Below are 144,179 nucleotides of genomic sequence, written 5' to 3' on the forward strand. Positions count from 1 at the left end.
TTAACTAACTGTAATGGTTAGAGCCCATTTGTGCAAGGCACGTGTGCACTACCCCTATATGAGTGTGCAAAGACACACACTTATAGACTGACAAGAATTATCCTCATCAGTAACAGCCAAGCTTTCAGGTTACAAAGGGTTCATTATGTGTGTTTGATAGTAACCACATTTCCTTGTCTGACAAGCCAAATGCTGTTTTGTTATTTTTAAGGTGCTGTGAACCTTTTCTTCAGACGAAGATGCACCTTGATCATATTGCTCACCAGGAGTTAATGTGGTTCTTAACCTGGTGGAGTCACCATCCCTGGAAGCATTCAAGAAACCTATGGACATGACATTTAGTGCTATGGGTTAGTTGGCATGGTGGTGTGCAGCCAAAGGTTGGACTCAGTGATCTTGGAAGTCTTTTCCAACTATAATGATTCTATGATTCTGTATTTCTCATCTCCCAGTGCTTCTCCCTTTACATCCTGAAAAAACACCCTAGATATCCTAACAATCAAACAGTTCCTTTAAAAAATCCAAAACGAATTTAAAAAAAAATGTTGACTGTTTAAATCCTATTAAAAGATTTTTTAAAAAAGTTTGAACTTAGGCATATTCTTTTACCTGTGCTACGTCTAAGTTAGTAATTTAATACCATGCCAGACAGCACTCTTAATCCTGAGTGACCACATAGATCAATTGTTGAACTCTGTCTGATTTTGATCCACATCAACACTAACACAAATAATATCCAGGAGCAGTTTGGGATACAGTAACTCTAAGAGCCACTGACCATAGGTATTTCAGCTATGCCTATCCTCTCTTGGATGAATAAGAGATTTTTAAAATGTGGATGTGGGTACATTGTCCCCATGCCACTTGCTGGGGTATTGATGTGGCTATATTGAATTTACTATTATAGACCTAAAAGTCCTAGAGACCAAATCCTGAAGGTCCTACATGTCCTAACTGTCCAAAGCCAAAGTTCTTTGCTCCAGGAAGGAATTGCAGCCTCCATTTGCCTGTCACCAGCTTCCTCTTCAGTGTTGCTGGTCACGTGAGCTCTGATGAAACTTCAGCCGAGATGAGCTGGATTAACAGAGACCTACTATTTAAGCAGTCAGACTAAACTGGCTTATTTTGGCTGGATCTAAGGAGCTCCTTCTTGAGCAGCTTTGCTCATGGGCTGGAGTGGGGGCAGCATCCTTCTTGAGTGGAGAAGTGACAAGCAAATTGGGCAGTAATTCCTCCACACCTGCATAGCTGAAAGCAAACCTCACCCTAGATGAGCCTTACTCTCATCTGGAAGCTGCCTTGAGTAATAAAGACTGAGACAATGCACAAGGAAACCCCCCAGGGCAACTGGAAAAAAAGGAAAGGAAGAATCCTGGTCCTAAAAGCCTTTCCTTCCTTGGACCACATTGAGCCATGTCTATTGTCTGTTTCCATCCTGGCTTTTCCTTTCCTCCTGCCTTAGGAAAGGAAAAGCCTTTCTTTACTCCTGTCACTGCATGGGCAGGACAGCACAGGGGATTCTGCTACAGCCTGAGCCAGAAAAAACAGCATTAGGTTAATGCCAACCAATTCAATTCACCTCTGCTGTTGCTGGGTTAGTGTTAAGCAGGTTCCCAGCCTGTTGTATTGCATGACTGCAGAAATGTTTCCTTGGCAAGTCAACAGGGCTTGGAAAGGTATGGTGGGAAAGCAGGTACCATTTCTAAGCAGCAATAATAGGATGTGCCAGCCTCAACTGATCACCAAATTCTGTGTTATTTATAAAGTAGCACATTTGATTTATAATGAGTAATACACATGCACAAAATGGCATAGCATTTATTTATATATACATCTATGTGTGTGTGTGTGTAAGCTAGATTGATCTTCTACTGCAGAATTACTCTGTGGATATCTCTGCTGGTACAGCACAGATGTGCCACAGACCAGAGCCTGGATGTGTCTTAAGCTTGACTTTTCATGGACCTCTTTAATGTGAGTCTTCAACTTTCAGCTTCAACCATTCTTTAAATCAGACACATGATTTATCAGCTTCATTTTTCTTCCACGATATAGATGCAAACTTACTTGTACAATTGTGCCTCCTCATCTAGAGAGCCCCTAGCAAATTGGCTCTGGTTAGTTTGTGTCTAGATTGCATCTGAAGGCAGACACTGGTCTGTTCTGCATGATATTCTGGTGTGGAAACAGAACATTTGGAAAGAGTCATTAAAAAAAAGATTAATTAAATTCTTTTCCATGTCTGATATGACGAATGGTATTCTAACAATGTTATTCATCATCAACAACAAATTTTCTTAGCTGCATCTACATACAAATACTTAGAAATAACTTTATCTAGTCAAAATTAACATTAGGCTGTTTTTTCCCACTGTTTCCCTGTTTCCACGTGGCTCGGAGCACCTGGTTAAGCATTGCCCTTGGTTTCCTTTTTACGTTAATGATATTTGTGTAAGTCGACACACTGACTTTCATTTGTCAGCTCTTTTGTTTCAGTGGCTTAATAAGAAACTATGGAATAGAGGTTGCGTAACCTCAAGACAAGTGCTCCAGGAAGCAGAGAAGTTGTTGAAGGAGCGGAGTGTAAACTAGGATTTGGAAAATATTATTATGATCTGACATACAGAAATTTCACAGTTGTATCTCCGTCACCTAAACTAGAAGGAGTTTGTATGGCCGAGTCAAGGGAAGAGGCAGGTTACCAGATGAAATTGTTTAAGTTATGAAGAACGCTTGCCTGTGGGTTTGCCCCCTAAAAAGGCTTGTTGCTCTTTGCTGTCTATGGATCTCTGCAGTGTACTGTGCTTTCTCAAGGAACTGTCAAAACTTATGTACAAGTAACCTGGTAAGTTTTCAAAACTTGTTCCTAATCTTTTGAAATACAGATTGTTGTTAGCACTGTAAGAACTTCATGTTGCTTATCAGTGTTTTCAAAATTTCTCAAAAGAATATTTTTTTATTAAGAGCAGAGTTCAAGAATTAACGTTTAACATTTGGATTTGTGATATCTGGTAAGGAACAAGTCCCACTACTTTGATTGCATGCAATTACTATAAATGCTAAAGACCCTGGATGGTGGGGAAGATAAACTTTTATTCTTTCAGTTTATTCATTTTACTTATTCATTTCAGTTTAGTCCAGGGCTTTTGTTATATAATTGAGGAAAACTGTAAAGTCACAAGAAATTTTCTTTCTGTGGCACACAGCACTATCCTGAACTGAGCTACAGCTTAATTTTCAAGTTAGCTGGTTTAAACTGTGGGTAATTCTGTAAGTATTAAAATTAGTTATCAGATCCTTAGTTTTATAATTTCTTAATATTCCTTGGAATACTGTGTAATACATTCTACAACTGCAAGACAAAGATAAGGAAAACCTCTGAAATCTAGATAATTATTCTGCCTTCAGGAGTTGCCTCCTTGCCTCTATTTGCCAGAAATGTGTGGATATGTTTTAGAGCACTGTATATCTTTGCTTTGCAAAAAGGACATTTTGTGGCTTGGTGCTAATTGTGGAAACCTGCTGCAGAGAACTATCACCTGCTCTATTTTATTTCATACACTTCTCTGACAGTTTCTTTAAAACTATTTGGAGCTCTTTCACCAGTGAAAGAGTTAATTGCCTTCCCTGATGGAAACCTATCATGCAATGATAACTTTAATGGGGATCCTTTGATTTTAGTTCAAATTAATTCAGAATAAGAAATAAGCTGCTCTTCCTTTCAGCTTTGAAAGACAGGAAAATCACATTTATGTTCAATGAATGTATTGATTCAGGTGTGAAAAATGTAATCTTTGAGTCTGAGAGTTGTAAATCTTATTTTTCTCCTCTGATCTACTTGTTGTGTTCGATTTTCTTATTTTGTGACAGCTTTGGTTCTCACTATTGTCGCGGTGTACTTAGTGTGCTGGAAATGTCTTCCTGAGAATTGTTTTGTTAAGGTTGCTCTTATCTGGTTTCCAGTCAAAAATTTAAGAGCTGCTATTCAGCTTCTCTAAGGTTGTTGCATACATCCTCAAATCATTTGCACTTGAGTGACAGTGATGGTTTTGCACACTGTGAATGATGTGAAAAAGCTGGCAGGTTACTGGAGAGCACTTTTGGCAGGAGAGGAAGGGTGGTGGCGATCACCATATGGCTGCGTAAAACCCCTTCAAAAGGTGGCCAAGCAAAAGGCATTTAGCTGGAAGGGAAGGTCTTTCCGCTCCCAGGAGGTCAAAGCCACTTGGCTTTGTCATTGAAGCCCAACATACTTGTGAAGGATTTGTTATTGACTCAGTGAACCTGAATGGGGAGGTAAGAGCCAAATTCCTACCTCAGACGCTTTGACAAACACCAACTAATTCCGCCAATGTCTTTGTTTGATGGTATCTCGGAAATCAAGTGAGAAGCTGCTTCTCAACAGTAAATTTCTCCAGATGAGGAAACATCAGCCAAAGAAATTTCAGGTTACAACAAGCCAATGACTTAGTGTGTTTTAATCAAAGAATTTTGGGGAAATATTTTGATACTTTAAAAAAATTATATGTTTGCCTACAGGAAGGAGAACTTGGAATTACTAACCTTTGCAATGTTAGTGACATCACTGGAGCAGTGAGTAATGGTTTACTTTGTTAATTATTGACATTTTATGTTCCTAGGATTTGAATACAATGGGTACAATGATCATATTTTCAAAGAATTAATGAAAATATGCACAGGTGCCTGTCTAGCATAAGTCACTGAGTGGGTAGATTTCGTTCAAATTATTAGAGACATGGATATAATTTTTATTTAAAGAAAATGTGTAAAGGGTGATGATCTCTGCTGTGTGTTATGTTTACATTTGTGATCTACAAAGTTTATAACCTCTCATTTTTGAGACAATGAGTCAAAACTAGTGTTCTGTCCAACATGCAAATCATTAAGACTGTCTTATTCAGTTACCTCTGTACAGTTAAGTAGTTTATTTCATTTTCTCAGTGATTCAGCATAAGAAAACTTATAATTGTTGAACATTTAGAGTTCTCTAGGACTTCAAATAGTTGTGTCCATCATGGGGGTTTAATGTGAGCTTTCCATATGTGCATTCTTTGAGGACTTCAGCTGATTTCCTAGTTCAGATTGCAAATGCAATTCAAGCTGGTGGTGATAGGTAACATAGAGAATAAAACTTTTCAGCTCCCATGAAGTTGCTGAATAAAGCTTAGAGACTAACCAGCAAAAAAAAAAAAGATAAAAGGATGGAGAGGTATGCATGCAGGATGATAAGCATGGTTGGAACCAGGGGAGATGAGGTCTGCAGTGGGGTTTTTGCAAGTTATGTAACAAGAAGCAACAGTGCATGCCCAAAGAAAAAGTACAAGGAAGGGTCACCTTTAATATTGAAGCATTCAGTGAATATGGCCATCAGAGACCTCTCTTGATAAACCTTCAGGACCATAACAGGACTTCCAGTAGGAGGCAAATGCATGGAAATTAGTTCTAGGAAAATTATGTTAATGTATTATGTAATTTTATAATACCTATAAAACACAATTTATAGGTATGATTATAGTGGATAAATATTTTTTGAAAAGTCTCACAATACACACAGAAATAAGATGTTCTTCTGTGAGTCCTGTACAGCAAAAGAATGCCTGCTTTCTAATGGCTCAGGTTGTGTTAGAAAGTTTTTTCCTGCCACTTTCAGTATCAGTGATTACACATATTCTTTGAAGAGTGGTGGAGAATTCAGTCTTCAGTATTTGCCACAGACTAGTAACAAGCAGCCTCTCAGCACCTGGTATCTAGTGAGGCTGGGCCATTTATGATGCTGGGATCATAAAAGTCTGTGTTGTCAGTGACAATACATAGCAAGGTTGACTCACCTGTTTAATTTGCTGAGTATCTTTGCTCAGAGTTACCAGGTTTTCACTATATTTTTCATGAGGCTTTTCAACACTCAGTACCAGTCTTCTGCTTCTAACGGTGTTCCAGCTTCCCTTTAAAAAGAAAAACCTTCACAATCACTAAGAAGTAGATGGGACAGCATAAACAAGAGAGGTCCAATATCAAAACATGATATTTATTACTTCTCTCAAACCTCATGGTTTTAAAGCCGATGCCTATTGGCATGCTCATGTGGGAGGGCTTGTGCTGAACAGCTTTTCTCTGTGCTTTGCTGTCCTGCACACTGCATATCTGCTGCTTCTGCACAGAGTAAAACACAGTGTTAAAACAAAGCTGGGCTGGTGGGAGTGCTGACCACATCATAGCTGGCTGAGTAAACTCATTCCCACAACAAGACTCAATTTATTTTGCTTTGTATTTGATTTTGCATGGAGAAGGGCGCTATACAACATAACTCTCTTACTGTAGGATCTGAGTATTTATAGTAACCATTTACACCTTTAATGTATTGCTAATGGTGGAGTAACCCTTGCCTTTGGAATTCTGCTTTCAAAGACATTTTTAAAGCCATCCTCTGTCTTTGCAGTGTACACAGGGATGTCAGTTTTGGAATGCAACCGTGCAAACTGACTGTCCACTGAAATGTGTGAGTATTACCTGAGTGTGAGTATTACCTGAGCTTTGGCTCTAGAGCACTTGTCTCCAGCCTGTCAAGTATCCTATCCAATGGCAGATGTTCAAAATCCAATCAGAGCAATTTTTCTGTGAAAAGATGTAATGCCTACTTTTTTTTTCTCTGTTCCTTATAAATTCTGTTTTGGGAAATTAATAATTCTTGTTATGCAAATTGCATCTAATATCAAAGGTTTTTAATTAGTTTGTCAGAATATATGTATTTTGCAGCTCATTAAGCTAAATGCAGGTTTTTAGACAGTGAGAATGCACTAGTCCTTTTCAGGATTTTACTCTGTTTGACCTGTTTCAGAGTTGCATGCAGATGTAAATGAAGCACATTTTAGGCCCTCAGTAGATTGGTTTCTTGTTTTTACTAAACCAGGCAGCTGAGAACTAGCTTTGGTCTGGGAAAAATGCCATGATAGCTTTCAAACTCCTATTTTTTCTGCATATCTTGAACACCTGAATCTTATTCAACCTTAGCATCACTCTAATGTTGACTTTCTGTTTTTCAAATGTGGATTTTCCTTCTTTCATTATTTGCCAGTGATAAAGTTTTGTAATGTACTTTCACTGGAAGTAATTCTAATAAATTGGTGTTATCTGTTTGAAATACTCTGTGATTATATTTTGCTAACCGCACATTTTATTAATTTGTTTCTTGGCAGAATGAGACATACATTAGAACATGTGAGGTAAGTTAAATGCCATCAGAGTAAGACAAAACAATCACTATTTCAGTGATTGCTATGTCCTCACAGTGCTAAGAAATACACTGTAGATACACAAACTTATCAATTCAGGTCTAATTGTTTTTTATACTCCCAAAAGCTGAAGAATGAGTTATGTACCTTTTCAGCATGGTGACCAAGGGCAGGCTTGCATTAAGAAAGCAGACAAATCTCACTATTGTGAAACAGGAGAGATCTATGTAAACAATGTTCTAGGCTCTCTCAACAGTGTTGTTCATCCAGCTTTCCATGAATTCCATCACAGACTATCCAGAGAGAATGCTTGTTAAGGTGGTATGATACCAGCTTGGCGAGAAGTGGAAACAAAGAGCTAGAAGAGCTCTTTGGGAGCTAGAGGACAAAGCTCTTGCCTGGATAGAGCCTAAATGAAATAAAATTCAATTCAGTAAGGGGCAGCATATGGCCCCTTAGAAGGAGACCTTAAGTGGGGAGTTCTGTGGATGGACTGGCGTTCACAGTGATGAGTTTGGGTCAACAAAGTGCTGGTAAAGAGATGGATGCTTTCAGCATGAACATAGAGGATAGGGTAGGATGGGGATGAGATGATTGAAAGATTGTTTTTGGCACTGCTGAGACCTCAGGATGAAGGTTGATCCCAGGTGGAAGCAATACATTTCAAGAAGGTGATGGAGGAGTTGGAGAATCATGAGTAGAATACCAACCCATTGGCAACCTGGAAATTTCATCAAAAGGATTTTTTTTTTAATGCTTTTTAGTCTGTCTAATTGTGATGATGACAAAGGTTTACTAATGCATGAAATGGTGGTTTTGGTCTGTTGGCCCAGTCCAAGAAGTAACCAAATTACTGTTGTAGAAACATAAAACGAGTGCAGGGTTTTGTTGCTTTTGTGTTGGGGTTTTTTTCTTTGCCTGTCTGGTCACACAATATGCCACTTAAATGCGCTGACTCTGCAGGGGCTTTTTTGAGATTATCTTTCCACTAGATCTGCGGACTGACTTGATTACCAAAATGTCAGGCACACACTGTCACTGCATCCAAAGGATCAGGTCATTGCAGACTGCAGAGCAAAGGAGTGGGAGTAAGAGTGAGACATTTTCTTTGGCATTAGCTCAGTTCTGTTTTCTGAATGCACCCTGTGACTGAAATCTGGTAGTATTTCTCGTTCCATCTAGGAACAGGGGATTGCCACTGAATTTCATGGGAGCAGTCACAAGAAAAGACGTCAGACTGTGGCTTATATAAGAACATTGCTGATGGATGGAGCAAATATGAGGATTTATTGTTCACAAGTAGAGCAGCTGGCAAATTTCTCTTAAAATTTAAGGTTAGGAGCCTTAGCAATCCTCTTATCTCAAGTAAAAATTGGATTTATGGTTCAGATTCAGACAAAAATCAGAAGAAAGAATAACACAACAAATAACAAATGTTCAGAAATATTTGTGTTCAATGAGGCAGAAGGCACTATGAATCAGCATGAAATCTGGGGACACTACCTCTTAAAACAAATAAGTATTAGTCATAAATTAATGCTCCACTGTACATTAGATAACTACTAATACCTGAATTTTCACCTGCTAACAGTGGTGATAATTTACCTGGAATTATTTTTTTTCTCTGAAAATGAAAATATTGGAAAAAATTGTACACTTGGCAGTGTCACTTGGCACTGACTGTCTAGATGTGACATAATGTACATAGGAATATACAGCTAAGCAAGTTTTCAAATCTGTCTTGGTTGCAACTGTGTTGTCTGAAATAACATGTCTTATCAGTTTCCATAGGGTACTGGAAGAGTGTTTCCTCAAATCATAGGAAGAGCAATTAAAAAACCTCCCTCACTTGCCATAATGAATTGCTTCTGAATGATCTTAAGGTTGATTATCACTTGAAAGGTTGCTGCTGTGTGGAGCAAACTTCAAAACTTTAAAGGCTGAATGAACTTGCAGAATAAAATGAGCCCAAATAAACCTCCTGCCTAGAAAAGCTCAAATCACCACTTCTCAAAAAGTTTGGATTTCCAGGAGACTCAGTCTTGCCTTCAATTTTAAAGCTACTGAGACCCACCTAGAACATGTTTCTACTTCTTCTTAAGTTCTCTACATAAAAAGCAGGATGACACTGTATTTATCTTCCCTACTCAGAAAACTCAGGAATTTTCTGTTCTTAAGATGCCAGTGTAGAGCTAACTGCCCTGGGGTATTTGTTATATTTGCAGCTTGTAGGCACAACTGTAACAGAAGGAGTAGCTGCTGAAAAGGAAGTGTGAATTAGGCATGGCTGTTATAAAAAAATTGCTGATTTCAGCTATTTTGAAAATTCACTGGAAATACATTGTAGGAATGTGCCTCATTCATAGGGAATACATGAAGCAGGAAAGGGTGGAATGCAACATGTGGAATATATTAGTAACTAGTCAAAAACCTTGTCTTCCGAACTCCATGGTCATCACTGAAGTGTATTTCCAGCTGTAATGCAGTCCCATGTTCATGCTTTCCACAAAGGAACAGTGTGTAAGGAGGAAACCTGTAATTCAGGGCCCAGTGAATTGATGAAAAGTCTCTCAAGAAAATCTTTGGAGTGAGTTCATGATAGTGCTATTTTTTAGATTTAATATAATTATTTCCGCCGGATTTGTGCATATGCAAAATGTCCACAGAATTTGTATGTATTTAAAATATGTCTGCATGATTCTGGAAGGAAGTTTCCCTTCACACAATGCTAACCAGTGAGTTCTGTACCTTACACAGACAGTTTCCTGTAAGTTTGGCTGTAGCTGTGCAGAGGATGCATATGGAGATGAAGCACTAAGTAAGTCTGAATAGAGTCCTGTGTCCAACTGACAGTCTGATAAATTCTTAGTCTTGTTCTATGATCTGGATTTATTTGAGAAATAGGAAAGTCTTGAGTACTTTCATTAATCAGAAAACTACTATTTTTTTTCTTTTAACAAATACACTGAAGTTTATCTTGGAGTAAAACATTTTTCCCTCCCTTTCATGGACATGAGACTTTTTGAATCCAGTCTCAACTGTTTAAGATGATACCTTGGGCCAATAGAGTGCTATTGAAATAGTCCCCTTGAAAATATTTTCAAAAGTCTCTCATGCCTTCTCCATGTTTCTTTTAACAGAAATTTTAATAAGTAGCTGTAACTAAAAATGCACTTACACAAATATGGGATAGGAGTCGCAACTACTCACATTGAACCTGGCCCATTGCTGTCTGACTTATCAAACTGTCTTTGTCTTTAAAATGCCATGCAAGTTACTCAGCAACATTTTATATATTCTTTTATATAATAATATATTCTTTTATATGTTTTTATGGGCTTTGCAGCTTTTAGGTGTGTGAGGTAAAAGGTTTTTACCTTTAAGATGCAGGAATTGCCATGAAAGATTATTTCTTACTGTTATATTGTATTTTCAGGCTATTTGAACAAACCTAGTGCACCATTTGCATCTGTCATTGGAAACCACAGTGTCACATTAGGGTGGAAGGCAGCTAACATCTCTGGGGTGAAATATGTTATCCAGTGGAAGTTCAACAAACTCCCTGGTGACTGGAGGTACACAGAGGTAAGAGAGGGCACATCCTTTTACTTTACAAGGAAATTGGCTCTTCTTTGCTCTTTTTTTTTTTTTTTTTTTTTTTAAGATATTGGATAATAGGTACATGAAAGAGATTTTCAAAATCATGAGTGGCATGGGGAAGCTGAGAAGCAGTGGATGATTCCCCATTTCCTCCAGCACAAGAACCAGGGACCTTGATGGAAACTAGCAAGATGTATTTCCTCACTGAATGGGTAGTTGAAATGTTCAGCTACTTCCTGGCACGTGTGAATATTAAATTGCTAAATTTAAACTCCTGAATATTAAAAATGCTGAAATTACTAAATCAGGTTTGAGAAGTGACTGGAAAAATTAGCAGAAGAAAAAAATCGAGTTCTAATAAATGCAAATATTCCCATTGTTTCATGTTGAGTCATGCTTGTGAAAAGCCAATGAGAATATTCAGGAGAAATATAGCTGTAGGCTTTCTTCTCTTTTTTTTTTTTTTTTTTTTTTTAAACACCTTTCCCTAGAGAACTTTTTTTGGTTCTTGTCAAAGCACAATACTTGGCTAGAAAGACCTTTGTTCTGACTCAGTAGAGTTATTCTCATAATTTGTTCTTTTGCGTCAGCTGTACACTTGTTATCTTGCCATCATCTCTATTGGACCAGTTTACAGGGCATGACAAGTTGGTGCCACAAATCAAAGGTAAAGATAATTTGCTAAGCAGGAAGTTACTCTGAATGAATCATTGATGAAATAATAGGGAGCAATTACTTCAGACAATAAATATTTCAGTGTAACTAGGATCCTTTGTATCTGAAACTTGTGGTATACGTTTAAAATACATTGCTTGTAACATGCTACTATTTCAGCTTTTTCTTTTAACTTTTTTCTTAAAACTTACTATTATGTTGCATCAATCCTTTGATCTACCTGCTCGTTGTTGGGATTTGGTGCTGTGTTTTGAGGAAAGAGAAGAGAAAATGTTCTGAAGAGATGGAAAATCAATGTCTATGCTGCAAATAAATTTCAGAATTCCCTCTTAATTAAACTTACGATGTTGCCCTTTTCTGTCCTGAAATATGTATATTGTTGTATGAGACCTCTTTTGCCCTCATGAAAGTAGCTGTAGCTGGAGGAAGAACAAGCTCAGTTGTGTTTGTGCATTAATCTAGGTAGTATCTGAAACTTCATATACTGTCAAAGACCTTCAGGCCTTCACGGAATACGTATTTCAAGTGGTTTGGATCATTACATCTCAGCTGCAGCTCCATTCTCCACCTAGCCCCAGCTACCAGACACATGCTTTTGGAGGTAATGAATTGTGCTATTAATTCCATCTTTCAGGACCTTAACAGAAACATTTGAGTTTCATTGTTGTTTCTTTGGCAGAAGACATGGGTGCCTAATCTTTAGAATCACATGTATGTTGTCTCTTGGGCAGCTGCAGAAAACAAAACTAAAAAAAACTTTAGGTTCTTTTTGTTTGACCTAGAAGATTTAGTATTTCTCCCTGCCTTTGGTTTTAAAAACAAGCACAGAAACATGGACAAAATTGTGAGGGCACATGGGATACTTTTGTACATAAATATGCATGTATTTGATTGAAACACACTCCTGTTTTCATGGACATTTAAAAAAACCCTGAAATATTGCTGAAATATCAACTGTCCCTTATAATATTTGTTGGCGTATAAATGAATTAACAGGAGTGAAACCTAAAATTATATTTAAAAATCAAGATAAATTAATGTCTTAATCAAGTACCAGAGCCAGATATTTCTCTCTTGCAGTTCCTGCAACAGCTCCTATCATTAAAGACATTCAGAGTTCAAGTCCAAACACTGTTGAAGTTATTTGGTCTCCACCACTTTTTCCGAATGGATTGATTATCGGATATAACATGCTCCTGACCAGTGAGAATCATGAATTGCTGAGAGCCTCAAGAGGGCACAGCTTTCAGTTCTACTCCACCTTCCCAAACACCACTTACAGGTACAAAAAGAAAAGATACCAACGTGGCCAGGCGTGAGGTCACACTTCTTGCCCAGATAGCACCAAGTATGCCTTAATGCCACTTCTGCACAACTGTGCTGTTTACTTACATCCTTGCCAAAAGCAAGGGTGCCTTCCTTGAGGTAACAGAGTTACCCCAGGTAGCTTGGCTGCTTTTGCAGAGCTCAGATGGTGAGGAAGGAAAAGCACCAGTATATAGGGCTGGGTGGCTCCATTTTCTTAGTTGATGTTTTTAATTTTTTTCGGCTTGTGTGGCATGTTTTTAGTATAGTGGGAGAAAGAGGGGTCTTCTCTAGTCCTGTAAGCATCTAGAAAAATGCCTTCATTTTTATTAAATGCAGAGGTCAGCATTCTGCTTGTACTGGTAAAGACAGATTTTCCTTTGAAATGAAGTTGAGTTGTTCTTCTGAGTCTGAAAATATATTTTGAATTGAAATTTAGAAGATCGTGTTGTTGTTTTGCCTTTGAACAATTCAGACTTTGGTTGGTTTTGTTTTTATTCTGAATTTCCCCAGAGCATTATATTTAAACAGGCATTTTCTGAAAGTCAAGCACTTCTGTAGCAGCTTCCCAGCTGGATAAAATGTTTCTCAGGCAATCTTTCAAAAGGAACCTGCCAACCAAACCTGTCTCTTTGGTGTGCCATAGGTTCAGTATTGTGGCAGTTAATGAGGTCGGTGCTGGACCCCCTGCTGAAGCCAACATCTCAACCCCGGCAATTAAAGGTAAAGGAGCAGCAGAGTCCTGGGGACAAACTGTGTTCCCTGGCCTGCCACATTCCTGGCAGGAGTACAAATATTTAGACTGTGAACATATCAAGGAGTTGTACATGGGGGAGTCAATAGCACATCAGAGGGAGGTCCTGCTCTCCAGCTGTGGACACGATAAGGCATCACAGCATGGAAACGATCACTTAATGTGAAACTCGTTTGTCAAAAATTCTCAATTATCTCAAGCCAAGTATGTGAAATCATACCAACTTTTCTTTTGCTCTTTCATGGAGGTATTTGTTTTATTACATCAATTAATTAATATTGAAGGTAATGATGCACTATAGCTATTACTCAAAGAATTGCAGAATTATCAATTAATTGGCAGAGAAAGACATATGTTGAGACAGAACACAAATAAGAGTGAAATCAATGTTATCAAAATGTTCTTTTAGGAAAGAAAATAAAAGACTTCCCTTCTCATGAAAAGATTCAGTTGTCAAACACCTGGAAATGCTTCAGCTTTATGAAAACACTTCAAGACTGTCTCTGAATTGCCATTGGTTAGAGACATTGAACTTGCTTCTCTAGTGCTTTTTAAAATATTGTTGTTGGGTTTTTTTGTCTGTATTAGCTCAGACACACTGATGTTTCCTTACTTATAGCTCCACAGAGATTTGCTCTAGGGTTGGCTGACCCTGAGTTATAAATATTTGTATCATTTTTGAAAAGTCCAGACTGTGTTCACTATGTCAATGCAATTGGCAAACAATTAATTTAAGGTAGAAAACAAACAAGAAAACAAACCCCATAGCCCCTGAAACCCCCACCTGATGGGGATGGGGAGCCATCCCACCCCCCCTTACTAGTCACCACATAAAATTTCAGTTGTTTCCCCCTGAATTGCACAGGCACATACTTTCTCTCTGTGCTAACATGAACAGGAACAGCCTTTTGTCATGCATCATGTCCAGAAATGGTGCTACTGCATCAGGCACTGAGCTGTGTAGATCTGAGCCCCAACAAGGGTCGGGGACAGAATCTGATTTCTGCTGTAGATTGCAAGAAGCATTGCTTGAAAAGAGATAAAAAGGTAATATTGGCCTCTTGTACTTTGCTCTGAAAGCATCATTATTGAAACTACTCACAGTACATCATGTGAGAAATTCACACAGCTCAATCTATGCAGATTATCAGAATAAATTAAGACAGCATTTGATCACAGTTTTGTGATATTCGTATGAGGAAATGATATCTGATTGCAGACAGCTGCTTAAGCTGGAGAGGAGAAAAAAAAGGGAAGGATTATTTGCTGATGGAAATTAGCCAAAATCATACTTGAAATAATACACCATCTTTAAAAATGAAGGTAACAATCAATTTAACAAGGTGTGTGCTAGATTTCCAAGGATCTGAGATTCAGAAGCGAGGCAAGCTATCTTCCCCAGGTCTATGTATAGACCAGACAGAAGGTACAGATTTACTGCAGACGTTTTCATGTAAATCACATGGGCCTTTATAAGCATGAAATCAGTTTATTTGATCAAAACTATCATTGTTGATTTTTTTTATTCTGTGACTTTATTAGAAAAAAAATAGTAAGTTTATCACCTTTGAAACAGATGATATTATCCCATTATCATCTGTATCTGTAATAGGTACTTGTTTTTTGAATAAATCACTAATCATTACAATAAAACACATAAACATACTTGGCTTGCTTTTCTTTAGCTCTCTGAGATAATATTTTAGTTTGACTAAATTTTTTCAAAGTCCAGAGGGGTTAAATGTCCTATTTCTGCTGGATCTTGAAGTCACATGGGTGTCTCAGTGCCTTTATTTCCTCGAGTCAGTAAGGCTTCATTTGCTCCAGCTGACTGTCCCTCCCTAGGGAACTGTCTATTGTTGGAGGAATGATGGTGTGAAATTCACATGGCCTGTTCTCACCCTGTGTGAGGAGCCAGAATCAACTGTAATGGTTAATAACTCCATATACTTTCAGCACTCAAAAGGTTTAAGTTTTGGTCTGTCACTGCGAATGTAAGGATACATACAGACATACGTACATTTGGGCGCACATGCATGGCTATTAAGGATGTATCTGAGTTAGCCATATGCTGTGGTCATCTAAATTCTGAATTTCTCTGCTTGCCAGTTAAGGAAAAAGCAGCATGGCTCTTCCTATCCAGAAAAGAGTCTTTAAGGAAGAGATACACAGGACATTTCCTCGAAGCTGCTCAGTGCCTGCCAAATGATGCTATACACCACAACATCACAGGTAAAATCAGACTGGGCTCTCTCCTTTTCTGTCAAGTGCCACTAAGACCTCTTTACACCTAGGAAAGAATGCACCTCACATGGCTTGAGACAGTGTCTAGTCTCCCTTTATAGTCGATCAGGAGAAATAGGAACTTTGAGGACATGATGTGATGTATTTGAAGTGACAGGCATTAGGAAGCGATAAATGGTTCTCCCCAGTGCAACTGTTTCTCCACAGTATCTAGGCAGCTGGCTCATTTTTTACATTGTAGGTATCTAAATTGAGGAAAGATGAATCCATGTTTCCCTGTGATTGATATCTAATTTTTCTCAATGTGAATACAGGGAAATGAATTGATTTGAACTTCTGGATAAAATAATGCCAAAGTTCTGAAATATAGTGCTCATGTGTTAGCATACTAATGAGGCATTTAGCAGCCGGAGTCACCAGATAACCATGTTATCTCAAATTACTCGCCACTCCAATGTTTCTTACCTACACTGGTCCTTGGTGACAGTGTGGAAATCAGAGTTTATCTACCAGATTTCTCAGAGCCACAAAGACTCCAAAGAACGTTGCCCCTGACAAAATAGCCTTGGATAGTGCAGAGGTGGCACAGATTATGTCAAGTTTGAATTCTAGAGTGAGTGGTGCTTTGTGAGGAGATGCCAGCTGCATCTGTTTGACCTGTAGAGGGGCAATCAGTGTCAGTTTGCATATTACATGTCCTCTCTTTGATTACCTTTCTGAAGGGCAATTCTCTATAATATTGTCACTTACAAAGCAAATGGGAATGTTTCCTTATTATCTGAAAGAAGACTAGAAGTGAGGAGAAAAAACAGTTAACTTTTCTCTGATGATGATGGTGGGTTGCAGACTGAAAAATACGTATTTTCAAGGCAAGTAGAAAAATTAACTGAAAAATGGAAACTTTCTTATTTTATCTGTGTGCACATATCTTTCTATTTTTAGGTATTTCTGTGAATATTTATCAGCAAGTTGTCTATTTTTCTGAAGGGAATTCTATCTGGGTGAAAGGAGTTGCAAATATGTCTGATGTATCCAACCTAATGCTCTTTTACTCTGGCTGGGGGAATATTGTGTCCATCTCAGTAGACTGGCTTTACCAGAAGATATACTTTGTCATGAATGAAAAGGTAATGCTCTAGTGCTTCATTTGAACCATTACACAATTAATTTTACATGAGAAAAATTTTATTATGTATAGACATTTATGCACAAAATATAGTTACAAAAACATATTTTAATACAACATTAATATTCACATATTAGTAATTTAAAAAAGAAGAAAGTCTTGACTATCAGGTCGTATTTAAAGTAAACACCCTATTTGGAACTCTGGTTCCTTGCCTTATTTTTCTCCTTAGGACATAAGTGTTTTGGTTTTAATTTGGTTTTGAGACTGCCTTCACACCCTCCTCATATCCAGTATTGGCACACTGTTTCTCGTGGTTACCCATCTACTCTGTTCATTTCCTACTCGGCCTCAGGAGGTGGTCAGATAAGTAGATAGTGATTTTTTGCCGTCTGTCATAATTGACAAAATATGTTAAATGTTTCATACAATAGCAACAGCTCAGATTACAGCTGCTTCAATTTAAAGTGAAAATGGAGATTAACCCTGCACTAGATTTCCTACCCATAAAACATCAGTTACACTAATGGTCAGACTTTGCATGTACCCATGTAATCCTCTAATGCACAAAGGACTAGAAACCTACCCATAATGGTGAGTGGGGGATTTTTATTTTTTTAATCCTCTTGCCTGTTTGATCTTTTGCTTACTGCACAGGGAAGAGGGAACAGGAAAAGCAGTAGTGATGAAAAGATAGAATTGAGTTGTAGATTAACAGACCGATGGCAGAGATGTCTGAATTCCAAGGTATTCCTTCCAGGACCAGAAAAGCACTTCCCTTCCCTGCCAGATCATTTCAAAGAACAGTTTGCCTATACCCTTCAAATTGAGTATAGGCAGTTGGATATCCAATTTTCCCTCCAGCTTATGGGTATGACTGACAGCTTCAGGGTAAGCTGTCGTGGCTTTGTGTACAAGGGTTATCCTTGGCTGACTGGACACTCAGGAGCCCAGAAGGACCTAGGACTGTGGGAGAGGTGTTTCACTCTCTCCATCCCCTGAAGAAATCTCAGGTCAGCTTGTCTGCTCATTAGCAAACACCCTATGAATGCATCACCCATTTTTCTTCTCATTCCCCAGATACATGTCTGCCACTTAGAGAACTGCACGGTAGCTGAAGACGTCACTCCTCTTTACGTGACATCCCCTAGGAAGGTTATAGCTGATCCCTATAATGGGTAAGTGAAGTCCTTTGGGCACTTGGTGCCAAAGGTGCTATAAAGCTCCTCTCTAATTTTCTCCACTTCATTAGTCATCTAGGTTCCTGTTTCAAGCACTTAAGTTAACAAAACAAAAGCAGCAAATAACAAGTTACAAAACAACTGGAACAAGACAGATGCCATGCAATATTGTTTTGTGCATTTTCTTCTTTAGGGGGTTAGCAGAAGAGATAAAGCTTTTCCAAACAAGAAATTTGAGTTTCAGAAATTTCATGCTTTTATGAATATGAAGCTCTATGAATTTGAAATGTTCTTGCTTAGCATTTAAGGTATTATAGAAAAATATTCTCCAATAATCTGCTATTCAAAATTCCCAGAAGGTAAAAACTGATGTGTCTACTCCCCCAGTATATATGTACTTATACTCCCAAAAGTATTTTTCTATTGTTCATAAAGACAGGCACATGTCTTAGCTGCTAAAATATTTGTGGCTTTGCAGACTTCTTGCACTGTAGTTATTTGGGTTTATTTTGCTCTGTGGCCAGTTATATCTTCTGTCTCCTGGAGGATGGCATATACAGAGCAAACCTTCCACTCGTTCCTGGCACTGCCTCTGCAGCTTCACCAGTGGTGAGATCCAGTGCTCTGAGAACCTTCACAATCAACTTCCAATCTAAGAGACTCATCTTCTTCAACAAAACAGAACAGGCCTTTGTGTCAGGTTTTCTTGATGGTTCAGAGTTTCACACGCTGCGATCACACGTGCGATTTAATGACATGGAGAGCTTTGTTTATGAGGATAACACATTTACAGTCACAGATGGCTCGGCAGTTTTCTGTGAGGAGGTCTCTCCAGTGGGAAGTTCTAGCTTCAATGAGTACATTGTGGACTGCAATTTGGAGTACCCAGAGTACTTTGGCATTGGCAACTTGGTTTTCTATGGACCATCAACTCAGCCTTTTCCTTTACCAACTGCTCCTCGTCTTGTCACGGTTCTATTTGGATTGGACCAAGCTGTGATCAGCTGGAGACCTCCTGAACACAGCATTGGAAGCAGTAAGTTCAGCTGATTATCCCTGAAGGCCCATTTCTTTTCTTTCTACAGAAGTAATTTCTGGTTTCACTTTTCTTGATTTGGACTTTGGTGATATCAATAGCAGATATGGATGGAAGTTATGGAATTACCTCTGCTTCAAAAATTTAGCCCGTAATTTGCCAGTAAAAGAGCTAAATTGTCTAAATTAACACAAGTGTGTGTTGGCAACTCATATGCCCCCTGCAAGGATTTTAAGCAAAACTTGATCTTAAGTATGTTATGGAGTAGCAGTAATGCTGGGTACTGGTATCACATAGGAAATGGATGGCAGAGATGTAATGACTTTTGATCGGTGACTGTGCTATGGTTTCTACCCTCTGTGCATGTATCTTTGAATACCAGAAAATCACCTGGCCAGGGAAAATTTTTGTTCTAATGTCATTCTTCATGGGGAATTGAAACATGGGGCCAGAGGGGATTTAATCTATCCCTTTCTTAATTCCACTCTATTGGAATTTTTGAAAGGAGTCTCCAATATACATCTTTCTCAAAGGTTGTGTATCACCAGTTACAGCAATTTACTCTGTACTCACACAATTGTTTGCTTCACACAGGTTTATCTGCTTGGCAGAACTGGACCTATGATGTGAAAGTGTCACCTCAGCACCCATTTGAGGAGGAATGGGTTGTCTCAAATATTAGTAACACAAGGCTTACAGTAAAGGGGCTGGCCAGCTTCACAGCATATGAGGTGTCAGTCAGAGCTGTGTCTCCTGCTGGTGCAGGGCCATGGTCAGAGTCATTTAGAGGTACAACTTTAGAAGAAGGTGAGAATTGCTTTGTCACACAGGAAAAATGAAGAACAAAGTGTGTGTAAATCTTTCCACCTAGTGAAGCACGCACTTTTGGCAAAGACTACAAAATAAGGAGCACAAAAAGGTTTTTCTTAGAATTAAAGAATACAGGATAAGTAAATTTGCTTTTATTTAAAGTAGTAAGATTTTCAAACTAGAATAATATTAAATATTATTTATGCATTAACATTGGTAGTTATCTACATTTTTCTAATGCAAATACTCTATTCAAAATATTATTTGATACAATAAAATAGGTGTTATCCCTTTTCATTGCTCTGTAAAGAACTTTATATGATGAAGTGGTTTGTGCAATGCCCTGAGGATTAAGGACAATTCATGGAAAAGTGCAGTTCACCAAATGCTGAAAATCCTTGATTTGAGCATAGATAATCAGGGAAAATGGATGTGTGCAAAATGTCTGAGATTTCCATGCCTTTGGAATGTTTTTTGAAACCTCGTTCACCCAAATTAACCTAAGGCTGAGGGGAAAATAGCTTCCAGTTTAAGGGGCTGGACTGGCTTAGGGGTGACATTTACCTGACTTTGGTAAGGACAGGTCCAAATCCACAGTGATTTTTCAGCATCTAATAGGATTCCAAATTGCCTTATTTTTCTGGATCTGAAGATGCCCTGAATCTCTGAATTTCTCAAATTATGATATTTTCATGTATTTCTTCTTTGTCCTTTATTCCTTAGGACAGGGGCAGCTTTAAAGGTGCTTTTGTAGCTTTCCAGGAACAGGAACAGCTGCTATTGAAATACAAATATTAAGATAAATTGCTTGTTGGTGTGCAAAACTGCAGTTTTCTTCCTTTGTAGCTGAAGAACAACCATATATATTGGCTGTGGGGCCTGAGGGTCTCTGGAAGCAGCGATTGGATAGCTACAGGCAAGGAGAACTCCTCTATCCTCATATAAGAAATGTTTCAGGTACATACTAAACAATTTGCACGCTGCTGCTGCTACAGGCTTTTTGGCATTTGTTAGCTCTCCATAAATTTCACCAACAGCACTTAAAGGTGAGAGTTCTCTAGACTTGAATGTCACGAAGTGCAGTACAGCAGCTTCACTGAGCCAACACTTTGGGTTCATCCACTTTCTTCTATTTTACGAGTCAAACTAATCCTTAGTGAAACCCTTCTGACATCACCACAGTTACAGCAGAGCTAAAATCAACCCTCTGAACTAAATAGGTCTGTCCATTTATAATAATCAGGGCTATATATGTACAATACATGTACAATACATGTACATTATTTCCTGTAAGGAAGCATCTACCTTCACATTAGCTGAGCCTAACTGTGCATTTGTATTGATTTTTAAAAAACTGAAGTGCCTGACTGCTTTTTATTTTTTAAAACAATGTTTGTGTTTTTTTAATTTACATGTTTGTGTAATGCTTAACATATATTTTTTCTTCAAGACCTTGACTGGTATAATAACACTCTTTATTGGATTAATTCCATGGGGCAAGTTCAAACCTGGACATTGAACAAAAGAAAAGGTACCAATGAGAACATTTATGTGTCTGACATCAGAAATGCAAGGATGTTGGCCTTTGATTGGTTGGGTCAATGCTTGTATTGGGCTGGCAAAGCAAATACGGTAGGTATAGCTGCATTTCTTAAAAAAGAAAAATCCCTTAAGTCAACAATAAAGACTCTAAGGCAGTATTTGGGAAAGCAATCCCTATTTCTTGCAACCTGAGATACATTTGGACCTTTGCTATTATAGTGTAGAACAAGGAGGCTTTTCTTTACTTAAGTGATTTTCCACAGTTATAAAAAAGTTTGGGGTAAAATATTCACTAACATTCACTAATGCAGGATACTGAATTCACCAGGTGCTAAACAGGCAAATCAAACATGTTATCAACAGCTTTGTTGGATTCAACATTGTGAAAATAAATGAAGATAGTAAAAATGGAGGCTGCCCTGTTGATCTCAGCCAAGAAGTAGATGGACTTTATTTTAATCAAATTTGGCACTATTTGTTTACACAGAGATTTTCAAGGTTGACCTCTGCTCTGTGATATTTTGCAGATCACTGCAGTTAAAAAATAATTACAATTGCACTTTGTACACTCTCATATCAGGAACACTGACATGTGAATTATTTAAAAGGTATCTGACTTCAAAATTGTAGTGCTAATTTATGCAGTGCTGTCAAATTATGCCTTTCATTCCTTGTAAGTGCAAAGTCAGAAGCTGTTTTAAAAACTGGAGCTAGGAGGCCAGATTTCACACTGCCTTGCACCCTCATTTACACTTGTGAATAGTGAATATGAAGTGGGTGAGAAGTTCTGTCAGACAGAAGGCTGCCAAAACTGGGAAAGCGAAGGGAAGAAGCTATTTCAGCTTTTTTCTTTTGTTACTTTCTGGCAAAAATGAACTAATAATTTTGCATTATTCTTCATCCTTTTACTTTGACTGCAAAAGGTTTAGGCTTTGAAAGCTGAAGCCTTGCACTGTCTTTTGATAAACAGATGTGGAAAAGCCACTAATGTACACTAAGCTGATCATAGCTGATGTGATGCTAAAGTCAATTCTTTTGTCCCTAGATCTACAGAAAGTCACTGTGGGGAGGCCATATAGACGTTGTAGCTCATGTTGTGTTCCCAGTGAGGGATCTAGTTGTGGATTCAGTAAATGGCTATTTGTACTGGGCCACGATGTACTCACTGGAGAGCGCAAGATTGAATGGAGAGGAGCACCTCATGATACAAGAGCAGCTACAGTTTTCTGATAAACAGGTGACTGATTTTTTACTTCTCTTTCTTTCTGTGAGAGATGGGGTGGACATGTAGTGTGTCTTTTAGTATTTAGATCTCTTGAATATAGTCAGTGTTCATTAGCTGCCAAAATTGTGGTTGTAATGCTACTCCTTCCCACATGTGAAAGGTTCTTTTTTTCCAGATGATTTAAGTCTAATGGTCACTTCTGGCTTTCACATCAAAATATGGATCCAGAGCTTCATAGCATCCTGCCTCTTTTGTGATGTTCCCCAGCTTGCAGGACCTGACAGGGCCAGTTTTGAGGCTTAGCACTTGCCAGAGATACCAGGGTTGCATTTTGGGTTGCAGAGGCGCGGTTACAGGTTTTACCTGTGGTGATGAGAGGGGGGCAATGGCATCTGCCCCTGCTGCAGCCTGGCACAGCTTGCTGCTGCTGCCACACTGCTGGTGAGGGTACCACATCTGCCACCAATCAGAGGAAAAAAGGGACAGGGACTTGTTGTTTTAGCTGTATTAGGTGGAGAACAGGTCCTATGCAGAAGTAGAAAGGAGAGGCAACATAGAGATGCTAGTTCCACCAATAGATCACCAAAGATCCTGTAGTATGTGGAAGATCAGTAGCTCCCTTTCCCTACCTGGAGACACTTTGTTATGCTCTGAGGCCTGCACAGCCTCCATATCTCTCCTGACTTCTCCACTGCCTTTCTTCTACATTCACTCCTCTCTGATGTCCTATCAAGTCTCTTAAAAACTTGGTTCACCGCTGCCTCCTCATAGATGAGCTTCTCCAAATCCATCCTGCCTCTGCCACCATGGGAGATTTGACCGCATTCTCGGTAGGTGGAATTTGGTGTTGCCTACACAATGGAAGAACTCTGAGACTGAGTTTTCTCCTCATGAAAAGATCTGCCAAGGTCTTAGCATATTCTTTCCTCCCTACCTCCCTCACTTTCTTCCTTCCTTTAAACCCCTGTCTTTGTTGTAATTCCACCTGTCATACAAATTGTACTCCCATTTAACCTGAAGCCAGATTGTCCATTAAAGACCCTCTCCAGTTTTAGAGATCCATTTCTCTTAGTTTTGTATCATCCCCCAAAACATTTTAACTTTCCTTTCCCAAAAGAAAAGAATTTGGTGTTTCTCTGATTATAAAACAAAGCCAGGCCTTGTTTAGTCCATGAAAGGAAGTTAATATTCTGAAAGGCCCACTAATCTCACAGGTATTTTACTTCCACGAGGGCTTGGGAAGAAGGAAGGCAGGTTCTGGTGTGCCACCTGCTATAATTGTAATCCTGCATACAGAGGAACTGTAAAACTTTTGTACATGAGAGAAAAGTCTGTGCTGCCAAGACCAATCTATCTCCCAGCCCCAGCCTCCCTACCCCTCTGTGGAAGCTGGCTGGTGTGGACTGTCTCCATGGGAAGGTATATGTTGTCCAAGCTCAGCAGCACACTTGGACAAATCTTCTGGATGATCTGTGGCAAAGGACTGACATGTTCCACTTTATTCTAAGTGGCAAACCTCAACTTCCTTGCCCTTCTCTTTTGATTCTCTACTTGCTTCTCTGGATCGCCTCATGCTAACCTCAAATTTCTTGTTCTTGCTTTCAGGAACCTTGGCAGCAGTAGGATTGCTTGTCTGGTCCTGTCTTTTTTTTTTTTCTGCACCTTTCTCTATGTCAGTGATACCAGCCTTCAACCATTCACTTATTCACACCTCCTACAAACAAACATCTCCTCTCCTGCTTCTCTGCTGCCCTAATCTGTGCACTGACTTCTGAACTCAGCCTCCTGCTGTGATGCACACAGGCAAAAAGCCAAGTACAAATGTCTAGATTGAGAAGTGACCAGTTGTAGATGACAGGTGTTTCTTTATTAAAATAAATCTCAGAATAAAATTATCAGAAAAAATAAAGGACAGCACAACATTCTTTAATGATGGAATTGTTGAGCTGGTTGTTACTGTTTCAATATCAAGAGGCAAATATATGTTTGCACAGGTACTAATATGTATTTTCTTTGCACAATGAAGCTCTTTATGTGAAAAGGGCATGTTTTATCTCAGTATTAAAGTACAGATGTAATAGTTAATTGCTGTTATCCAACAGTTAAAGAATGTTCTCCATGTAAGTGATTCTTACTGGTATTTGCCATCTGTTTTTCTGATAAAGAATTGCTGTTCAGCTGGATCTTCAGCAGTTTGTAGCTGTACTTCCTTTTAGCTTGAAGTCTGAATGCTAGGAATAGGAATAGAAGAGCCTACTGTAAAAATGGCAGGTTTCCTAAACAAATACAAAGGCAGAGCTTTGAAAGTCTAATTTCTTTGGCAGGAACTAAATCCTTCTATGGCAATTATTTTGTTTTCTAATCAGTTGTTTAGCTCAGCTGGTGTGTATTGGCAGAGCTTGATTGACTTGAGCAGAGCTCCTCTGATTTATTCCAACTTAGGATCTGGCATAGACTTTCCAAAGCTCTTACTAAGTTGTTTACACTGTACAGTATGATAGAACAAAAGTAATTTTATAGAGGAGCAGCAAAGTGCATTATATGGAAGTGGGGCCAGAACCCTTTTAGGTGTGGTTTCAATATTTTTAGTCAAAGGGTATTTCAAATAGCTAAGTTTATCCTGCATCTCATGATGTTCGGGTACACTGCACCATCACAAATACATGTTGCACCCAGAAACTAGTACCTCTCATGAACTGGGAAGTGCTTGCCTGCTTTTGAAGCATCACAGAAAGGAGGTGTTAAACTGCTGCCTAACTCCTGAAAATGAATAGTACAAATATTTATTTGCCTTTTAATAATGAGGATACAGGGGTCAGGATAAAGAAGATGGACACATCTATAGGAAAATGTAATACCTGCAGAAAAAAAAATGGGGCAAGGAAGAAGGACCCAAAGGTTCAAAATGGCAACATAAATTCAGGAAGATGTCATTTAGTGTGGAGCATGGGAGGGAGAATAGGTAAATGGGATAAAATATAGCACGACTGACTAAATATACACTTGGGCACATACACGCTGTGAGATATTTTTAACAGGACAACCTACAGGAGCAATCATTCAAACCTTGATTTTCTGACATACAACGTCAACAGAAATATGTCAAGAATGTGATTACATAAGGAGCAACAGACAACTAAGTGATATAGCATTTGCTTTCCTGTCATCATCTTCTGCAGTTTATTAATGAAGAGTTAGGGAAAAAAAAGGCTGTTCCACTTAAATACATAACGGAAATTTAGGCTTATAAGCGAATAGTTATGACTAGTGTTTGCATGAGAAGTTTGAGAGCTGCTGGAAAACATGTTCAGAGAGGCCCCAAACAACTTGTAAGCTGTGCTAATGATATAAAATAGACTAAACTTGATAATGTTTAGCAGACTAACTTATGGAAGCAAATTCTTTTTTATTCACAGAACAGATTATTAAAGATCTGATTTTTATTACTGTTGCATATGGTATTGAATCTGTTGTTTACTGCAGAAATAAGAAAACTCTATTTTGAATATTATAACCTATTAAAAAGAAATAACAAATCTTTCATGTCCCTTAAAGGAAGATGAAGCATTGAAGTAATGAACAGGAAGATTGTTTAGTTTCCTCCTCCACTTTATTTCATAATAAATTATTTACAAAAATTTAAATATTCAAATTTCCTGCTTAATCAAATAAATGAATTAAAATTTTGCATCTATTTTCCATAAGTAATGCAATATTTTAACTGTTTATGTATAAAATCAAAGCTGGAAAACAAAGACAAAAGACCTGAAATGCTTTTTTCAAAAGGTGATTCTGACTTTCAGACTGGATATCACCCACCTGTTTCAGACAAAGAATATTAAAATACCAGAGGTATTTTGGAGATTTTGACAGGTACTTCCACTAAGCACTTGATATGCTATTGCCATCATATCTGAGGTACTCAGATACTCCAGGGATGAACACTGTGATAGGTGTTAAAAAAATGTTATCTGGAAAATCATCAGCTGCTATAAATAGGAGTCCACCAAGGACCTGATTATTTTCTAGTGCTATCTCTTTTTGTGTTGGAATAAACATTCATGGTAGTAATGCTGTTTTTGCCGATAAAGAGGAACTCATGATGTCGTCTAGACAGCTGTTATGCCTAAGGGTGCTTATCTCAGAAGTGAAGATGTGTTCCAATTGCTAGCTGGACTGTTTTTTTTAGGTGGTTGGTGTAACCTTGGATCTCACCTATGGTTTTCTGTACTGGCTTGTGCGAGATAGTCTATATCTAAACCTATACAGAGCTTCTCTCTGCAAAGAAGGGTAAGTAAATGTATTGCAGAGATAAGAAAGTTTGTATTCCCTAGTTTTTGTCATACTCTTTGAGAAAAAAATGTTGTCCAGTTTTGTATTTGCTGAAATGGCCTGACAAAGGCAGGAATGATGAATCTGACTCCATGTTCTCAGAAGGCTAATTTATTAGTTTATAATACTGTATTATGTTGAAGAATACTGAACTATATTAACTAAAGAATACAGAAAGGATGCTTGCTTAATGCTAAAAAGATAATAATGAAAACTTGTGACTCTTTCCAGAGTCTCAACACAGCTTGGCCCTGATTGGCCAATGAGTGAAAACAACTCACCAGAATCCAATGAAACAATCGCCAAACACATTCTACACAAGCACAACACAGGAGAAGCAAATGATATAAGAATTGTCTTTCTTTTCTCTGAGGTTTCTCAGCTTTCCAGGAGGAAAATCCTGGGTGAAGGGATTTTTTTAGAGAATGTGAATGCCACAGTCCAGTGCTGGGCACACTATTTACTAATTTAATAATAAACAAAACCAAGCGCTAATGATCATGGCTAGATAATGGCAAACTACATATTGTGGTGGTTGGTAACAGTTTTACAGTGAGAGAAACAATGTACAGAACCTCAGCTGAACTGAGGTCGGGCTCATCAATTTTTAGACTTGGATTTAGGAAATAATTGCTCCTTATTGTCGGTTTTATCTTGGCATTTACAACACTTGACAGCTTCCAAGTGCCTGGAGCTCTGTAACTGGCTCATCTTTCTTGAATCTCAGGACTTGAACTGACACCTCTTTCTCACCTGAGCAAACAGTACTCAGCAGGCTTTCTTCTTGATCATCCTGAACGCGAAATGGCAGCATAACTCCAGAAAGGAAAAGTTTATTAACACGAAACATAAAGAACACAGTTTATGGGTTAGCTTGATTATATACTAAAACCCTGAGAAAAATGGTGGTTTTTCTCTAAGTGCAAAGTGTATAATGTGTAGTGGTTTGTGAAACTATGTTTTTGCTCCCTTCCATGCAGAGAATGTGATTATATTAATTTTTTTTCCAAGAATCAGATTAGATTGCTTAAGCTTAATTGAGCAGCATCTGTATTTACATGTGCCCATAATTTTGCAGGCTGGCTTTGTGTGGAATCGGATGGAATTTCTGACTGACTTTAGACTTGCTATGATTAATAGTAAATACTTAAAGAATCAAAATATGTTGATTAGTTTTAGCTGGAACATACAGCTCCATTATGAACAAATTGGCAGCCATAAATCATCACAGAATACTGAGATTAGAAGTGATCCAGCCTAATGGACCTGGATGGTGTGTCAAATCTTTTCCGAATTTGTTTTGGATGGCATTTGGAGGGCTCAAAGACATTTCTGAGATGGAAAAATGACCTCTCTTACAGCATATTTAATCTCTTACCAAGATAAATTGGGACCTAAAAAGGCCTGTAAGTTTTGACATACGATATGCAAGGCAGATTAAATCACGGGTGATCCCAGTGAAGAATAATGTTAGTAGATCTTAGTAAATAATGGAAGAAAATCATCAGGGTCAAATAAATCTGGGTTCCTGATCTAGTGAAGGAATGAATCCATGCTCTGAGGTAGACTTCACTGTTTCAGTGGAATTGCTGAGAAAAGGTGGGCTGATTTTCAAAATTCTCATTTTTCTGCATCTATACAGTGGAATTTTAAACCACTTTATAATTGTTTTCCTATGAAATAAAGGGAATGAAGGTCCTTTTGTTCTTTCTGTGATGTCTCATATTCTGAAATTCTTTAAAGAGCTTAAAAAACATTTGATTTGACTTCCTGCCTCCTACATTTTAGAATTTGAATTATAAGTATTAAGAACTTGAATTATAAGAAACTTAACAATATGTCAAACCTTGCATAAATCTGTTCCCTCTACATGTGGGCTATCAGTTTGCTAATTTCATACATTTCCACAGTTGCAGTAATTCCATCATCATGGAATTTGCAGCATGGAGTACTTCAGAAATATCTCTGGGTGCACTGGAATACTACAGTGGTCGTCTGTTCTGGATTAGTAGGCTTCAGTTCATTACAGTCCAGGAAGTCAATCAGAGCCTTAGCATTCCCTTCTCACAACCAGCAGAGTTTACAGCCTTCACCCTTGTTCAGGCATCACTTAAACCTTTGCCAGGTACATTATTTTCTTTATTTAAACTCCTCAATAAAGGTATTCACTGTCAGCCTGCGATTCTTCATTCTTGAATTTCTTCAGTAATTTGACAAAAGATAAGGACAAGACCAAATTATTAATAAATATATTAATAACTTGTTAATAAATATATCAGATATACCTGATATATGTATATATATATCGCCTGATAAATATATCAGGATAATGTGCAATTATAAAAGCTGATGGTGAACATATGGATAAAAAGAATATGTGCTGTTGCTATTTATTGTTTCTATTTAATGTTGGCTTACAGGATTTACTTCCATGTTCTAAGCCACATTTGAATAGTCTACCTATTCCTCACATTCTTTAGTTTATTATTATTTCTTCTGTTTATGGACAGGAAACTTTTCTTCTACACCAAAAGTGATTCCGGATTCAGTGCCAGAGTCTTCTTTCAGAATTAAAGGAAATTCCACAAGTTTCCTCATCACTTGGAGTCCCTCCACAAAGGTGGAATGGGGAACTGTCTTTTACTGCGTGGGATCCAAAGCTCTACAAGTGAGGATATTGATGCAATCCCTCCCTATTATCTACATATATTACTCCATCTACTTGCTGATACATCTATTTTTAAAAAGAAATGGAGGATTTTCTTCTCTGACATTTAAAAATTGGTCAAGAACTAAACTATATTGCAAACACAGTGCAAGTTGCCCAGTTTCTCCACCACTGCAGCCAGCAGTGGCTCTGGGCTAGTGGTGGGGATGGCACTAGTCAGGCAAGGAGATCACAGTGGTCAAAAATTCATGAGAAAGCCTCTCACAGTAACTCAGAGAAAGAAGTGTCCTCTGAGATGACAGTGGGACAGGCTTTGCCTGAATGTGAAATGTAGCCTTCATCACTGCTTTAGTGCATTTGGCAAGCTTTACTTTAAATTCAAAAGGCAGATTGCTGGCACATGGCTACCCATCACTGCAGTGCCACAGGAGTTGGTGAAACAATGACCACTCACAGGAAGAGAAGCTGTGTTTTGATTTAGTTGACCGGTTTGGTGAGGGGATTTTGGAAAACTGAAGGCCTTTTGAGCAGTAAAGAAGTCTTGCTTTATTTTGTTCTAATTTCATTTGCAGCCTCTGGAGAATGAAGGATGCCTTCACCCCCATAATCTGACAGTGCCATCCTACCGAGTGGGTTGGCTGGAACCATTTGCACTCTTTGACTTTACTGTCACTCCATACACATACTGGGGCAAGGCACCAATGACATCTGTATCCCTTCGGGCTCCTGAAGGAGGTACTGAAATTTTACATCCTGTTCCTCGTGTGTAATGGGTACTGGGAGCAGCTCAGTGTCAGCGAGTGAAACCCTGGTGTGAAGGATGAGCAGCTTTCAGAGCTAATTAGCTGCAGGCAGAGTTGCAAGGACATGTTTCTGAGTATCTTTGCCAATCATCTATTGCATACATAAATGCAGACAATTGAAGTAATTGAATTCAGAGTAGAAAATGCAGGGCAATATATCCAGCATGTGCCTGTGACTACAAGCAAGAGAGAGAAACTGAATTCATTACAATGAACATGAAAAGCTGCATGCAATATCTTAATCACTTAGTAGATTTTTAAAAAATGCTATGCACATTTTAGTCTTGCTTCAGTGTTTATTTCTGCTCTTATGCATGTCAAAATTAAGTTAGTTAAAATATAGTGTTGAGTGACTGAAGCACTGAGAAAGCTTATGAGATGCAGTAGATTTTGAAGTGAATAGGAGAGGGAATAGAATATGCTCTGTGTTGTGAAAATTTTTACAGCCCCATAGTTACATACAGGACTTGGCTAAATAGATATCCATAGTTACATACAGGACTTGGCTAAATAGATATGTCCCAATCACTGTGCAGGAGTGCATTTTTTTTCCTGTTTATACAGCTCTTTCTTTTGGCTAGGCAAGTTAAAATCAGATAGCTTTGCATCAATGAAAAACAGAAAGGAATAACCATTAAGTTTTAGATAATCTTCTGTAGAGTTAGTTATGAGTTAGGGTTTGTGTTTTAACAGGAGTATTTTGTTCTGTGTATCTTTATTTTTTCTACACAGTTCCTTCAGCCCCTAGGAACCCTAGAATATATGTGTTACAAAATAACCTACATGGAAGTGATGGGCAAGTCCTTGTGGAGTTCAGGTGGGACAGACCTGAAAGGGATAATGGAATATTAATGCAGTTCAGGGTTTACTATCAGCTAGTGAATCAGAGCAGCACTGCTGGCACTTTCATGGAGTGGATTGAAAGCAATGTTAAACCCACCCAGATGCAGTTTTCTCTCAAGGACGTGCTTCCCAACCTGACAGTAAGGTTTCAGGTATGAAAAATTACTAAGCTTGTCTCATGCTAGGTGGGAGATGTTATCTGTGCAGTCAGATGTGTTTGCCTGGGAGATGTTTTTTTTGCTTGGGGCAAGAGCTTGTGGTTTCTGCTTGTAGAACTGCTGATTTGCTGACTCACCCATCCGTACCTGGTTCAACTTCTTTTTGTATCACGTTGTTCACTAAATGGTGAAGCCCAAAAGAAAATTTTCTAGAGGTTTCCCCAAACCACTGCTAGAAACTGCAAGTTGAACATGGATTCAACTGGTCTGGTGGAGAGTGACAGGCCTTTTGAACAGAGCCACAGTTTGAGAAAGTCAGGGACTCATGTGGCTTCCATGGAAAGAGACTTCCAGTCCAAAACTTGTCAAGAAGTCGTATTTTCTTTGGGATAAGATTTTTGAAGCAGACAAAATGTGTGCTAGAAAGGCAAGTTAAAAACAAGAGAGCATATAATAGACCAGATACTAGTAAGAGAGAACACCGTGTTGGTTGCAAGGTCTGCAAACAGTAGGAATTGTTCTAGGCTGGGAAAGGAAACAAAAAGACTGTCTGGAGTCCTTTGAGCTCTAACTATTAGATGCAGCATGGATTGTCAATCTCTGGGCCACTGGTTAAATTTCTCTTCATAGCCATGGTCCCAACTTGAATGCAGCCTTTGAACTGACCAGCGTAGCCTTGTGTCAAACAGAGCACACACTTATGCGCCTAGATGAGCAGACAGGGGTTTTGTCTCTGTTGGCTCTACAGGATCTCAAATGCAGTCATTTATGCTGTTAGATAACACAAGTATCAATCTCCTGTCCCCCAGGTGCAGGCCTTCACCTCTGTAGGTCCAGGGCCTTTGTCTGACATGGCAGAGAGGAATTCATCAGGTATGGATGATTTAGTTGCTATCTCATGGCTTGTGTGTAATAGCTGGTGAAATGACAGTACAAGAATTTGGCAGTCTGATAAATAGCCTGCAACATGTTATGTAACATACAGCAAACACAACAGAGGAAATGGTTACCTCTTCTGATATGAAAGATTAATAGATTCCTTATAATTCGACTAAATTTTGGGAATTTCAAGCCTTTCCTCAAAACTATGCTAAATTAGCTTTTTTGTGCAACTCCAGGTTAGCATGGAGCAGTAGGTTTTCACCTGTAACCTGTTTACTGCTAGAGATCATAATATATTTCTTGTTTGGCTGTTAAAGGTCATTAAATGACCAAATCTGTTTTATTCTGCTTAAATTTGTTAGGTAATTATGCACAATGCCACTGAAAATATCTTAGTAGTTTGAATGTCATGACATGAGGGCATCTCATTGCTTTATTTATTTTCTGTTGCAAATACAATACGTTCATACCCAACATTTATTTGTATCTTGTACTTGCTTTCCTTATGAATGGCTGTGTTTATCTAGGATGGGATTTTTTTTGTTAATTGTGCTGTGCTCTTTTCCTTCCAGATCTTTTCCCTATCCCAACTCTAATAACTATTTCTGCCAGCAAGTTGTTTCTTACTGACATAGACAGTGGTCATACCATCTGGGAACTTTCAGCCAAGACTGATGTAAAGGACATCTGTTATATTGCTAATAATGACAAAGCGTACCTTCTCACTGAAGATTCTCTTTTTATTCTTGATATACAGAATGCTTCAATGTTTCAGGTACTCCTTTGGTCACTCCTTTACTTGAGAGAATCTAGGAAAATTGTCATTACTTGACCATTATTGCGATCATTTTATGGCCAACTATGTTTTTGAAAAAGTAAAAATGAACAGTATGCCATTGTCAAAGTTTTCCTATTAATCATAAATGGTTTACGGACATCTGCTTTGTTCATAAGATATTTTTATCAGATGTTCAATTTCAAATTCATACTAGTAAATACAAGAAATTCATATTTTGTATCGCATTTAATTTAATTTGCATAATTCTAATTTCAAGAATATGGAAGCAACAATTGATATTTGTGAAACAATAGTTTTGATTTCTCTAAAAATATTGCCAATCCACGACACATCTTTGCATTTTGACTTCTACTTCCCAAGTAGACATTTTCTTTCAGAAACAAATTGGTTTTCATAATGTGTTCACATCAGGTTGAACAATTCTGTGCTTTTAAATTTTTTTCTTAAGTTTTTCAGAGATGCACATCTTCACAATGTCACTGCCATCACAGTTGATTGGATTGCAAGGCATCTCTTTGTTGCCCTGAAAACACCACAGAATGAAACTCGAATATTTTTTATTGATCTTGAGCTCAAGAAAAAATATCTACAAGCCTTGAACAAGCAGCTCAGCAAAAGTAATTCAACTGTATCATCTCTGTTGTCATATCCTTTCTTAAGGTAAGGTACATACTAGTAATAACGTTTTTAAGAGCAAATTTTAGACATGATTTTCACTAAAACTTGAACTGTTAAGGACCGAAAAGGACTTTTTATAGAGGATGAGTTTTGGCATTATGTAAATCTCAGAAATTTTTAAATGTAGTGCCACTTAAGTACTGCTAGTTGAGCTTGGACATACCTAATTTCAAAAAAATGTTAGTGTTTGAGTAACAATTTTAAATGATGCTTAAATATTGATAGGTACTTCTATATGTGTAATGCAGCACAAATAACATTTTTTTTACAGTAACCATTTTATCCAGAATAACCAGTTGTTGTGTCAGACTAGCATTACATTTAGCTTGGTCAGGTTGAAGTTTTCCTACTGAAAGCAATGCATTTTCTTTGGTAGCCGCTTGTACTGGCTGGAAGAGTTTGATAACGGCAGCCACGTGTTTTATTATGATATTCTGAACAACACCGTGCACCACATCCTGGCACATGGATTGGTAGAAAAACAGATGAGGAGCTACTGCACCTGTAATGTCACAGAAGCAGAGCTGGGAAGGCCTATCAGCATAGATCTGTCTGACTCCAAAAATCCCCAGCTGCTTTTCATCAGAGGAAGAGATGAAATATGGGCCTCAGATGTGGAGGGTTGCCACTGCTGGAGAACTATCAAAATACCGAATATTCAAGGTCTGAGTGTCTTTTATTTTTCTAGGTAGTTTGTGATTCTTGCTGTCTCTTAATTCAAACAACTTTCATTTCAGGAAATAGCATCCATGAAGCACTGATTATGGAACTGATTGATCTATAGTCAAATGTTTGTGTTCTGTGTTTCCAGTTGTAAACTTTATTCATACAAACTAGAAGAGCAGTGTGAAGATATTTACTGATGCAAGTGTGTATTCTAGTAAAATGTAAAAGAAATGCTACAGCCTCAAGTGCTACTTGTCTATAGATTTCATTTAGAATATTAACACATTATTTTGCTAGGGTTTTGTGTTAGTTATATCTATTGCAGTTAATCTCAATGAAAAGATACAGTAACACCTCATGCCTGAGAATGGCATTGCAGACTTCATCATGTGGGGAAGGTACTTCACGCAGGTAGATAATTCATCTTGTATGACAAACTATCCGTGTTTCACTTCTTGTGATAATAACATTTACTCTTGGTTGCTCAGTTCTGGAGGTGTGCTGGTAAAGCTGCTCTGCTACCAGAAGAGCTGTCTTAGCTGTTCCTGAGAGATGGCAGATCATGGTGGTTTTCATCTTGGAAAAAAGAGCAAAGTTTCTTTAGACAGATCTTGCTTTCGTGTTTCATTTCTTGAATAGCAGTTCTCATAATTATGGGTAATTAAACACCTTCAAATCTACACCTGTAAACTGGAATAGCAGTGTCTCAGCATCATGAGATCTGCTGGGAAATATCAGAAATCTCTTGTCAAGAGGAGGTCAGTGGGGATACAGTGTGGCCAAAATGGCTGTATTGACTCACTGTGAAAACACGTACCCTTCTGCTCTTGTAAAATCATCTGCTCAGGGTTGACTATAAAACTTATTTATGCAATGTTTTCCTACAGGTAATAAAATTGGCAGCTTGACTGCAGATAAGAAATTTATATACTGGACTGCTGAAACAAAGGAGTACACTGAAATTTGGCTAGCAGATAAGGAAAGCAGAAGACATTTTCTTCACAAGAGAGCAAACCACACGCTGAAAATCTTAGCTTACAGCTCAGCAGCACAATCATATCCAGGTAAATGGGATTTGGGTTCTTTTGTGAATGTCACCAGTTTCTATCAGAGCATGTGTTTAAGTTGCAGATGTGTATTTATGTAAAGTATGCTTCATGGATTCAGATACCTTCTACACAGAAACAGTTTGGAGTTTTTAAAAATGATGAATATAAGGACTGGCCTTGTGTTGAATACAATGGAAGGTCATGATGATGAATATTTCATCTCTTTGTTAATGCCAAACTATGCCTATTTTCAAAGTTGTGTCAGACATGGAGATTTAGAAAAGGTGGTGCACATTACAGCACAGAAAAAGAGAAAATATGTTCCACAGTGTTGTAGCCAGAGTTTGATAGTGATGCCTGTTGTGACACAGATTTCTGAGTTTGGTCACGAATATCTAAAACTAAAATGAAGGTCTGTCCTTTCAAAGATAAAGAGTTAAGAACTCTGCTTATTAAAGCGACTTATAATGAAGTACCCAAGAGACAACTACAGGTTACATTATAGCAGACCCAGGCATCACTTAGAACTCCTGATATTTTAAACAAACCATTGTAGAATGATAATGAAATAAATAAAACATTAGTTTTAATAGACAATTAGGATTCATGATACCTATAGGGATTATATTTATAAATGCAGAGGTATAGAACATCTACTAGCATGATGAATATATTCAAAATAATTATTGAACTCCAATTTTACATAAAAAACCTGGCAAATATACAAATGAATATTTTAACAAGATTAACTTCTTTGTTATAAAAAAATTTCACATTCTTTTGAGTAGCTGGTACAGTCATGCCTGCCTGTGGCTGCTCTGACCAATGCTCAGGCTATTCTTGCCAGCACTCTGGGCATGTTTGTTCTCATGAGATCTGTGTGGGCTTGGCTTTGATGTAGGAGCCTGGTTTGGCCCTGGTACAGAATGTGCCAATCCCTATCCCCAGGGACAGGGTTTCCTGCAAGAGCCCCAGGCTTGGCTGGTGCAGAAAGGGAAGAACCAAATTTCAGTCCAAATGGATTATTCCTATCCAGAGATCCCCACGGAGATTTTCTAATTTGCATTGACAGCTGCAAAAACATTTGGAGGAATATGCATGAACCTGACTTTGGTAGCAGTGGCAGGGTTGTTCACTTTGGGAGAAAAGATGTTAAGTATGAGGTCAGTTGTCGTGGCCTAAGGGCAAGAACAGGTCCTTGTACCTTCTTTCCTGTGCACATGCCTAAATTTCTTCCTTCTTAGCAGGAAATCCATTTAATATATTTTTATGTTGTTCTAGAAAGAACACCAATTTTCTTTTGTTACTTTTCAGTAACTGTCATTGTCGTTTTCTACTGTTTTCTCCCTCCAGACTCCTTTTCCACCTCCCACATTTGTCTCTCATTATCTGTTGTTACATTACACATGGAAAACTGTTTGGAAGAAAAAGCAGATAACATTTAATTGCTAGAGAAGGCAATGTCTATGCAGCATAACTGTCTTTTCCATTACAGGCAAGTTTGGGCTCATCAATGTGTACTGCCCTGACAAAGATGTAGCAAATTGTACAAACTACATCTTCTACTTCAAGAAGGACCTAAATTTTTTATTAAATTGTATCTTGTCAAAGATAAACAAGCGTTTCTCTGAAGACCAGTATTTTTGTACCCATGAATCAAATAAAATTGTTTCAGGCAGAATTTTCTTCTGTTTCTCTTTGTGAGAGCAGAAAGAATACTTTGTAGTTGTGCTTTCTCATCCGAATGATGGTAGAATCCCATGCAAGTTTGGGTGGGTACAGCCATAATTTTAATTTTTAATCTTTTAATGTCTTTCCTAGATAAAAGATGCCTGATTCTCTTGCCAGACACTGAGAAGCCTACTATCCTTGCTACGACCAACACCAGCTTTACATTAAGCTTGCCATCTGTCACACCACAGCAGCTCTGCCCTGGCATATCCCAGCCTACACCGACATACCTGGTATTTTCCAGACAAATTACAAACATCTGCAGGAACTCAAGGCAATGTTTGTCTGCTCCACAGCAAAAAACATTGGTATGGCTACTTCACACAGAAATGCATGTGATACCATCTATAAACAGGGAATGTGACATTCACTTCTAGTGACTTTATGAACCATTCTGTGGCTTTCTGTCAGCGAGTTTTACCATTTCTACATCCCAACAGTAATTGTCCTTTCTCTATGGTATTTGGAAAGTGGTAGATACCTTAGTTTTTCCTTTGTGCAAGAGCCCCCTGCTTTTTGTCTTGTTTTTTGGTATGTACTTTCTTTTCTGTAGGAAACTGTGATTCAAACATTCTTTTTTTAAACACTAAAGTGTTTTACAATGCAAAAACACCACTGTATTACTTTTTAAGCACACATTTCATTGGCAGATGATTGGGTTGACATATGACTCTCTTTTCTAAGAATGCATGTTTATTATCTGATTTGGGCTTACAGGAATATCAGAGTCCTATTGCTGTCTTAGAGAACCTACAGCCATTTTCAAGTTATGCCATACAAGTTGCAGTGAAAAACTACTATTCAGAAGAGGAAGTGCTGCCTGTGGGAGAAGGCACAGTTGGAACAACTCTGTATGGAGGTTTGTTTCATATTTTATTCTGAATTTGAGCTGAGTTCTCATCTCAGAGGAAGATGTACACAGGTTTAGGCTGTAAATCAGAAAGCAGACAAACAGTCTGATTAAAATATAACCTGGGTAGATCTTCACAAGGTTTTGACAAACAGGCTTGATGAATTTGTAAGATTCATTCAATACATTTGTATGTATTCTTCAATGTTTTGGCTTATTTGCTTCCTGAGGAAAGATAAATTATGGTTAAAAGTGGCTAAACAGTTGCAGTTTCTGCCTTGAACCACATCTTTAAGTACGTTGTGTTTGAATGTAGGTGTGATTATGTATATTTAAATATCTGTTTTAGGTATTCATTCAGCATTAAGATTTTTTCCCTTGACTTGATGTCACTCTCATGATTGCTGTTTCTAAGGGTAATGCCGATTTGTTTTGTTGTGAACCAGGCTGAAAAGGCAACACTTCATTTTTACTTTTGGCCTGAATGAAAACAGCTCATTTTCAGTTGATTTGAAGAATTTTGATGTGTTCTTTCAGTCCTTGTTCTTTGGGAATACTACAGTCTGAGCTGGATGTCTCCTGTGCTTGTAAATACCTCAGTTAGGGCAGGAAGATGATTCTACTCATATCCTGCTTCACCCTACCTGTTTGCAGCTGTGGGGCAGCTGCTGTGCCAGTTTTCTTGAAGCTCTTGACATTTTCCAGAATGAGAAGGATATGCAAAAATTTCATGTTATGTGTTTGCATGTGTTGCAGCCTAGCCCAATAGAGTTACCTTGCTCAGCATTTTTTCTTGCTTTGCATGTGCAATTCTGCACATGCACATTTGTCTTTGTGAGGAGCTGTCTTTGTTCTCCTCTGCCGATACATTTCTCTGTGTTTTTGCTGAAGTCCCTTGCTGAAAACATGGAAAGAAAACCATTATGAGGGGTAGCTGTGCCCCATGGTGCATATAGTGCTTGCTCTTCTGTTGTGTCAGTTTTGCTCTGTTGTGCCTGGTGTCAGCAGCCAGTGTCAGCTGGATCCACATAAACTCTTCATTTGCAGAGCCATCAGGCACCTCTCTTAATTCCTAAGTCAGCAAGTCAGAATTATAGCCAAGTCTACAGTATATCTGTGTTTTGCTGAAAGACTGTAGAGGTGGTACCTAGGGATGCTTGGTGTGCAACTCACTGGGATGTGGGAATGCTGTGGCCCCCATCTTCATTAGTTTTCTTGCCTGGGTTTTGTTCTGCAGAGTTGGAGCGGTTCTTTTTTTTAGAGAGGGTAAGGGAGTGAAACTGAGAGGCACAGAGCCCTTGGGCACTGGCTCCCTTAGCCTGGCTGCATCAGGGCTGGCCTTGGCTGGCACTGAGCTGTGCTGTGCAGCTGTGCAAGTGGACATTGCTGTGACATGCAGTGAGGGAGCCACAGCTGGACTCCTAATGTTTTTCTTTACCTCTTTTTACCTCTCTGTGGATTTTGGCTGCTTCAGAAGTTGATAGAATAACTGGAATTAAAGTATGGACGGCCACCACTACGTTTTTCTTACTTTCCTCAATGTCTCTTTCCCCAGCAATCAACTGTGCCCAAGAAAATATTTTATCCAGAACACCTGGCAACAAGTACATGCCAGGAGTCCTGATTGCCTTTCTTTTTCCTTAGGGATACACTCTTTAAAGGTTTCTTTAAGGGTTCATTCAGAGAATAATCAGCCTCTCTTTTTGCCACCATTGTCCAGAGGAAAGCATCACCTGTGAGCCGCCCTGGCTTCTCTTATGCACAGATCATTCCCTGTTTTTTATCCTGGGAGCAGTCACAATTTTCCCCTTAAAAACCCTCTGTTTAAGGTGAGCTTCTTTTCATCTTTCAAATGGAAGTGAAACAAGAGGTGCAGGCATATTATCACCCTTCTCATAGAATCCAGGCATGCTGCACTTCCACAGTTCTCTAGTTCAACTGTCCTGGGTATTTTTCTCTTAACATCAGATCCCTTAGCATCTGCACCATCAAGCAAATCTGCTCCCACCCTATGTGGATCTCTGGATATTGTGAGCTGGTCTCTTCTACCTTGCCTGCAGTGAGAGGACTGGAGGCAATGGCCTTTATCTGAGATGAGAGATTCAGATTAGATATCAGAAAAAATGCTTACACTTTCAGGTGGTCAGGCACTGGAATATGTTTCCCAGGGAGTGGTGGTGGAGTCACCATCCCTGGAGGTTTTTAAGAGGCACCTGGTGTTGGGTGATGTGGTTTAGTGGTTACAGTGGTAGTTCTGGTTGACAGTTGGGCTTAATGATCTGGAAGGTCTCTTCCAACCTTGAAGATTCAATCTTCCTATGGAGTAAAACAAACAAACACCCCCAAACACCCAACAATTCTAGCCTTCTATCAGTTGATTTCAATTTTTTGCATGGGATTCCACACCTGTAATATAAAATTTGTGTGATACATAGATTTAATAACATTATATATTATTTGGATGTGGAAAGAATTGACACAATTATTTTTTGTATGGGAAACTCTTCTATGCTGCAGCAATGTACAGCCCTTCAGTGATGAAACATAAAGGTAGATTATAAAATAGGAGACTGGATTGCTCCACTCAAATGGAATTTTTTAGTCTCATGTTAAAATGAAATCTGAAACTCAGAACAGGTTTCTCTAGTTGGGACAAAATAAAAAATCTGGATGAAAATCAAGTCTTAGACAAAAAGCAAAGCAACCAACAAAATACCCTCCCCCCACCCCAGCTTACAAACCCTGAGTATTTTGAATAGATATTTGTATCAGCATTCAGAGCTTTTCAAATTTGTTGAAAAACTTCCAGCCAGCTGTAAATAGAAGGTATATGTGTCCTGACACTTATGTTCTCAATTTCATGAATGTAACTGCCAGTTTAAATTGTAATCAGATGCTGCTAGAGCCTCTTGAAGTGTGTACACTATTTAACACCTCTGAAGCTGTGTGAATTCCCTCAATGACTTTTTCTCAATTCTCTAATGAAGTGAAAGAAGCTTGGAATAATTTGTGCTTTCCATCAAATAGCAAGGTAGAGGGAATGAAAAAAAGAGGAAGACAATGCATTGCTCCTGCCACAGAGTGTCACTCTTACTCCACATATGTTTTAGCTAGACAAATAAAAATTTGTCCTTTCCTAGTCTAGTTTCTGTATATTTCATTAAATAATCTCTGGTCTAGCTACTAGGATATGAAATAAAACATATGGACTCATCATTTTGATGTGGGAACATAAATAGTGTAATGACTTGTTAACTTTTTACCTCTCTGGACAGCTCAATAGGAAATAAAGAATTTTTTATACAGATCAGGGACATACCTTATACCATTACAAAGTCTGTGATCTTAAAGCTTCAAAGCAAGGGTTGATTTTTCCAGAACAATTAGTGAGTAACTAGCTGGTATGGACATCTGACCAGCAACCCAATTTCTCCCTTACACAGCTCAGCCAGACTCTGTTTCTGAGAAAAATTTTTAAATTATGTGAAATAATGGATTTTATTCCCTCATAAGTTTCCATTCAAGAAAAGACTTTCCAATCAGAGTAGTGCACAGTTTTTGTGTCTTTTTTCTTTGTGAGTGTGTGCATATTCAAGTAAACATCGTATTAAACTCACATCTGAGACCTTGATTAGGAAGTTAAGAAGGAGTAGGAATCCAGTAATATGACTATAGATGTAGAAGTGTACATATATGTACATACATATATATATATATATATTATATATGTGTGTGGGTGGGTTTTCCTGGTGTTCAGGTTTTTGTGGGTTTTTTATCTGTATTGGGATAGCCAAGAAAATACTAAAAGTCCCTCAAAATATTTTGAACTTGTCTTCAGCTGACTGACAATACCAGAATATGAGTTTTACATGTGTAGAGTTTCAGTCCTGTGAATGAATTATATTAATACACTTACATCCTTCTTTTCTTTCCTTGGTGACGTTTCTTGACTACTCTAAAAGGGAGATTAATTTTTCTTTCTGTTTCAGTACCAGAGGCAGTTAGCACTATTAAAATATTAGTTTTGTCTGACACCACCATCAACATATCCTGGAGTGAACCTCTGAAGCCAAATGGACCTCTTGAATTCATCCGCTATCAGATCTCTGTCAATTTGTTGCCTCCTGTCCCAGCGACACCACTGCGAAAAAGTGAATTTTCAAATGAGATGCTTGCCTGGTCTGTCAGTAGGCTCCAACCTGGAACAAATAATTCCTTCAAGGTATCATTGCAAGTAGTTTTAATGGTCTGTTCAACCTGCAAATCTTTAGACTTCTCTTCTGCAAAGGAGACAAATAAAAGTATGCAATGTGGATTCATAAGAACAAAATTTGCTGCTTCTCCCTTTACAGATGAAGGCTAAAAAATATAGTAAATCTGGACAGCAGGTCTATGATCAGAGTGACATTTTCAGAAGTAAACATGTTGTCTGCAGAATGTGCACAGGGTATCACAAATAGAGTGATTTACACAGTTGGGAGAACATTCAGATGATGGCAGGAGGGGATCTGTAGGTCCTAATTTGATTTTAGGCTTTTGTAAATGATTTGGATAATATAATGGAAAATATATATACACACACATACCTAAATACCTGTATGTGTATATGCAAGTATGCACACCTAACTGGTCATATTTGCCTGTGGCTTAGTGAAAAGCAATGTGCTAGGGCACTTCTTGACTTTGAATTTCTGTGGTTCTAAAACACTGCCTAATATGTGATGTGACATCTGCACAGCTGTGTAAGATTGTGTGGCACTTAAGAAAGATCTAGAAAGAGAAGGGAATTGGTAGAAATCTGAGATGAGAAGCTAAGAAGAGTCTCTGAGGAAGGGTACTCCTGGACATGAACTTTCAGCCTGAAGGTATATAACCTTGCAGCTATGAGGGGCAGAATCTCTCTACACCTTAATCTCTATTGCCTGAATACTCTCTTGTTTGAAACGTCGGTCTGCCAAACACTTGGTTCTGCTAAAGCAAAGCTGCCTTTCCAGCTGCTCTGGTATTGTACAGTTCATCCATTGCCTTACTAGGTTCTTGCTTTCCATCCTGATGAGAACTGGTTTTCTGAAAGTGCCCCTGTCATTGCAAAAACATTTGAGACTCCAGCTGCACCTATCAACATAGTCCCCAGAAACACCAGTTTCCAGCTAGAATGGAGAGCTCCTCTGCACATCAGTGAAAACAACTTCTGGTTTGAGCTGCATAAGGTAAAAACACCTCTAAGTTTTGGGGTGGAGTTTGTTTTCAGATCAGACAAAATTTGACCTACTCTGCTCTGGTAAGCAGGACAGGGTGGGTGGCAGGATGTACATGAAGAGTCTCAGTGGATAATTTGGGCATGGTGATGTCAGTCTTAGCTGCTCAGCAGGGGCAGGATGGAGTCAGCATTTGCCAGGAACAAGGAGCAGTGCAGCTGTAGCATTTAGTGCTCCACAGTGCCAAAGGACATCCTGGATGACCTCACCAGAATTCCTTCTGAGTCTCCTGTTTCAGCAGTTCTATCCCTGTTTCCTCACTGCCCTGCCCCAACTGGGTTTGCAGTTGCAAATCCTATGTCTGCCCTGCACAAGAAAAAGAAGAAAAGGTTTCTCAGCAGTAAATATTAACTACAACCTAGTATCTGGATTTGTCTTCCTGTGACAGAGGTGAGGAGAAAATGCCAGAGAGAAGACCAGGTCCAAGAAGTAAGGAGTAAGGGCTGCAGTGAGAGCAGCATGCATGGAAAATTCAGACTTCAACATGTGAACCACTGGATGCAGAAAAATTCTTGTCCTAAACTGGATCATGCAGATTCTTTACTATAGAGAATCAGATTCAATAGACCTACACCAAACATTTTCCTGCCCTAAAATAAATGCCACATCACAATTCCACTAACCCACCACCTCCTTTCAATTGCATCATGGCAAGCTGAACTCATGGGCACGATGATCCAGAAATAAAAGGGGAAGGCTCCTTTTGGCTGTGTAAAGCAGGCACTTAATCTGTTATTCTTTGTTACTGCCAAGACTTGTAGGTCTCCTGAAAAGAAAGAAGAAAATTAGGGTTTGTGTCCTTGGTCTCTGAGAGGACAGAGTCCCATGGTTGAAAGAGCACCTGCGTCATATTTCCACTATGATATTAAGAGGTGGCAAAGTAGTTGATCTACCCAGGAATAGAACTGTGACACACTTTCAGCAGAAAGTTGACCATAATGATATTTTATTTCTCTAGTGGCCAACAAAAAGTGACTGGTTTTCTCCTGTGAACACTACATGCACAGGAAATCTTGTTTACAAATGCAACCTCACAGGAACTCTTCCTTGGACCAACTACTTAGTAAGAGTCACAGTAGTTTATGTCACAGGAGTGAAAAGCACTTCCTCTTCCACAAGCTTTAAAACTACAGGTAAGCACTTAACGCATAACAAGATGTTAAGACTTTACAGGATGTGAACATTAAACATAATATTTTCAAAAATTTAGCAGGGAATTTTCTTATACTAAGACCCAATAGTTCTCTTTGTTTGAAAAATGAATAACACAATACCATACATTAAGATGTAATAGGGGGAAAGAAATGAGATTCATTTCCAAGTGGAGCAGAGGAAAGAGTGAGGGGAACTGAAATGAACTGTCTGTAATGCAAGTGAACTTATTACTGGTAAAAAATTTGGGTAAAAATTTACACGTGGGTAAAAATTTTAGAACTCATCTATCACAAAGAGAAGGCCAAGAATTCATTCTCTCTGAAGATTATTAATATAGACCCTCTTTCCTTTTGTATGTCTAAACACTCATGTGTGCATCAGATTTTTCTCTGTGCCTGTTGGCCCTTTGTCATGCTACAAACACATTTTAAGGATTCTGTTTCTTCCCTGTTTGGCTTAAGCTGGTGTTCCTAGTAAGCCAGGAGTTCCTAAAAGAGCCGAAGACTCCAAAAACTCTCTACAGTGGGAAAAGGCTGATGACAATGGAAGCAAACTGATATACTACATCTTAGAGGGCAGGTAAGCAATGCATGAGGCACTCTTCCCATAGGTAACAGCCCAGAACAAATCTGGGTGTGCTGGGCTTTTCAGGTTTCCTCTGATGGGAAGAATGAAATGTATATGATCAGAAAGGCTCTTCCCATTGGGATCTCTTTCTTAGATAAACCAAGAACCCATAATTTCCAGAATTTCTGGAAAACACAGAACAACATTTTCAGAGTAATCTTGAAATAGAATTATATAATTAGATCTATGTCAGGGAACTAGAGGATTTGGAGAGAATTTCAAATCACAAATCTTACATGTAGTATGTATTTTTGGCTGATATATATGTATAAATATATTAGTGTTCAGAGGACTGAAAGAATATTGCCAGAAAGAAAGTATTCCCACCCATGTGGGATGACTGCATAATTTTTAAAGTGCTCTGTGATCAAATTCCAATTGCCTGGGCTACTGATGTCACAATAGAGTGCCAGCTCACTCTTATTCCTGCACTGGCATTGGAAGGGCTGATTGGGCAGGTTAGAGTATATTGCTGTAGGCAGTGACTTTGAATTTCTAATTTTTTGACCATGACTCTGGAGAGATTCCTTTAAAGCAGTCAGTGCAAAGTTTAAGTAATGCATTATTTTAAAACTAGGAGAATCTATCTTCTGAAATATTCCAGTGATTGTTTGAAGTCATTACTGATGGAGGGCAGCAATTTTCTAAACTCAGCCATTATTTCTTTCTCTGTGCTTATGAAAGTTAAGCACTGACAGCACTCTCAGCTGGAAATGCTTTACTTATATAAGTTTTCACCCAGACATATTTTCCTGGTGCTGTAAGCTTCCTACAGTTCCATGAGCATGCAGGAGCACTGACCTGCATGCTCTGGGAAAACAATAATTTTGATATGCCAGGAGATATTCTGTACCTGATTTGCTGCAGATGGCTAAGGAAAAGTCAGTCCCTTGGTCTGTGCCAGGGCTGTGCATTAGCTGCTCCAAACTCCAGCTTCTTATTTATGTCTGGAGTCATAATGCTTCACTGAGGTGGTCTTTTAATGTAGTCAACTTTTCTCTTGCAGTTTTGAATGTACACAGGCTGATGGTTTTGACTGAATTTCCCACCAGGTAGAAAAATGTTAGGCTACTTGCATGGCATTCTAGAAAATGTTTGCCTAACCCTTTTAATCAACCTCTGTTTTTCATATAGCTATAGTGGCAACATGTACGCACATAAGGGTGTGAGTTTTCCCATGTCTTTCTGGTTTAGAAGTGTTTGGCCTTTTTTCTTCATTAAAGTGTGTTGGGAGAATGAGTGACTCGCTCATGAAGGTCATTTCACATGATGTATTACGGTGTTGTGTGACATGAAATGATATTTCAGATATGGCCTTTCAACTTTAAGTATGTGGTCTTCTTTTGGTTGGTGAATAATCAGCTCTGAATTTATTGTGAGCAATCAATCTCAGTCCAATGGGGAAAGGAAGAAAAACACCCAGCAGTCAGCAGATACTATGGGAAAGTGGTTAGCTAAAGAATGGTATCTCCACTGCCAATGACTTGCTTCCCATTTAGCTTGTGAAACCTGATGCACAAGAGACACTGAATTACTCTGGGTCTGGAAGGGAAAAAAGCTCTAGCACAGTAGATTTGTTTTTGTTTTTGTTTTTTTTGCCATAAAGCTAAATAAGAACATTTTTAAATCTTGACTGCGAGGCATATACTGAAACAGGTGAATCAGACATATATTGAACAGTTTTTCATGTGTAAAGTGTTCTAGTATTTAATTTCCAATGCCAAGATAAAGATGTTTGGTTCCTAGCACAGCTGAAATGGCATGCCAGAATTTTCTTCTCTGTAGCCAGAATCCCATGACCAGATTGAGCTTTTATGCAGGCAGAGAAATGCTGTGAAACCATGAGACTGAAGCAAAGAATAGGCTGGGGGTGAAGCAGTAAACTGCCCTTGTGGCATTAATGACGTTCCTGTGTCGTGCTGTGCATGCTGCAGGAAACAGTCTGGCAACAGCAGCAATGTGAAGTCCACGTGGGAGGTGGTTTACAATGGCTCCTGTGGCAGTATTTGCACATGGAAGGCCAAGAACTTGGAAGGAACTTTCCAGTTCAGAGCAGCAGCTGCAAATGTGCTGGGACTTGGTGAACACAGTGATGTTAGCATGGATATAATTTTGAGTGAAGGTATGTCATGTACTTCTGTATTCTGTTAATCCTCGTTTTGTTATTCTAAATAGTCATACCAATTTAGGAACAGAGACTGGCTATTTTAATAAGAATAATCTTGCAAAGATAATGTCTCTAATAGGTAATAAATGGCATTGTTTTTATTGTGACCTCTGCTGCTAGTGCTCATCCAGACTCTTTTGCTCAGAACAGTGGGCCTGAAAGGTGCTTCTCCTCATTTATAGTACTTTGTCTCTGTGGCTCTGCTGCTCTGCTTTATGATGTGATTCTTGGAAAAAAGACAAGCTCATCCACTGGGTAGAAATATCAGAATTACTTCTTGCCTTCAGCCAGAATGTTAGCCTTTCACTTTGTGGGTGCTTTTGGAAATCCCACCTTGAGTAGTCAAACAGTTCAGCATTTTCTGTTTCTGCATACACATTAGGTCGCAGGAATGGACCAAGTCTGGGGGAGAAGGATTAGTCTGACCAAATACACACCCACATAGAGCCTACAAGAGAACTTTGTGCAGTGAAAGACTTTTACATAGCTGAAGGGTTCTCTCAGGTGTGCTCTGCTGCATAGGATTGCATCGCATTCATACACAATAATTGAACAAGTTTCCTTTTCTCTTTAACAGATAACATGATGTCCATGGGCACCATCATTGCTGTTGCTTCTGTGGTTGGAGTTGTTGTGCTGTGTTTGGCTGTGGTCATGCTATTTGGTTTTGGTATGTGATTGAGGTTTTTGTTTACCCTTGGTTTGCCAAGCCTTGGTGAAAGGCAGTTCAGGGGGTGGGAAATGATTGGCCTCCAGGTTTAGGGAAATGCTCCCTCCCTAGGATGGGAGCTGGGAGGAATTTGTATATTCTAATTCTTTGGGGCCCTAGAGATGGCTTATTATATTTTTGGTATGAAGGGCAGGATAGAAGTTCACTCCATCTTCAGGCATTTCTTGCTGTTGATTACCTGCAGGGAGAGCACAGGAGTGCTTAAGGAACTCTAATACTTGTGTGTATCCTTATAAAAACTTGACCTTACTTTGAGAGTGAAACACTTAATGATCTCCTTTTCTATTCCAGTGTGGAAACAAAGATTGAAATCCACAAAACCAGCCTTGCCTGGACAGATAGTGTTTATCAAGGAAGATAAAGAACTAGCTCAACTCAGGGGGATGGCTGAGACGGTGGGACTAGCCAATGCCTGCTATGCCATACGGTAGGTCCTCAGAGCAAATGTATTTTAAGGACAAAAACATCAAAGAGGTCTTTTCTGGACCAGTTTACAGGGCACTGATCCCTGAAACCTCAAGGTGGAGTTAGGAGCTGCGTGTTTGCTGCAGGGCAGGTCTGCTCCAAAGGATGCCCTGCCATGCTGCCCCTCTGGCACACAGCCCAGCCTGGATCCCCCCCAGCCCATCCTTCATGTCACTCTGGCAAGAAACACAAGTGCACATGGAAGGAAGAGGACCTGGTGTTTGTTTTCCAGTAACTTCCAAAGCATCCAGGCCTCACCTGAGCTCCCCTTAAATATACCTGCTGAGGCAAAGAGTACCAGTTTCGCTTGAATTTTGATAGAATTTCTGACATCCTTAGGCATGAACAAGTGACTAGTATTGCTGTTTTGTAGCACTCTTCCTTCTCAAGCAGAGATTGAATCACTGCCAGCTTTCCCTCGGGACAAACTCAACTTACACAAATTTTTAGGAAGTGGTGCCTTTGGAGAGGTATATGAAGGGACTGCAGTAGATATCCTGGCAGATGGAAGTGGAGAATCCAAAGTAGCAGTCAAGGTAATCACAACAATCTGTTCTCTTGCAACAGAATGGGATGGGCAGAGAGATCTGTCTCAGAGGTTTTGCCTGAGAAATGGGTGTTGGGCTGATCTGGGTGTTTTCTTGCAGTGTTTCTTGCAAATCTCTTGTAATGATTTCTGGGAAATAATGTGTATTTAAGGCCACATCTATGTCTGATGGTTTTACTTAAGCACTATGTAGTAACAGTGATGATGATGAAATGTTTCTGCACTTCTGCTTTCCGTTGAGCAGACTTTGAAGAAGGGTGCGACAGACCACGAGAAGAGCGAATTCTTGAAGGAGGCACACTTAATGAGGTAGGGACAGCTTTGTCCCTGGGCACCCTTCAAAGCTGGTGGTGGCTTTCCAAGGGAATGAAAGTAGCACTTTCCTCTAAACAGATTATTGGGGCATTTTTGGGGTTTTCTCATGTTTCTGTCAAACTAGTAAATCACTACTGATGAATATTATGTAACTAAAGCTGTAAATCTGACAAGCAAAATTTAAGCCATAGACTGCAAGTTCAATATGCTCATATCATGGATTTATTTGGGATTGTACTGGTGTATTTCAGTATCTTTGTTCCCCTAAACCAAGTTAATTGCCAAAGGCAATGGTCAGAATTCAACTTATCCCATTTTACTGAAGGAAACAAATCAGAATAAACTGATGCCTAGAAGTTGTAATTTTCAGTGGAAAATATTTTTTTAAAATGTGCCACTAGGGGCTGCCACATACCCCTTCAATTGAGGTAGTGTTAAATTATGCATCTGTCACCACTGCAAGAATTTCACATAGCAAGCTTTGTGTTTCAGCTGGAAATCTTGTTTTCTAGAGTGTCCCTAGAAACAAGCTCAACTGTAGTTTTCAACTGGTACTACAAGACTGAGAGTGTAGTTTAGTTTTCAGATGGACTTTTGCATTTCTTTGACTTTTATTTTATTCATGCAGAAATAAAGGCAATTTTTAAAAAATAAGGATTAATTTCTGCGCAGAAAACTTGGTTTATTCCAGTTATTAAACTGGAAACTGATTTTCACAGCATTCAATTTTTTTTGTGGTTACATGCTTAAAAATATATCTTGCATTTTTTGCCTTTTATGACACACTGTAACTGAATGAGGTAAAAGGCTTGTTAAAATCAAAATTTGACCATGTCATTACAGTGCAAATTAATGATAAAGAGTAAGAATTGTGTATAAGCTCCTCATAATCCATTTTCAGTCTACCTAGCAATCATAAACACAGTTAAGGTATTTTTTCCTGTGTAGTACTGTGTAGAAATTATATTAACCCATAGTTAAAATTTCTGAGGTTCTCTCAATTCTTGTTGCAGATAATAATCCAAACCCAGGAATCCTGGAGGAGTATATAATTGAATTTTTTTTGCATTTAAATGTAAACATTAACATGAGCCCATATATATACACCAATACAATGAATCAGAAATGAAGAGAGTAGAAAAGTTTATGTATTATATAATCCCCATAGTCACTAAAAACCACCAGCAGCAATGACAAAAATAATAACAATAATAACAATAATAACAACAACAATAATATTTCTTTTATATTATTTGAATATTTAATTTTTTAATATAAAACAATTATTTTATTCCATCATAGAGGGTTTAATGATTTCATTTGATGTTCATCTGTGAGGTCTCATAAATTAAACCAAGGATAGAAAGGAAAAACAAGTGCATCTGAGTGCTTACATATAGATAAGGTATATAAGATACAAGTTGCAAGATATGTAGGTGCAACTTTTATTATGCTTGCCTTTTTGGATGTTCATTAAAATTTGGCTTTTAATGTTATACATGTTGGCTCAATTAAGCCAGAACTATTTGTTCCTTTTTATTGGTATGCAGCAAAGGGAAAATTGAGTTGCTTCTATTTCAAAAAGTCATTTTCTGTTGGTAATTGATGAGTCATTTGTGTGCAAATACGTGTAGGAAATTGTTGTGTCTGTCCCATCCCTCGGGAAGTAAGGCGTGAGAGTTCAGTGGAGAAAGGTCTGCACTGGGTGCAGAGGAAAGTGCCAGGTGTTCCTTCCCCTCTTTTTGTTCCTGAAAGTGCCGAAGTTTGTCTGATTGAGAGGTATGTGCTAGGGGCCAGGGGGAACTGTCAAATTCTAAATCACACTTTTTGCAAGAGTCTTTGCCCACACCTGAGATTAGGTGAATTGAAAGAGATTAGAAGGAAAATGTCCCTCTCTTGTTTGTTTACGCTGCTGCATTTGACAGCATCAATTCTACCAATAGAGTCAAGTTTCTCTGACTGCTTGTGCAAGTGCTTTCACGCAGTGTGAGAGAGGAAAAGCATTTTCTAACACAAGTGAAGTGATTCAAAAAACACAGGCACTGACAGAGGCAATAAATATTCTTCATTCTTTGAAGAATACTTGCAGTACTGAGAGTACTGATTGCTTTGTGATAATCCCTGTTTTAGACACACACACAAACAATTGCTAGTATACTTAGAAGTATTACTCATATGTATTTTCTTCCTCTTGCAAATGTACTGTGAAAAACTGTCCCCTGCTAAACTGTGAAAATAATATATTGCACCTTGTGCTTTTACTTTTGTGTATTTCTCTGAATCAGCAGTTCTAATGTGAATATAGTAGTAAAAATACTTTATTAAAAGCATGTAGATACCTTTCATGTAGAGGTGATGAATCATATTCCTAGAAGAAATTGCCATTTGGCTACTTTTCTTTGCTTCCTGGAAATACGATGAAGTGTGCTTTTTAATATGTGTGCATGCATTAGAGCACCTGTCAAAGACAGTGTAAGCCTGTGTTTTGGAAGGATGTTCCTGAACTCTGCCCATGACTGAGCAAATCCAGGCACCGAGCTACTGAATCATGTTCATAGAAGCAGGACTGTAAAGGCCAAACCGCTCATTCATTGCTTGCAGATATAAACACTCTGTTAGCTATCAACCAGCTGAATTTCTCATATGTCATCTTACATTTGTTTCCTTCTGTTTAGCAAATTTGATCATCCCCACATTCTGAAGTTACTTGGTGTGTGTCTGTTAAATGAACCTCAGTATCTTATCCTGGAGCTGATGGAAGGAGGGGATCTACTTAGCTATTTACGAGGAGCCAGGAAGAAAAAGGTGAAGACCATAAGAATCATATTTTTAACCTGTAACTGCCCACAGTTTCTCTGTTCAGTTTTTCCCTTTCTAAAAGTCCATGCTGATGTTCAGCTGTTTCTGTACTTGCAAAGTCTGACCTGGTTTTTCCTTAACACCCTGGGGACGTCAGTATTCAGTGCTGACCTTGCAACCAATGATGCTGTGAAGAAGATTGAATGTCATTAGATCACTGACCAAAATTGTGGTTTCAGTCATGAGATGTCTGCTGATTTCTCACTGTGAAAATCATAAACTGTCCTTTTGAAACTGGTAATAAATAATGGTGGTCATGTATGTGGTTTATTAGGAATCATAGAGGGGTTTTTTTGTCTTTTAATAACAACAGTATCCTTAATGTGAGAGGCATAGTCCGAGCATAGAAGAATATACTGTCCCTGTGCCTGTGTCCTCAAATTCTTTAGAAGGAAAGAAAAGAATAAAGGATAAACAATTTCAAGTAATTTTTTTCTCCAATTAGTGTGCGGATTGGGAATATGCATGGCATTGACGTGAGGTCAAAATCAAATTTCATAGCATTATAGCAATTGCATAGTTCATTTACACAATCAGATACAATCTGCAGTCATTGCTGAATTCTACTGAAATGCATATACATGTGTTCTACTAGAAAAAACTATTATACTGATTAATGCAGCTATACATTTCAAATGGGGAAATACATTTCAAATGGGGAAATATATTTCAGTGAGGAATTCTCACATGGGGAGTTTGTCATTCTGAGCTGGTAAAGCTGGAAGAAATAGCTAACTTCTGTCTTTGTTTCTTGTAGCTCCAGAGCCCTTTACTGAGTGTCACTGACCTCTTGGATATATGCTTGGATGTTTGCAAAGGCTGTGTCTATTTAGAGAAAATGCATTTTATACACAGGTACAGAACGTACTTTCTTAGTCTTCCCAGGTTTACTCACAGAAAACTCATTATCTTACCCAGGAAAAAATGTCTAGAAAAATGTCACAGTGTAACATGACAGGAGAGAGCACTGGAGTAAAATCTAAGGCTATGCTTTTCTGCTAAATATCACTCACAGTTCTTTCCCAAAATAGTGGGCTTCTCTAAGATCTGAACCAAGGAGTTACTGCACCCTAGGCAAGAATCATATCAAGTACAACAGAGAGAAGGACAAGTGGAAGATCCATGGTAGTGTCTTTGTCTGCCTAGTGGGTAGCTTTAGAGGACACAGAGGCAGAATTTTCTCAGAGAGGTACAGGGAAAAGATGAGAAGCAACAGGCACAAATTACAGCAAAGGAAATTAGATAATGTTGTTCACAATATCCCAGAACAATCGCTGAAACAGGTCGTCCAGAAGGGCTGTGTCATCTCCAGTCCTGAAGATATGCCAAACTTAACTGGGTGAGGCCCTAAATCACTCCATCCAGCCTTGGGGCTGGCACTGCTCTGAAGAGAATATTGACCCAGAGTCTTACAGACCTGAGTTTTTCTGCAATGCTAACTCCATCCTCTTTTCTCTGCCTTACAAATCAGGGACTTGGCTGCTCGCAACTGCCTTGTGTCCGAGAAGGAATATAGGTGTTCATCCCGGATAGTAAAGATAGGAGATTTTGGGCTTGCCAGAGATGTCTATAAAAATGATTATTACAGAAAAAGAGGAGAAGGTCTACTCCCTGTCAGATGGATGGCTCCTGAAAGCCTTATTGATGGTGTCTTTACAAGTCGCTCTGATGTCTGGTGAGTTACAGCTGCCACAAAGCTGTGGCAAAAACCATATTAAATTCTGCAGCAAGAAAACATTGGTTTAGAGGAGGAATTACAGGGTTGTATATTGCCATCTCTAATAATTTTTAGGCTCTGGAAGACTTCCTCCTAAGTGAAATTTTAAGGATCTAATGAAATATTTGATACCACGACAATATATTTAATGGATAAATTTCTTTATGCTTTAAGATCTTTGGATTTTGGCTGGCAGGAACTAGCGTCACTCAAATAATTTTACAGTTGTACCAGGCCCACAATGTGGTTCTTGCTTGATTGGGCAGTGAATTGACTGCCTGCATGCTGTTCCATTTTGTTTTCCATTAGGTTTATTGACGTTTCCTTCCAATAGCCAAATACTTTGCCCTTACAGTTTCACCCTCTTCTAGTGACTTTTTTATTTTGAAGACCAGACTTTGCAGCATCGTCAGGGGAAGGTCACGGTACTTTTTTTTTGTGGAGGTTAGCTAGAAGTGTGCATTTGAGTGGCTTTGAGTTTATTGTGAAGAAGCAGAGATCCACTGTCAGGAGACATGACAAAAAAATCCACCCAGAATATACCAGATCCATGAAACCTGGTATTCACACCAGTTCAGATTTAGGTGGCCACATGTACTCAGCCCATGGGTCTTGTCCAAGTCCCCAGTGCCTGCCCCTATCTATTTGACTGCTACTCTTGCTCTTATCTAAGAAAGTAGTTTAGTACTCTGTGCCAAACCAAATGAGATGCTGATTGCTCCACAAGTGGTGCTTGGGAGAACTTGTCTTTCTCCATTTTAAACCACACCTCTAGAGATTTCAGAACACTTGTTTATATGAGAACATGCTCAACCTGAGTGTTTCCTGGGAAGGATGTGGGCTCTCAGTGTTTTCTGAGCTGCAGCTCAGTGAGTCTGGGAAAGCATCTCAGTTCTACACATTTATTTTAGCTATTCCAAGGCTGGCTTAGGGACAAATCTGAATTATGTCTTTTTACTCCTTATTTTTCTGAGTCTTATTCTTAGGTTAGACACAATCTAACTGTTAATAGGGAGATTTCAGGATGGCTATGGTTAGTAATTTTTCTCTTTTTCTTTTTTTATGGTGCTTCTCAGGGCTTTTGGAGTACTAGTGTGGGAAACATTGACTTTGGGTCAACAGCCATATCCAGGCTTCTCCAATACAGAAGTTTTACACCATGTACGATCAGGAGGAAGGTTGGAAACTCCAAACAATTGTCCTGATGACCTGTAAGTTAATTTGTTAAAATGTTGTTGATAATATTCATAAGAGGCAAGAGGCTTTTTGCCAGTTGGTCATAATTTTGAAGGTTGTCATGCCCACAAAGGGCCCAACATCCTCCAGTTTAATTTCCAATGAAACTGGCCAACCTGCTAATTCATCCAGTAGACAAACCTGTGAATAAGAATTTAAGGCATGGATCTGGTAGTAGTGTAAGAACAGGCTGAGAGTACCTGAAGGTATTGGTTAGAAGTTAAGATGGCTCTAAGAAAGACTTTACTGGTACATCATGTGTCTGTGACTGTAGATAAAACTCTCTTTCTTAATGGTAGGTGCAGGAATAGGCTAATAATAGAACATACGTGAAAAATAAACTCTGCCCTTTGTAGAGAGGATTCAAAACAAGCCAGTAAGAAAAGCTGAAGCAGTACAGGAAAAAGGAAGTCTGCACCTCTGGTTTGTCTTTATCTGAACTGGATAAGTAAATCCTTCAATTTCTGTTTGTGTCTTGAGCACAAAACTCAGGTTTAATTGCAAAATTCTTGCAATTAACAGAATAAAATAAATACATCAAGTGGATCAAACCCATACTGTCCATAGGTGTGTGAAGGAGGAAGCAGAATATGAGCTTAACAATCACTCAGTATTTTCTAATTTCATGTCTCAATTTCTTTATCACGCACTCAGCAAAAGCAGTCACAGCAACGCACTTGACAGCTGGTTCTACAAAAGGAGAGGCTACTGGAGTGAACAATTCTTACTCCCAGGGCAGAGGAAAAGACTTGAGAATAATTCTGTGTTTGGCAGGACAATATCTCCATAATAGATCTTACACTAGTAAGAGTGTTCTGAGCTTAAGAGAAGAGTGATTATTTATCATTATGTAGATATAGCTGAAATACCATGTTAGGAATAAAAAACACAGAAAAACCCCAAACCAAGCTTTAGCACTCGGAGGAACTGAAGAACTGAAGAGATTAGAATTTTACTTTAATAACAGAGGGAAAACTGGAAGTCACTGAACAAATGAAAGCCCAAAGAAATTTTAATTGCAATATTTTCTGCTGAGAAAGGTTTCCTAAAAAAAAATTCTAACATCTTCCCTATGAATAAAAAAGCACAGGAGGCAGCTATATCCATGTACTAGTCTGACATTCAAACTTAAGCAAAGGCTCATAAATTGCCTTAAAATGAATGACTGGATCTTCAGAAAAATCAAGAAAACTTTGTTTGAAATAATTTTTAACATCCCAGATCTTGAATGTAGCAGAGTAGAGGTCTTACATACTGGGCTGCCTGTTGTAACTTGTAGGATCAATGCCTAATAGTAGTTTTTGAAAGCCAAAGAGCTGATGAGCTTAGACTCTTGTAACATCTTTTATCTCATTTGGTGAACACTCAGCACCTGCGTGCAGCTTCTGTCAGTAGCATAAACAGCTTTTTGCTGCTTTGCTAGGTCATTAATGGCAAGCCAGGATTCTTGACATTCCTGCTTCCTTCCTTGTGGTTTTGAACCTGCATCAGGACATCAGCAGTCAGTAATTGTCTCCTCAACACTTTGGCTTGCTCATTGTCATTTGACAAAACAAACCATCACTGATAGGAAGAGAGTTCAAAGGCCAAAGTACTTCAGCTGAGAAGTGTTTAGGAATCTGTGATGGGCTCACACTGCAAGTGCAAGTAGGGCAGGCACAGAAACCTTAGGGTGCAAAAGCATGAAGGAAATGGGTTGTTTGTTTGGTTTTTTATTTGGAAGGGGGGAAAATTTCGTCCCCTTGCCTCCATAAGTTGCTACTCCAGGAACTAATCACCTGCTTTTCCCGAGCGACCTGTGACTAGGTAAAGCTTGGTAAAGAATTGAAAAAGGGTCTTGGGGACGTATAAATGAGACACATATATTGACACATGAATTAGATCTATGAATGTAAATACATCTGCAGTCAGAAATCCACATCTGGCACAGCCACGTGGGTTTGAGGCTTGCATGCAAGAGAATGCCAAGGTTTGGACTGAACTGAGTCAGAACTTTATAATTTAACAAATCCTCAAAGGCCATGGATTGCAGTCTAGAGAATTTGTACAAGCACCAGGACATTTGCTGACTTGAAGTTGCAGTTTCAGGAATGCTCAGTCTTTTGCAAACTTACACGAGCGACTTTGATAAAAATTTTTTATTTGGTAACTAAAAGCTTTTTACAATTTTTTTTCTGGCAATGATGCCCTGGAGGGATTAAGAGAGTGAGAGAAAAGAAGGACTTGAACAGAATGTATCAGATGAAATCAGGGACTTTTTATCATGACAAATTTTCTCATTTTCTAAGAAAATCACACATCAATTGTATTTCCCATTTCATGTGAGAAAATAATTGGTAATGCTTGTAGCTTCTGTGCACTATAGTGCATTTCAGGAATGTTCACATTCTGCCTCCAATATCAGATATTGAATATTAGTTCTTTACTTTTCCAGGCTCTCAAATTCTAACCAGCACTACATAAGCAGCTCCGTTGAACATTCAGTTGTTGCCCCCAGATAAAACACAGGTGTGAACTGTGGGTTTGTAGGTGTACATCTAGTGTAAAGGTTAACTCTTTAACCTAACATAAACCTTTAGTTAATGTTGTGTTTGGAACTGTCATTTTTCACTTCTTCCTGACAGGCTTTCCCCATGAAGTAGGGGAATCCTCTGGATCTCTTTCTCATGAAGTGATGTGCTATTTGCTAGCCCATGTTTGGTTTCCCCAAAAATACAGGAATATGTTCAATCTCTCACTTACGTGTATCTTGGCATGTCAAGCTGTCTTTCTCCCTCTTCACTGGTCTCATACTCATGCATTTCTGAACTAATGAAAGCTTGTGCCATATGACTTGAAACTTTGGATGTCACAGCATGCCTCAAAAGCTAAGTGTCATGCCAGAAATAGCTGTACATGTAAAATTTGCAGATATATTCTGAGACAGCATGAAACCTAAAGCCTATCTGAATTAAACACTTAGTGAAAAATACCAGTACTGATACTTTAAGCCAATCACCAAGTAATTTGATTTAGGAAATAAAAACATGGAATATAATTAAAATGAGAAAATTACAGTACTGAATTACAGTTTTGGCAAAAGTTAATATCCTTACTCCATAGCAAAACTGAACAGCTCTATAAAGCAGGTTGTCCAATAAAAATAGTTATTCAGAAAGGCAGAGATTGGTCATAGGAAACGAAACAAACGAAAAAAATTAATATTCCACACTTGTGATGTTCTTGTTTCATAAATGAAAAGTGAGTAAATTTAGATTGTATATAAGAAAGAATTATTTTACCATAAGGGTGGTGAAACACTGAAAAAGATTGCCCAGAGAAGCTGTGGATACCCCATCCCTGGAGCTGTTCAAGGCCAGGCTGGGTGGGGCTTTGAGCAACTTGATGTAGCGGAAGATGTCCCTGCACATGGCTGGTGGGTCGGACTAGACGATCCCTGAAGGTCCCTTCCAATCCAAAACATTCTCAGGGTCTATGACTTCTGCATCGTATCCTGTTTCTTTCTTGGTCAGTATCTGGCTGTTTCTTCCACAAGGCTCTGCTCACGAGAGCCCAAGTGCAAGCCTGATGAAGCACAGCACCTGAGCTCATATTTTTTTGCCTGGATATCCTACCAACAAGCATGACCAGAGAGAAGATTGTTAGGCTTCCAGCATCCAAGGCTGTGTGACAGACACTTTGCTGGCAGCAGAAGGAAAACCAGTTATTTAACCTTATTTTGAGACATACTCAGTTCTTTTCTTTCTATACTTCCAGAGTCATCAATGACCAGTACACCTAAAAGTAAGCAGATTAATTGATTCAGAGTGTTAGGAAGCCAATACCACTTTTTAGATTCCTAAAACAGATTTTCAGAATTTCATGGAATCCTCTTGAAAAAAACATAATTACTCTGTTCAACTTGAAAACCACAAGAATACAGGTTGATGGCAAGTGGCTTTGAAACAATTTTTCTACTCACATTCTCACTTGACACTAATATTTTAATGAAAAACACCATGAAAAATCAGAAGCCAAGGGCTTTTTAAGATGCCCAGTTGTAGTGAAGGACAGCAGTCATCTTTTTAAGACGGATAAGCGAGGATCTGAGCAAGGCAATTCATTTCACATAACAGATTAACGCCTGGTGTCACATAGCAGCAGGTCTGGGGAGATGTTTGTCAGGGGAGGGTTTGAACTTAAGGCTTAGAGGTAAATGCTCCACATTCCAGATGCAGCTTCCTGAACCAGCCTTTCACTGGCTGCTCTCTGGTTTTGAGGCTCTGAGACCTCTTTCCACTCCCAACACTTAGCATATCCAGGTGCCGGCTTGTGTTTTGGTTTTCAGCCTGTCTCTCCCTGGCTTTTGTAGGATTTGGTTTTGTGTAGCATAAACTCACCTTGAGCAAGGAATAAAAACCAATCCTATCATTTAGACAAACAGGAGGTAATTTTCCCACTAAATGGTAGCAATAGTATTGTCCAAGGTGGGCTGGAATCCCTACACCCAGGGGAAATTCATACCATGTTTGCCTTTGGAAAGCTTACTCCTATTTGTTTTGGTCTGGAGGTAGAAGTTGAAATTAACTCTCCCTGTGCTGGAGGGTTTGCCTTGAACTTCTCCTGAATGTGAGGTAGCTTGAGTTGAAGGAGGATTAAATAAGTTGGAAACTTCAGGTTAATTTCTGATTTTACACTTCCCTAATTTTTTTTTTTTTAATTTTTTTCTGTGAGAGGATTTCCTCCTTGTCTGCTTTCTTAGAAAGTATTCCTGACTTCTTCAGTCAGAGTAGATGTTCATGGCAAATGTGTATTTTTTAGTGTTATATCTGCTTCCAATCTCAAAAAGATCCATGGTAAAAAATTAAAATGTTTTATAGTAATTATTCTCAACTTTAATTTGATCTTTAATTTTTCATTGCCTCAGCAGGTGCTGATGATCTTTGTACCATACAGAAATTTTTCAGGCCAAAATTGCTTCCCAGATCTTTAATGGTAATTGTTGAGATGAATGACTCTATTATAATTTTTGTTTGCATTTAATTTTTTTTTTTTCAGATGTGATTTAATGATGAGATGCTGGTCCCAAGAACCTCACAACAGACCTACTTTCTCTTGTATTCATGACAAACTGCAAGAGATAAAACAATCTCCACTGTCCTTCATCTGCTGCCTTGAGAACAGAGAGGCATCAACTGGAGTCATCAATGAAGCTTTTGAAGGTGAGTCTGGGCCAGCACCTGCTCTTCTTGTGGCCTCTGCCCTGCATTTGTCACTGCCTCCAAGTCTCTGGCTATTACATGGAAACAGCAAAGATTTACTTCTATCTTACCTCTATCATACTGAACATGTAAAGGTTCCTTCTATGCCATTGAGGTACAATGAATTAGATGAAGGCTGTGTAAGATTACCAAGCAAAAAGGCCCAGATGAGTTTGTAATCCTGACTCACAGAGATATCCAATTTGCATCTGAATTCTTGGTAATTCACAACCCTGTTCCTCTAAAATAGATGCCTAAGTTCCTTGCAGAGCCAGGAGAGCCTTGGAAGGCCTCCATGTGGAAATCTGTCCCAGTTTCAAAGACGTCTATGCCCTCTCCATGAGGTAAACATGGCCATTAGGCACTTCCTCTAGGAGCACTGGTTCAGCAGCCACCTGCAAGTGAGGCACCATTTAGACACCCAAGTAAGGCAGCCTTTATCCAAGCCAAACCCTGGTCATTGAGGTCTTGCCTATGCTCTGCACACTGTGAACAAATGAAGTGGTGTTAGGGAAGACACACTTAAGGTATGGGACACAACAAAGCTCAATTATATAAGAACATTATTAAGATTGTGAACACAGGAATTAAGAAAAAAGGTAATGCTAAATTTGAAGTTGTCTGTGCAACTGGGATGTAAATCATCTAAATATGGAAATTAACATCCTGGCTGGGCCTGAATAGTAATCTATTCACATCCTGCAGTAATTCTTAACTAACGAAATATTGAGAAAAAGTGAACAATATTAGTAAAATTGTGATCTGAATTCAACAAAAAGAAAGTTTTTATCAGTTGAAACATTTCACTTTTATTTCACAGATTAATTTTTTCATTTAACCTGTTTGCATGCTATGGTTTTATAATGAAAAATATTGAATGGTTAAAGAACTACTTTCTGTTCTAGGAAAACCAAATCTGACTGAAATATCTAAAAGCTAAAATATCTAAAGGCTTCATTTTGAAGGCGATTTTTTGTGGTTTTTTTTTTTCCCTTCACAAATTGTTACTGAACTAGGAACTCGCCTGATTCACAAACAATTTTGATACTTCAGTACTTCACATTTTCCTAAAAACTTCCTGATCCATCCCAGAAATGATCCAGTGCTCAATTACACAACTACACAGACATTTTTCTTCAGGATATGAAGAATTCAAATGTTCAATTCACTGCCATTGTCCAATTGTCACTTAATTTGATATTTTGCTAATCTTTATAATTTGGTGAAGTTTTACAAATATCAGTTTATTTCCACTACAGTTCCTCTTTATGTCAAATCATGCCTGTTCATGGCATGTTTACGTTACAAGACTAAAAACTCTATAAAGACATGAAGGGACCAGCACAGATAATCTGTCATTTCATGCTTTTTTAACAGCTGATTTTGCACCCTTATGCTATAATGAAAAACAATTTGCACATAGTGTAATTCTTTAGTTTCTTTAAGGGTATCTTAGCTCTCAATAACAACATTCAGGAAAGGATACTTGGTCTGGCACAAATGTAAGAACTTACATTTGGCATTAGCTCAGGAAAGGACTACAGCCAATTAATTAGGCACTATGCCCAAGCTAATAGGCCTTACATTCCGGATGGACTTTATCTCACCTTAATGCAGCTGTCTACAGGCTAGGAGCCTCATCTAGGATACTCTTCTAGGGAGCTCTGAGTCAGAAGCAGAAAGTGACAGCTCCTGTTTTTTGGCATGTATCACAGCAGGAAAGGGGTCACCTTTTGCCTGATTCTTCACTGATGATGGCTGGCATCCAGGTGGATGGCATCCAGAACCATAATTTGGTTCACGTAGCATCACAGGGTGGGTGAGACTGGAAGGGACCACTGGAAGTCACCCAGTCCAACATCCCTGCTCAAGCAGGGTCCTCCCAAACACATTGCTCAGGATAGTGTCCAAAATACAACATCTCAGCTGTAGTATCTCAGACTAGATGTTTAATTTTCAGATGGCTACAGGAGAACAGCATCCACTGGACACAAGGCTTGCACCCACTCCTGAGCTAGTTTGATTTCCTGGCTTAGACATCTCTCCTCTGTGTTCCCTAACACCACATGCAACAGAAAGCTAACAGAGTTAAGTTCTTGTGGCATTACATCAATATCTGTCAAAATGTTTAGTAGGGCTGAAATTTCTGGAGTAACCTACTTTTCTTCTGCTTGGAACTGGGGAAAGGGTCTGGATGATTGGTTACCATGTTTGTGGTGCAGTAGACCTGGCACAGATGTAACATGAAAAAGTTTTCGTTTCAGTGCAAGTCTCTGCTTATCATGGGTCAGATAAGCCTGATCTTTCTCCAGCTGTTAACTTGCTCAATTTAAGCAAATAATTACTTTCACTGAGATGACAAATACATATTCTTAACGTAAGAAACATTATTTTGCCAAAGTTTCAGGTTCTGCCACACAGCAGAGGTCACAGAAAAAACCCATTGTTTTGTTTATTTGCCAGGAGAAAAAGTTGCATTCTTAGAAATTACCAAGTTGTAAAGGAAAACATGGATTAAGGCTTCCATGAAGTGTAGTTTGAAGGATAAAAATTTGAAAAAAAATCAGTTTAGTGCAGAAAATATGGTAGTATAATGGACTTTAAGGGTGGTCTTAATAATAGCTCTGTACTCCATAATGTAATTTTAGTCAGAGAATCGGTTGAGAGGAGTAACTTTTAAAATCAGACTCCATTAAACCTGCTTATAGTAATAATAATTTAGTTGGTAAAATCTGGCCCACTGTGGTAAGCAGGGCAATTCAGTGTAGGCAGAGCTTTGGCCATCAGAACTTCTACTTGGCACACTCTCTTCCTGAGCCTTGGGCCTTTCCCCACCAGCTGTCATGTTCCCTCTTCTGGCTTCCTCTCATTCTTCCCTTTCCATAGGTTCTGCCCAGCTGCTGTTGCCTCAGACCCATTGCTGGATCTGCATTGGGAGGAGAAGACAAAGCAACTGTTTTCATGCTTCCATTCAATGTTTTCATGGTTCAGTTCTCAAAAGTCCTTCTTTACTTCTCCTCAGGTTCATTTGGTGATTCTCATATAGGAAATACCTTTCAGGAGACAGGGTAGCTTGAATTTTATTCATCTGCATAGCATCCTTCCATTTAAATGGATTTTAAAAGACTAAACACTTGACTAGCTCTTTACATGTATAACGCAATATTTATTTTCCTGTATATTTATAATTCACCTGTAGGTTATCTCCCTCTTTCCCCAAGCACAGTCTTAATAAGCCAAATAAAATGTTATGCTGTTTACTTGATTGAAGCTCTAGAGTCCTTGTGATGTCTTATTGTTGCTGGATTTTCTGACCAAGGACACATGCATGTCAATTTTCTGTAGCTCTCCAGCTTTGAATTAATTGGACGGCTTTTCTGCCTGCCATGTAAATCTCATGCAGTGGAATTCAGTAAGATGTGGGCTCCAGAAGTGAGTTTGATTTAAGCAAGAAAAGGCCATTCAGGTTCTACTTGAGTTTCCAGACTAAAATGTGTGCTCCCCTATGACCCTGTCAAAAACAGTTTGGGGCATGGAATATGTCTCAGACTGTAATTTGCAACACATTGTATAATAAGTTAGTGATTTTTAAAATTTGTATTTATTTCTAGCTGGGACTAAGTGAAGTGTTCCTTGTGTTCATAGTAGTAGTAGAAAGATGACAGCCAAAACAAATAATCCAAATTCTGTTCCATGATGGATTATCCTCAACAATATTTTCCAAAAATGTTACACAGTCATTGGCCTTTGTGTGTAATGAAACTCTAGCCACGAGCCTCTAGCCAAGAAATGCTTGCTCTCTCCAGGTGACCTAGTTTCAAAAGAAAGAGACAAATGTCAAGCAAAGTGAAATTACATGCCTCAAAATAGCTAAGATACTTTGCCTTACATCTTCCAAATTCTGTTGAGTCTTACCTAGCCACACTTCTAGCAGGTCCATGCATGCTGTTGGTGATTTTCATAGGTGGGAGAGCTGAAAAACATTAGATTTTCTCAGTCACCTTAATGCCAGTGCAGTGTGACACAGAGATGGCAAATGTGGGTAAACCAATACAGACAGGCTGCTAGTGGACAGCATGCTAGCAGGAGAGGATGGGGATGGCAAAAGGGGCACATGCTGTGTTATTGCAAGAGTTACCCTTCTAAAGCAGGCATCAAGTGTCAATAAACACGCCTGAGCAATACCAGTGCCTCCTGGTGCTGCTGCATTGGAAGGGAGGGAAGTAAACTCAGGGCCAAGGTCTACCAGTTTACAGTTTTTCCTTCTTGCTCTGACAGGCTTCCCCAAGACATTGATTTTGGGCTTAAAGTAGCAGTTACAATATTTATTAGAGTGAGGGCAACATTATCCAGCTGGAGGACTGAGACACCAGTGGGTTTTGAATTCAATGGGAATTTCCTGAGCACAGGCCCTGTCACCAGAGTTCCCATTCATTGCTGAAAGATAGTCTGTTCTTCCCCCAGTTCCAAGAAGTGCAGCATGCTAGAAGGACAGCCCTGCATTGCTGTAAAAATAACTGGACCATCTATTTTCAGACATCAGTTTTTACATTTGCACATATAAGAGAGCACTATAGCTTTTCAGGTCCCGTGAGTGCCCCTTTACAGATGGAAACACCTGTTTGATTTGGCAAACGCCTTTCCTGACATCAGACAACTGGGCATTAAGCAGCTGGAGAGACTTCTTGCCTTTATGACCTAGAAGGACTATTCTTATCAGGGCTACTCCTCACTATGGCTTTTGGACCTATATGGAAAAAATGTTAAATTGCTTAGAAAAAGAGGCTCCTCTGGCAAGAGGAGATGCCAGACATTTGGAGAAAATCCAGGGTAAAAGACTAAAGACTGAAAGGAAACTTATTTGGCCTCAAAACCATGATTTTTTAAATTTTAAACTGGAGATATTGCTTGAAAAATGTGGCAAGATACAAGAGTTAGAATTTAGTAATGTTTCTTTTTTCCATTTTTCTTTCCAAAGGCAGTGTATTTATTTCTTCAGCAGTTCAGGTACTTGCTAAAACTGTCATCTGTATTTTTTTTTTTTTAATCTCAGTGCAAAATTTTGCACTGAGAGGACTTGATATTAAAGAATCAGCAATTTCATCATTAATCATATGTTTGCTCTCTGTACTGGCTGAGTACCTGTTTTCTGTTCCTCATGTAAGAGTCATCAGTTTATTTCCTAAACCCAACTGCCTTTTAAAAACTACTCCACAGACCTCTCTGAACGTAAAATAATCACTTGGGCAAATGGAAACTTCTCTAAAGCAGATGTGTTGATAAGGAACAGTTTTAGAACCTTGTATCTAGTCTCCTTTGTATTTTTCTGAAATTCAGTAATCCTCTTCCCCACTTAGCTTAGTGAGCAGCTGACCCACAGCCTGCAGAGGTCAGAGAAAAGCCTGCTTCCAAAAAAGAGTGAGTGGTTGCAGCTTGGTGAAACTTGGTGCTGTAAAAGTTTCTTATTTGTACTCCAGACAAATGGTGTTTGATTCCAGAGAGTGCACATGAGCCATATGATTCTGCAAGTGAAATCACACCAATACTTTGCTGTAGACCAAAGGAAAAACTCAGATGGTGTAAGACTGTAAGAGCTGACATTTGTGTAGACAGATGTGGATAGATATAGGCTACTAAAACATAAAAACTGCCTTTACATTAGGTGTCTAGGCTGTCACCAGAGACTTGTAGACACATTCAGGGGATGTTAATGTGTAAAGGCAAGGATGTGGATTAAGTATCTCCACAAAGTGATTCATTCCTCCTTTCTCTGTTGGCTGTAAAGACAGCCTAGGCAAGGAGCTTCAATTGGACATGTAAGACCTGGCTGGTTAAAATTTGGCAAAATGAAACTTGTTTTGTAACATGGAGAAAGGGAGCTCTTTCCTATTTGTATAGTCTTACTGCATTGCAGCACATGTGGAAGTGGGGTTTTTTTTGTGCATTTATATTATAAATTTAAAAAACTAGGTAAGAAGCAGGTTTATACCTGTAATTACAAGGACACAAATATTTCAGTACACAGTTCTCTAAAAAATACATTAAAATAAAAAGAGAGGCACTGCTTCAAGCAGATTAGTGCAGGGGAAATGTAGGGTGAACAAAATTCTCACTTTTAGCACCTTTAGTGTCTGACAGAATAGCAAAGCTCAGTGAGTCACCCTCAAACCATGCAAGATCATATGCTTCATCAGGCAGGAAACACAGCTATATCTCCACTGATACATAATACAGAGTGGAGTATTAAAACGGATATATATTTGTTCTATTTATATTCTTACTGGCTATGTGCAGAAACTGAAACACAGCTCCTCCAGCTCCAGGTGGCCATCAGGTATCAGGAAAATACTCTCTACACAGGAGCTGTCTCCTTGAACTAACCAACATGGCTGAAGTAAAGAAGTCAAGGTTCAATAGCCACCGTTTTCACCCTTAACAAAGATATGTCATCAGGTGTTTCTCTCCAATGTGTTTGCTGGGGGGTGTATCTTTCATCCATGCCAGTAAGTCAGCCAGTCTCTTGTTTACTGCCACATGCATTGTGCATCAGTGACAAAGGACAGAAAAAGAGAAGGGTATTACTGAGAAACAGGAAATGTGGCTGGACTTCTAAATACCTTACCATACTGAAGGTGCTAAGCATCATATGGGATTATGTCACCCGAAATTAGTAACATCTCAGGCTGGCTACTTAACTGGTGTAAATTGGTGGCACCCTACAGGTTTCAATGGAACTTCATTAATTTATGCTAGCTGAGGGTCTGGCCCTGAAATAGCTGTAATATAAGATCAGCATCTCTAGATCAGTTTATTCAGTCTCAACCAATCAGTTTTTCTACTGACATTCTTTCTCTTCTTAAATGTTGTCACCTTCTTGAATTTAAACACCAAAACCCGCTTGTCTGCTTATCAAGACACCACAAATATTTGCACCCTTCCAGGCAGGACTTCAAAACATGTCGTGAGCCCCCAGAGTTTACCAAGCAGGCAAGGACCCACGGCCTGGCTCGGCTCTGCAGCTGCCCTGCAACAGGAAGCAGCCGACTGAGGTGCTGGGATGGGGAAGGGAAAAGCAGAGATTTTATCAGGTCAGGGCTGGTCTTCTCAGAGGAGGCTAAGCAAGCAAACTCTACTCCTCTATAGTATGAGTCAGAGATCATTGTTTCGTGTGTCAGCTAGTGTGGGGCTCTCTGGAGTAAACTTCTGCCTATCCCTGGAGAGAGGGGTTGTAATTCATTTACCTGCAGTTTGGCCCACATATGCTTAATGCACAAGTTCTGAGCACAGCCTTTAAGCTTTAAGCACAGCTCTACTAGGAAAAACTCCAGCAAGGTCAAACCCGCATGCATTTAGGACCTGAGACGTGTCTGTGCAAGTACAATGCTGAGCTTTGAACTTGCCATTTTAGCTGTAGGAAGCAGCCTGGGACAGCACAGAGCTCAGCGGGATCCTGCTTCTCAGTGGGGTACTCCTCAGCCCGTACAAAGCTCTGGACTGACAGGGCAAGCCTGCCTCGTGCCCTGAGGTAGGTTGTTTAAAGCAAACCTAGGTAACTCTACACTATGCAGCAGCTCACCATGTAGACAACCCCTCAGAATTCAAGCCTGTGTAGCTGAGTGTCCGGCATGACTTCAGATTTTATGAAGGTGCTCCTTGGACGTCTCCTCTTGGGGTGTTTTGTTGACTCAGGCCAGCCTTGCTTGTGAAATCTGAGGGGATCACATCACATGGTTTATCCTGCATTTACTCACGTATAACCCAGCATGACTGTACATCAATCAACTAATTTTAGCGATGTTAAAACTGAAAAGAAAATAGTGATATCTTATAAATATACCAACCTGCCTCTCCACTCCAGTTTCTCTCTATCCTCCTTCAATTTCTTAACATTTTTTGGGAGGACTTTCCAAAGATTATTCAGAATTCTCTGAATTGACTTACAGCTTCCCAGGGCGCTGGTTGGGCTTGTAGTCCTCACATTTCTGGGGAAATGTCACAATATAACATGATTTTTTTCTTCAATCACTCATTTTTAGTATTTTGTGTCTCCATCCATTTTTCTGCTCCAACTAAATGAGCAAAAATAATTCGCTTGCTTTGCTAACTACATAACAGTCAAGCATTGTACTATATAACTTGAGATCTTTGTGCAGCTTTGCCTTGTAGAGCAGAATGGTGCTAAACTTTCATCAGCGCTGAACACTGCACTAAGAGATGACTCAACAGTGAAGGAAAGGGCACTTACAGTCAAAAATGTCACAGTCAAAGTGGTAATGTGTCTTACACATGTCATGTCATAGGAGAAAGGTCATCAATATTATATTCTTCCTCCATCATTGGATATGATAAGAATATTCTGCAAAAATAATATTTCTTCCTTATTGCATTCCCACAGCTCAAAAAGTAAAACCAAGGCAAGGTGTTTGAGATTTTAGCTCTTTTTTCTTAATGAGAAACACAGTGGCGCATAAGCTGAAAAAGAATTATAAAATTTTATATATTCTCTAGTTCTTCAGACCTGTTGGGGAAAGAATTAGTAATGTATCTATATATCTGGTAAAAATATCTCAGTGACCTCATACTCACATTTGTGTAAACATCACCTCATCAGTTCCAGATACTTATACAGGAAACAAATCTGAATGCTCCTCTAGTGTTCTATACTTAGGCAGGTCAGCCGGCATATGTCTGGTCTGTAAATACCCAGTTTTACTTGGGTCCTTATTTTAAGGTTTCCCTCTTAAGAGTTTGCTGTAAACGTCCCCTCAGCATTTGCCTGTGTGCCTTTTCCAAAGCAAATTGTCCCTGAAGGTTGCCATTAAGTTAAACAAAAAAGACAACTACAGAGAAGAGCTGAACTGGTTGGTAAAGGCTTAGCTGGAGCTGAATTACTAAATATGGCCATAATAGCCCTGAACTGACAAAGTGAGTATCAAATGATTTCTCATTGTTGTCAGTTACTGTGGTATGTGACCACAGTTTGCTCTGTGTCCCAAACCCCATCTTGCTAACAGGTTTCTAAAATCAAAATTCTCTTTCAGGCTTTTCCTGATAGTATTTCCTATGCTAATGGACTCTAGCATGTGGAATAAATTTCTGACTTTATAGCCTGGGGAGATGTGTGATTATAGTGACATAATAAATTGTGTGTTGCCTAGTGGAATAGCACAATGCTTGTGATTCCTTTGAAAAGATAACCCTGAATGTCATATGCTTAATTTTTCAGTTATGAAGTAAAATAAGGAGGGAGTGTAATAAAAAAAGGTACACATTAAAAAATAAATGCAAAAAATAGTAGCAATTATAACTTGAGTGCTTAGTTAACAATTTTTATATTTTAAAAAATTTATATCCCCTGCAATAAATCTCAAGCAACTATGTATAGATAAACTGCATCAAATTAAGGAAAAATGGAAAGTTTTTTAAAACGTGAAAAACACAGTGGATTGCCAAGTGTAAGCTTCTGGAAGAGCAGAATACTACAGAGACAGAAGTCTAGATAGACCTCTAGAGAGACAGTATATAATGATTTTGTAGATAGAAAACTGCCAACGTTACAGGACTCCTTAGCAGTATTATTAACAGGGTTACTACAAAGGTTCAGATTAAAATCACTTTTGCTTTATGCTTCTTTACAAGGAAAAGAAGCAAGTCATGCATTCATGACATTATTGCTGCCTCTGGAGGTATGAACACTGATATGAACCTTTCCCAAGTGATTTACCTAAAGTTCTGGTCCACACAGACAACAGCAGAAAATAAAGTTGAATCACCATTCTTATGGGGTCACTAGACCAACTTTCTCCAGCAGCTGTCTGATTTTGTTTGCTTTCTAATACCGCATGTATATTAGTGAGTGTTGTATTTTCTTTTTTTTTTTTAATTAAGTTTTTAAAATATTTTTCCATTTTATTTTCCTTTCTCTTTTCTTTTTCTTTTAATGCAGATAATGATATCCCATGTGCAGATTCAGACAGCATTCTTTCAGCCACACTAATGGAAACAAGGAATCAAGAGGGCTTAAATTATTTGGTACTAGTCAAAGAAGGCAACCCAGATGAAGAAAGCATCAATTCTGCTGAAATTAGTTAAGTCTGGTTACCGCTATTTAAGAGAGTGAAAGAGAAAAAACTCCTCAAAGAAGACATAAGCCAAGGAAAATATTCTGCATGTTATCATACTTACAGAGATGTCTGAAAAAAAAAAAAAAATCAATTCTTTAATAAAACTACCAGAAAACATAATGAGGTACTGAATGTTGTGTATCAGGATAAGACACCAATTACATAGCCTTTGATTTCCTACATGTTATGGTTTGGGTGCTTCACAGGAGAGAGTTTAAAGCAAAAAAACTTGTACCACACAGTAAGGGATTTTACTGTGGTATTAAGTTTATGCACTCACATGTGCCTCAGGCACACAGCAGCCCCTCCAAAAAGGGAATACTGGTATGCTGTTTCAAAAAACAGACCAGCTTTTTTGTGAAGAAAACCAAACAGTTGAAGTCTAGTTTCATTGTGCACAAACAGGATTTTACAAACTGAAAAAAACCCCATAAATATCAAACTCCAAATCAGAAAGCAGCTGAAGAAAGGCGACCAGGTTGTCCCCTGCTACAGGTGGTCTGTTTCCCTAATTAAACAAATGTCTGCAATCATCTTGCATATTAAGTTGCACATTGATCTGACAGTCAGGACATTCCTGTTTTCTTAAATTTCTTCTCCTTTCCTTTTTGAATGTTCATCATCCTCATTTATTTTTTATCATACAGGGTGAAGGGAGGTGCTCTTCCTTGGTGTTTGGAGATCAACTCAAAGTATATAATAAAATTTTATACAAATAATTATTCAATAAAAGACAGCAATAAGCTTTTTTCTAACTTCATCATGAACAGCAGTTTGCAAATTATACAGAGCTATTCACTGACATCTTTCAGGAAGCTAGAAACATGCTGCAATTTTATGCAAATATTTTATAATGGGGCACACTAGACAGTAGTAAAGGTTCTATCTGATGTCAGAATGTATACATTTGTGAGAAGCAACTTCACTGCAATCAAACTTCAAAAGTTTCTTAAATGGAGATTCAACACAGATGAAAAAAATGTGGAGTGTCAACATTTTACTAAAATGAAATAGAAATTCCTAATTTTGAATTAGGATTCTTCAAGGTTCCTGAAAAAGCTCTTTCAAGCATTATATAAATATTTTTCTTCATCTACAAATCAGTGTAAAAGACAGATTTGCTAATAAATACAATTGCAGCACTTCGCTATGCTCACCAGACCATGAGCAATGGATAAACAAATAAATACTGTATTATGTTTCCTTCCTCTGTTAGTGCTGCTTGATTGGTTGTACAGTGATTCCTTCCATTTCAGTAATTTAAAAATTACTAACGTTTGCTAACCTATGGCATGTGGTAGCCAGAAACCAGGAGGATCCCTTTGCTGTAGCCACCACACCTGAATGTGCTCTGTGTGCATAGTTTGACTTAAGTCAAGAAGGCTACTCAGTCAGCAAGCCCCAGACAAAGGTTTTGAACAACAGAACTCTGTATGATAGCTTTTTCTTTAGCAGGAGAAACCTTCAATCCTCCCAAAATTTTGTCAAGACAATACCTTTCACAGGCCTCATGAACACCTGTGATGTGATATCCCAATTCAGTTCAGTTTTGTGTCGGTTTGCATTAAAAAAGAATCATGGAAGAGCCTAACCAATGTGTGTAAACTGGGTTAGTGGGAAAGATGAGCATCAGGGACAGAGAGCAGCCAGGAGTAATGCCCTCCAGGCCTTGAAGCAGTCACAAAACCACAAAGCAGTACAGAAGGAAAAAGGGGAAGGTAATTCTTGTGTTCACATTTTGTAAGTGTTGCAAGGCAAGCCTAGTTTTAATGAAAAAGTTAGGACAGCATGATGAGAAAAGAGTGCCAAGTTTAACACACTGCCAATAAATGAAACCTTAGGATATTGACCAGTGATCTATGTCTTTTGTACTTGATAATATGAAAAACATATTGGACAGGATAAAAAAATTAACTTCTTGATCCAAATTTGAGGATCCTGATCTATAACTCGTTGAATTCAGTGGAAGACACAATACCTACCCTTCCCAGTAATTGCAGTCATCTGAGTCATGCTCAGTGATATAGTGTGAGCTCTGAGCATGGCCCTACCCTTACACTGGCCAAAACTCCATTGTCCCTCCCTCATTTTCCTGCCTTAGAGAAGTAAGTATGCAAATGCAACTATTCCAATGAGTTATGGTAAAGCTGAATTTGATGCAGGCAAACTTAGCCTCACTTGCTTCCACCCATGATTCTACTTGAAGGGAGTTTCTTAATCCCTCATACTTCTGTATCACCCTTCTCCTTACACATCTTCATGATTTCATCTTCTCTGTCTTATTGGGGTGTTGCTTTCTCTCTTCATTCAAACTCTTCTTGATTATTCATGTCTTTCTCAGCAACACTTAGTCACTATGAGGAGGTCACCTCTTGCCTTCCAGCAGACAGGTCTGATTGCAGTTTTCATGCTGCTTTTTGACAGAGTAGGAATGAGAATGAAAGACCTCTTAAACACATTCTCTCTTGGGCAGGGAAATGGGTTCTACCTGGCCTGTGTTTACCTCTATTTTTACCTCCTCTTATCACAGATCAAGGGAAAGAGTCAAGAAACCCTTGAGTTCAAATGTCTTGACTTCCATGGCTACAGATTTTAAATAAATATAGATGGATTTAAAGAAAATAAATGTTTATCAGAAAGATTATATGTGAGATAAGGGTAGTATAAGGCATGTGCACCATGCTGTAAATCAGGTTAGATATGCTAAGCTAAGCTGATGTACAGCAGTATAAAATCTGTCTCCAAGTATTTGGCTTAAATTTGTCCTGAGACAGGTAGACCTATGCCCAGCCAGTTCCTAAAAAAAAAAAAAAAAAAAAAAAAAAAAAAAGGACTAATCTCTTTAAGTCTCCTCCATTTTATTGCTGACCATGCAGGCACTTTTCAGCAATATCTAAAATATTACTGTGTTATCAGTATTGTTTTGGCTGCAAATCTAATATATAACACAAGATGATCTGCTGTGAATAAACTCCAAGCCAGTACAGTCTCTAAGCTGCTGGGGAGAAGAGACATGCTCTCAGGCACTGAGATGGGGTGATCTGATCACCAGGAGATGCCCCAGGTGAGTCTCTGGGCCACAGCCAGTTCCTGTCTCAGGCTCTTTGGTGTTCCTTGACACCAGCACAAACACTGAGCAGCAATGGTGAGCACACTGCACAAATGATGCCACACACACAAACCACAAGTGCTGGGCTCCCAAATGGCCATGGCTGAACTCTGAGCTGTGCTTGGATAGACATGGATATATTGCGTGTCTGTAGCTGGTTTGCCTTTGACATGAACTTGAATAGGTGAAAAATATTCTACTTCTGCCTGTAATTAGAATTTTCTACAACCCAGCACAAATGCTGTGATGATTAATTAATGTTTGCAAATTATTTTGTAAATGTGAAGGGTCATGGCAGATGTTACTGATTTACTAAGGCAGAATTTTCAGTCTTCTGAATTTCAAGTCTTCTCTTTTTAGCCCTACAGCAGGTGGTAGCACTCAGCCATCAGTGCATTTCTGTTTTTCAGGGTTGATTGCAAGAGCTTTTGAGCTGGCACATACTGATGACCAGAGCTATCCAAAAACCTGTGTACCTCATGCTTTCTATTTGGGGTCCATGATCAGGATACTATGAAAGAAAAACAATTTTTTATGACAAGAATTTTAAGTTCTTATTAAAGATAAAGTTATGGAAATGTCCATGTAACTGAGAGATATGCCAGGCTCTAGCAGGATCATTCTCAGATTCCCATGTGCCACAGAGGGAGTGCCCAGTGACATAAGCTATGGGAATGTGGCTGAAGGGAAAATGTACACAGCTTGAAAGGACGATTTGTTGAGGTATGAAAGGCAAAAGACATCCTTGGTTTTATCACGTTAGACAGAAAAACTTGGGGTGTCAAGACAATTTCTTCGCCTTTTTTGTATTTTACATTCAGATCTCATCTTCTCTGGGAGACTTTACTGTCATTCATTCAATGGCATCATCACAGGATTTGGGAAACTTAAGAATGACCACCAGAAATGCAGAAGGTTGTATTGCTATACTGCTAACACAAGTTTTTTTCTGTTAGTGTTTGCTACCTGCTCATAAGTGGCAAGGACAAGAAAGTCAAGGACCAAGTTCACCTCAGCCTAACTTGCCTGAGAACATCAAGCCAGGCTCCAGCACTGAGATTAAAGTTGTTGTTCATCAGCTTTCCTGGTGCCCTAGATAACTCAGTCTAGTAACACTCTCTGATTCACAATGTCTTTCAAAATTTGCTTCTCTCACCTTTTGTATAGAAGGGCACAAATATCCTGACAGCAGAATCACTGCACCCTTGCTTTCCATGATGGTTTTCAGCAAAGAAAGTTTTACCATCTATTTCACTTGGCTGATGTCTCCAGGTAATTTCCTCTTTTTTTAAATTTTCTTTGCCATCTGTGGCATGCTGTCCATGATGACTGAGTCCTCAGGTGTGGCTTTACTAAGCATAACCAGGTGAAATTGATCTTCTTTAATTTGGGTTTAGAACTACGCATTTTAATGGTGAAGGCAAGCTTTAGATTCAAATTTACCTCTTTCTACACAAAATTTATATTATTCAGCTAGACCTGAAAAAGGATGTTGCAGAAAATAATGTCTGTAAGATAGGCTAGCAGGTTTGCTAATGGTTAAAAAATTCTAGCTCAGTTTCATTTAATTAATTCTTGAAAATCTTTGTTACACACACACTTCTAGTTGCAGAAGCTTGCAAATCAGCTGGACTTTTCAAACAATCGTGGCTCCATTTATAATGACACTTAGCAACTCTTAACTGATTATGTTTTACTCTAAAAAATGGCCAGAAACACAGGGTATCAAAGCCAAGTTAAGATGCCAAAAATATTGTTATTGCTACTGACATAACTGATACTGCTGTATAAATAACCTTTTTTATGATGTGTTAACTTCTTTATATGACATCTTCAGTTTGGAGGATGTTCATTGCTGTCTTCTATCTTTCACTGTAAGAACACAGTTGTAAAATAACCACTCCCTGTTTGGATTTTAATTCCTTTTGTAATTTTGTTGACATAGCTGGATTTTCTTTCTGGAACAGAATCATTTAGGTTGGAAAAACCTTCTAAGATCATTAATTTCAACCATCAACCCAGCACTTCCAAATGCACCATGTCCCTAAGCACCACATCTACAAGTCTTTTAAGTACTTCCAGGGATGGTGAGTCCATCAGTTCCCTGAGCAGCCTGTTCCAATGCTTGATAGCTTTTTCGGAGAAGAAATATCCCACAAAACTCAACCTAAACCTCCCCGGTGCAACTTGAGGCTATTTCCTCTCATTCTGTCACTTGTTACTTAGGAGAAGAAACAGACCTCCACCTTCTTACAACCTCCTTCCAGGTAGTCACAAAGAGTGATAAGGTTACTCTTAAACCTCCTTTTCTCCAGGCAAAGCAACCCCAGTTCCCTCAGCTGCTTCACATAAGATTTGTGTTCAAGACCCTTCACCAGCTCTGATGCCTTTCACAGATTCTCAGAATCAAGGTTGGAAATTATCTCCAAAATCATGAAGTGTTGTCATTATAGTACAACAATTCTATTGTCATTGCAAGGGTTCCATATTGCTAGAGTTTCATACCTCCTTGATGTTTCTTGTAGGCAACCCCTCTAGGCACTGACTCCTCCTTGTCCTCACAGCAGGCAACTGACTCCAGTTCCCCTCAACCAACCAACCCACTCTTTTATAACACTCCTCTGATTGGCTACAGGTGTGGCCTGTTAACATCAGGCTGGCTCCTAAGCTTTAATAATTAACCCAGCTGCAACTCTTTAGGGGGTAAGATTACTTTCTATACTACCTTCATTTACTTATATTCTCTCCCCCTACAATGAAGTCCAACTTATGGCCAATCACCACTTTGTCAACTAAACCATAGCACTAAGTACCATGTCCAGTCATTTTTTGGACAATTCCAGGGACAGTGACTCTGCCATCTCAGCAATCCATTCCAGTGCTTGACAATCCTTTCCATGAAGAAATTCTTCCTAATAGCCAACCTGAACCTCCTCTTGCACAACTTGAAATATGTCCCCTTGTCCTGCCACTTGTTGCCTGGCACTTCGCTACAGCTTCCTTTCAGGCAGCTGTAGAGAGTGATAAAGTCTCCTCTGAGTCTCCTTTTCTCCAGTCTAAGCAATCGCAGCTCCCTCAGCTGCTTCTTATAAGACTTGTGCTCCAGTCCCTTCACCAGCTCTGTTGCCCTTCTCTGGTCATGCTCCAGCACTTCAATGTCCTTCTTGTTGTGAGGGGCCCAGAACTGGAGGTAGGATTCCAGGTGTGGCCTCACCAGTGCTGGGTACAGAGGGACAATCTCTTCCCTGGTGCTGCTGGCCACACAATTTCTAACACAAGCCAGAATGCCATTGGCCTTCTTGGCCACCTGGGCACAGCTGGATCATGCTCAGTTAGATGCCAACCAGCACACCCTGGTCCTTTTCCTCTGGGCAGTTTACAAGCCATTCTTCCCCCTAAACTGTAGCACTGCCTGGGGTTGTTGTGACCCAAGGGCAGGCCATGCCACTTGGCCTTGTTGAACCTCATCCCACTGGCCTCAGCCCATGGATCCGGCCTGTCCAGGTCCCTCCACAGAGCCTTCCTGCCCTACAGCAGATCAACATTCCTGCCCAGCTTGGTATTACCTACAAAGTGACTGAGGCAACACTCAATTCCCTCGTCCATATCACTGATAAAGATATTAAACAGGACTGGACCCAGTACTGAGCCCTGGGGGTCACCACTTGTGTCTGCTGCCCTCTGGATGTAACCCCACTGACCACTGCTCCCTAGGCCCGGCTGTCCAACCAGCTTTTCACTAAGTGAGCTGGGTAAAACCCTGGCCAAGCCATGAGCAGCCAGACTCTTCAGGAGAATGCTGTGGGAAACAGTGTAAAAGGCTTTGCTGAAGCCCAGATAAACAACATCCACAGTCTTTTCCTCATCCACTGAGTGGGGCATCTTGCCATAGAAGGAGATCAGGTAAGTCAAGCAAGACCTGCCTTTTGTAAGCCTGAGCCTGATCCCCTGATTGTCCTGCGTGTGCTGTGTGATGGCCCTCAAGGTGATCTGATCCAGTCGCATCTTTTCTTCAGGGAATGCTTTCTGGGATGCCTACCTATCTACAAACAGAAATAAATTTCTGGGGAAAAGTGTTACTAAAAGTCTCTTTAGAATTCTTTGATTTAGTTTTATATTGTGAGTAAAATACTCAATCTTGATGGAAGCAATATAAAAAAAAGTAGTGACAAAGTGACTAAAGCTGCAAACACCCTATAGTTACCATGTCTGCACAGCTGTGTTTTGGCTCAGATCACAGAGTCCTGCAGGTCCTAAGAGCAGGACTTAAATATATGTTACTGGGGCATGGGAAGTAATAAAAGATATATGAGTTATAGGATGGCTTTTAAAAAACAAGCCTATGTGCAAGGAGGTTGGACTGTGAATTGTCTTGAATTTGTCTAAGGACTAAACAAATATAAAAATTGCAAATTCTTATCTGATCTACTTTTATTTTTAATGGCATAAGTGTCAAGTTAATTGGCAAATGAAAACAATAACATTCTCTGGGAAATACACTCCCAAAGAGTGTAAACAAAATCAAATAAAAGTGCTGTCTTAAATACAGGATTTGCATTTTCTTAGCAGAATAAACTCTCTGCCTTGACTGTCTGTGCACTCACTGAAGTGGAGGTCATGGCTAGTGACAACTGGGAGCTGTTCCTGGAGCCTTTCTTGCCTTTTTAGGTTATGAGGGTCTCTGTGTGTTTAGGATAATATGATTGACGGCTCCACTCCGGCCCCAATTAGCACCCTATAATTTATTAGCTTCTGCTTTCAGATTATGCGCTAACTTCACAAATATTTCAACCACGGAAACAGCAGCTATCAAGTGTCTCTTTCCTGATCCAGCTCACTTGGACTGCAGTTAAATACAAGGAGGGAGCTGTGTAGGTCTGTCAAGACAGAATAATCATTTGTGTCTCTGTGCAACTGGGGCTGTCACAGTTCTTTAGATCCCAGCTTCTGGAAAAGAGGAGTTTTTCCACTGGGTCAGAATCAGGTGTTAGGGTTGGTTCCTGCCACAGAGGTTCACTGCAGGATTGAGACCAATTGCACTGGCTCTTCCTGAAAAAGCCCATGTTTGTCCAACTCTGTTCATCATGTAAATACTGACTCCATGCAAACAACGTTGGCAGGAAAGTTTGTGTCCCTCCTCACACTGTTTCTTTGCTCCTTGCTGCTGTGGTGCGGGGCCAGAGTACTGAGTGCAGGAGGGAAGAGCCTGGGTGAGGCAGGAGAACAGAGAGGAAATGGAATGCAGGGTTCAGGCTGAGGATAGAAGTCAAGGAGAGGAGAAGCGGAGAAGTTGGGGTGGGTATGATGAGGGAGGAGGAGCACCTTGCAACTGTACCCAGGCCAGGTAGGGCAGAAGGAAATGCACCATGCCACAGGGAGATGGAGTACCCTCAGTAATATCCAATGTGCTATTACATCTCCTAATGGGACAGCACTCCTGCCAGGTGCTTACCCTGCCTTTACTATGAATGAATAAGCAACTGGCACATACCTAATGAAATGCTGCTGTCTTTGGCCAGCCTGTGCTTTTGTGGGCTGCAGCCGACAAATGAAGTGCCCATGTATGAGATGGGGGGCCAGGAGAATGCACACCTGCACCCTGCAGCCCAGCGCTCCTGTACCTCTGCACCCTGCACCAGCTGCATGCCTACACTCCTGTACGCTGCACCCCTGCACACCTGCACCCTGCATCCCTGCACTCTTACACTCCTACAGTCTTTCACCCTGCACACCTGCACATCTGCATTTGCGCTCTCTGCATCCCTGCACTCCTACACTCTCACACTCCTCAGCGGGCTCTTCCAGCACCTTCCCTATCTCTTGGGGGACCTGGTGTAGAGAGGGCAGGGGCAGAAGGATGGGACATAGCACCCCAGGGCCTGTCTGCTGCAATTTGCACTTACAGCTTTGATGCACATTATTCCTGGGTTTATACCTGGCTAAGGAGGCTGTAGAAAGTGCACTGCTAAAGTAACTCCTCCTTTAAGACTAGAAATGGACATGAAGAACCCAGGCTGAGTAGCTTGTCACTACATTCAAATTAGATAACAGTGTTACTATGCTGGCAACTAAATTAACAGCATGGTTCCCTAAGCTATAGTCCCAAAGCTTGGGAAATGACTGAAGGAAAACTTTTTCTTTTTCTTTTTCTTTTTCTTTTTCTTTTTCTTTTTCTTTTTCTTTTTCTTTTTCTTTTTCTTTTTCTTTTTCTTTTTCTTTTTCTTTTTCTTTTTCTTTTTCTTTTTCTTTTTCTTTTTCTTTTTCTTTTTCTTTTTCTTTCTCTTTCTCTTTCTCTTTTTCTTTCTCTTATTCTTTCTCTTTTTCTTTCTCTTTTTTTTGTCTTCTTTTTCTCCTATTCCTTTTTTTTTAAATGATCTTGCTACTTGATACTTGCATTTCCCTATGCAAAATTGCCTAGCATACAAAATCAGTGTCTCACTCCTGAAAATAACCATAGGACTCTCTCCTTTCCCTGCTGCAACTGCTCCTCTGGGTGGCAGGCCTGGGAAGACAGCCAAGACGCTACAATCCTCCACAGGAGCTGGCTCATCCTTCTGTGATCAAAAGGGCACATTAATTACAACACTTGCCCAGAAAAAGATGCACAGCAACTGTCAGTTAGAGAACGCTGCTGCATCCAAAGCCACCAGCAGCATTTTCCTCCCTTCCAAGAAGGGCCCAACATTTAAGCCCTAGCTAGAGCTTGTCTTGTGAGCCTAAATATGACTTCAAAGGGAAGGCGAGAAGGGTCGGCAGCTCCTGACCCAAGGAGGAGACAGGGCAGATACATTTCCCCAGCAGCAGCAGCACACAGTCTAGGGGACGCAGAAGGGATTATTCAACCTCTCTTTCACACTCTCTCCCCTCCCTTCCTCCTCCTCTGCTGCGGGCTCCTGTGGAAGACACACTGGGAAAGTAGGTAAGAAATAAGCAACACTACCCTAAAGCTCTCCAACATTAGACTCTAAGTGTAGAGGCACATATAAGCATTCAAGAGTTTCATGCTTAACTCTTGTGACTGCAGCAGTACTGAAGCAAAGACCTCATTAAAATAAAGTGGAGACTGCTCCCACAAATGCCATGCTCTATCCCCACCTCCATCCTTCCCTTGACAGATCACTTTTAACCTCAGAGATAATCAAAACAGTATACTCCTTCATGCTTTGCTGATTTTCGTCTATTTTCATAAAGGGAATTAAATACCTGTGGTGAATACATCCAGAGCTCATTTTGGAAACTCCTTGTGGAGGCTACTGGGCAGCAGCAGGTACCCTTGCTGTGTCCATGCTCTGCAGCAGATGCTTTTCCTCTGCCTTCTTTGCTGGACTCTGCACGAATGGGTCTGAAGCTGTTTGTGTCTGTTTGTCCATCCCAGCTGGGCTAGTCTGTTTGTCAGGTGGGCAGCTAGAGAGCACAGTGGGGTGCATGACATTCAGAAGGGGACAGCAGGAGGATCTGCTGTCCAGGCTGCAGAGACGGGGACTCACATCCCCTTCAGTGCGTGACAAGCATGTGACAGGTAATATTTACGTAACATCTAAGAAGGGTTTCTTTTGTAATTCCAGATTTTCTACAAGCATTCATGACTAAGGGAGTAGCGACCTATGATGCAAAAGAGGAATGAAACAGGGTTGAGAAATGGCATGGAGGTCACGTGCACTCTTACTGCATTAGGAGCTGTGGCCCCAGTCCTGCAAAGACTAATGCCCAAACCTTAAAGGTTGGTGCTCCTTCAGGAGTCTGAATAACACAGAGCGAGCAAAACTGCAAGGATTAGCCAAAACAGGGCATGTGTGCTTTCAGGCTGCAGTCCACCCAGAGTAGGACTGTTTTATAAAAGTTGTTTGTACTTTTAGCACCTTGAGCCACTGTCTTGGCTTTTGTGTTTAGATGTTTTCATGATAAAGCAGTAAAAAATGTACTCACAGAACAAATGGCAAAACCAATATTCATGGATTCATTGGATAAATTCTCATGCTCGAATATATTCACAGTCAAAATGGATTGTAAATGGCAAGGTAGCAAATGACTCATTTATGCTTAAATGAATATTTTCAAATGTATTTGGGCTGCGTCACTCAGCCCTCCTTGTTAAGAATTGCAGAGAAGAGGGGAGAAAAAAAGAAAGAAAAAAGAAATAATTGTGGTGAAACACGACCAATCACAGACTCAGATTTACCTTTAAAAATAAAACAAACTTAAAAAACAGCCTGAGAAAGCCCTCAGGAAAATGTTCACAAAATGATCCTGCTAACTTTAAGTTTCTGCAGTCAAACCAGTGCTTTTAATTACTTTTCTGCTGCAAAAAGTTGGTGCCTTCTTCCTTGATAAACACCTTGGAATGCTTTTTGTTTAATAAATAATGTAAATTCTGGAGTCATTCCCTTGCCCTTCGCAGCTTGTCTGGGCTCTGGATATTTGGAGGCTGAGGGAAAAATACCCACTGGTTTGTCTGGCTGAGGGAACCACGGCAAGCTCCCCCTGCCATTTGTTAAGCTCTGGCTGGAGCTGCTCCTGGTCAGCTTCTCACAGTATGTACTCACACTGCTTTGTCAAACTCTTTCTGCTAGGATTCCTATTCTTTCCCAGAAATTGAGTTTTCACCAAACCTAGGAGAAGCAAGTTTGGGTTATTCATAACTCCACTCCTGACACAGGGTGAACATTATGCCAAATTTTGTGAGAGTTTGAAAGGTAAAAGCTCTGATCTCAGAACAAAAATTCATTTTCTACTGCTTCTCCAAGTGTCAGGGGCTAATGTTAGGAATTTCCTACTAAATGCTTTAAAATTTGTCAGCTTCAAAGACATTACATTAAGGAAAAAAAAAAAAACAAAACAGAAAAACCACAAAACACAGTAGTGTTGGGAACAGATATTTGTCTATAAAAAAGTCATCTTTTAGGTATAGGGTAAGTGCCATTTCTGCCCTGTTTCATTAATTATTCGTCACCTGGTAGTAACACTTAAATTTACCACCTCAACAGCAGTTCTATATGCTACAGTCCCCTCTGTTAGCTGAAGAAATATGGACCAGCTCCCTTACTTTAACCAATCTGACAGCCACACTATACTCTAAAATGTAGCACTGCAATGGTCTCATATTTTCTTATATTTTGTATTTATCTCTGTGTATTTTTCTTACCAAGAAAATATTTTCAGCTGTTAGGATTTCTATTTATCTTTCATGCAAAATAATAAAATAACTCACTTCATCCACATGAGAGATATGGTTTCTGGTTCACCCTGAAGTTTTCAGTTTGCCTCATTTCTCTTATTTAGCTTTAATTCTTCATTAAAGTACACAGAATGAATGAAGGAGATACCTTTAATACAGCTTTGCTACTGTTAAATATCTATTTGCCCCTTTCAAAAACCCCAAACAAAACAACTACTAAAGTGACAAAATGACAGCAACAAGTAGACAAAGGGAAGTGTTAGAGGCAACTCAGCACTTATGTCCACCAAGTGCTTTTTGTGCTGGTGTTCCCTTTAAAGGCTGTTGGGTTGGAGGTGAGCCATTCTTCATTGGATTCCTTTCTCCCCCTGCTTTAAGAGGGTAAAACTTTCACCAGAAAATGTTTATTGTAAAAACAAAAAAAAAAAAAAAAAACAAAAAAAAAGAAAACACCAAAAAACAACCAAAACCAAACAAACAACCCCACCCCCAACCAAACAACTGTTATACAGCCAATGCAATGTGCCGAAGTCTGAGGAGTGCCACCTTGGTTTTCGTCTTTCTGGGATTTAAGCAGTTGTGAGGGGAACAGCTGCATATCTGTAAGTCCAGGGCAGGTGGCCCCAGTCAGACACTTGCCACTCACAATCACCAAGCTGAAAAATCTGACCAGTTCCTTGATAGTCCGAAAAAGTTAGTGAGTTCCAGTTTCTTCTCCTTTTACTTTTCTATAATGCAAAATAAAAATCCAGTTCAAAACTGCTGAGTATCTTTCCCATGGTTGCATTCAAGAAATAACTTTCACTGCCATAAAAAAATATTCACACCACTAAAAAACCCCCAGAATTTCCTCTGTTGCCTGTGTGAAGGCCAGTCGTTTTGCATCACCATCCACGATGTCATTTGACTCTTTCAGAGTAGTCTGGCTGCAGGTGTGGGTGTGGGGTCTGCTTAAATAGAAGTTCAATGTCTTTGGCTCTCTTCTTGCAACAGAACAACTTTCCTCTCCGAAATAAGTCTAAAGTATCACCCTTGCAATGCCAGGTCCTTTTAAATCCCGTTGTCTTTCCCCGAGCAGCAGGGCCACGGTGGGCTTGGAAAAGGGCAAGGGGGGATCTGAGAGTCTTTGAGTCAGCACATCAGCTCAGAAGGGATCCACCACAGAAGGAGTAACGGCGAGCTGCAAACCAAGATCAGAAGCTGTTACAAACTGACCCGATTTCAGCTCTGAGTGCCACCATGTCTAACGGGTAGAGAGCTACAGGGGAGAGCCAGGGGAAGAAGAGTGAAGGACAGCTCTAAAACCAGTACAGATCCTTGCTTTTATCCTGAGGTTGCAAACCTGAGAATAGAGAGAAGAAAAAAAAAAAAAAGGAAGAAGAAAAATAGGTACAGGCATTTAAGAACAGAGGAAAACAAATTGCGTTTCTTTCCAGGTGAGATCAGTCTAAAGCATGGGATCTCCAGAGTCCCAGATGGCTGTGAAACAAGGAGAAGAGCCCAAGCTCAAACAAGGGGAGGAGCCCGAGCTCTCTCCAAGACTGGAGAAAGTCCCTCCTGTTTAAAGTGAGGACACCATAAGGAGCCATTAGTGGTTGCAGTAATGAAACCAGCATGGAGAAGACTTTCCTTCCCTTCACAACCACTGACTCAGGATCTGTCACTGCTGACTGTGCCTGCACACCTATTTTTGTCAGCACTACAACCACACCTTGGTTCCAGACACCCCAACAGGCACTGCCAGGGGAAGACCACTGCCTTTTTTCTCACCAAATGCAATTGTGCTTTCATCTCAAAAACTGGGAGGAGAAGGTAATTAAGGAGAGGAGCTAGTTCATGAACCTGCATGGTGTCTAGAAATGACCCCTCTGGGCAGCACATGGATGGGGCCAAGCAGTGACCTTTGGGGCTGCTCCATTCTGCTCTTCACTCTCGCTGCTCAATGCAGGAGCAAGACCAGGGCCAGGACAAAAGTACCTCAAAGCAACCTGTTTCCTCAGGGAATGTTTGAGGGCTTCAGAAATTCAAACAATGTTGTGGAGATGGGACGTGTTGGCCTGTCTCATCCTTCCTCTCCTTTCTTCACTTGCCTGGCCTGAAAGCCCCAAGAAGAGCACTCAGGTCAGAGCTCAGGAGTCACACATGGGGCTTCCACCCTCAGTTCATTCCCTTACAGCAGAACCTCAGCCGCCCCCCCGAGTCCTTCCCTACTGCTATGGAGGGTGTGGAATAGGGAGCAGGGTAGCAGCTGAGCCAAGGGAGTGGAGGGGCCAAGGGCAGCTCATTACCTGTGTCCACATTGAGGCCGATGCTCTGTGCCATGTCTCCTGTTGCATTGGGGAAGGGGCCTGGCGTCGTCCAGGCCGCAGCAGCGCCCACTTCACTCTTGCCCAGTTCGCAGGGGGGGCTGACGGGTGCGGGCACAGAGGCGGGCGTGAGGCGGTGGGGCCTGACGGAGGCCGTGGGCACCAGGAGCGAGCCGTAGCGGGGATCAAAGTGGGGCCCGTAGACCTCGTGCATGGCGGCGGGGCGGGGGTAGGCGCTGCTCTGCGTGCCGATGTAGGGGTGGTGGTGGTGGTGGTGGTGGTGGTGATGGTGGGCGTGGTGCCAGGGCTCGGGGCCGCCCTGGTGCAGGTGGCCGTGTAGGGAGGCGGGCGCGTAGGGGTCGGTGGCGGCGGCGAAGGGCAGCTCGCTGTGGGCCGCAGCTGCCAGGGGGCTGCTCAGACTGGCCGGCACCGAGGAGGGCTGGTACGTGCTGTTCCAGAAGGACGGCGGGAAGATGCGCTGGCTCATTGGGAAGGATCCATCTGGGTGAAGGAAATGGGAAAGAAGGTCAGTGATGAGCACACCCCAGAAGACTTGATCTCCTTTCCCCAGGGTTTTGTCCCTTCCTGATCCACCCAAACCAGTCCTTTCATTCCCTTTATTCCATGAAAAACTGGCAAGGATAAGAACTTGCTCCAAACAAATATTAATTCCTCTCCGACTAAACACCCAACACACCTGTCCTATGGCTTATCCATGAAGCTGCAACTATGTCCTCCAGCTTTTTCTTACTACATAGATGGGCAAAATGTTGTTACCTAAGGCAAGAGAAACATCTCTTTCCTTCAGTAGTGGAAGCTGAGGGCTACTATACACCACTTACATTTTCAGGTTTGGGTTTTTCTTGTTTGTTTTTGTGATAATCTCCTTGTCTAAACATTTATGCCCAATGTTTCCTGGAAAGAAGCTGCTGCCTCAATGCAGTAGCAAAGTGGGCAGGAACAGTGAGAGATGTGACTAAAGGCAAGTTTGAATTACTCAAATATCTGGGGCAGTTCTCCATCTATTACAGCCATATGTTTCTTAGGTATATTGTCAGCCTGTTTGGGAAGCCCTCAGCAGAACTTTGGAGATTGACGGGGCAAAGATAAAGACCCTAAATTTTCTTAGCCCAGTTAGCAACATGCAAGATGGACTGGTGATTATTAATATCACAAATAGATGTTATGTATGATTAATTGGGAATGCACACTGTTCTTGAAAGAAATAGAGCTGTGTTCCTAATACTTCTTTGCCAGGGAAGTATGTCAGCTCTGAGCCTTGGCATTGCTTAGGAGAAAGAGAAGCAGTTCATGATGAGCAAAAAAACCTCCTCTACTGCCATCAATTCCAGCACTGAATATCTCTCACCCGTGAAATATTCTTGGACACTACAGACAGCAATCCGTGCAAGGTCTGGGAAACCAGCCCTGGCTGAGCAGGTGGCCCTGTGAGGGAGGGTTGCTAAGACTGCCCACAAGGAAGTGCCAGCCCTAACTCTCTGGCAGATGGAGTGTGGAGAAGATTATTCCCTTCTGCCCTGACTACTCTCGTGGGCCTGTCCAGTGTGAATCAGGCGTGGATATGGAGAGCTGTGCATAAGCCACGGCCTTGGACTTGACAGCGCATGGCCATGGCCAGGTCTGCAATCCCTTGTTTTCCAAAACTTAAAGAGTCCTTGTCAGCACTCCAGCAACAATCAGGGTGGTGATACACACAGGGCAAGATTCGTGGACACACGCAGTAATTTTCTTTTAGAGGTGGGAAGCTGATCAGATTGTTCCCACATTTGCTTTTTACTTTGCTCCCATCACTATGACCACTCTAAACTGAAAGCTGGGGTCAACAGGGAATACACTGGTCACCGTCACAGTCTGGGAGTCACTCCGTGGCTAGTTGTGCTGTAGCCCTCTCCAGGTAAAGTACCTGCAGTGAAAAGACAACTTGCTTCCCCCAACCGCCTCTCTGGCTGCTTTCCCCCTGGGCCATGCCCCTCTGCACAATCTGAAGGAATTTTTTCTTTCCTTTTTACCCTAAAAGGGCCAAACAGCTGGCAGCTCCTAGCCTCGAATCCCAGGGGATGCTCGCCGGACCAGCCGCTGGTGGGAAGGAGGAGGGAGCTGGATGCGGAGCCGAGGCGGGGACGAGGTGCCGGCCCAGAGGGGGCCCAGCATCCCCCGCATCCCCCGCATCCCCCTCATCTCCCGCATCCCCCGCGCCCCCGGTGCTGGGCGCTCACCCCGCCAGGAGCCCGCGTTCCGCGCCGCCTTCGCGCTGCCCAGGGAGAAGCTGCTGGGCTGGCTGAGCGCCCGGCTGAAGTGCTCATCCACCACGGCGCTGATGTCCCCCTGGAAGTAGGTGAAGAGGACACAGCGGGAGCTGATGTACTCGGCCTCGGGGGGTCGCTCCTTCTCGGGGCTGCAGTCCTCCTCCTTGATGCTGGCCGCGGCGTGGCTGGAGAAGGAGCTGCCGGCGCTGGCGCTGCTGCCGCTCTCCGGGGCTTCCTGCATTTTGGAGTAAAAGGCGAGTTTCTGCAGGGAAGGAAAGAAAACGGAGCCGGTCAGCAGCACACCAAGGTGCTCTGGCCCTCCCTGTGCCGTCCGGCGTGCAGCGCGGAGCCCTCTCCCGCGGTCTCCCCGAGAGGATGCCAAAGTCTGCTCCTCGGCTGCCCGCCGTTCCCTCAGCAGACACCACAATCCCCTCATCCCCATATCGCCCTCTCAAGTCCGGGGGCAGCGAAGGGACTGCAAACAGGGCCGGGGGACCGAAATCCACGGGTGCCGAACGGGATGGAGCAAGACAGCCGCCGGGTGGGGAAGGCGCGGCCGGGCGGGGGTCACACGACCGGGTCCCCCACACCAAGCCCCCCAAAAAAGGCTCTTAGCAGAGCTGGCTTCGGAGCGGACAGCGGCCGCCAAGGGGCTGCAATGCCGGGGCACGGGCGGGCGACGGCCGAGCAGCCACGGAGCAGCGCCGGCAGCTGGGAGAACGCGAGAGCCCCTCGGTCCCCGTCTCCGAGAGTCTGTCTGGTGCAAAGAGTGTCCTGTAACTCACAGCGGCGAGGTTAGAAGCAAAGAGGGGTGAAAAAAGACTGACAGTCTCAAACAAACTTCAGGGCAAAACTCAGCATTTCCCTGGACACCAAGAAGCTCCAGGTATTTGCTGCAAGATTAATCTCCTTTTATTGTATTCCGCCGAGTGGGAAAAGAGCGGGCGTTGTGAAGTTTTCCGGATGTTTCTCGTCTTCATGCGCGTTAGCGTGTCTGCAGCTGCTGAGAGTTTCTTAGCAATAAGCGCTGGGACGCGGAACCCGGGCTTGGCCGCCGCCAGCAGAGCCTTGGGGCGGCCGGCGAGGAAAGAACCGAGAGGACGGGGCAGAGTCTTGGGCCAAGACACGCGGTATATTTGATAATGTCACTCGTCGCGACGACCGCCTTTCCTCTTGGCTCCCTGTTCGGCCATTGAGGTAATGATCATCCCCCTTAATAATGTCATAAGCCGGGGTTTGAGAGGGTGGTGGGAGGGAAGGCAAGGTGGGGAAAGGCATTATCTGCTATTTGTGACGGGTCCTGGGACCCGCTGCCGGGCGCTGGAGGGGGCAAGGGGACCGCCGCACGGCGGGGGCTGCACCCGCCTCGGGCCCGGGGCGCCGTTCTCTACATCCATCCCCTTCTTCGTTATGCTGGGGGAGGAAGGAATTAATTTCTGGAAGGGGTAAGGGCGAGGGAAAACCTGGGAACGCAGCGGGGTTGAAAGGAAAGCGGTGCGCAGCAGGTGCAGCCGGGGGATCCGAGCCGGACCCACGCGGGACCGTGCGCGTCCCGGCCCAGCAGGTCCCGCGCAGCGCGGGCCGTGCGTGCTCGGACATCCCCGCGGCCGGAGCGATCCTTTCCTTGAACCCTCGGCATCAGCTGATACCCGCGCCTTCCCGGGCCGAGCTGCACGCAGCGGGGCGGCGAGACGTGCCTGCAGCTCACCAAGCACCCGCGGAGCCCGGGAGACGTCGCGGGGTCCCGCCGCCGCCGAGAGCGCCCCGGCACACGGGAGCATCCTGTAGCCCCTTGCTCCCCTTCGCAGCCGCGGTTTCCTCCGCTATCGCCAAACCGGGCAAACCCCGCAACCTCGAGTCTCTCTCGCCTACCCCGCTTCCAGAGCGTAACTCTGGAGCACCCCTCCGAGGCGGCTGCAAAATCTCTGCACCGAGCGGCTTCCATCGGGATGCCGGCGCGCCGGGGTGAGCGATGTCCCGGGAAGCCCGGCCTCGCAGCCCCCGACGGTCCCCACACACATCGCCACCCCAACCCGCCGAGCTCGTAAGTAGCTCGTCCCGGCAAAGAAAACAAACAAGCAAACATTTAAAAAACAAACAAACAAGCAAACAAACCCCCTAAAAATCCTTCTGAGGGTTAAAATCGTCCCCTCTCTCCAAAGGCATCCCGAAGTCCGTCGTTTGCCGCCGGCGTACGTACCCTGCCGAGCCCCGCGCCAAGGTGGGATGCGGTTCTGCTCCGCTCACCATCGCAGGCTCCCAGATCTCCCCCCCTCCCGCCCCCCCTTTCCCCTCCCCTTCTCCTTTTCCCTTTTTCCCTTTGGTGAGGCCCCAGATGGCCATCCTCCAGACGATACCCCTCCCACCTTCTGCCTCTTCACCGCTGTCCCCTACACGTACCTGGTGGTAGGGGCTGTAGGCTGCTGCGAAGTAGGGCTGGGAAGGACCGTACACTTGGTACATAACATCCAGACAGCTCATGGCTGGCCGCGGCCGAGAAGTATTTTTTTTCTCATCAATTCGTGTTCTGCAAAGTGGAGTAATGCTTCGGGGGAGGGAGGTTCCCCGGGGTTAAGAGGCACCACGCACTGGTGGGAGGAGTGAGGGGGGATGAGGCCGCGCTGGGCTGCGCTGACACCCCCTCTCTGCCTTCTTTCCCTGCCTTCCGCCCTTCCTATAGCGTGGCTCCCTCCCGCAAATACGCCGGGACTGGAGGGGCTCCCGGGCCGCCGGGGGATTCCAGCCCCGGTCCCGGCGGGTGGCAGAGGCGGGGGGAGCAGGGAGACCCCGGTTCCGGGCCCCGGGTCTGCCCGGGAGCAGCGGGGCTGGAGGCGCAGGGGGAGCTCTGGCCACCCAGAAGGCTGGCGGGGTGCAGGGCGAACCGGGGGGGGGCGGAAGATGAGGGCTTACCCAGCGGGTCAACCCATCTCCCGCTGCTTTTGGTTTTATTTAATTTATTTCACTGCGTTCCACGCGCCTCCTGCGCCGGGTGCTGCCCCGCTGCCCCCGGGCAGGATGCCCCTGCCGCCCGCCGGCCCTCGCTCCTGGCCCAGGCGAAGGGGAGCTCCGGGAAAGGCAGGGATCTGGGTGACCCCATCCAAATTCCACCAAGCCCGGCGTCCGCCGGAAAATGCCACCTCCAAAGCCACAGGAACTGAGAGGTCTGATAAACCGAAGGAGGAAAAACCAGTTGCTCCCGAGGAGGATTCTCCCCAGAAACTTTTAAATCATTGCAAATCCCGGGAACGGCGATGCTTTTGCATTTAATAGAAACTAAAACAACGCCGGGGGCAAAGTCACGTCAAAACAACAAATTATCGTGAAGGTAAACTGGATTTACTCCCTGGCTTTCTGCTGAGTGTGACACGCAAAGTTGTAAATAGGTGAATGTACCTTCCCTGCTCATTTTAAAGGAGTTGCATAGGAGGCAGATTATTTTTTTTAACAGAGATGTAAGTTCTCATTTCAATATCAACTCTTTGAAATGTTCAGCTTCATGGTACGGGTCACAACTACTGTGAGAAGAGACTCTTGTTTTCTTTTAAGCACCTGTAATAAAGCAGAAAAAATATAGGAAATGCAAGGGAAATAATATTACTCCATTTTCAAATGCTGATTGGTTATGAAAGTATTGGGGGAAATCTGAAAAGAATGAACACTATGAATTTTGAAGACCTGGAAATATTTAAACTAATTTTAGCAGAAAAACATATTTAAAACAAAGCATGGACTGTATTCTGTTTTCTTCAAAATGCAATTTTTACATTCCAAGTGTTAGAAATTGTTTTGAAAGTCTGCTGTTCACCAAAATCATATTTCAGTGCCTAATGATCATGTTTCAATGTTTTCTGCACCAGGTGCAAGGTTTAAAATTCACATTTAAACAAATTTCTTTCTCTGTATTCTTGGGAGTTTGGGAAATTCGTTTTTCATACTGCAGTGCAGCCTAAAACACTGGGTCTGTGACTTCTGCCTCAGTGTTCCTCCTTCCCACATCAGAGCCAATTTTGTGTTGGTGGTCAAGAAAATGAGGCTTTAAAATAAGAAATGTAACTTATAGTCTATACTTTTATTTATCCTGAGCAATAAGCAAATAATCACAGCAGAGGGAAGGACTCACTCTGTGGCTGGTGTCCAAATTAATTCAGTCAGCTAAAGAACAGCCCTTCCCTCCTCACAGCAAGAGACCGAGGGATCTCGCTTGGGACAACGGGATCTCACTTCTCCTCTGTGTCCCTGCTTGTGAGAGGTAGGGAGCTTTCTCAGCACCACAGACCTGTGCCTGTTTCAAAGGTAATGGTGTGCTGGGCAAGGTACCAAAAAAGGCCCATTTCTCAGAGGGTAAGTCCAATGCTCCAAAGACACAGAATGCCCTCCTGCTCTTCCGACCAGCCCTTCACTGGGACTCTGTGCCAGAGCAAAGGTAGGACCAAGGCTGAGCACTCCCTTGTGTGGGAAAACCCAAAGTGTAAGAGCAACATGTGTGACTGGGTGCTGTGGTGTGACAGATGATCTTCCCCTGGAGAATCTCTCCTTGGGGGCTGAATTCAGGGGTTTTACCTCAGGCTCAAGTATATGCGAGGGGAATTGGGTCTGATGGGGCTTGGTAGGAATTAGGTCTCTTTTACAGACAGTTATTTGGCTGTAAAACTGCGCAGTGTAAGACACAAGTAAACCTCAGTGTCTTAATGCAGAGCAATAAAAACATTCATGCAAATATGCTGGCAGTATTTTGCCTCTTTGGTGAGTCTGTGAAATTAGTCCTGGTATAGGAAATTATCCTGGGAACCTGGGGTCAGAAACTATATTCACTAATGATCTCACTGTGCATTTACAATTATATAAAAACAATCTTCCTTGGTCTTAAGTAAAGAATTTTAGGTGGGTTGAGTCACATAAGGAATTACAAAAACTTGGAAAGAAACAGCTGAGTTGCCTCAGAGAACAAATTATGACAGCAGTAAAGAAAAGCACAATTTTAGAAAGGACATGGGTTAAGAACTGGCTGTGTCCCATCACACCACTGGCGTAGGCCTACTCCTAAACCACACACTGGTAAATATTTCACAGCAGCAATACGAAAAGAAAATATTGTTCGGAATAAAGAATGATAGGTTCTGATAAAGAGCGAGATGCAGAACCATGCCTCAGAAAGCATTCGTATATAAAGCAAGTCAGTGTTATCTTCTAGCTAAGCTGGAACATTTTACAAAACAAGAATTGGGTACTACCGTGAATGGTTCAGCAGACAAGCAAACAGACCATGAAGCAAAACATCAACATTCAGAAAGACTGGAACAAAAACATGGTAGCACTGACCACATTAGTTGCTCACCTTCCCTAGAAATTTTACATCCAGTGCCAACCTGCCAGCCCCTGGTGTGTGAAGGTTTGAGCACTGAGTATCACGTTCAATTAAAGGATTAAGTGTTTATCATCCAGAAGGGACATTTCTGATATATCACTCTTGCTGTTCATAATATACTTCTTTAGAAGCTCAGGGAAATTGTCACTGCTTCCAGTAATGCTTTTCCAAATAGAAGATACCATGAGGTGGGTGGAGAATCCAGCCCTTGCTGCAGCAATTTGCCACTCTGCTTAGCAGCCTTCAGTGTTTTTCTCTTCCAGCTTGGGTTGGCTTGGCTTCAGCCTCCAGCTGTTGGTTCATGTAATGCCTTAGTTCACTTATCTAAACAGCCCTTTTGTATGTAATATTTTGTCTTATGAAATTGATTTTATTCCATATAATGTTTTTTCCTGCCAAAATAGATGGAGCTCCTTAACTTTCTACTGCAATTCCTCTAATAGTTTTTGTACCATTTATTTGCAACCTATGTAATTTTTCAACATTGTTCTAAAAATATTGAGGCAATAATTTGTTATTTTTCTAGTGTTTGTCTTGCTGAGAAATACCTTCTTTGCAACTGATGATTATAACTATTAGGTTTTTTTTGCCATAACACAAATTTTAAGACATGATACTGATGTGCTCTCCCACTGTAATGACCACTGTATTTTCAGTTTTGATACTACAAGTACATAAAAGACATGGCCTGCTTGGTGGTGAGGAGCCGACCGCATTGGGAACCTCCTGGAATTTCTTCTAAACTCTTACATATCTGACTGAGATTGCAAGCAACTTGGCTGAAAACTGCAAGGATCCCATGTGAGCCTCTGACACCTGCTCATGATGCCTTGTACAGTCATCCTTTCTAAGACATTTTCCATCACTTGTCTTCCCTGGTTGTAGATGTGCAACTCTTCAAACAGCTCCATTCATGTGCTGTTTGCTCTTGAGAATGCTAAGAGGCTCAGCAACGGGCTCAGGTATTGCCAAATGTCCCAGTTCTCACTTTACTTACCAGCCTTCTTGTTACTATGTTACCTGCTAAATTTATTGCTGTGATTTCATTTCAACTTTCAATTTACTGATGATCTTCTTGTACAGTCCACAAACAAACTAATACAAATATTCCTATATAGTGTTCATATACTGCACTCCTATGTGGCAGTAGTCATATTTCTAAATGCTGAAGATTGTGTGTTGATTTGTTTCTTGTATTTTTTTGTCTATTTGCTATGTGTATCACTTATATTGGGCAGTGCCTCCTCCATGAGATGATAAAGTTCAGTTTCACTAGTCTTCCTATTCCTGTTCTACTTTACTCTCTAATGCCTTAATCTGCCTGTAGGACTCAGCACATACTCCTAGCTGAACGCACTACTTGTGAGTTTACATGGGTCAAATTTGACTGAAATGAATTAAAATAGATAATGCTGTTCCTCTTTCTTATCTTGTCAGTCTTTGTGCTCCACATCCCTAAAAGCTTTTTGTTTTTTAGGGCTTGGCAACTGTTACCATGGTGTTCTCAGGGATGTTTTTGAGGTCCAGTCTCTGAGTCTGTATTAATGCAGAAGACTTTAGGCTCAAGAGCTTCTTGCTTGGCAGTTTTTGTGGATACTGAATAAACTGACATTAAAGATAAAAAGTCAGTATTATAGATGTAGTAAAACACAAAGTAAAAATCAGGGACACATATCACTGACTTCATTGTCTCTTTCACTGTCCTGAAAAACCCGTGTTTCAATTTCAGAGAGTTTATTTTGATCTTCCTTTGAAGGTATGATTTCTTTTCCCCCTTTTCCTTTTTCCCCCTTTTTCTCTAAGAACTAACTGTTAGCTGCTCCTTATCCCCACGCTTGGATCTTGTTTGGTGTGCATTTGTGCATGTGGCAGCACGCCTGCTCCAGAGACACGCTGTGCAGCAGCTGGAATGCACGTCGTGATTTTTGCTCCATGATGTATTTCCAGGGGAGCTGCAGCCCAGCCCAGGGTGCAGCATCTGGCTCATGTCACTCACCCGTCCTGCCCAGCCCTGACGGGCCAGAGGCATCACCTGTCTCTCCTCTACTGATGGCGGCAGATGAAGAGATCATTGTGCAGGGCTGGAAGGGAAATCCAGAGCTGTCATGAGGGAATACATTCACACGCGTGAGAACACACTGAATGCATTGAATTTAGGGCTTGATTTTGTGACAGGAAAGTTCATGGAAGTTTCTTCCCAAGTCAGCACAGGAACAGACTCTGCTTTGCCCTCAGAGGCAGAAGCTTTTCTGGTGCAGGTGTTTTGGCACATTCAGATCTGAGCTGAATCAGTGTGCACCTCTTTCCCCCTCTCAGCACTGACCCACCAGAAGACGAATCTGGCTTCTTCTGAGATTCATTCACCAAGACATATATTTTTGGTATTTGTATGTAATATCTACAGCACATATTTTTTCTCTGCTCAGAGAAGGAAGGTAAGTTCAGTGAAAAATTTCCTTAACAATCGCCACCATGCATAAAATAGGGGGGATTTATGTTTTATTTTACTTTTTGAAAAAATTCCTTCCTGTGAAAGCAGAAAAAGGCTGTGTCTGCACTCTTTTGAGGTTTCTTAAGCACCAGCCCTTTAATACAGGCACTAAACTCCTGATGTAATTGTGAGATATAGATCCCCTGCAATGTCCAGTCTCAGTGATTTTGATTGCACAGTCATACCTTTGCATGTTGTGTTTTGAAAAAGAAGGTGGTTTTACATAAAGGCTTTAATTCCTGTAAATGCTCTCATTTTAGAAGCATCTTTCTTTCCACTCTTCTAGACAATATTTCAGAGAGAGGGAGGTAGGTGGCAGAGGAAGACTGCAGCTTGAGAGAGGAAGTGGCTCGATGCAAGGAGCAGCAAGAAAATCAGGTTTTCAGCAGAGCACAAACAGGTAAGGTATGTGTCTTTTAATGTCTGTACAGACTTTAGTGTACTACCAGCAATATGAAGCTGGGATGAGGAAAAGAAAGGCTCTCATTTACTTCTGGGTCTAAGTCTTCCTCAAGTGGAAACTTTAGTTGCTCAGGGTGGGCAATATTATATCATACAGAAGGGGCTCACTTCTGTTTTATTCAGTGTGTATTTGGCTAAGCTTTGAGAGAATGCCACTAGAAAATGGTAACAGACTATACTTTAGCAACAAAACTGCAAAATAAAATAGAAAGAAAATTCATAGCAAAATACTGGAGGTGGAGCCATGCTACAGGGAATTGTGTTCTCGTTGCCTGGAATTGCCCCAAATAATGTAGCTCCTGGGTTAAGTGTAAATAGAGGTAATTTCAGGGCCTGGAAAATGTCCTGACTTTATGAAACTGCACAGGGCTTGCATTTAATTTTTTTTAATGGTTACATTTAATAGAGAACTTAGTCCTCACAGCTGCAAAATCCAGCTCCATCTTCAGAAATGAGGCTTGAAAAACATACAAGGAGTGAGGAAAACAATAAGAATCAACAAATATACTGTCACAACAAGTATACACTGTGTAAGAGAGAAGGGGACAAAAGGATATGTCATTTACTTTTAATAATATCTAGATATTGCAGTCCAGTCCACTGAAAACCAGTGTATGCAAAGTCATATTGTAGCTGAGATGGAAATTCTGACTTAGTTTCCTATTGGTATCTGTGTAAATTTACCTCTTTTAATATGCAAATATATTAGTATGCAGATGACTTATTTGTAATAAATAGCAATGCTTCAGACTCTATTGAGGACACGTAGTTTGTGCCCCATGCCCTTTCTTGCACATAAAATTATTAGAATAAGCATGAAAGAAATGAAATCCCACACCAAAAGCACACTCTCAAAGGTAAATCATAATGCTCATATCAGGGCTCGTGTGCTGGGATCCTCATGGAGGATGGCCCTACTTTTAAATAAAGAATCTCTTCTCATGCTGAGGGAGGCACTTCCTTGAATTGCCAAGAGTTTTACACATACATATACATGTGTATACATACATACATACGAGTCAGTCAGTGAGCTGGCACAGCAGGTAAGAGCTTAGAGAAAATAAGCCATTCTCATACCTCTGCTGAAGAAAGCTTGCGTGCATTAAAGAACTTTTTGTCTACTGAGTTAAATTCATGGAGATACTATTCTAAAAAAATCAAGTTTTTGAAATGCCGATCCAGTTTTTATAGCGAGGTAACAGAATGCAATTTTCGTTTCTGAAAGATAACGCAACTGAGGAAAACATTAAAAATTATCTTTCAATTTTTGTTGAAGTTCTGTATATAGCTGGTAAGAGCCAAGCACATGGTTTGGCACATACTTGGAGCTGCTGTTTCACAAGAAATTAATAGACAAGACTCATTTAGCCTCAGAATTTGGCATAATATTTAAATGAAATTTTTTAGAAATTGATGCAGACAGTTCTCTGGTGAGATGGGAGCATGCTTTATTGTAAAGGAGAGTATGAAAGCTGAAGAGCTGGCCAAATGCAGAGGGCAGCAGGAAGGTAGCTCAAAGCCATTTCTGCATCCCTGTCTGTTGAAATAATACAACTGCTGTATTAAATAAATTGGCTTGTCCACCATTAAGGCATCAAGTTTTGTTATACTGTCTCTTGCTGGTCACAGGGACAATTTTACCAGTCTGTGTGCCTCTTGTCCTGATTTGCTCCTTTATTTCCAGCCTGGGAATAGGCTGGGACCTGGCTTCAGTGGTTTTGCTGTGCAGGGATGCTGCTGCCTGCAGGAGCCCTTGTGCACCTTCCTGGGGAAGGCAGGTACTTGCTGAAGCATGGCCGAGGGTGATTTCCAGGGCAACCAGAAACACTCAAGAAAAAGCTGTTGGGGAAGTCCTGACATCAGCTCCATGCTCCAGAGGAAGATCAGGGCATTCAGGAACCCCTTACAGCTCTTTTCTCTCCCACATGTGGTGTGCCTTGTCCCAGGGACAGAAGCTTGTCTTTCAGCGTGTGGCTCCAGCCGGCACGTGCCAAACTCCACAGTCCTTGCATTCCTGCCGCATGGGACATCGCCTCCTGCCTCTTCCCACATGGAGCACAGCCTGCTGCCATGCTCTGGGGCAAACCACACACCCATTGTTGGGTGTTGTGCTCTTTCCCAGGCCAGTGTGTTCTCATGGTGGAGGACAAATTTTATCATTCAGCAAAACGCACCAGGTGCCACACTCCAATTACCTGCAAGTGCTTGAAGCCAGTGTCAGGAAAGATGTCATATAGCCTATTTGCTCCTATGTTCTCTCTTGCCCTGCATTCTACATGTGCAGAATAATGTTACACTGCTTCTTTTCGGCTTGCAGCCAGTTTGGGGTGTGTGTCCTGCTTCTCACTGGGGCTTCAGAAGTTGGTTCTCTCTCATGTTACTTTTGTGCATTGCCCTGGCACAGTGTCAAATGTCAGTTGCCTTGGAGAAATAGGGTCCATCATTTCAGTGTTCTACAGTTTGCCCTGCTCAGGGATCCTTCCACCAGGATCCTAAAAGCAACTGCCGTGTGGCATCCTACTGTATGCTCCTCTTACATGAGAAAAGCAAGATGACTCCTGCTCCACGAATTGTATGTGTTAATCTCCTAAATCAGTAATGCTGCCTCGCAGCTTTTGCATAGATGAGAGAAAGCTGGCACAAGGGTAAAATGAATTTTCTAAAGGGTATTCAGGGTATCCTGACTCTGCATGCTTTTATCCAACTAATTTTATGTGCTTTAACCACCACTATGTTTTCTTCCGCATCTCAGAGAACACATACTAAAGTATAGATTTCACACATATATGAAATGCTAAGCAGAAAAAATTATCATCCTCACTGACTTAGTAAAAAGGCAATTATGTCTCTACCAACACATTTATTTCTTCAACTCTGTCCTTCTGTACTCACAATTTGTCCTAAAATGCAAATCAGTTACAAGTTTCTTTATCAACAAAGTCAGTACTTTTGCTTTTAAGAAAGAATAAAAAATATTTAAAGTATGTGTGAAAGTATGCCCAAGATATATAGTGCTTTTCACACCAAAGAGCTTCAAATATTTTAAAAGATGTAGTTTACATGTCTGCTATACTATTCCCACCAAGATTATTCATCCATTTAATAACTACCTACCTACCTACCTACCTACCTACCTACCTACCTACCTACAAGCTTATACATTTCTGAAAATTATCAAATACCTAAGCAGAAACAATTTGAGAGGGATATCATGGAAAGAGAAGCTGAGCCAAGCCTTCAGATCTAAGGGATATGATTGGGAAAATTCTGAATCAAGGACTGGAAAGAGCATTTTGTCTTTTGGGGACGTTGGGTAGCCTGAAAGCTAATTTGCAGCAGTTTCACGGACAAAATTCACCTCCAGTCTCCTTGGGGGACCCATAATGTTTCCAGGTTGCTGTTGTCTTTTGTAGAAACACTTGATCAAAACCTGGGACACTAATTTCCCACAGCTCAACTGAGTTAATACTTTTCTCTTGTTTTTAAAATTCATGTTCAAGAGAGACTGGAAATCTACCTGTATTTGGAACTTTTGGAACACCCTTAAAAACCCGCATCACACGTTAATTACTATAAGCACTGTAACTGATCCCCTTTTTGCCCTAGTGTATTTGATAGTTTTAACAGAGATTTCCCTGATGCTGTTGCTTTTGGTGATGATCCTCCTGTCAAAGGAGGGAACATTCAGCTTATGTCTTCCTTCTCTGCCAGAGTCCTCCTTTCCATCCTTTTTGCTGGAGCCAGCCCGGTGTGGTTCCTTCAGTTTCTGTGTTGAGACTTCATTCTGTGCATGCCTTCAGCAGGTGAACTTCGCTCCTGCAGACCCAGTTTGGATTTGGACATTTTCCTAGGAAGCTGCACCCTCATCTCAGCCCTGCATAAGCAGCATTCCTGGTGTGGATGGCCAGCTGGCTGTTACAACCTTTTTTCACACCATGCTATGTAAAACTACACAGGGCAGGTCTTGTTGATGTGTGAAAAATGCTTCTAACAGCCTGCTCCCATGTGCACTGAGGTTTCCAGCTTCACAGACTCCCTGACCCCAGTGAGCAGCAATGCAGGAAACAAGGAAATGCTTTGCTATAGGCAGAGAATGGAGTAGAAAATGAGTGCAGGAATAGGTTTGGTTTTCAGAAGAAGTTTCCAGAAGCATGCTCATTGAGAGTTGGCACTGTGGGACAACAAGTGCCATAAGAATGAGCCTAAAGAAGCACTTGTTATATGCACAGATCTTTTAAAAAACTGTTTTACTAACTGTTTTATATGTATTGACTACTTTCCACTGATCAGCTTGCATACAATGCATGTACATTTGGCTTTTCTGGGTGAATGGGCCTTGTGAATGCTCAGAGTGGCACACCACTGGTGCATCAGTCACGTGGGATGTAACATATGCTAGATAAGCATATTCTGACATGCTGTCACAGAGGGACAGTTGGTTGTGAAGGAAGCAGTAAAAGTAGTTAAAAAGTGCATGCATGTTCATGTGTGCAAATATACATGCACACACATATATGTATGGAAATATAATAGACAAATAGATATACACACAAATATTATTTTTCCTTCTCTGACAACCATAATGAAAGTCTGAGGATGAAGATTTTCAGGAACTATGAAATTATTCACTAAAAACTGGGAAACGGGTGCTTTTCTTAAAAAATTGGGAAACTTAACATTCAGTTGAAGAACTGCCTCAACATGAAGAATGTGGCCAGGCCAGCAGCTGACACTTTTCTGAAACCAGAAGATTCCAAAAGCAGATCTTTCTTTCTCTCCTAGAGGTCATGGAAAGTAGATGTTCCTAGAAGGCCTCTGCAAGGGAACACTTCCAATCCCCAGACTGCAGCTGCTCCTGCACCACATACAACTGGATGATTGGAGACCTTGGCCAAAACCTGAGTGGAAAAACCCTAAAGCACTGCTCGTGTTCATGTGGCAATGTCTGGTGGAAGTGTAACAGTGGCACATACTTTGGAGGAAACCTAGTCTCTGTCTGTTTTCTACAAATTAAATTAGATGTCTATGCCATGAAAAATTCACTCCCAAAATCTAATTTTTTGTTATTACAAAATCCAAGGCAACTGGGGCTAGAAATATTTACATCTGTTCATGAATATTCTGGATTATAAAATGTCAATAATCTGTCAGGAGAAATTTTTGTTTCTTTTTCTTTAGTTTTTGCTTACCTTTAGAGAAGGTTGGAATGTTTCAGTTTTTTTCCTTGGCCAAATTTTTGAACAAATAGGAAAATACTGAGCAAATATGGAAATATTGAGGAAAAAATTTTCCACACTCATTTCACCTCTGGAATACTCTTCCACTGATCAGTCTCACCTGTGCTAGAAGATTACATCTGCTAGTGTGTAAAGTTTTATAAATAAACTCTCAGTGCATATGGCACAACTTAATCTAAAAATGAGCTGTTAATTGAGACAGGCATAGGGGAACAAGGTTAGGAAAGAAATGGGATTCATTGGGAAAGGGATAATTTATACTTAATGTGGTAGAAGGTCATCCAGATATAAAAATAGTCTTTAGTCACTTCTCCTTACTCCACTTTTCTGAACCTGCCTGTTTGCCTCTGGTGTGCTGTGAGTGTGGTATGAACAGATCTCTGGATGCAAAATAGAGTGACTGGGCAATTGGTCATGGCATGGGACAGCCCTCAGGGAGCTGTTCCTCTGGCTAAGCTTGTTGGAGAGAATATGTTTGGATTACAACCTCTCATGGTTTATGGCAGCACTCTTGATTAGATCTCAGCTGCTTCTCATGGTGGGAAAACCATCAGATCCAAAGAAGAACTATATTTTTGCAGACCTCCTAGGTATGAAGGAGGCTTCGGTGGGGTAAAGGATCTATTCCAGTCATCTAGCATGGCATCTTTAAATACTCACATGTCAACTGGAAGCTGAGAAACATGATCCTGTTAGATTTGGATATGCAGTGGAGACAGACCTATCAAGGATTGATAGGGAATACACTGTATGGGCCATAATTGTACATCACTACAAAATTTTTTTAAAAATTATGATGAGGAGATTTCTGTTTCATTACTGGTTTGGAGATGTTGAGAATAAAAACGTTTTGACTCTTGGCTCCGCTTTTGCCATTGGGGCAAAATCAGGAGCAAAGAGAAAAATTTAATCTAGATTTACTTTAATTCTAGATACCATCCCATGTTTTATGAAGTCCTGGTCCTACTTGAAATCCTGTTTTATGAAGCCTGAAAATATGACTTGGAAAGCAATCCTGCAGCCCTGGATTTACCCCCAGTGAGCAGAGTCTCATCCACTGACTCCTCAAAGACTATTTTAGAAAGAAATGCTTGAAGCAAGACGTAGAGATAGGGATCTCTGTAAAATGTACTCTTAAAGACAGTCTTGTATACAGTGGTTTCATGTTATATAATGGCATGTCAGACATGGTCTGTCCCAGTCTGAGGAGTGAGCCCTTTTCACTCAGCACACACAGTCTCAGGCTGGTAACAACCCCATGCCTTGCATGGATGACATATTTTGGTAGACAGTGAGAGGCTGGACTCAGAGCTAACATAGAGAAAACAAGAAAGACATAACATGTAAAAGAGTATTTCACGCACGTCCAAATTATGCCTGTAAAAAATATTCTTGTGAGAAAAATAGCACAGAGCAGGGAGGAAGGAGAGTGCAGTGTGGTGGGGCGGACAAAGAGCCACCTCAGGCAAGCCTGGCTGAACAGCGGTTACCATGCTATAAGAAATGGACATGGCAAATGTACTGCATTTGCTAAAGGCTCCATGAAACTCCAGGGAAAACAGAGCGTTCACAGAGTGGCTCTGCCGACAGCAAGAAAGTTTCATTATTATTAGTCATATGCTGAGGATGTCAAGGAATTTTAAGGCCGCACTCTTTGCATTTTTAGAGGTTATTAATGAAATAGCATAGCAAGGTGAATTACATTAAAATATTTTTCTAACCATTCCAGAAATCTTGGTCCAAGTTGGCATAGGGGGCTGGCAAGTGGTGAACTTTTGACCTAAGCTCAGATTGCTGGGAGACACATCCTCCTTGTTAGTTTCGGGTGACAGTTCACTGTACTGGAGGGATCCACTTGTGTGTAAAGAGGCGAGTGGGGGAGGAAGATTTAGCACTGCATTTTCACAGTGGCAAGAAATTCCATCCAGCTCAAATGTGTTTTGGCCCACTGCCCGGCTCCTTGTCAGACATATGACCATCACTCGGCTTCCTATTTCTGGCCCAGGATAAGCAAGCCCCACTAGTGGTTAAAATTAGGCAACTGACCTGTGACAACACATGTTGACTCTCCAACAGAGGGTAGACATATTTAAAAACCAGAAAAGAGCTAGACACACCAAGATTTAATGTCAGCGCCATGTGCAATTCATCAGTTTGGGCTACTATAATTCAGATAGCAGCTGATCTACTTCATGGAGAAGACTTAGCAGGATTTTCTGGCTTTCTTCTGACCAAAGACTTCCTATAATGATTGCTAAAGAGAAGATTATGCCATTATTTTTTTCATGGTAGAAATCCATAGCCTGGCTCCTCATCCTGTCATTATGTAGTTGTATGATGGAAAATTTCTGAGAATAACAAACCAGGACATCTGGTTTACACAGAGCTACACTTTTGTTGGGAAAGTTTATTTCCAATTGAAACAGAAACAGACTAGATGGTTAACAAGGAGGCATTTTCCATTTGTCAAAAACAAGTCAGTCAAAACATTTGTGCACATTTGGATGACTTTCTTGAATGCAATACTCTTATAGCCATTACACTTGTTTCTGCTGTTATCATGCCTACCTTCATCTGCTTGGCCAATGGCATTAGTCATGGCAGCCTGTCTGTCAAGATCATACAGTTCTCTGGGCTTTATTGCATTTCCCTAGAACCTGAGATACCCTCCTTGAACCCATTAATGAAGACCGCTGGCTGTCCTTGAGATCCCTTCCTGAGCCTTTTCTACATGTTGAGGTATATCTAAGAAATCAGCCAGGGAATATTAGGCTGGGTGAGCAGGCTGTGGTGGTGGTTGATGTCTGAATAACTGTAGAGAGCTTAAGAATTGAACATGCATTTTCATATAGGCACAGTAGCCGTCCTTCATCACGCTTGACATCTGTGTTGCTCAATAACAGCACTGAACCAAGGAGTCTGATGGTGATATCCTGCAAACTGATCCCTTCTGTCATGTAATAGGGCCCTTCTGTCCTTGCATTGCACAACCAACCAATCAAGTCAGCCTTTTAAATCTTTGAATAGCTCAATTTAATACATCCTCTCCTCTCCTCTCCTCTCCTCTCCTCTCCTCTCCTCTCCTCTCCTCTCCTCTCCTCTCCTCTCCTCTCCTCTCCTCTCCTCTCCTCTCCTCTCCTCTCCTCTCCTCTCCTCTCCTCTCCTCTCCTCTCCTCTCCTCTCCTCTCCTCTCCTCTCCTCTCCTCTCCTCTCCTCTCCTCTCCTCTCCTCTCCTCTCCTCTCCTCTCCTCTCCTCTCCTCTCCTCTCCTCTCCTCTCCTCTCCTCTCCTCTCCTCTCCTCTCCTCTCCTCTCCTCTCCTCTCCTCTCCTCTCCTCTCCTCTCCTCTTCTCAATACATTGCTTAAGCAGAAATTTCCAAGAGACCTTCAGTTACAGCACAAAGCAGGATACTTGAAATTACTAAGAAATACACTTACTAAACAATAGAACAGTAACAAAATGTGCTTCTGCAAATGTTTGTTGTTATTAACAGTCTGGTATTTTAAATTATTCTGGTCTAACAAAAGCTTTGAGTCCACTGGAAGTGCATCTGTTACTCATGGGCTTCTTACTCTTTGTGGGTACAAGTGACATTGCAGGGGCAGAGAAACTCCAGGTGCCAGCTCAGGTGTGACAGCATGTGCTACCCTTTGGATGGGAGGGTGCCAAGGCAGATCCATGTCAGACGCTTCAGGACAGTGTTCCCGGCCCTATCTTGGGTTCAGGGCACAGTGAGGTGCAGCTGACTCCAGGTCTGCACCCAGTGTGGTTCTCATGCTAAGTAAGTCAGGGCAGAGCCAGATGGAAGGATATGGGGACAAAAGCACTAGCCATAACTCCAAGGTAGTAATTTAGGCTTTTTGATTATCTGGGATATTCCTGCCTTCTACTTAACACCATGGAGAAGATGGCTGTGACTGTTGACACCTGAATTTATTTATTGCTGAATGTCAGTGCATGTGTGGGTGTTTTAACACCTTGCCACTGCAATGAGGTTCATCAATATGGTCCAGACAGAAAATGGCTCATGGGCTGGTTACAATTTGTACAGAAAATAAAACATTAGACCTTCAGGTCAGGCGGAAAAACCTCCTTCCTCTTCTCTCTCTTTACAATACTCTTCACTCAGCAGGGTCTCACCTGGCTTTTCTGCTCCTCTCCATCATGTTCTCTGCCTGACCCACAATATGCCAGCAAATTCCCATGCTTGCAGAGTGCCAACAGCTGTCACTCAGAAGAGAAGATCAAGAAAATTCCAGGCAAAGAAGAAACAACTTGTCCAGTTAGCAAAGGGATTGTGACCAAATGGAGCAGGGTTAGAGGACTGACAGAGTTGGTTTCTGATTATAATTACATCCTCACAGGTGAGATGTTACATTTCAAGATATAAGCATTTTGCTCTGTATGTTTCAGCCAAATCATATAAAATGTTTAAAATAGAATAGAATATAGAGTTTCAAACAGTGTTACAAATGGATATGGTTGGAAGGGACCACAGTAACCATATGGTCCAACCTCCTTACTCAAGCGGAGTCATCCTAGAGCGCACGGAACAGGATTGTGTCCAGGTGATGCTTGAATATGTCCAATGAGAAAGACTCCATAACCTCTCTGAGCAACTGATACCATGCAGTCACCCGCACTAAAGAAATTCTTCCTCACATTCACATGGAACTTCCTGTGCATCAGTTTCTGTCCATTGCCTCCTGTCCTGTTGCTTGGCACCACCCAGCAGAGCCTGGCTCCATCCTCTTGGCACCCCTTTCAGATACTGATAGACATTGATGATGTCCCGTCTGTCACCTCTTCTTGAGACTCAGGCCCAACTCTCTCAGCCTTCCCTCATAAGAGAGATGTTCTTTTCCCTTTTGTAGCTCTTTGCTGGACCAGCCCCAGGAACTCCATGTCTCTCTCCTACTAAGGAGTCCAGAACTGAACACAGCACTCCAGATGTGCCGTCACCAGGGCTGAGTAGAGGGGCAGGTTCATCTCCCTTGACCTGTTCGGAATGCTCTTTATAATGCAGCCCAGGATGCCATTGGCCTTCTTGGCCACAAAGACACACTGCTGGCTCATGAACAGCTTGTTGTCCACTGGGATCCCCAGGTCCTTCTCCTCAGAGCTGCTTTCAGCAGGTCAGCCCCCAGTCTGTACTGGAGCATGGGATAGTTTTTCCCCAAGTGCAGGACCCTGCATTTGTATTTGTTGAGTTTCAGACAGTTTCTCTCTGCCCATCTCTCCAGCCTGCTGAGGTCCTGCTAAAGGGCTGCCCAGCACTTTGGAATATTGGCCATTCCAGGATTGTGTCTTCAGAGAACTTGCTGAGGAGGCATATCCCCTTCATCCAAGCAGTGGGTGGATTAGTTAAACAATACTGGGCAGAGCAGTATTGATCCTTGGGGGCACCACCAGTGACAGGCTTCCCACCAGACCCTGTGTCACTGATCACAGCCCTCTGGGATCTGCTGTTCAGCTAGCTCTCAGTCCTCCTCACTCTCCACTCATCCAGGCCACACTTCCTAAGTTTGCCTAGGAGAATGTTGTGACAGTGTCAAAAGCCTTTCTAAACTTGAGGTACACAGTGTCCACTGCTCTCCCCTTGTCCATGCAGGTAGCTGCCACATCACAGCAGGCAATCAGATGGATCAAGAGGGATTTACCTTTAGTGAACCAATGCTGACTACTCTTGTTCATCTTATTGTCATCCATATGGATGGACATGTCCTCTAGAATGAAGTTCTCCATCACCTTTACAGGGATTGAGGTGGTGCCCCTGGGTCATCCTCCTTGCCCTTTTTGAAGGCTAGGATTACATCTTCTTTCTTTCTGTCCTCAAGCACCTCTCCTGAACTCTGTGAGTCTTCAAAGATGATTGTGAACAGCCTGGCTATAGTCTGCCAGCTCTCTCAGCACTCGGGGATGCATTCCATCAGGTCCCATGGACTTGTGGAAATAAAGTTTGCCCAGGTGTTCTCCAAACGAATCCTTCTTGACCATGGGAAAGTCTTCCTTCTAACATTCCTTTACTCTGGTTTCCTGAATCAGAGTTGCCTGGGGGTTGGTCTTGCCAGGGAAGATTGAGGCACAGAAGGCATCAGTAATTGTTATTCAGCATCCTTGTTACTGGGGTCTCCCCTCCACTTAGCAATGGGTCTACATTGTCCTTGTTCCCCAACTAAGATTAATTCTTCCTTAAATACTATAGCCTCCACATTAAGTATTTGTTTTGAGATGCTAAATTTCAAACATAGAGGGTTTAATTGAGTAGGAGGACTTTGCACAATTTTAAAAAATCCATTCTTGTTGCTTTTGGGTCTCACTTTTCCTACTTGCTATTACCAGTTGGCCTGAACATTGTTGGCCCAGGTGCTGTTTCCTGATGCCCCTGAGTTGTTTCCTCTTTCTTTTGTCTCTCCTATAGCAAGAATTTAATGTTGACTGAATCTGCTCAGTGAATTAAGCAGTACACTGATTGTGGCTCCCTGAAATGCTTAAAAATGTCTGCCAGTGTAGATGGCCAAACTGTCATTAAGGTGCTCTCATGCAGGCATGAAGATCCTGCTCACACACAGCAATTCATCTCAGTCTCCACAGTAGTAACAAATGTCATCTATATACAGAAGCTACTCACATATCTCTTTTGGCTGACATTATTGATGCTTGTCTTTCTGGACACATATATTGACTAATTGCAACTGCCAGTGTTTTAAGAGTCAGATCAAATAATAAAAGTTGATGGTGGCCAAGTGGTACTCTGAACTCCCAGGGCCACTTTGAAATATGGAAAAATTATTTCCATTGGTTTGATAGAACAGTATATTATACTTATGGAGTCAATGTTTTAAAAATGTGCTCATTCTCTACATTTGCTCCTGCAAACATGCCATCAAGAGAACCCTTTCCTGAAAAAAGCCCTTCCCTGCATAATTCCTGACAAAGGGAGCTGGTGAAATGGAGGAAAGAAAAGCAATATTAGTACAGTACCTGTAATCTGCTGTGAATTATTACCATAATTCAATATTTCTTTAGGCTGCACTCACACACTGCTTTTTACATTAGCTTTACCTTTTGATAAGTTTTCATCTATTACAGAAGTCATTCAAGTCAATAGTGTGACTACTTTGATTTCCTATCCTGCAATTTCAGTAACAGACCATGGTTTTAGAATAATAGAATTGAATGTTTTGGATTCTAAAGGATCTTAAAGATCAACAATTCCCAACATTCCCAGCCTCCCACCATGGACAGGGGCACTTTGGGAAGTTTTCCCTGTTTGTTGTTCATAAGGCCTAAATGTGCCTCAGAAAGGCATTGTAACCATTACATCATGCAAACCATGTCTCTTGTTCTAAATGTCCAGGCAATACATTCATCTTGTTCAACCTCATGGAACTGCTTTTCAAGAGCAGCTGTAAGTTCTTACCCCTTACCCACAGGCAGAATTAACTAGCACTCACCTGACCCGGTGTAGAAGACACTTTCATTCACCTGACATTTAATTACTTGTTATCTAGCACCTTGCTTCTGTCCTCCTAGGCATCCTGTCTATTCTAAACTTCCTCTCTTCCTAATGGCATATGCATGTCCTGTTCATATAGCCCTCATGTCTAAGGGCTCTGCCAGGCTCATGCAGCAGCCTCATTCTTCTCCCCCTCCTCTCTGATATCTGCTTACCCTGAACATGACTTCTGAGTCACTGTGCATGACCTTATTTTCTTGCTGCAACACAGTGTACCTGGTGAGAAGATTGGCAAGGCACTGCATTGAGCAACTCTTGTCTTTTCTTCATCCCCAGACTACAAAGAGTGCAAGGCAGTAGTTTGTCAGGTAGGCACAGAAATGGGTCCACTGTCACTGTGACTTGACTGTGCCTGTCTCCACATCACTTTTGATCCACAGGATGGCATTCTGTGAAAGGCAGGGGTTTGGTTTCTGCTTATCGATACAGATTTTTTGTTAGCAGAAAAGAGAGAGGGTGCAATCTCATTCTCTCTCCAATCAATCTGTAGCAGTAGCTCATTAGTGTTACCTTTAAATTTTGGCATAGTGAACATGGAGAGACTTAATCCACTCTTTAATCTTTGCTTTCTTTTCTCTGACCACAACACTCGCAGTCCTTGCATTGCTCCTCCAGAATGCTGAGTAGAGTAGGAAATAGGAGAAAGCAGGAGACATGGCTGAGGGGAAGAGGCACTGTGTCTACCTTCATCTTTTTCTGAAGCTCTTCTTGGTCCACTTTGGCTATATCACCAGCCAGCACTCCCCTTTCTATCCTGCAGTCCAGGGAACACATACTTTATTCCCAGCTGAACCTGTTTAATTAGAGGGTCTCCATCTCCCTCTTCACAATGGATTTGTCTTTTCCTAAAGTGGACAGTCTTGATCCTGAGCTTATCACCCACACATTGCCACTGAGGAATTGCCACCAAAATTCAAATTTCATCTTTAGATTTAAGATTTCTGTCAGAAAGAGGCTGTCTTTCTGGAAAAATATTCCTCCCTCATCTCTCTGTTAAATGAAGTTATTAAAATTACAAGTACATTTTATTTGCCTTGCTCTTTCATTAAGGCTCATGTAGGCTCTTCACAGCACCAAGGCTTGCTGCCAAGAGAAGGAACTGCAGTCCAATTTTGTGCAAATAACTCTGGGCTTACTCTAACAGCACCTTTGTTTTTCAAAAGTGCTCTCTAAGTTGGCAGATGCTATTTGGTTTCCCTCCACCAAGCACCTGACTCAGGCTTGCAGCCTGGAAAATGTAACCTCATGTTAGGCTTTGTGGATTGCCTAAGAACCTGATATTCCTAAACTCTTTCTGCAGCCATCTCATGAGATCTCATGGTGGTGACATATAATTATTGCCATATAAAAAGGGAATACAAAATAAGAATTAAACACTGCCAAGAAGGTCATGCCTCTGAGACATGAAAGAGAAGCTAAGGAATGGCACAGTGTCTGTCCTCCCATGAAGATTACAGAGGACTCTTCCCTCCCATTCATCATGACATAACTTTCCTGTGGGGATTATAGCATTTGTTGACAAGGAAATGTAATAGTAGGAAATTATCTGATGCATTTTGATATGTCTAAGTGATATCTAGCAGGTGGAAACATGAACAAAAGCCTCCACGTACAAAAACAGAGTCCCATGCTTGTCTTTTATTGACAGCACTTTATTATTTATATTCTGCAAGGACAACAAGTAGAAATGCCAAATCTAGGCCAGGGCTGAGAGAGCCAAGTCATACATCTGGACAAAGGAGGGACAGAATACTTAAGTAGTCAAAGAAGGAAGTAGGGGTAATGTGCTGGGGAAAGTGTCAAGAAAAACGAGAAGGAAGAAGAACAGAGATACCAGGAAAGGAAGGTAGATTTACTATTACACCCTAAAAAAGACAAAGATGATGACCCTCAGTGAATTTAGGGAGTGTGGAAGCTGACTGTTTCATCAATGTAAGATGTGAAATTACACCTACACTCACAGTTTAAAGTACTTTCATGAAGGACTGCATCAGGGCATCTCCCATATTCAGCACATCCACTACCAAGTGTGAATATTGGTTTTTATGCCCTTCTCAGCAATCATTTTTTGCTTTTAGACTCTGCCTAAAGTTAAGTCAAGACGCAGAACACACCAACAGGTGTTCCCAGGCCTGGAAATGAATGACTATGGGACACTGTGTTGGTTGCAACAGATTCAGTAGTGACGTCTACAGCATGCTTTGCATCTGAGCAGCATGTTTACTGTTCATGGCATTGAGCACTGACATATCAGTGAAGCCCAGATGAGACAGAACCATTTTTGTTAAACAGACACGTTGGCTTACAATGACTTGCACCTTTCCCTGTTTAACTTCATAAGTGGCATTGTCTTGCCCCATAAAATGCAAATGACAAAATTCGCTCTCATCCTAATTTGTCTGAACACAAAGACATAAGGTCTGTTGAAAAGTGTAACTCAGCTACATCTTCTTCTTGCTCAAAAAATCAGGAGGAATATTGAATGATTCAGGTGATTCTAGAAAAGTAATCAATGACATCCTTATGATAGGAAGACTGCTTTATCCTTAACAGTCCTGAAATCCTGCTGCTACATACCTTGCTCAGCTTCTGTTTTCATAAAAACAGGGTTTACCCCTGTTGCAGACTATCACGAAGTGGTCTTTGGTATGTGCATTCAAGTAATAAATCTTGGCACTGGCAGCTTCTACTACAACATAGCAAGCTCAGTTATTTCAGCTCCATTTTCAAGGCAGATAATGTAGATTCTTATTAATACTTCATATTAAGGCATAGTTGTAACCTGTTGCTACAGAATGAGTAATATTTTGCCCAGATTAGGTCTTCATTTTATATTAAAACTTCAACATTGTAACCTTTCATTGAATCAATCTGAAGATGAGTTTGATTAGGCAAGCAAAATTTGAGCATGTGAACTAGCAGGTTTTTTCATAAGGAATGACGTTATTGACTACGCATGATATAGCGGTATGACGGCAATCCACCTCCCTGCAGACTCACAGTAATAGAGAAAGCTCTTTCCACTGCAGTAGGTGGGTGTCAGCTGACTTCCTGGAAGCAATCTGTCACTAGGTTTCCAGCAAAGAACTTTCCAGAACTCAGTAGTGTTGGTGTGCACCACAAAACCCCCAGGGGAAAAGCTGGCATCAAGCCTGAGCTATACCTGGTATTGGGGAAAACCCCTGTACCTTCAGAGATACAGGAATGGCAAGAATCCCTTGTGAGAGATGGTTTGTTTGCTCCTGTCTCAAAATTCCTCTTAATGTTCCCACAATATTCAAGATCTCAGGTATTCCCTCACATCAAGTGACCACAGTTAAATACTGTCTGTAAATTTGGGACTGTTACCCATTTTCACACTTAGACAAAAGGTTCCACCTTGAATCACACCATAGCATTTGCTCTTCTGGTCATCAGGCTAGCTCTCCCTTTCTTTAAATTTTGACCAAACCTGGAAATGTTTTCCCCAAATTAACAAGGAAAGGGCAACAAAATTGTACAAACATACCAGGCTTTGCAAATGCATGAATTGTTCTTGTCGAAGAGCAAACTGAGTTGGGATGTATCCAGTGTAGAACTTCTCCTATAAATACAATTATATAGATTGAAACTACATAACTAGAGATTTTAACCCCAGTCCTCCAGAGGGACTAGCTTTCTCTCTGGAGACTCTGACTGTATGTCCTGGCATCACATCACAATTTATTCACCCTGTTCATCGTGTTTTAAGCACATAAAATCCTAAGCATGTCTTCCCTCAAGTATGTGCATAAACCAAGCCACGATTTGTCTGGCACCGCTCACATAAGGAGAGGCATCTCTTTGTGCTTCCAGTGTGCACCCAATATACTATGGGTGTGTGTTTCACTGTGAAAGTGAAACTAGACAGAATGCCATTTAAATAATAAAGTGAGGTGACATCACTCCATTTGCTTACTTGAATTAGAAGATTACTCACTGCATCTTCAAGTCTCAGCTGACCCGATTTGAATTTTAACCAACAAGTAAACAAGCCCTATTAACAACACTATTCAACACTACTTCTAGCAAGATGCCAATAGGTTTATAGCTAAACAGTATTTCAGACCATCAGCACCCAGTCACTAATTTAAAAACTGACCTTTCAAATTTACCACGTGGATGAGCCTGGGAAGTCAAAGGACAAGGAAAAATCTTATAAAAAAGAAGAAAGACAGCTGCCAAGGGTGCAATTGGATCAACTTCAGAGTAAGTCTGTAGAACAGAGTGGCATTTGCAAAGGCACTGAAGAGCCCTCATGGCATCAGGCTGGTGGTGGTGACAGAGCCATCTGTCCTGTCTTTTTTGCCCTTTCCTGTCTGCCATTAATTTTCCACAAAGGCTCCAAGCGACAGTCCCCTCATAGTGACCATACTTGGAAACAAGGTGTATGACAGGCAGGGGGAGAATGGCAATAATCTCTAAGAGCCCCCGTGTTACGGCTCAGGAAAAAATAGCTGAGAGTTTGCAAAGTAGCAAAGAAGAAGTGAAAGCCGAGAAGATCTGCTGACAGGAGGATTGGGCAGGCACGCACCCCCTCGTTACACGCGGCGCAGGAGCGGAGGCGTGCGCTCTGTGTGCGCGCTGCCCGCAGTAAACAAGGGAGTATTTCTGGAGCAGCTGCCCTGTGTAAGAGGAGAGGAGCCTGTTGCTGTCCTGCAAAGTTACACTTTTATAGTAGTATGCATCTCACGCTTCTGAAACACTCTCATTTCTGGCACTAATTGTGCCAGGCTTTCAAAGAGCAAACTGTTTCTTGGGGTTGAAGCTCGTGTTTAAAGATAAGATATTTTGCTGAGCTGGCTCTGTAAAACATAAGACTACATGTCATACTTTGGCTTTTAAAATGAATAACTATCAATCTGATCTCTACCACAATATGCGACAAAATTAATATTGTTTGGTTTTTGTTCATATCGGTGCTGGGTTCTTTACCCCTTGACTAATTGTGTGTGACTTATCCATGGAGTTGATGAGAACTGAGTGTTTAACAAGACTGTGACTATACCCAAGGATGGGTACTACCCAGCCCTTATTCCTATTCCAAGTTACTGCTCTTAGGACCCAGTAGGATAAGTGATTTCATATGATGAGCTCACTTTTTTATTTTACATTATTTCTGTTACTTGCAATTTGGCAGAACACAGTGACCTGCCACCAAGTGATTTGTGTAGATATTCCTGACAACAGATAAGGCCTAGTGCTTCTTGGAATCAGTCACTTAAGTTCTTGTTTTCTTCCTTTCTATCAATAAAAGGAGGGAGATTTCTAAGTTCTATTATCCAGGCAATGATTGTTTTTCTTACAGAGCAGGAATCTTTGAGTCCTCTTTCATTTCAACTTCTCAGATAGTCTCTGCTTAATAAAATAGGACATTATCTCCCTCTTATACCCATGGTTAAACAAAGAGGTCAAAACGGCTTATTTGTTCAGCAGATTATTAAATGTATTTCTGATGCCCTGGGCAATTTCTTCTGGCTTCTAGTTAGAGTTAGAGGTGCAAAGTTTCTGTAAGTTTTGAAGGCCCAGGAAGAAACATTCCTCCACAAGGTTTTTCAGGTTTTCTTGAAGCTATTTATTTTTTAATAACTGAAGGTTGAAATACCACAAGTAGGTGGGCTACCTACTTGTTACTAAAAGAAAATTTTCCTAATTTTGAGAATGTCAGTAATACTGTTTAGTTAAAAGAACAAATTAAGTTTAGTTAAAAGAACAAATTAAGTTTAGTTAAAAGAACAAGTGTATGTTTCTACTGGAAATAGTGGAAATACAAGTGCTTTATCCTGGCTGGTTTAAGAATACAAGAGATTAAAGTTTTGCAAGAATAGCAATCTCCTTTATGTGCTTGTCTAACTACATCACTCCTTCCTAAGAACTTTGTGTTTGTATATGTGCTCTTCGGGTTTAAATAATGAAAATTGATCTAATAGTTAATACTCAACTTTATTTCATGAACTTGTATGTGGAGATATTTTGTATTGCTAACACTACATGAGACTAAGCCATTTGTCCTAAGGAATAGAACAATTTTAATAACTCAAAGCTGCAAGTTTTTCAGTGGAATAACATCATGTGGAAGGCTTAATTTTAGAGATAGATTATTGATTGCTTAAAGTTCAGCAGCTACATCCTTAAAGAAAAAGACACTAGTTTCTTCTTACTGTTTCTTCCAAGAGAAATTGCTTTTTCTATGTGGAAAATGTTTCCTTCAAATTATTTTTCAAATCTTTCCAATTTCTTTTGGCAGACATTCACAGAAAAAAAAAAGGTGAAAAAAATAGGTTTTTTTTCCCCTTGTAGTTTTCAAGTTTTCTCCCAGAACCTCAGACATTTCAGCACCCTAAAAGGGCCCAACTGTTGTGCCATACCTCTGTGAAGTTGTTGGCAGAGAGGATGTCACTGGATAGAACATGTGGCAGCTGTAAGAGAAGGAAAATACCAATGATGTAGCCTTGCCTCTTCCCCTTCACTCATCTGAAAGCTGCCGTAGAAATACTCCTGTACCCTGAAGAAATTGGGACTGTGCTTGGCTAATGTTCAGAATTCACTCAGGTGAGAGTTTTTCTGCATGATCTTTATGTTTGTGAACCTGCTCAAAGTTTAGATCTGAATTCAAACTTTGGGAGTGTTGAGATGTGTTTTTTCCTTCACAGCTGATATCTGGGGATGCCAGGGGGTGGATAGCTTTGTAAGTAGCTTCCAATGGAAATAATTAAATTGCAGATGGCAGCTCTGTCTGTGCTAAGGTAGACTGTGCTTTGAACCTTCTTCTCACTTTTTAATAGACATGTGAGAGAAGTTCAGGGTAAAATCAGGTCCAAGTAGAATCAGCTTGCTGCTGATTCCAGGCTAGAGTTGTTGGTGCTACAGCAAAAAAGATGTCTGGATGCACAGAACTGGCCAGAAACATGCAGGTGGGGTTTGGGTTTATGGTCTTGTGGACAAGCATAGGCATGTTGCTTGTCATGTTCTGACTGTGTGTCGCCATCAGCTGGAGTGAATAACCTTCGCTTCTGAAAGGATTTTTGATGTTTTAGAGAGCCCAAATTGTTTTGAGTCACCAAAGATGGAATGTGAATGTTCAAAGGAAATCTCTAAAGGAGGATCTCTAGAGAGCATAGTACTTGGATTTACTCTTCACCAGAACAGCCCACTGAAATCAAAGTCATGGAGAGTTCACAGAGTTCCAGTGGCAGAACTCTTCAGATGACTTTTGCCAAACTGAGAATTTGGGACAGTTGTGATCCAAGGAACATCTGTAAAATAAGTTCCTTAAACATTTTCACTCAGATAGATGTGTGTGAGGGAGCCCTGTTGCTTGATTGTAATTTCTAGTGCTCTATTTCTTTTGGTAGAATTACAGAAGCAGATTAGACTAAGGATGGTGGAAGTGCACAGTGAGAAGGTGAAGTTGCATTTGCACAGAATCAATGTAAACCTTTGGTCAAGGCTATCCATGTTCACTTCCTGAGCTGGCCAATCAGTTGGAGGCAGCTTGAAGCACCTCCACACCAAGAAATTATGTTGTGTGTGTGTAACACATACAGGACCATAGCCCAGTACCTCACATGTACAAATGAGCTGAAAAGAGATTTAGACAGCTCAGGTAGATATAGTAGCACAAATAGAAGCTGATGGACACATTGCTTCATGGTTATGTAATGGAATTGGTAGCCATCTATAATTGTCCAGCTGGACTACTTAAATGAACTGAATAACTAATTGAATCAATCTCATGTTATAAACTTTTTTCATCTGGACTTTTTTTTTTCTCATTACATCCCTGTAATGTCATTGTGGCAAATTTTAGCTGCCATTTTCCCCTTGAAGGTATTTACCAACATGGTGCCCTCAGCCTCTTGTAGTACAGGAACTTGGGGCTGCAGGATATCTGTCCAGGCTGAATGCTTTCCTGCCAGTGATATCAAATTATAAGTAGCTGCCCTTATCTACTTATCATCAGAAATAGCCAAAGAAAAATGCACAAATGTAAACATAAAAGGCAACTCTCATAATTTTCATACTTGTCATACTTCACCATAAATTAATGTAAATATCAGAGGGCTTGTTCTTTTTGACATGACCTGGAAGCTAGTTTTGCCTGTTGACACCTTATCTTCTCACAAGATACTGTATATTAGTAAAGTTAATTGACTAATCATTTTCATCACTGGAAGTGTAAGTAAATAATTCCATCTATTTCTACCTAGGCTTCTGTTTACGGTCCGAGGGTGCCAAGCATTCAGACTAAATGAAAATATACCCTCTGGTAACCATGCATGGCATCCCCCATAACAAGCTGCAGAAACTCTCTGAAGCATTGCTGTTATGTTGTGGGGAATCCTGAGAATCTTAGGCTTAACTCACCATGCTGGCCAGGCTCCTGCAGGGGCGGCCAGGCAGAGGCTGGGACAGCAGGGGGATGAATCCGGGCAGACCTGTGCTAGACCACCACCATCTGTCATTTTTAGGGAAAGGAGGCAGGTCTGACAGTAATTAGTTATTGGTGGCTGGGAATGTGCGTGAGACGATGTGGGAACACATGCTTCAGCTAGAGGAGAGGAGCTGGAGGATTATCTAATAGCTGGTGCTTTTCATTTTTGAGTGTCCCTGCATAATCAGCCATAATAATTTTGTATCTTTCTGATAAATGAAACCAGTTTCCCTTCTCCCTCAGAGGTGGGGAAAGGAAATTTTCTGCTGCTTCTTCCTTCCATATCTTTGCCATCTGGTGAATTAAAGAAAAAATGACTATGAGTTAGCCCTTGCAGTACTTATGCATTTGCTGATGAGACTTCAGTGGGTTGAAAGTTTTTAGTCCTGAACTTTTGCTTTAATTTGTGATGAAGATTTTCTAGATGATGTAGGGACAAGTTATTAAGTCACTAGCTCCCTATCTGTCCCACAGGAACACAGGACCAGTTTTTTCTTTTGCATCTGTACCTCAGAATTTGTTAGAGAATACTTAATATTTCCAGAATGATCATATAGTGTGCTGTGTTCTGTTTCTCTCCTTGTGCAAAATTTAGCTTTGTCTACAGAAGTGTCCCAAGTTTTCTCTGGACATTGTGCATCTAAAAAATACAGCCTGAACACTGCCACTCATTCCTACCATGCTTTGCTTGTTTGTATGACTTGTACAGAAACTTTTCCCTTTACTCCTCTCCCTCCTGTCTAGAGGAGAGTGGGGTCCTGTGCTGGCCTGTGTGTTCTCCTGCTTAATTTTGTCTTAGCTCTTCTGATGTGACCTCTGCCAGCAAGGGTATCACTTATGCTGGGGAATTTTGCCACTCACAATGACCTGAGCTGAGACCACCGACTCAATTTCCCTGCTGGGCTACAGTCCAGGGAGGCAACAAGTGCTCACTACTGCCAAGGCTGACGTCACTTGCACGTGGGATTTGCCGGTGAAAGGCTTCCAGGGAAATGCTGAGAGCAGGATGGTTTATTCCCTACTAGAATGTGCCAACCTGGTTGCCCTCAGCAGCTTTGGCCTCAACCAAATTGAATCCTGTCTTTTCATTAGGTCACAAGAGGTGATGACAGCTAATTACTTCTGCACAAAATGAACAGGTATTTTAAGTTTAAAAAACTGGATGGCAGTTGAGAAAAGGACCTAACCTGTGCTTAAGTATCCCTATATACACCTGCATTTAAGGAAGGGCTCTTGAATAGGCAGGGACCTGAACACTTAGTTAGATGCTTCTAGTAGTGAAGATTGTAGTGCACAGAGCCAGGGACTGTGCAACTTTGTGCCCTTATTTAATTGGTGCAATGTATTTCACCAAATAAAAAAGCCACTTATACTTTAATTTAAAGAAATAATAACTACTTCCATATATGTTATTTCACATCTATAGCTTTTCCTATTTCCAAAAAACTGTCATATTAATTCCCCAGATGAACTTTTTAAACATTTTTGTGTGTTTATCCTATGGATGGTACTAATTTTTGAGGCTTTAACCACTAGTCTTCTAGTTTTAATATGCAAAAAACCTTTCATGTGGCTATGTCAAAACACAGACTTGTTTGCAAGTTGTATTTGTTTCAGATCAAGTTGTCCTCTGAGGAGCAGTGTGGCATAAAAGGTACAGGGGAGGCAGTTAAATGGAACACTTAATAGGGAGTTAAATGGAACACTTATTAGGAACTAATCTAGCAACTGGAACTGATGGGAACATACAGGGTTGTGAAATGTGAGCCTACAAGATGTCCACTGAGAGGTATCCATTCCACTTCATCCTCCCAAGCCTTACTTCCCAGAGATGAATGCTGCTTTTCTTTCTCCAATCAATTAATGTGTTTATGATAAAGAGCAGTACCACACTGATTTCTTTTTAAGGGTATTTATTGAAATCCCAGAAATCTTTCCAAATAGAGTTTCTAACAACACTTTAGGCTGCTAACTTTCTGAGGCAGCACGCTATTTCTTTTTGCTTCCCAATGCACTGAATGGATCTCTAACCTTGATTTGATTCCCACAGAAAACAAAACAACTTTTGCTTATGTTTCCTCAATGAAAAGAATTTTAATAATAGATGTTTCTTGCATTAGAGTTTGCATAATCCTCAGGGACATAGGCAATGTTAAAGAGTAACAGCACCATGAGAAAACCTTTCTGTAAAAGAACATCACAGATTACTGCAGTTAATGAAAGAGAGAATATTTTCATGAAGGAAAATATCTGCAGATGAGCACACACTGCAGGTTTCTAATTCTGAACACCTGAACTAATTCTGTATTGGACCTTGAACACTGTACCATTTGAACACTCTATCATATGAACACTTTGAACATCCGAACACTTTATGTATTGGGGATATCAGGTAGAAACACTTCTGTATGTTCTTCCTGGTCAAAATTCAAATTTTGCGATTAGTATAATAAGCCACTTCTAATAATTGGAAATTAGCTTTATTACTTTGTTAGTACCAGAGTATCTTTTTTGTCAAGCTCAGCTTGACAACCGCAACAGTGCCAGCCTAGTTCAGGTTACTGAGCACCATGCAGCTCCAGGAGCAGAGGACCCTGAATGTTCTGAAAGGGAAAAAGTAGCCTCAGAAAGCAGACATGACAAAGGAATTCCCTGGATTGGCTAAAAAAACCCAAAAAAAACCCCTTCAGAGTGCTAGAGAAAAAGGAGAAGGAATAGGCAAAAAAAAAAAAAAAAGATAGTTCATAGAAAAACTGCAAAGTTTTATGAGTGAAGGCTATGGAGAAAAACAGTTTCCTGGGATGCCATGAGGATTTAGTGAATCCCACACTCACCTGTGAATAATGAGACATTCCAGGCCATCTGCTTTGCATGGATCTGATTCATTATTTTCTTGGCCACCCAATTGTCTGGAAGGTGTCTGTCATGGTTGGGAGAAATCTTCTGGACCTAGTTTGGTAAACAGCACCTTTGATATTTATGTTGTATCCTTCTCCTCATAATAATCTAAGCTGAAAATATCCCTGATTGAAGCGATACAGGGAAGAAAAGAAAGCGTATGGAAAAACATATGATACACTGGCAAAGGAATTTTCACTATGAAAAGCACTTCCATAAAATTCTTCTTTAGTGACTAAGTTGCTTCAGTGACCACAGGAGAAACCAGGGAACTGGATATACTGGGAAGTCTTAAATGCAAACTGGGAGCATTACTAGGGAAGCTGGAGCTGTACTTCCAAGCAGAACACTTGCAGCCTGTACTGGGTTCAAACACAGTATCACAGTTTCATTGACTGTATTCATAGCAAGGAAAGATGTTTAAGAACAAGTAGCGAAATTTTCTTTAAATCAGAAGCACTGTTCTCATCTCTCCACTGCCAGTCAATTTGACATGGAAGGCAAAAATAAGCATGGGCTACTGTGTGTTTTCACTTTTGTACAACAGATTTTAATCAACAAACCCATGATATATAAACATTATGTCAGCATGTAGTTAGAAAATGTCAGATGTGTAAAATAATTCAGATTCTCTTATGCCTGACACAGTCTTGGAGGTATATTAATGTTTCCACCAAACAACACAATGATCACCTTTGCTTGGGAATACCATGCCCTTCCAAAATTAAATCTCTTGCTCTTTGAGTAGAGGATGTATATTATCAATAAAAATAGAAAGAGATGGAATCTTTCCTTTCGCACAAATTTTGGTATAATCTTTACCAGTGCATCAGGATCATAAGAACAGCTTTTCTGTGACTGCAACAATGCATGTGCTGCATAGAATAAATTACCAAGAGGTGAACTGTGTGGGTGATTTCTGCTTGGGAATAGCTAATCAAGATTTCTGGTGGTGGGTTGCCTCTGAACATGTAACCTGCTTAACCTGTAACATAATGAGAATAACTATGAAGCATCAAGTGGCTACCCAGCAACTCTGGCTATTTATGTTTAAGTAGTCTGGTACAAAACTCCAAAATGCAATGCTTCCACCTGCCTGGATGGTTTATTGTTGACTCACAACTGTGATGAGGTTTAGCAAAAATGAGTTATTATTTGTATGTTTTTATAGTGAATTTGCCCAGAAATAATTTTTGGCCATTTAAGAAAGCAGTTCAAACCAAATTTCACACCCTGCCATCCTTCTCCCTGGACATGAGGTAAAGAAAGTCTCACTGAGTACTGGAAGCACTGAATGCTGTCCTTCTCTACTTAAGGACTTAGTAGGTAAATTATGAAGTTGAGCCTGGAAAGACCCCGTGTCCCCACTGTCCCAGGGTTGCTTTCCTGGCTATGGACCATTATTATGAGAACTACTTAACTGACCCCACCCTTGTGCATTTTCAGTAAAATGATATTGAAAATTTTCCCTACTCCCAAAATTCTAAACAGTTAATTTTATCTTTTGTTAGGAAATTTAGCAGCACAAGTCTAGAGAGGCTCAGGGCTGCTCATCCTTCTATTTTAACTAAGAATATAGAACCTATTAGGTACACATACATGGGAAAACTACACAACCAGATGTAAGCTAAATATTGGAATTTAAAAACCATAAATTTTTTTATCCAATATTTGTAAGGCCAACACAAGACCAAGGGGTATAATTAGCAATCAGAGGGATGTTATCTAGAGATAATATCATTTATGCTTGGTAAAAAATTGTCATGGAGCCTTGAACTAATGAGTATTGAGTACAAGATTTGATCTTCCTGTCCCTAGACTATCATCACCACCAAATGTGTCAGTAACTTGAAGAGTCAAGACTTTAATATACTCTGTATATCTTGTTTACTTGTTTCTCACTGCAGGGTCAAAAACACTTACCAGGGGTTATTTCAGCTGAGCTCTCAAAGCCCAGCTTAGTTTCCTTTCTCCGAATGTAACACATGCAAACCAAGCCACTAAAAGAGCATTTGAAATATAAATCTTTCTGGAACATATACTATGAAAAGTATCTACTGGTAGGGCTAAATTGGCAAATTACAGCTATCTCAGAGTTTACATTGTCTCCACCTTATAGATTCTACTGTTGCTCTGTGGCTGCCTATAATAGCTCCTTGACATGCCTAGAAATGCCATTTTTATATGGCCAATTTTTCCCTATTACTTTTCCAGAAATTATAATCATTTGGCTGGTCAACATAATTCTCAGCTGTGCTGCAGCAGGGAAAACACCAAAGAGGGATACCCCAACTGAGGACAACAGCACCATGGCTCTGTCAAATCGCGTCTGCAGTACACTGATTAAGAAAGGATCTGTTATATTGGAAAGGTGTTTACAGTCAAAATGAATGAAACAGGATACAGATAATTGGGAGGGCCATGTTACTGGAAAAGAAACATGGAACAAGCTCCTAATTCCATTTGAAGATAATTAGGTGGTCTGTCACTTTAATAAGATGTTTGGGCTCACAGATTCTGCTTGTTGAGGGTATTTCTTCTTTAATTGGCCTGTCAATTACAATTTGTCATGAAATGCTGCAAACTCCTTAGGGCCTGTTCTCAGTCTGTCTTATAAAATGGGTGCTGGAAAAGATTTTTAAAAAGGCATTAAAATACATACTTGTTTTTATTCCCCTAGTTAATCTAAATATTTGTACTATTCAGAGCTGAGCTACAGAAGTCTTCCACAACTAAAAAGATAGGAGTTACACTCGTGATCCAAGTTGCAATGGAAAAATTAGATTTAAATTGAACATGGTACAGGGGACACAGTGTTGCCCTTTCCTGGTGTGACGAGCTGAGAATGCTAAAGCTGAACAAGCAAAGCAGCAGAATAGGTGTCCTACTGGAACAAAAATGTTTTTGATATCTTTAAGGCTTAGTTGAGAAATTGAAAATTAACAAGTACTTTTTAGAAGGAGCATGGAAAATAATCAAGTGTGAAATTGCAATCTATTGACCTCTGGTAATATGATGTCTTGATTTAGAAAACCGCCTTACCAGCTTGACAAACAACCTAATGCCAACGATACTGGACTTTTTATGGTAGCTCGCTAGTTACCCAGACGAGGAACGGTCACCATGTGACAAACCTTTAACAGCTGACTCAAAGGCATGCTTGGTCAAAGCAAAAGCGTTTTCCATGTTGTAATTATTTGTTTCTCTTTTCCTGGCGGAGAAAAACAGTTTGGCTGAGTACAAGGGTGCTGTAAGCTCTTGCTGAGGAGTAGTTTTCCTTTAGGAAGAAAAGACTGAGAAGAGTTTGCTGTCAACTTATACTGTTGATGAAAGCAATAGTGTTAACCAGTACATGAATTTAATATTGTGTTCCTGAGCATGTGGTGAATGTATTCTCACAGAGTTGCAGTACCAAGTATCTAATCTGTTCTTGTCCTCTCCCTTTGCACCGTTCAGGTGGTATGAAAGAGTTATTGTAAAAGAGTTTTCTATAAGAAAATCACACTTTCTCTCCAATGACAGACAGACATGAAGAGGGCAGGAGCAGCAGCAAGCACTCTTCAACTCTGTGTGGAATTAAATGGGTGCCAGAAATCCAGGAATAGGTGATTGTGGATGCAGATGTCAAAACCTAAGTCACTATTGGCCTTGTAAGTCTCATAATTACTGGAACTATTTGAGGTTTCTGTCTAAGCCAAATCTTGTTCCTCGCCTCTTAGGAATTGCAGTGAAATGCCCTGATCGTAGGAGGTGTGAAGTGTGTTTTGCAAACCAGCATTTGTCTGAAAGCACTCAGCCCCACCTCAAATCTGAATGGAGAACAGTCTGCTTTAAGATTTTTTCCAAAGCTTGGATTAGGTAAAGAAATACTAATTTCCTCTCTGGATTTCCTCTCCTTTTTTTCCTAAGGCCAGGTTCTATTAACACATATTCACCAACTTTCCTCTGCAACAAAATGTTTATTTGTTTGTGACCTTTGCTTCATTTTCAGACTGGAATAGTCCAGCTGGAAGAGGCCTGTGAGGATTATCTAGTCCAACAGCCATTTTAGATTTTTGCCTCGACTTGGATCTGAAGTGAGGTGGCTGCAGCCACAGCACAGAACAGTGACCACTGTACAACCACAGCTGCCCGCTGTCCGGTGCTATTGCCATGCATGGGCCCTGAAAGCTTGCCTTATTCTGATGCTATGTCTAGTGGTGACTTAGCACTCGATTTGGGTAGGAGAATTAAAAAAGCTAAATAAAATAATGACTCAAAACGCTACACATTTGTTCAACCCCTTGAATAGCTGTTTACGCTCCTACTTTTACTATAAATTGGTACCTCATGGCTTCTTTGTATAAGACAGTGAGCTAGTCTAGCGGGATGACCTAGTTATTTTTAAAGCCTGCTTATGTCAATACTCTCTGTCCTGTGACCATGTTGGCCACCATTATTTCAGGGTGAGGTCAGTCTTTTTCTTTGCTCGGGCCCCCTGCCAGTTTCTCAACACCTGCCCTGAAAGTGACAGCTCTATGGGTGTCCTCATAAATTAAAAATCATGTGCCTCTGCCCTGATGCTTTGGGACAGGCACAAAGTTAGAAACTGTCCTGTAACCCAAGCCCTGGGGCTGCTGCATGGGACAGCTGAGCAGCAGGCAGCGAGCCCCAGCAGCGGGGGGCTGGCCACAGTGCAGGCCTCAGGCAGCGCCCAGCCTGGTGCCAGCGGGCATGGGGCTGTGCCAGTGGGAGCCAGGGATGTGATCCTCCCCATGGGAAAGGTGGAGGAACCAATGGGCTAACAAGGGGCTCCTCTGGTTCTGGGCAGTGCCTTTGTTTTTGTGTGCCCAGGATGAGCTGAGCTGGCAGAGGCAAGATGGGGAGTGAGGAGTGGGGAGCAGGCTCTGTGCAATGAATGGGCAAGTCTGTGCACACTTGTCACATGTATCCTTTGCCACCTCCCAGCTCCCCTGTTACAGCTCTGGCACCACAACACTAATTCAATCACAGGTGTTCCTCCTTCCAGCGTGCACTGTAGACACTCAGGCAGCATACATGTTCTCCATTGCCTGACAGAATCCTGAAGGTTCAGTTCAGAAAGCACTTAGGTGTTCTCCTTTCCCCCCAGCCTGGCTTGTCAGTCCACACCTCTCACCACCCCCACCATGAGGGTTACATCGACCTTCAGGGAAACTTGGACAAATCAGAGAAGCTGCAACACCCTACTGCTCCTATGGGTCTGCTCCTGCCCCAGGTATGTGCTGTGACCCATTTCAGGATCCATGCCAGGAAGTGCCCAAGGAGCTGCACGTGCAGTATCACAGCACCACAGTCACTTCTCAGCTCCATAACCATGGGTGCCAGACACGAGTGCTGATGTGACCCCTGGTATGGAGAGAGGTCCTGGCATGACAGCTCCCAGGGTAAAAAGCAATAAAAGCAGTGAATAGAAGCTGATCAGGCATCCTTTTCAAACCATTTGGATACTGCCTTCAGAGGGACAAGCAAAATCTGTTACCCTGTTGGCGTAGAACCCTTAGATGGATGAATAAATTACAACAAAGTAGAACCCTCTTTTTTATTTTTTAAATGATCCATTACTTTTGTTTTAACAGAGACTGCTTTTTGAGACTTTCTTCTAGTTTTCTCATGAGCATCTTTTAAGTTGCTTCTAACAACTGGATATTGTATGGTTGATGCTCTCGCCCATTCATTAATAAAAGGCTGAAGAAGGGTGCTGCTCACTGTTTCTACAATACAAACTGAACACTTTAATTATAAGACCCTGGTCCCTTTTAATGCTTCCCATATTCTATGTCAAAATAAATGCATATGCATCTACTGCAGTGCTATTGGCAGTGATGCATTCTGTATTTTGGGAAGTCTCTCGTTATGAGCGCTCCTTGCATTTCTTTCAGGTATTTTTCCAGTTCTTTTCCTCTCCCAGCCCTGTTGGCAGCTGGTAGTATTGAGGACTCAATGTCCATTTCTTCAGCTGGTAGCAGCAACAGCAGTGGTAAGGCTGTGGGCACACACACTTTGAGACCTTCTGCCTTAAAAGCATCTGTCATCCCATCCCTGCATCTGGTGACATTTTATAGGTAGATAGGACAATCTGGATGCAATTGTCTCTGGGGAAGGCTGCTCTGCTGCTGGCAGAGTGATGGGCCAGCTCCTGCCTCTGTGACATCCCCTTCCCAGTTGCCCTGCCTGGTGCAGAGCTGGGCAGTGTGCCGAGCAGGGAACATACCTCCTTTCCTATGGGTCTGGTGGTGACAGCAGCTCCTGGCCCCTGGCCAGGGTGGCTGGGGCCTGGGAGGAGGCTTTCAGAGGTCTGAGAGGCATCTGCTGGCCCAACAGCTGCTGCCAGCAGGCAGGCAGGGCACTGGGACAGAGCAGCCTGCTGGGCACTGGAGCACAGCCTCATGGTGGGGAGGGGAAGTTGTAGGGATGCAGGAGAGATCAGTGGGGGCTGAGACATGATGATACCAGGGAAAAAGAAATGGGAAAGAGACCACTAGTAATGAGAATAAGTAGAGATAACTCTTTAGAACAGTACATAAGTTAATCTTGCCACGTCACTGTCTTTTCCTAATGGAAAGCACTCACAAAACCAGTACTGTCAATAAACTTTGGAAAAAAATCACCTCTCATCTTTTCAGATCTTCAGGCAATGAAGCCATTGCCAAGGTGATCATCTACTTGTCGCCTGTGAGCAATGCTATCAAATATTTTAAACCAAAGCAAGGTGTCACCCCAGTGACAAAAAGCAACAAGAATTCCCCATGCCTTTGTTGGCCTAAAGTGTTGGTCAGCAAAGGTTGGTCTCAGATTGCCTTGGGGAAAAGAAGGCAGTCCTAGTTACACTGATCTATTAGCACCTACAGCTGCCTTTGTCAGTTTAGCAGTAATATAGAAATAAGGAACCATCCACTGGAGTAAATTTTTCAGGAAAAAAAGTTATGGTAGTTGTTGAAGAACGTAAAGATTATGATATTTCTGCAGGTGAAATCACACAATTGAGGTAAAATACGGGGCTTAAAGAGTTAATACTTGAGCTTTTTGCCTTTATGCAAAACTTTTGGACTGAGTCAGAATTGTTCAGAAATCAATGGAAAATGAATCCTTTAAACTATTAAAACCATGAGGCTCTAAGATTGTACTTGCCTCCTAAAGTCAGTATTGCTTTGTCAAATTAAAGCATGACATAAGGTGACAGCTATTTTTATTTTTGCTCTGTGACACAACTATGCTTCCTGCATATCCCTAAAGAAGTAATTTAAACTTCCAAAATCCTTGTTTCCCTTCTCTGTGCTTTCTTTTCTCATCAACTTCAACCTCCATTGACTGGGTATGAGGCCTCTGTCTCAGTTTGAGCTTCTCAGTCAGTTTAGTTACGGGGTCATTAGTAAAAGCAGTGCTGTGTGAAAACACAGAACTATTCAGTATTGAGAAACTTATGATGCTGAATTAATTATACAGAAGAAAAATGTCAGTTGTGGCAATCATGGTGAGTTGACGGCACAAAACAGTGATTTGTCTGCTGAAACTTTCCTAGCTGTTCTTCACTGGCTGCAGATGTGGTTATGTTTGAATTTCTGCTGTTGGTAATGCAGCTAGGGATGAACACAAAACAAAAGGAAGCCTGCCTTTCTCCTGAAGGATTGATAATCCAAGATCCTGAGACTGGCAACATGCATGAGAAGGTTTTATTTCATTAACATAACTGGTACAGACTTTAGTGTATATATCTCCTTTGCAACTACAGTTACTCTGTCAAGAAAGGTCTTGACAAAATGTTTCTACCTATCAGGATAATTTTTATTTTTTACTCATTTTCTTACCCACCAGTATTAGGTTACTTGATTTGATTTTTGTGGGATAGTTCTGTGCAACAACAAAGTAGCTTGAAAACCAAAGAAAGCCTTGGTGGGGTTTGGGATGTTGAACAGCAACATTGCTGCCTTGCTTCATCTTGTGAATAGCTTTCAGCACTTCCGTGTTTAGCCCACAATGTATTTAAGAATTCAACTTAGACTGTAACGCTAGTAGGTAAATATTTTGTTTGATCAGGGTCTTAAATATTTTCTTGGCTGTGTTCATCATGTGAAAACTTCTGAACTAAAATTTGCAAAAGGTTAGAGTCACCTTCTAATTTCATTATATACTCAGGTTTCTATGAAGAAAAATGAAGCAGAAAGCAGACCAGTGTTGCCAGATCAATTTCATAATGCCAACACTTTTAAAAGCAAAAGTTACTAATTAGTTTTACACTGCTACAGAGAAGAGAAATAGTTTATGTTGCAGGCATCCTTTCTAAGAAGAGAGGAAAAACACAAGAGCTGATTTCTGTGCCCACCTTTGTACAGATGGGAGCCTATGTGAAAGGGAAATGTTCATGGCTGTGCTCATGATGTGCCAGTGGGTGTCAATTAACCTTGTATCCTGGTGGCTGTTGATGATGAATCATTAATCTTCACAGCATTTTTTTTCTAGTATTTTAATATATCTGAAGAGATGCACAACTGTCACTGGCAACAAAGCATCTCCTGACTGTTGACCTCCCATGAAAACTCTAGGTGTTTTCTATTACAATCCAACAAATAGGACTGGACAATAAAAAGTATTCCAGAATGTGTTTAAAAATACTTCTGTTTGTTGAATCATTGCACACACTTTGCTGCATTCAGAGAGTTTGGTATTCAGGTCTTGCCTGAAGCTAATGACAGAAACACCTCTCATCCCTGTGAAAGCTGAAGGCCTGGTTTAAGTGCTGTGGAAACAAGTTCAGCACCTCTTGATGTCAATTTGATTATATGCACATGGATCTGCTTACACTTCATACATACAATGCCTTCATGCACTCCAAGGCCAAGAGAATTCACAAAACGGGACTTGCTGAAAGGTTTCTTTCCTCCAGCTTGTTTCTCTGAACTCAGCACCTCATTGGGAAGCATGACAGCAAGTTTTCTGTGCTAGCAGTATTTCAATAAGGCACAATGTATCAAGACGAACTGGAGGCTATCCAGTACTCCCTGTTCTTGATGTCTTCATCACAGGACAAATTTAATACCTATTTGATTTCACATGCTACATTTTGCCTGATTTGCGATGAGATGGTTGGCATATTCATGCACTGTTCTCACATATGTGTTGCCTAGACACTGTGCTGAGAATAGCAAAACATTTGGGGGACTTCTTCTGCCCTCGTTCTGCCCTGGAAAAAACTTGCTGTTGACATGCACAACATCTTAGGGCTAATAATAAAAAAAAGGAGGGATATCTCATTGATTTGCAGATTTGTGTCTGCAATCTATGCTAGAACCACTTCATCATTTTCAGTGGAATTAGTCTAGACTTCTCCAAAGGTTAGTATTTTCACATTTGGTTAAGGAGAAACAAGAATATGTTTTCTGTTTCTCTCTTATTTCCCTGTCAGCCTCCAGACTGACATGTCCATGGAGGAGTGAGTATCCACAACAAAGACAGGCTGCATGTGTGTTTTCCATGCTCCAGCTGCACGGGAGCCATCAGGGCTCCATGTAACAGGGTGCACTGATCTAGCCTCTCTCTCTCTTTGGAGGATCAGATTTTCTAAATGCTTAATGGCAGTGAAGTTCTCCTGGTGACCAGGCTGGTATTGCCTTCCTCACAGGGACTGTTAAAGCACACTGCCTATTATTCGCCTACTCAATTAATTGCCAAGGAGACAGAGGAAACATGTACCCAGAGGAGAAAATGAAGCCATTTTTATTTGCTGGCTAATCAAAATCCAATGGCTTTTGAAGACAGTGTGAAATGATCATTAATTAGGAGGGATACCTAAATCTGAAGTTTAAAGAACCTTGTGCAAGCCAAGGAAACAAGGCCTGGAGGACAGAAATTGTTCACCCACAGGGAAAGGATGGCTGCATGGAAGCGCACAAGTCCCATGGCCTGTGGAGCAACACCTGCCTAGCTGCATAAATTTTTCATGTTTTCTTGTTAGAGTTTATCCCAGAGGGGGGATGGTCAGTGATTTCTACCAACACAGATCCTATTCCTTCATGTTGTTAGCTGCTTGTCCTGACAAGATTTGGGCATGGTGTCTCTGAGTCTCTGTGGTGACCTGAGCGTAGCCACTGTCATGAAACAAGTGAGATGTACCTAGAAGTTATTTGAGAGTATGTAGGACAGTAAAATAAAACAAAATTCATTTCCAAACTAAGAAAAATATGGAAGTTCAAAGGTCTCCCAATAGTTAGTGCTCTTCTTTTAAACAGGATGTATATGCAAAATATTACATCTGAAGGTATTAGAAAAGATATTCTGCAAATACATAGCAGAGAGAAAATCTAATACTGCCAAGGCTGAGGTTTCAATCCCCACATGGGCTGTTCGCTCACTAGTTGGACTCGATGATCCTTGTGAGTCCCTTCCAACTCCAGAATATTCTGCCATTCTTGTCTGTTTTTTCACAACAGTATCCCTGAAATATTTTGTGAGTAAAAACCTCTCTTCAGACTCAAGTCGGAGTTGGACTGTGGTTTTGAGAAGAACTTTTGCCAGCGTTGTACCCATTTATTAAAATAATTATGTGATAACCCCAGCCAGCTGTATGCAAACTTGAGGATAATAGAAGAAAGCAAAACTAGAGAAACTTAGAAAATAAAATACAATTATCCCAGAGTCAAGGGGCTGGACTATTTCTCTCCTGGGAAATAAAGACTTTAATATGTGTAGATCTGACCCCAACCACTATCTTACAGATTAGCCTGAAAGATTGTGCTCTGGAAGGGCATGCAGAGAACTCCATGTGATAATTTCCTGGAATTTCTGGACTGAAACAGATAAGAGTTGCATGTTGACATCTGTGAATTGATGTAACCTTTTGTTTGCAAGCTGATCAGACTGTGATCAACAAAGAACCATGATCAAAAGCCTTAGATAAAGGATTCAATGAGGTTAATTTGGGAAAAAGAAGTAAAAAAAATCTGACATAAGTTTCACATATATTGAAGTGGTATTTACAGACTCCTTTACAGAAGGACTGCTTCCTGGTTAAATTTACTGTCTTAAGTCTAAATGATAAATCATATTAAAATATGTGTACTGGTCAGAAATCTTCAAGAAAGCAGTATCTATGGTTCCAAAAAGTACCAGCATGTGGAAAAAACAAAGTCATTTACAAATACATCATATTTGGCACTTTTTCCTTGCAAATGAGGAAAATGAAGAAATATGGACACGGTATAAAAGTTTTAAAATCCTATGATTTTGAAGAATACTATACTAAGAAAAGTTATATTATCACTGCTCTTCATAGAGAAAATTGGAACAGATCTTCAAGAATAAGTACTTCCTCTGAATTTATAAAGTCCAGGTATTTTCATTGGTGTTACCCTTTCCAATAATAGTTATACATGGAAGTTTGGGACCAAGGTCAGAAATGTTTAGACAAAACATGGAATTTTTCCATGGATTTTAATAAAGTCAGATTCAGGCTTTACTGTGTCTTCTTTCCAATACCATGCTGTTTGCCCAAGACAGTCACAAGCCCTAGCACCAACCTGCCTCTGATGTAGTTCAGTGTGAATAAAAACAAAATGTTTATGGGAGAAAAACTACCTAGACCTATTATTTAACTATTTAGACCTGAAAAACTATTTTCAGCCCTGTATGGAGATATTCTGGGGCCTAGTGTAGAAGTATTGAGCAAGCACATGGCCAAAAGCTGAAGGCTGAAAGTTCATACAAAGCACACTGAAATACATAGCTATGCAAAAAAAAAAAAAAAAAATCACTTTCTCTCAAATGACTCTCAAGATTTGTCCCACACGTGTGGACAGCTTTCCCAAGATTTATCAAGCCACATTTTCAAGAATGGAGGTTCATCAGCTTTTCTGGACAAGTGTGTCAGTGGTTGTCATAAAAGATACTTTCCTCAAGTCCATCCAGCACTTCTGTGGCTACAGCTGGTGGCTGCTGCCCCTTGTCCTTTCACGTTTATCTCTGCCTTTATCATCTCCACAGCCCACTGTAGATACACTGCTGGAGGACTGCTGTTAGATTCACCTCTTGCTTTGTCTTCTCCAGGCCAGAAAATCACATCTCCCTCAGTTTTTCCTTTCTTCTTGGATGCTCCATACACCTAACTGTTCTGCTAGTCCTTTGCTGGACTATTTGCAGACTGGCTGCACCCAACCACTCCCAGGCTGCTCTGCTCCTGGCTGGGGCTGTGGAACAGCTCTGGCTACCAGGTCCTTCCCTGTCACCCTAGGAGAGCCCTCACTGCTCCTGGTCCCAGAGGAGGTCCCAGACAACTCCACATCTACAGTCCCATGAGCAGAGGAGAAAGGAATAGTTCCTTTCCTTTGTCTGCTGCTTAAATTCCTACTATCCACCATGATCTCTGGTGTCCAATGTCTAATCCTCTGAGCCACTTCTCCAGCCTTCTTTTAGGAGACAGCTCTAACTACCCTTACAAAGCCTCCCTGATAAAATGGCTGTCATGGTGGTGCCCACTTTCCATCATTTCTGTACAATGGCAATTGCAGGGTGTATTTAGGGGCACAACATATTTATATGCCCTGTTTCTAATTACCAAGATGCTAAAAAGAATGTGTAAACTGCTTGATAATAACATGTGTGTTAAAAACTGGCTGGAGCATTTATTAGAAGAGCATTTCTTTATTCTTTAGCATGTCAATGTATACAGGGAGGATGGTTTTCCTGTTCTTTTTAAAAAGAAAAATGTTAGGCTTTGATTCTCTGGTTTCTTTTCATCTTCATCTAGCATAAAAAGCTTCAGGGAAGGAACACAAAAAGACAGAATAGCAAAGAAACCACAAAAGGAAGATATCAATAAGAAGCACCACTGACTATTCTCTAAGCAGTTTCCAAGCAACTTTTAATGGAAGGTCAGGCACAAGCAAGATAGAGGGAGGAAAACCCAAGACATTATTTCATACAATAAAGTGACTGTGAATGCTGCCAGTTACGGAGGAAATAGATTGGCCAGCCTGAGCACTTATTTATGTTTTTCTGTGAATATAAATGAAAATCCTCTACAAAGGGTACTATCAAATTTGATCGGGAGTGTTAATTCCAGCAATAGGTTTGCCATACTCCTTGGAGAGGCTTTCATCTCTGAATGTGTGATGTTGACTTTGTGGTAATAATAATGATCCTGCTGGACTCCCTCAGCTCCTTCTCTCTGAAGATCTACAATGCTTTCATTAATTAATTAATCACACCTTATATTTGCAGCTCCAAGAATATTTGACATGAGTTATGTGCATGGGGCAACTGAGGGATAGAGATAAGGAGTGACCTTACCAAAATTGTTGTAGTTGTCCCCAGACATCCTAACACAGACAATGGAATGGCCAGAGATGTGCCTCCAGTCAAGGAGAGACAACCATATGTGAAGAAAAATTTTACTCCCCAGCACTGTGGGCTGGCTACCACTGGTAGCAAGAGACACAGGTTGTACCTGAAGGACATATTTCTGTATGTGTAGCTCATGAGTGGTGTTTACTTCTTTCTTCATCCAGCACTCAGCAGCTTTAGACAGTTGGGAGCTGAAATAGTCCTGACCCTGAGTGCCATAAGAGACAGTATGAATGCATCACTTTGGTCCCAAAATCATAGAGCTCAAAGCATCCCTCTGTGCTCTGTGGCTTGTTATCATGGTCAAGAAGCAAAACTCCAAGTGTCCATGTCAAGAAAAGACCTAGGAAGGGTTTCAGGGGTTGATTTGGAGGCCTGAAATTGAAGAAGCCAAATTGGGAATGCTGGCCCACTGAGTAGTAACAGTAAGTGCAAAACAAAACTTTTCTCTTCTAGATTCAGTCTTGGGGTAAAATGTTTAGTTGACAATATGATAAAGTCCGGTTTGATAAAATTTGCTTCTCATGTCTGGATGTTCTGACGTCTGCACCAGGATGATAATACAGCCTGTCTCTTTATGTGGCACTTCTCCTTCCCCATCCAGCCTGTCTTCAGGTTAAAAGAAAAAAAAAGAAAAATAAAAAGTGAAACAATAGTCTGAATTTGAATTTTTAACCAGAGAAAATATTTTTCCAGGAGTTACTGATGATGAGGTTCTGGGTCAGTATCCTGTATGCTCAGGAGCCTGAACAAGAGAATTAAGAATCATTTACACTGGGAGGTCCTCAGCCTTGATCCTAGGTTAAATCTGATGGCCCCACAAAGCTGTCTTGGATACCCCCTAGGACATGCCAGATTCATGCACTACCTCCATCTAGACACTGTTAGATCAGAAATTTAATGTTGTCAGGCTGCAGAGGCTTTTTGCTGTGTGGGAATGGGGGTCCCACACACACAGAAGAGAGGCTGTGAGGAATTGTTGCAGCTGAACATGAGACTCTGGGAAGCACCTCTCTGCACATGCACTTCTGTGTGCTTTCCACAGCTGAGGGGTGATGCTGAGGCCACTTGTTTTGCTCCAGGTCCTTGCTTGCCAGGCACAGCTGGTTCATAATCCAGTCCACTGGGACCCTTAAGTGGAAAGAAGTCACATTATGCCCTTGAAATACATGAGAGCTAGTGGCCAGATAGTCCAGTGTTTAAAGACTGAGATTTGAATACAAGCTTACAACTGTGGTGTCTGTAGTACATTTTGTCTGGAGAAATTGATTACAAATATTAAAGGGAACAGACTAGATTCTTAACATGATTTCAGCTGCTCAAACCTGCTCAGCTTTTACTTTCAATTTCAGGCATGTACATAAGAAGACTTTCCAGAGGGCACAAGAAACAGTCTCAGAATTTATTCCCCAGTATGAATGGGTTAGTTACAGTGCATTTTCCTTGTCCTAAAAATAGGCTGAGTGAAGGTTTGAAGGTCAGTTTTTGATAAACAAATCTGTTTCTGTGCTCTTAAAATGTATTACTAATAAGACTGTTTTTTTCAGATGATCAAGGGTAGCTTATGAACCAGGGTACAAATGTCTGACAATATATACTTATGAAAGAAACTGTTACAGTTCAGAAGAACCTTGTCTGTAAAATACACTCAGATATATCTGAAAAAATGCTGTGAAAATCTTAGTGTTCTTACAGCCCTTCTCCTCTTAGACATGATTTTTATTTTTTATTTAAATCACAGCCCTTTCCAAACCACATGTACCCCAAGCTTCTTCCTGCAAAGGACACCAGTAAGAGCTAATTACATCCTTACTGAATGTGCTGAATTTGACCTGAAGCAGAGGACAGATTTTTCACAAGACATGTTCAGCAGTGAGCCTGGCAACAAATTATCAGGGGTGCAATAACATCTTAGGGCTAGTGCAGCTACTGAAAACTGAAATAAGGCCTTGTACAGTGTGATTTGTGTTACTTATAGGCTGATACAGAGACCAACAGTTGAGCTTCCCTCTATTGTCTCCCTCAGACCAGCTTTCTGCTCCAGACCCACTTGGCTGAGATCACCTCCTTGCCTGAAGTCAGTGATGCAGCTGCCAAGTCTAGGTCACAGACCTAGGGATGTGAGAGAAGATTTCTACCTCGAAGCAGGTTGATACTGGTTTTATCTGGGCTGCCCTGCTGTCCTCTGCAGAAGTGTGGTGCCCAGCTCTGTGTGTGGGTTGTGCTGTGGGTTGTGCTGTGGGTAGTTGGCTGAGAAGTGCTTTGGCAGGGCAGTAGCACGTGTCTCTGTCAGAGGTTTGTGGTGGGGGTCTCTTCTAAGACAAAAGGTTAATAGAATTCCAATATTTTACTTACAAAGCCTTTGTTTGCTTTGTTTGCTTTTAATTTAGCATTGTGAAAATGTCTTCTGTCGTGATGTGAAGATAACATCTTGAAGCCCATGCAATTGCAATTATTTTAATTTAAACTTGTTTATATGAGTTATTTATCAGGCTTCAATCTTGGACTATAAGCATTCCTCATGTTTGCTCACTACACCTCTTCCTGCCCGTATTATCTAATTTCTTCTTTACTTTTAGGTTTGGGGAGTTACTTTGAGAGTCAGTTGAGATTTTTTCAAAGTAATGATCTGCACAGCAGCCAGCAGCTGGGCTTCTTAGTGGAACCACAGTGTGTGTAGATTCCACAGAACTACTTGCTCCCTTGTTTCTGAGGCAAATTTAAAGCTCTCATCTCAGCCTCCATGAAAAATCTTTGGAGTATTTTAGAAACTGTCTCAGCTGGAGCAGTTTCTTTTAAGCCAACAAAGCTAATGGTGTCTAATAAAACTCCTTGTAGCTAAGGAAAAAGCATGACTGGATGAAATCTCTGAGTGGAATTAACTACCAGAAGGAATGAGTTTAAGGCCAGTTTAAGTTGTTTTTGGAGCATTTTAAAAAACAGGCTTCTTGCAAAAAACAAAGAGCAGAAATGACAGCAATAATAACAGGAAATTTGGGATTTTCAACTCATTCTCCATAATAGGCTTTAAAGAAAACATTACTAATGGGATGTGGTAAGGTAATATTATGGTTATAAATACAAGGAACGGCAGGTAGGAGCTAAGAAATCCATCTTTCTGACTGTTGCTTTCAGGGCAGTGACTTCTTAAACAATAACATACAGATCTATCTTTTAATTCTTAACCTGTCTTCTGCCCGGATCAAATATTGTCTTCTCTCTCCTATAATACTTAATTGATGTTTAGTCACTGTTTCATGACTTATCTAGATAAAAATTACTCTTTTACTTTCCATACCTTTTTCTAACACCGTACCAACATATTGCCTCTGGTCAGAACCATTCTCAGCCTTCCACTCTCTCAGCTTTTGGCAGAGGAGTGAATTCAAGGCGACACACCCCGAGTCTCCTGGTAGCTGCTGTGCCCACCCTGATGCCAGTTCCATGTCCTTTCTCCCTCTCTCTTACTCTGTTCCTGCTTGGTGCAATGTGTCAGGCACTTCAGTGAGTCCTGCTGCTTCCAGACAAAACTGATGTTTTTGGAAGATTTGGTTTTCAGCTGTGCAGGTTCCCTGAAGAACCTCAGGGTGAGGTTTCAGGGACTGCAGTGTCAATCTGTGAGAAGAGAGCACCAGGGCTTCAGCTGGGTTAGGGTGCTACAGAGGGGTACCTTAGCTGATGGCATTTTGCTGTATGATCCATCAAAAATGTACCCTTTCCCGTTCACAATGCAACTTTTGTTACTGCAAAATTATCTTACCTGGTGTCATGGTTTAGGAATGGTATTCCCCAATTTAGTGTTCCCACTGAACCTCTCCAAAGCATGCACTGGTCACTCATTCCCTCCTCCTGCTGCAGCAGGCTGGAGGGGAATATTGGAGGTACAAAGGGGAGAGATCATGGGTTGAGATAAGAATGATTTACTGGAAACAGCAAACAAAAAGAAAAATGAGAAGAAACAGTAACAATCCTAATGACAGAGTGTAGAAGGAAAAAAAAGTGAGTGATTCAAACGAGATTGCTCACATCCCAAGGAAAACACCCAACAAAGGCTGACTATTTCCTCTACCCTGCGGTGTCACCCTTCTCCAATCCCCTCAAAATGACGTGAGGTGTTACAGAGTAACCTCTGTCTCCTGGCCATGCCCCCTCCTGGCTGCTGCAAAAACCGAACCCAGTCCTGGCCAGAACCAGGACAGCTGGTCTCCAAGAGACACCATCCTGTCTCATCAGTGCTGCTGTAATGACCATTCCTTGGCATGTCAAGTTCCCTGGACAGCACTTCCCTACGAAGCCTCCAACAATTCCCCATGTTTTCTGCTGCATTAAGTGCCTCAAAATCAGGGCCCCTCCTGGGCATTCTTTTCCTGCCTCAACAGATCTTAATCACTCATAATCACAACTTAATCAATCTTTCAAGTATTAACTTCCTTCTCCATTTGCACCCTGCTGCAATCACATACTCAGTTTCAAGATGCTCTTGACCACAGCTATCCACATCCTATATATCCCTGCTATTATCTTCCCTGAGAACTCCTCTTAAGATTCCTTTATTCTGTGATACCTACGGCAGGAAAAAAAAGAGAAAGATTACAAATTGCTGGTGTGCTTGGTCTCTAGACTATTGTGTCAGCCAGCATTGCTGTGCATCCTCTCATGCTCATATCTTTTTCAATACTTAATTTATGTTGATGCAATATCTAAGAGCAGCACCTCGGTCCAGATTTCTTACTTGGGGGTTGGAAGGAGGTTACTGCTCCATTTTTATAGACTGCTCCATCTTTACTAGATGAGCAAGTTGCCAGTATGTTGATCCAAACAACAGTCCAAATTTCAAACCAGAAGTCAACATGCAGCCATAAAAATTGTCTGAACAGCTTATTCATGTTGCTAGACTCACATCTAGAAGTACTATCTGGACTGATATCAGCAGAGAATTGTCATTCGACTTTGTCATTTGAATTTGGGAGCTTCACAAACTAGGAAAAGCTTTAAAAATTTATGTGATCAGAATTAAACTAAGTAGAATAAAAGTTTTGGTTGGACTTAGTGGCTTGGCAGACTTCAATGCAGGCTGAAGAGACCCATTTCTCTGCTCCAATGTTTGTTTTTATGAAGACATTTTGTATATAATGATGTGGTGATATGTTACCGTGGATGTAGCACTAAATATAGCGTGAGAATATGTGTGCTATTCGAGGAGATCATGCAAGGGTGTGTAGAGGGGGCTGCATTTGCTGTATGTGCAGTACCCTATTTATAACAGACATATAGGATGGATTTAGTGTACCAGAAGTGAGCATGTGAACTGATGACTTGTAAGGACATTGGGGTAGAGCTCAGCAAACCAGGGTATCTAACGTGTCAAAAAAAATACTGAATTCATGAAATGCACTCAAATTTAGCTGCTTTTTGCTATACTAACAAAAAACATCTCTTGCTTGGTTTTATTTTACATCTAAACTTAGTAGTCAGTAATAAATATGACCTTGATCTAGCTATTTTTGGTGAGTGGGTTTTTTGCATCCATGCAAGTGAAGTGAAATCAGGTAAATTCTCAGTGTGTAAGCTGTGTTCATGTGGCAAATTACAAAATTATGTACAAGTGCTGGTACATGCCAGTAGGAGCCATGGTCACTAGGCCTGGTCTCTGTTTTCTGGTAGGAGAAGATGTTTTTCTAGAGACTACTTCTCTCTTCCTTACAGGAAGCTGAAACATCTCAAAATCAGAAAATGAAAGGTATACACAGTTCTGGCTTATTCATCTGTATGTGTTTCCAAAACAAATAATTACATTGTAATTGTGAACACAAGCTAAGAAACTTTTAAATTTTTAATCAGCAACTCTATAGGTAGAATATTTTGAGAGATCAGCTGTATGTGTACCAATACAAAATTTTTCTCTTACTTGCATCATTCCTTCAAAAATCATGATGATTTTTTTGGCTTCCTGGAATAGCAAAGGTGCTACAGGGATGTACCATCTGTCCTGTGCAAAGAAATCTCAGTCCAGCTTATTTTCTAAGGTCAGAAGCTCCTGGTCCTCTGATTCCTAAGGGATGGAGTACAACAGGAAGCTGTTTGATATCTGCCTACCATATTCTCCTGTTGCTCTGGTGGGAGAGGTGCCTTTTGCCATCCTGCCCTTTGGAGTTTAACTCAAACTCCCTCAGCTGCAGTAACTGCCTCTGGGTCTGACATATCCATTGCAGCAAGGTGGGGATGTTGCCTTTGGGGGGCTCATGGAGACTCTTCCCTCTCTCTTCTCAGTGAACCTCACTGTGCAAGGGCTATCATGAAAGGAGAACTCAGCATTTAGGAGCCCTGGTCTAAGCTAAAGTCTCTTGCTCTCTCTACTTTAAGCCTGACCCTGACCTTGGGACACCGCTTATCAAGGTTGGTACTCACTAAACTCTTTTTTAGTTTCTGTCTCACAGTTTACATCACACAGGCGCCATTAACACAGGTGAACAGTCACTTAGCATGTGTTTAGAGATGCCTGTAGTCACAGCCTTGTGCCCTTAAGGAAAATCTGTGCAAGAATTCAGGAAAACTGAGGAGTTGCCTGGCTCATGTCTCCCTTTTACCGACTCCAGGATGAGAACACAGATCTGCTACAGCTGCCAGAGACTGTCAGCATACAGTGACTGAAGGAAATCTATATGCTCATCCACATTACAGTGATGTAGGGTGTTTTTAGCTGAAGGCCCATGACCTTTGAGGAAAGTCATGCAGTGAAATGCAGACCATGGCATGGACTGTGAAATGCATTCAGCCTCTGGCCCTATGGCTGCACCTCCACAGCCAGCAGTGCAGGAGCACTGCAGCATCTCTTCCTGCATAAATAAGGAGGAACACTCTGTTTTCATTATATTTGACTTGTATACACCATTGCCTTACAGAAGAGATCAGCATTGTAGGCAATCTAGAGCCTGTATGTTCTGTTTCTGCTACAATTCCAGCTTTCCTGAAAGCAGAAGTTATGAGAGCCTAAAGACAGTATTTTCAAGAGAAGACTATTCGGAAATAGGGTTTTTAAGACTAGATTGTGTGTAAGAAGAACTGAACATACATTTGGAACCCTGGGCCCAAATGTGCCAAACAAATTGTACCCAGGCTTGCAGCACTGGTGAAAGTCCAGCATTCAGACCTCAGAGGAAACTTGAGGCAAAGGCTGGAGTGGGACCCAGGACTGGCTTCCAAGTTTCTCTGGCCCAAGATGAACATTCCAGTTTACTCAAGAGACCATGCCATGTCAAGCTCCAAGTGTGAAGGAAAATTTGGTCAGTGCAAAGTTACCAAAGTACTTTGGCAATGGTGCTGGATTAAAATACCAACTCTTCACATGAGATTTAATGAGTGCCAGTAGTCAAGGTGAGGCCTGTTTGAAACTTCTTAAAAAAATAATTTTATTTAGTCAAGCCAAAGCATTTTAATCAAGAAAATAGAGAACTTTTTGAACAAGAAATAGAAACTTATTTTCTAATATAGGTAAAGGGACATACCTGTCCCTGATACTTGGTCACATACAGGGTCTACCAGAAGACAACATCCCCTTAGTCATAACCATAAAAATTTCTGACAACTCTTCTTTCCTGCAGAAGGTTTTGATTGTGGTCTATGGGGCACAAAGGCAGCCACATATGGGAACAATGCCTGGAAGAAAGCAAGATGAGCCTTCTTACCATGGGCTCAGCCTAACCAAACCCAGGCACCAGCATGGCAGGAGCTGCTCCAAAATTGGACAACCTCAAACAGAAATATTCCCGTGGCATTTTCAGAGTTTGAAAGGTTTTGTCTAGCTCTGATAATTGTCTCAGCACTAGAAAGAGAGTGAGGACAACAGTCTCCCAGTGTCATCCAGATAATGACACTGCATCTGCATCTAGCTCTGTTCTCTCAGCAGCCTTCACACACTGGAGATCACTCAGCTCCATGAAGCTGGGCTTGTACAGGGATTTTTCCATTCTCTGGGGCATAGGTCTTCCCAAACACTGCCAACAGATTTAGGTTTTGGCCTAATGCATGGACAGGCCTCTTAAAATGACTGATTGTGAAGGAAGAGAGACAGGTCTGGTTTGTTTGGGTTTTTAAAAAAATTATTAGTAGTAGATTATGTTTTTACCCCTTTGGCTGGGCATCTTCTGCAGCAGAGAGGAAAGAGGGACATAAGTAATGATGGAATCCTGAATAGAAAACACTACTGTTTCAATTAAAAAAGAAAAAAGTATATTACAAGGGCTAATTGCATGATTTAACATTTGAAAACTTTGCATTCCTTCTCTGCTTTGGAAAGTAAAAGGGCCTATTATCATTTCCAGGCCAGATGTTTCAGTTTATTGAGCCTGTTTGATCCCTGCACCTGTCTAAGACCAGCAGTTGCTGGATTAGTGGAAGGAGCTGAATTAAAAATCTGGACAACTGTTGCTGAACAAGTGAATGGTGTGAAAATGAACAGACTTTTGGTATAAAGGATTTACTGTTTGTGACACAAGGCAGTACACATCATTTATGGTGCAAAATGAGCATGTAGACTTCATTCTGCATGTCCATGTGCTGGAATATACATTACAAAGTGACAATTACAGGAACTTCCAGTGAGGGAAAGAAGGGAAGGGAGGGAAGCGAGGGAAGCAAGGGACATATTACACCATCCATCTGTGAGACAGCCGTTCAGTTACAAGGAATTATATATTATTTCTGGTGGATTATGCTGATTATAAAAAGAAGAATTTGGTTCCTGCCTCTACAGCAAACATTACTGTGCATCCTGAAGGAAGCAATGGCTTTTCACTTGCCCCTTTCCTGTCCTCTGTCTCTTCCCTTTGTTCCTTGCTCCCCTAAACATAATCACCAGATACTTTTTCTCTCTTCCTGGGGTTTTCCCCCCTCTTTTGGGGGGAAAACAGTGCATTTGACTAAATGCACTGTTCCATGTGACTCACAGAAGCTGTTTTGTTTCTCAGGTCTATTCAATTAAGTTACAAGTCTGGCCAGCCCTAGTAGGTCAGAGCCCAAGACCCCTCCTGCCTGGTAGCCCATCTCTGACAAGCAAGATTAAGTGATGGCAGGTATTCATACATCTTCACAGCTTAAAACCCCTCAAAACAAATATGTGTCAAATGCACACTCTAGGGGATGAACTGCAAGGGGTGGCACCCTAGAAAGCTGTTTCACAAACTGCCATGGGAAGGTTAAATATTACTGGTTTCGATTATCCCCAATTTACTGCTTACACATAGCAGAGCCTAAAGAATAGGGGAGACAGGTGTGAAAGTGAGTTAAGTGAAGATAAATGGTTTGCCCTGCTGTGTGAGGTGTGTCTTGGGTCATTTCCCAGCCCCACCTATTAAGTCTGCCTCTTCCATTAGGAAAAAGTCAAGTGTGTATTCAAATACTCAGCACAAAGTTTTTCCTGCCTCTGCAGAGATCATGCTTAAAGCTGTTGGGTTGAAGACCATGGATGTTATTTCTGGTTTACAGGTAGAAACATAGCAAAATAAAGTCACTTGTTTGATATCAAACAGCTCAGTGTATGATAAGAAATGAAACCAAGCATTCTCTGTGACAGTTCAGAGATTTAACCACAAATTCTTAAGCCCTTCAGCCTTTTCAACAGCACCTTCAGTACTTTGCTTGCCTGTAAGCACTGACCCTGGTTTTGTGCAAACAAGCTGACCTAAGTGACTATGCCTTGAGCAAGGACAGTTTTATGTGTCCAAGTGCAAAGACAGACTTGGTCCACATTCATCAGGAATTGTTTTTATGCCCAAAGACAGGGCAGCTTGTGAGGCTGGTCTGGAGACTGAGGCAAGCCTTGCATCTTCCCAGAGCTTTCCTGGATGTTACTGCAAAGGGACTGAGCCAGTGCACAGAGAGGTTGCTGAGCACAGGCCCTAATGTTCTGGATATGCAGATGTTCTCTGTATTTGGAAGACATTATGTGAAGAAAACTTAGAAATCAATTAGTTCCAGATTTCAAAATATATATTTGTATGCCCTCTCTGTCCTTGACATATTTTACCAATGTAGGTTCCTAAAATCCAGGACTTTCAGAGGACTAGTGCCTAATAACCTGCAAAACTCTGGCTTCTGGTCAATTATGATAATTAGAAAACAAGAATAGCACATCCCAAAATGTTCTATGTTGATGCAGCTGGACAACTGCAGTTTAGTTCTTGTTGTAATACTTCACACTCAGACAGGTAGTAAAATTGGAAAACCTTTAACATCAGACACTGATTCATCATCTTCATATAAAGTCTTCGAGGAATAAAGAAAAAAATACTGATTTTTCACTCACATTACAGGTAGTGGACCATATTATTTACTTGTTAGTGTGCTTATCAGTGACTGTTTGTAATAGGAACATAATGAAGAATTGTGGTTAAAAAATGGAGAAGTTACAATTTTTGTGCAGTTTTTTGCTTGATTTTCTTTATAAATAATTATTCTTTTGAAAGTTTTTAATTTATGCAAATATGCACACAAATATATATATACACATATATGCATTCAGCTTTTCTGTTTGTTTAATCCTGTACCTAAAAGATGCCCTCTCTTTCCCTGTCTCTCTATTCTAATGAAAAAAAATTACTGGGTGACTGATTTTACATTTTAAAGTTGTTTTCCAATTGTAAAATGTGGCTGTCATTAAAGATCTCTTAAAAATCGAATTCCATTTTGGTCATGATAGTCAAGGTAAAAGTACTATATGTCCAATTAAGATGTGGCTACCTAATATAAACTTTGCTGTAATTGTCCTAAAACTGGTTGATGTATGCAAAAAGAATAGAACCACTGAAACTTGAGTGGTTAAAAAAAAAGTTTTAAAATTGATTCATTAAGTGTCCTGCCAGTTTCAGTTCTGCGGTGTCTTGGCGTAGCAGTACGTCTGG

The 144,179-nt window shown here is 40.9% G+C and overlaps 2 protein-coding genes and 1 long non-coding RNA gene across 4 annotated transcripts; 1 reads left to right on the plus strand and 2 right to left on the minus strand.

Moving 5' to 3' along the window:
- The first annotated feature begins 2,722 nt into the window (after positions 1-2,722).
- On the plus strand, positions 2,723-70,669 carry ROS1 (ROS proto-oncogene 1, receptor tyrosine kinase). The gene is made up of 44 exons (XM_058802191.1): positions 2,723-2,845; positions 4,540-4,593; positions 6,458-6,517; positions 7,215-7,241; positions 10,008-10,068; positions 10,687-10,835; positions 11,988-12,126; positions 12,606-12,807; positions 13,477-13,553; positions 15,694-15,816; positions 16,771-16,955; positions 18,035-18,132; positions 18,660-19,171; positions 19,766-19,978; positions 20,828-20,938; positions 21,432-21,613; positions 22,569-22,760; positions 26,938-27,038; positions 28,991-29,205; positions 29,591-29,755; positions 30,322-30,483; positions 31,284-31,546; positions 32,362-32,425; positions 33,007-33,209; positions 33,682-33,893; positions 34,288-34,574; positions 35,465-35,641; positions 37,448-37,665; positions 38,075-38,216; positions 42,197-42,429; positions 43,241-43,417; positions 44,424-44,598; positions 45,082-45,199; positions 47,182-47,369; positions 47,992-48,084; positions 48,436-48,571; positions 48,983-49,145; positions 49,401-49,465; positions 52,147-52,276; positions 53,088-53,185; positions 53,802-54,005; positions 55,124-55,258; positions 60,321-60,484; positions 70,470-70,669. Exons 1-44 carry the CDS (start codon positions 2,723-2,725, stop codon positions 70,613-70,615), a joined length of 6,942 nt encoding a protein of 2,313 aa, XP_058658174.1. The 3' UTR covers positions 70,616-70,669.
- Positions 63,515-81,090, minus strand: LOC131555888 (uncharacterized). Its single transcript, XR_009274557.1, has 3 exons — positions 80,960-81,090; positions 64,439-64,496; positions 63,515-64,334 (listed from the first exon to the last, which is right to left on the minus strand). It is a non-coding gene; the product is annotated as an uncharacterized LOC131555888 (long non-coding RNA).
- Positions 81,091-83,424: 2,334 nt separating this feature from the next.
- VGLL2 (vestigial like family member 2) lies at positions 83,425-89,985 on the minus strand. 2 transcript variants are annotated; one of them, XM_058802662.1, is made up of 4 exons: positions 89,905-89,985; positions 87,475-87,766; positions 85,220-85,738; positions 83,425-84,111 (listed from the first exon to the last, which is right to left on the minus strand). In XM_058802662.1, the coding sequence occupies exons 1-4, from the start codon at positions 89,983-89,985 to the stop codon at positions 84,071-84,073; spliced, it is 933 nt and encodes a 310-aa protein (XP_058658645.1). In that variant the 3' UTR covers positions 83,425-84,070. The 2 variants fall into 2 exon arrangements, with proteins under 2 accessions (XP_058658645.1, XP_058658646.1); XM_058802663.1 differs by lacking the exon at positions 85,220-85,738.
- Positions 89,986-144,179: the final 54,194 nt, after the last annotated feature.

The sequence above is a fragment of the Ammospiza caudacuta genome, chromosome 3 (genome assembly GCF_027887145.1).
Source record: "Ammospiza caudacuta isolate bAmmCau1 chromosome 3, bAmmCau1.pri, whole genome shotgun sequence".
In the NCBI taxonomy this organism is placed as follows: domain Eukaryota; kingdom Metazoa; phylum Chordata; class Aves; order Passeriformes; family Passerellidae; genus Ammospiza; species Ammospiza caudacuta.

Bases quoted from the DNA above. Each gene is read 5' to 3' on its own strand.
- ROS1 (XM_058802191.1), top strand. From the start codon at position 2,723: ATGAAGAACGCTTGCCTGTGGGTTTGCCCCCTAAAAAGGCTTGTTGCT. The intron at 13,554-15,693 runs GTAAAGGAGCAG...TCTGCTTGCCAG, and splicing joins CTCAACCCCGGCAATTAAAG to TTAAGGAAAAAGCAGCATGG. The intron at 53,186-53,801 runs GTACAGAACGTA...CTTACAAATCAG, and splicing joins AAAATGCATTTTATACACAG to GGACTTGGCTGCTCGCAACT.
- VGLL2 (XM_058802662.1), bottom strand. From the start codon at position 89,985: ATGAGCTGTCTGGATGTTATGTACCAAGTGTACGGTCCTTCCCAGCCC. The intron at 87,767-89,904 runs GTACGTGTAGGG...CCTTCCCTGCAG, and splicing joins CCTACAGCCCCTACCACCAG to AAACTCGCCTTTTACTCCAA. The intron at 85,739-87,474 runs GTGAGCGCCCAG...TCCTTCACCCAG, and splicing joins GAACGCGGGCTCCTGGCGGG to ATGGATCCTTCCCAATGAGC.